General features: G+C 41.4%; 5 protein-coding genes, 1 long non-coding RNA gene and 1 pseudogene across 14 annotated transcripts; 5 read left to right on the top strand and 2 right to left on the bottom strand.

Annotated features, from left to right (window-relative positions):
- Positions 1–7738: 7738 nt before the first annotated feature.
- ARMCX4 (armadillo repeat containing X-linked 4) lies at positions 7739–18897 on the top strand. The gene is made up of 8 exons (XM_063660375.1): positions 7739–8207; positions 8688–8757; positions 9837–9916; positions 10252–10335; positions 10652–10743; positions 11088–16663; positions 16796–16861; positions 17174–18897. The coding sequence occupies exons 4-8, from the start codon at positions 10262–10264 to the stop codon at positions 18548–18550; spliced, it is 7185 nt and encodes a 2394-aa protein (XP_063516445.1). The 5' UTR covers positions 7739–8207; positions 8688–8757; positions 9837–9916; positions 10252–10261; the 3' UTR covers positions 18551–18897.
- A 10101-nt stretch (positions 18898–28998) lies between these two features.
- On the top strand, positions 28999–55467 carry LOC129024543 (uncharacterized). Its single transcript, XR_008497097.2, has 6 exons — positions 28999–29557; positions 32476–32544; positions 32708–32796; positions 34144–34174; positions 40835–40929; positions 54978–55467. It is a non-coding gene; the product is annotated as an uncharacterized LOC129024543 (long non-coding RNA).
- Positions 55468–60666: 5199 nt separating this feature from the next.
- On the bottom strand, positions 60667–62669 carry LOC129024626 (protein kinase C iota type-like; annotated as a pseudogene).
- Positions 62670–69708: 7039 nt separating this feature from the next.
- On the top strand, positions 69709–73902 carry ARMCX1 (armadillo repeat containing X-linked 1). 4 transcript variants are annotated; one of them, XM_063660376.1, is made up of 4 exons: positions 69709–69864; positions 70175–70228; positions 70773–70837; positions 71644–73902. In XM_063660376.1, the coding sequence occupies exon 4, from the start codon at positions 72134–72136 to the stop codon at positions 73493–73495; it is 1362 nt and encodes a 453-aa protein (XP_063516446.1). In that variant the 5' UTR covers positions 69709–69864; positions 70175–70228; positions 70773–70837; positions 71644–72133; the 3' UTR covers positions 73496–73902. The 4 variants fall into 4 exon arrangements, with proteins under 4 accessions (XP_063516446.1, XP_054328887.1, XP_063516448.1 ...); XM_054472912.2 differs by having other exon boundaries at positions 69710–69864; positions 72012–73902; XM_063660378.1 differs by having other exon boundaries at positions 69711–69864; positions 70178–70228.
- A 36687-nt stretch (positions 73903–110589) lies between these two features.
- Positions 110590–111746, top strand: LOC129024506 (protein ARMCX6-like; the record flags this gene model as incomplete). The annotated part of the gene is made up of 1 exon (XM_054471610.1): positions 110590–111746. A coding segment is annotated over one exon (555 nt), but the record flags the coding sequence as incomplete, so codon positions are not given.
- A 16474-nt stretch (positions 111747–128220) lies between these two features.
- Positions 128221–131122, bottom strand: LOC129025301 (protein ARMCX6). 3 transcript variants are annotated; one of them, XR_010125557.1, is made up of 4 exons: positions 130985–131110; positions 130603–130684; positions 129777–129871; positions 128221–128865 (listed from the first exon to the last, which is right to left on the bottom strand). XR_010125557.1 is itself a non-coding variant. In XM_063660904.1 (4 exons), exon 4 carries the CDS (start codon positions 129723–129725, stop codon positions 128823–128825), a length of 903 nt encoding a protein of 300 aa, XP_063516974.1. In that variant the 5' UTR covers positions 129726–129871; positions 130167–130248; positions 130603–130684; positions 130985–131120; the 3' UTR covers positions 128221–128822. The 3 variants fall into 3 exon arrangements, 2 of the variants coding, with proteins under 2 accessions (XP_063516974.1, XP_054329034.1); XM_063660904.1 differs by adding an exon at positions 130167–130248 and having other exon boundaries at positions 128221–129871; positions 130985–131120; XM_054473059.2 differs by having other exon boundaries at positions 128221–129871; positions 130985–131122.
- A 4748-nt stretch (positions 131123–135870) lies between these two features.
- ARMCX3 (armadillo repeat containing X-linked 3) lies at positions 135871–140925 on the top strand. 4 transcript variants are annotated; one of them, XM_054472353.2, is made up of 5 exons: positions 135871–136511; positions 136867–136974; positions 137239–137299; positions 137561–137631; positions 137915–140925. In XM_054472353.2, exon 5 carries the CDS (start codon positions 138061–138063, stop codon positions 139198–139200), a length of 1140 nt encoding a protein of 379 aa, XP_054328328.1. In that variant the 5' UTR covers positions 135871–136511; positions 136867–136974; positions 137239–137299; positions 137561–137631; positions 137915–138060; the 3' UTR covers positions 139201–140925. The 4 variants fall into 4 exon arrangements, with proteins under 4 accessions (XP_054328328.1, XP_054328329.1, XP_054328327.1 ...); XM_054472354.2 differs by having other exon boundaries at positions 135875–136511; positions 136895–136974; XM_054472352.1 differs by having other exon boundaries at positions 136188–136357.
- The last annotated feature ends 3254 nt before the right edge of the window (positions 140926–144179 follow it).

A 144179-nucleotide genomic window follows, 5' to 3' on the forward strand; every position in this document is an offset into this window, starting at 1 on the left:
TACAAAAATTAGCCCGACATGGTGGCACGCACCTGTAGTCCCGGCTACTCAGGTAGCCGAGGCATGAAAATCATGTGAACGGAGGTTGCAGTGAGCCAAAATCGTGCCACTGTACTCCAGCCTGGGTGACAGAGCGAGACTCCATCTCAAAAAAACAAACAAAAAAAAACTTACGCTTAAAAACAAATAACAAAAGGAAAGACAGACAATTACCATGCTCAGACTATTATTTTTAGAAAAGTTCTTCCCCAAGCCTTTAAGGAATGGAAAAATTCTCTTGTTATATAAACTAATTCCAGAACACAGAAAACTTCCTAACGCATTTCATAAGGCTAGTATAATTATATTATGCATTTCATAAGGCTAGTATAATTATATTATAATACCAAAAACTGAAAAAGGATGGTACACAGAAAAAGAAAACTATAAACTGATCTCATCTACAAAAATGTAAAACCAGATGTTAGCAAATTGAAATCCAGCAGTTTATTAAAAAAAATTGTCACTACCGTGTGAGGTTTATTGCAAGAATTCCAAGGTGGTCCAATATTTAAACATTTTTATTGTAATCTACTATATTAAAATCATTAAAATATGATAATCTCAATAGGAACTATAAAATTTTTTGTTGAAATTAAACATCCATTCCTGATAACAACTCCTGGCATTCTAGGAATAGAAGTTTCCTTAACTTGGCAAAGGATTTGTGTAGGAGATGCATAGAAATATTGTACTTAATGATGAAACATGAAAAGCATTCCCATTATATTCAGGAGCTAGACTCTGACTATAAGGATGTCTGTTATCCCCTTTACTATTCAACATTACTCTGGACTTCTTGTTACATATAATAAGATGAAAAGATAACATGAATAGTATAAAATATCAGAAAGGAAAAATATTAAACTGTCATTTACAGACAATATAAATGTCTTTTGAGAAAATCAGAAAATCAACTGACAAACTTTTATAACTAATAATACAAATTCATTAGGGTGGCCTGATACAAGGTCAACATTCAGAAATTGTAGCTTTGCTTTGCACCAGCAATACACAAATGGAAAATGGATAAGAAGCTTCTATGTTAGAATAGAGGGAAGATACCATTTCACCGGATCTCTCCTAATATTTAACAAAATGCAGAAAAAACAAAACAGCAGAAGAGTGGAGATGATCATCAGCAACCAAAGAAAGGGGCACATTCCAATGATGTAAACTTCAAAATATCTCAGCCGAGTAAAGAAACAGGAGATTCCAGAACTGGGCATTGTGGTGCAGTGTAACCAGGCTCTTCCATTCCTCAGAAGCCATATAAGATACAGCAAGCACAAGACAAAGAATCTAAACAAGAAAAAAGCATACCACAAAGAACAGAAGGAAATTTCCAAGTACTTTAAGCTGTAGAAAAACTTAATAAGAATATGAACTTAATAAAACAAGAATGCAAAGATGAGATGTGAAAACAGCAGAATTAGGTAAAAAGGAAGATTGCAAACTAAAGAACCCATTAGGACAAAACAACATTATAGAATAAATTATAAATAGAGTGAAATAGAAACATGTGGCTAAAAATTGAATTATGGACAGAGGAAGGGCTTCAGATAATTACATTGATGGGAAATGAAAAAATTAAAGGAAATAACTATATGTACATATATATGTATATACATACACACACATATATATATATATTCTTAAGAAAGAATAAAATGTTTAGATCTAAAGAGCATAACATGTCCTGGGAAGTTTGATTGTCATTTGAAAGTTTGTTATTTCACAGTGCTAGAATCTGAGATGATATTTTATCTTATTCTGTGTACTTTATTGCATTGCATTGCTTCTTTATAATGAGCATGCATCATTTTTATAAAAACAGTGAAATCATTTTTCTAAAAAATGTAGAGAGAATATAATGTGCAAAAAGCCACATTCACAATATTAACAAAAACTATGAAATATTGGGGAATACAGCTAATAAGAAATGTATAAAATCTGTAAAGAAAACCACACACACACACACACACACACACGAAAAATGACAGTTTTCCTGAAGAGCACAAAAGAGGATATGAATAAATTTTTAAAATACTACATGACCCTGGGTGAAAATACTTTATTACTAAGATTTTAATGATTCCTTAAGTTGATCTATAAATTCCTTTTTATTTTTATTTTTTTTGAGACAGAGTTTTACTCTGTTGCCCAGGCTGGAGTGCAGTGGCACAGTCTGGGCTCACTGCAACTTCCACCTCCAGGGTTCAAGCGATTTTCATGCCTCAGCCTCCTGAGTAGCTTGGACTACAGGTGTGGGCCACCACTCCTGGCTAATTTTTGTATTTTTAGGAAAGACAAGGTTTTACCATGTTGGCCAGGCTGGTCTTGAACTCCTGACCCCAAGTGATCCACCTGCCGTGACCTCCTAAAGTGCTGGGATTACAGGCATGACCCACCACACCCAGCTTAATCTATAAATTGGATGCAATCCTAATGAAAAGTCCAAAAGATTTTTTAAAAATGAAACTTGGAACTTCACTTGAAATGCCCAAGGATATCCAAAAATAGTTGGAAAAAGCAGGGCAATGAAGGATTTGTCTTCCCCGACACCAAAACTTGCTACAAAACGACACCATGTAAAAGTGTGATATTGAGGCAGTTTATAACTATATATCTATATATTATCAGTGAAACAGAAAAGTTGATGAAACAGATCTGAATATAAATGAGAATTTAACATATGGTTAAGTTAGCTCTTTAAATTTATTGGGGAATAATGGACTATTATATGAATGGTGCTAGGATTTGGAGACACACACACACACACACACACACACACACATGCAACGACCCAGAAGCTATACAAGAAAAAGTTAATGTTTTGACCACATCATAATGTAAAAATTCTGGAGTTAGGTGCCATGGCTCCAGAATCCAAAGTGCTGGGATTATAGCCCTGGCTCATGCCTGTAATCCCAGCACTTTGGGAGGTCTGGGTGGGAGGATCTTTTGAGACCAGGAGTTTGAGAACAGCCTGGGGAATATAGTGAGACCCTGTCTCTACAAAAAATAAAAATTAGCTGGGCGTGGTGCCACGCATTTGTAGTCCTAGCTACTAAGGAGACTGAGGCAGGAAGATCGCTTAAGCCCAGGGGTTCAAGGCTGCAGTGAGCTATGATCACGCTACTGCAGTCCAGCCTGGGCGACACAGCGAAACCCTGTCTAAAAAAGTAAAAATTCTGAATGTCAAAAATACCATAAAATTAAGATGTTAGTGATAGATTGAGAAAATATATGTACAACCTATGTAATAGAAAAATAACTAATATACAGAAATGTGTAAAGAACTACAAACCAGTGAAAAAAATACAGCTGAATAGGAAAATACTCAAAGGATATTAACTAATACTCAGAGAAGAAATGCAAATGGATATTAAGCATGTGAAATTATGCTCAAGATAATAGATATTTAGGAAAATGTGAATTAAAAGGACAATCTTGGCCAGGTGCAGTAGCTCACACCTGTGTGATCCCAGCATTTTGGGAGGCCGAGGCAGGTGGATTGCTTGAGCTCAGGAGTTCGAAACCAACCTGGGCAACATGGCAAAAACCTGTCTATACCAAAAGTACAAAAATTAGCTGGGCATGGTGGCACACGCCTGTAGTCCCAGCTACTGGGGAAGCTGAGGTGGGAGGATCACCTGAGCTCAGGAAGGTCGAGGCTGCAGTAAACTGTGATTACATCACTGCACTCCAGCCTGGGCAACAGAGTGAGAACCTATCTCAAAACAAAACAAAAAAAGGACAATCTTTTGTTGACTCTTATATTGGCAATAATTACTAATACAGACGGTCCCCAATTTATGACAATTCAACCTATGATTTTTTTGCTTTAATTGATGGTGCAAAAGCAATACACATTCAGTAAAATCTGTACTTCAAGTACTCATACAACCATCCTGTTTTTCTTTCAATAAGTATTCAATAAATTATGTGAGATATTCAACACTTTATTATAAAATAGGCTTTGCATTAGATGAGTTTGCCGAACTGTCAGCTAATGTGAGTGTTCCGAGCATTTTTAAGGTAGGCTAGGCTATGATGTTTGGTAGGTTGGATGTATTAAATGCATTTTAGATTTATGGTATTTTCAACCTATGAGTTTATTTGGACATGACCCCATTATAAGTTGAGAAACATTTGTACACAGTGTGCATGAGGGTGTGGGGAAATAGATCCTGTCTTATGTTTGATGTAAATTGGCCAAGCCTTTTTGGAGGACAGTTTGGTGGTATATCCATTAACTATATAAAATCTCACATCCTTCTTTTGGCAACATCAAATGTATAAAATCTCATACATTTAAGCAAATAATTATATTTATAGTAGAATATCCTAAAGAAATTCTTCTACCTGTTGGCAAAGCTGTATGTGCCAGATTGTTCATTATAACCTTACTTTATTAGCTCCAGATCCAGAACTCATAATATGCAGCAGTTAAAAAGAATAATATGCAGCAATTAAAAAGAATGAAGCAGCTTTAAATGTACTGGTATGTAGAGCTCTTTGAGACATAATTTTAAATGAAAAAAAAGCAAGTTGCAAAACAGTATGTTAATTATGATCCTGGCCAGGTGTGGTGGCTCACATCTGTAATCCCAGCACTTTGAGAGGCCCAGGTGGTCGAATCACTTGAGGCCAGGAGTTTGAGACCAGCCTGGCCAACATGGTGAAACCCAGTCTCTACTAAAAATACAAACATTAGCTGGGCATGGTGGTGCGCACCTGTAATCCCAGCTACTAGGGAGGCTGAGGCATGAGAATTGCTTGAACCTGAGAGGTGGAGGTTGCAGTGAGCCAAGATCGCACCACTGCACTCCAGCCTGAGTGAAAGAGCAAGACTCCATATTAAAAAAAGATCTCATTTATATATTTTAATAAGACATGTATGTGTATATTATATATACAAAAGGTTAACACACCAAACTTAAAATGGAGAGGTAACTGTGATTTGGGTGAGGATAGGGGAGTGAAAGTGGTACTAGTGCTTTTTCTGGGTTTGAATTTTCTTTTCTTTTCAAAGACAGGGTTTCACGCCATTGCCAGTCTGGAGAGCAGTGGTGCAATCATAGTTCACTGTAACCTTGAATTCCTGAGCTCAAACAATCCTCTTGCCAAGTAGCCTCCCAAGTAGCTAGGACCACAGGCATGCACCACCAAGCCCAGCTATTTTTTTTTTTTAATAGACAGGGTTTCCCTATGTCGGGAAACCTATGTAGGGTGGTCTCAAACTCTTGGCCTCAAGTAATGCTTTTGCCTCAGACACCCAAAGTATTGGGATTATAGGCATGAGCCATCACACTTGGCCTTGGGTTTGAATTTTATACTAGAATTGTACTCTTGTGGAATTTGTATGTAAAATAAACAGCAAATAATAAAACACCCCAATTATCTTTCCACTGGGATACACAGACCTAACTCTATCAGTCACATTGTATAAATATAACATGAGTTATTTAATCTCTCCTCTATCAATAGCCATTTTATGTTGCGTCAGGTTTTTTTTTTTTTTTTTTTTGACAGAGTCTCACTCTGTCACCCAGACTGGAGTGCAGTGGCGTGATCTCGGCTCACTGCAACCTCCATCCCCTGGGTTCAAGCGATTCTCCTGACTCAGCCTTCTGAGTAGCTGGGGTTATAAGCGCCTGCCACCGTGCCCGGCTAATTTTTGTATTTTTAGTAGAGACTGGGTTTCACCATTTTGGCCAGGCTGGTCTTGAACTCCTGACCTCGTGATCCACCTGCTTCGGCCTCCCAAAGTGCTGGGATTACAGGTGTGAGCCACCGCGCCCGGCCGCGTCAGTTTTTTTAAACCTTACAAGCACTGCAAAAAAAAAAAAAAAAAAAAAAATTCTAGTATATATATCTTTGTGAAACTGTGTAGGCATATAGGTTGGCTAAATTCCAAGGAATAGAATTATTGAGTCAAAGAATTTGTGAAATACTATAGTTATCATTTAATAGAGTTTGCCAAATTGCCCTATATAAAAAGGTTGCATCAATATCTGCCTCCAACAGAGTAGAGGAGTGCCCATTTCCTGACAAACCAGTCAACAATATTATCAAGTTTCTAAACTTTGAGAAAATCATACTTGAAACATGGTAAGGCATAGTTGCTTTGATTTGCATTTCTTTGTTTGAGCATCTTTTCATATGTTTATTAGTAATCTGTATTTCTTTTCTGTGAGCAAATCTGTTCATGTCTTTTGGCATATTTTTCTATTGGGTTGTTTATCATTTTACTAATGATCTGCAAGAGCTTTTAGATTCTTACAAGTTAGCCTTTTGACAGTCAATGTTTATGGTTTTTTTTTTTTTTTTTTTTTTTACTTTACCAAAGTTTAAAATTTTTATGCAATTAATTTATCAATATTTTCCTTTGGTGGAGAAAGTAAGTTCGTCACTTTCAATTGAGTTCTGAAAAGCCATTAGCAAGATTGTAAGGCACTAGGACTTCCTTTCTTGGCTCCTGAAAGGGCCTCCTCCACACAGGGGCCCCTCACAGTGGAGTCCCTCCCTCTGGGGTGTCATATTTCAATGTTCTAAGAAAGAGGCTGCCTGGAGGGTCTATATTTGGAGTATGACTCCTCAGTAGGGACAGGTGAATGTGTGGGGACTAACTTCTGCATATTTGGTCCCTGAGTTTTGGGATTATTCTGAGGGGCTATGGGAGGTGCAGTGAAGTTGTAACACAAGGCAGGACATGAAAAAACTTCTTTTTCTTGGCAATTGCTTGGGATCCTGTACATTGCCCTTCCACTTCTGAGGGAAAAAAAAATGACACGGACATCAGGTGTGTTGCAGTGATTCACAGTCATCCACAGACCCTCACCACCATCTCCACTGGAAAATATTGAACACTCGCCACTGCTAGGGTAATGTGTAGTACATGAATGGCAGACACCGGCGAAATCTCAAGTGTTATGATGGATGAAAATTCCACCTGTTAAGCCTCCTTTCCATCCAAGCTCTAGCAGTTGGTCGTTCCATGGGTGTGGTAAGGCTGATCTGATTACATGCTTATGTAAAATCCAAATAAAGCCCCTTGAATGGAAAACAGGTTAATTTGGGAAGTCACTAGTAAAGCAGGTTAATTTTGTAAGTCACTAGTAAAGCACTAGGCTCATCAGGAGTTGGGTCTTAAATATATCCTCTAGGAGTCTTCTCTGAAGGTCTTAGACACCTGAAAAAAGACGCTGAGTTCAGCCAGAACTTCAAAAGTTACAAATCACCTGTGTAAAATTGTCAAGATTAGAAAACGAAATGTCTTTCGAAAGATTAACTTATAGATCATATTGAAAACGTGCTGGTTTTGTTTAGGACAATTTTGTATTTAAAATGTCAAGAATTACTAGTCAGTTTTGAAAGCTGTAAAATAGTTTGCAGTAACTAGAAGACATTTTAAAATGTGGCACAAAATAATGTAAACAAAAGAATGAGTCTTTTGTTATTTTTACACCCTGAATATTTTTTGTGTCAAATGAAAATGGCTATACTGTATTTTCTGATTACAAAATTAGAAAAAAAGGTCATATTAAAAGAAAAAAAAAGGAACACAAAAAAGAAAATTAAAGCTCTGCTTGCACCTTCTGCTTTCCCTCCTGATACCCCCTTCCACAGCCCATTTGGTGCAGGCATTGTTCTTAGAGACGGCAGGTCATGTAGGGGGCGGGTGGGGAGTGCTGGTCTTATAGCCTAAGAGAGAAAGAAGTGATTACTCAAAGAAGAAACATAAAAGGCCACAGCCAAGGGCCGGGAGTGGGTAGGGGGATGCAGACCCTCCCCTGTAACTGAAGATGGGTAAACTCCAACCACAAGGCGATGATGCCACTTGTGGGCCCTCAGATTGGAGAGGACGGAGATGAGTGACAACGGCGTGCGCACTGGGGCGCCGAGCACAGACCAGAGAAGGGGGATGTCTGTGCGTGCGGAGTGGAGGAGGGGGGAGTTCCTGGTGACTGGCCGCCGGCCCTTGGTGGGTGGTAGGGGGTGGTGGGGAGGAGGGCGAGCTCGGCGGTGACGCGTGGTCCTCACGTGACCCGGAGCTGCAGAGCTACGCAGCCTTCGGTGCAGTCGTCACTCGCATCTGGCTACCAGCTCCCCGCTGCCCTGCGCTCGGCGGGCTGGCATCGGGCCCGGGAAAAGCGGAGCAGGTAAGGGCCCCGGGGCCCGCGCGCCCTGGCTGGGCCGGCAGAAGCTCACTGACCCCGGCAGCGGTTACAGGGCTTGAGGGCGCGGTGGTCTATGCTGCCTCAAGTTCGAGGAGCCTTTGCCTAGACCCCTTGCCCCCGCCTACATCTGTGCAGGCGAACCGTGGGCTTTGATTTGTGGGGAGATTGTCTCTGCCAGAGGGAAATACAGAGATTGAGATGCCCATCGCTCTAATCACTGGCCACACATGTCCGCTCGCTTCCTGCTCAATTTAGTGGAAGGGATGCGCCACGGTGGCGTTTGCAGAGAAAATGGTGGGCCTTAGAGACTGGACGGTGGGGTTGGTAAGGGTGGCGTCTCAGACTGTGGGGAGGGACGTTTGATAACCAGGTTCCTGAACCCGGAAAGGCGAGTATTGGGATCTATGTCCTGGGCTCTAGACCAACACTAAGTGGTTTTACTCTCTCCTGTCTGTCGGACAGTAGTTCGGTGTGGCACTGTTTGCGGCGAGGAGAAAGGAAGGAGAGGAGAAAACTGCACTGGATCAAGGAGGTTAGTGTGAGTACAGGCACTATTTAAACCATTGGAGTTCTATATGAATTCTATGACAGGAACTTAGGTGCGGCTGTCTGATTGGGATGTGGGGTGGGGCTAGCTTGGGGACTTTCCCTAAACTGCATTTTACTTACCAAGCTTAGGACTTTTAAATTGTATGCTGAAGACCAATAAAGACAGAAAACTTTTCTACAGATGCTTTTATTTGCATTTCAGATAATATTGAGAAAAAGATAAATTGTATTAAAGAATATTACTTTTTTTTTTTTTTTAGATGGCCTTTGGCAGGGAAGGATAGTGATTTTGTAGAAGCTAAAGGCTTCCCCTACAGCTTTTCTCTTCTGCTGGAGACTCCTAGAGATAGGTTGAAAGGGACGTGGACAGCAGTAGGTTGTGGTTCTAGAGTATGGGATCTGGGGGCTCCCATCTCTCCTGCCATCCTTCAGTTTTCCAGATCCCTCTACCTACCTGACTATCTTGGTGGAGGAAATGGTGGGCTTTTGGGGAAATCCCTAGAACCCTACAGGTGGTTTTAAAATAATTTGCCTTGTCGGGCCTAGTGGCTCTTGCCTGTAATCCCAGCACTTTGAGAGGCCCAAGCAAGAGGATTGCTTGAGCTCAGGTGTTCAAGACCAGCCTGGGCAACATAGCGAGACTTGGTCTCTACATATAATTTAAAAATTAGCTGGGTATGGTGGCACAGTCTGTAGTTCCTGCTACTCGGGAGGCTGAGGTGGGAGGATCTTTTGAGCCTGGGAGGTCGAGACTGTGGTGAGCCATGATCATGCCACTGCATTCCAGCCTGGGTGACAGAGTGGGGCCCTGTCTCAAAATAAATAAAAAATAAAATAAAATAAAATAATGTGCCTCTGTCTGTTGCCTTTTACTTTTCCTGCCTCCCTTTTCCATCCTTCCCATTTCAGTGCTGGGGAAGCCCCAGGCTTTTTTTTTTTTTTTTTTCTGCCAGCAAATGGGTCTCTAAATCCAGGCAAGTAGGTACAGGGACCTATGTCTTAGATGGTAAGTGTCACAAGTACTTAACATCCACTTTCTTCTTTTTCTCCATCTGTTCCAAGGTCTTCCCATAGGCCTGCAGTAGGGCTGTTTACCATTGGAAGCAAGGGAAAGAGGAGGAGACCAATCTAGAAGCATGGAGGTTGGTGTGAAGCGGGGGTAGTCTCTGGGGATGACAAGAGAGGGTGGGCATAGGAGGTGGGTGAGATTTAAGAGGATCTCAGTGGAGTGCTGGATTGCCACAGTGCTGCCATGCCTCCTATGGATTTCAGTGCAGGAAATGATAGGAATATAGGGGTAAGGGTGGGCTGGAGTATGACTGGGGGAAGACTTGATGGGGGGACCATGAGATGGTACACATTAGTATATAGAACCTGGGCTCTGGCGAGGCAGGCATTGGGGTCAGGGATCAGGTTGCTTGTCTGTTCTACCAGGGACTCGGTTTCCATTACCTACTCTTTGTTTACTTGTCCATAGATCTGCCTGCATGTCTGCTGCAGGGCTTAAGATCACTGGAAGCAAAGAAACAAAGAGGAGATTGCTCCTGATCAGTATAGACTGGTAAGAGTGTGGGGACTGCCTGAGTAGACCTCTAAAGTGGGTTAGTGGAGACCAGTGTGCATCCAGTAAGGACCAGTGACCAGTCTGGAGGATGAGGATCCTCAGTCTCTCCTTTTCCAGCCACCTTTCCCACCATCCCTGTCATTTACTCCATACCCTCACCTGAATTCTGGTACAGGGAAAAGAGTGTGACAGTGTCTTGGGGAGTGGGGTGGACTGAGAAACGTAGAAAGGTAGTTTGCTAATAATATGCCTGTCCCATCAAGAACAAACTCTCTACTCCCATCTGTCCCTCCATCTGTCTGTCTGTCTCTAGGTCCAGAGATCTCATGAATTTATATATCTACTTTAGGGTGTATTGCCAAGAGAAGCAAGAGGAGAGGAGGGAACTGCCTCGGATCATTACAGGTTGGTATGAGGGTGGGGCCCTGTAGACAGGTGACCAGAGTAGGTCCAGTAGAAATCAAAGTCTGGGGCTTCTCGGTTGCTCTCATTTATCTTCAGACCTCCTACCATCCTTTCCACTGTTCATTTGGTGTATGGAAATGTGTATAGAAGTATCTTGGAAGAAAATTATTGGGCATTGGGGAAGGTGGAGAGAGGATGAAATAAGAGGAATGGAGAGGCTGCTAATCATCCTCTCTTCCACCAAGCACATGGTTCTACCCTTTTCTGTTCCTCTGTGTATCTATCTGTATGATGCAACAAAATCAGAAGAGAAATTTTAGTCCATTTCCTTCCTCCACTTCTAGGTCCACCTCCAGAGGCAGCTGTAGTGGCCTTTGAGTGGCTGAAGACCAGCACCCTCACAGGCCTACACCCACAACTACCGCTCTCTTTACCCCAGCCCGAGTGCACTCTACCATACCTTGTTCGTGCTTTTAGCAGGGGTGATTACATGGGCCGCATTCAGGAAGTGGGCTGGGTGACTGCAGGACTGGTGATCTGGGCTGGCACCTGCTACTACATTTACAAATTTACCAAGGGAAGAGCCCAGAGTGTGAAGACTCTTGCCAGAAATGGATCCACAGTTAAGATGGAGACTGTGGTTGGGGTACAGGGCCAGACCTTGGCCATAAGTGAAGCAGAGATTAAGACTAAACCCCAAGCTGAGATTGGAGCAGAAACTGGAGCAAGAAGTGGGCCTGGGGCTGAAGTAGAGACCAAGGTCACTGCTATAGCCATACAGAGAGCCAACTCTCAGGCCAAGGCAATGGTTGGGGCAGAGCCAGAGACTCAATCTGAGTCCAAAGTGGTGGCTGGAACACTGGTCATGACAGAGGCAGTGACTCTGACTGAGGTCAAGGCCAAAGCCAGGGAAGTGGCCATGAAAGAAGCAGTGACCCAAACTGATGCTGAGGCTGGCAAAATAGTTAAGAAAGAAGCAGTGACGCAGACCAAGGCTAAAGCTTGGGCGCTGGTTGCCAAGACAGAGGCCAAGAGAGAAGCAATGACCCAGACCAAAGCTGAAACTCATATATTGGCTGAAAAAGAGACAGAGATTAACAGAGTAATGGTTACACAGAGTGAGACCTTGGCAGTACCCAGGGACGTGGCCAAGATGGGGGCCACGAACAAGACTGGAATTGTGGATGAAACCAAGACAAGAGCTCTGGAAGAGACTGTGAGTGTGGCTAAGACTCAGTCTGAGGCCAGGCCTGGTGCCACAGTTGATGCTAGGGGAAATCCCAATGGCATGTCCAGGGAGGTGGCTGGAGTGGACATGAAGTCCTGTGCACAGTCTCAGGCTGTGACCAAGATCCAGGGTGATGACATGCCTGGTACTGGGGTTGAGGACATGGGGAATTGTAAAACCATGTCTAGGGCAGAGTCTGGGGCAGACACCAGGGCTTCTGCTCAGCCTCAAATTGTTGCCAAAACCCAGACTGAGGCCATTCCTGGGGCAAAGATTGATGCCGGGGGTAACACCAATGCCATGTGTAAGGTGGGGGCAGGGGCAGATGTGAGAGCTTGTATACAACCTCAGACTGTGGCCAAGAAACAGGCTGAGGTGACGTCTGGTGCCAGGGTTGATGGTAGGGGAAATACCAATGTCATATCTAAGGCAATAACTGGAGCTGACATGAGAGCTGCTGCTCAGCCTCAAGCTGTTGCCAGTACTCACGCTGAGGCCATGTTTGATGCCAAGGTTAAGAACAGAGGCAATCCCAATGCCATGACTAAAGCAGGGGCCAGGGCAAACTTGAGGGCCAATTCCCAGGTTGAGGCCTTGCCTGATGCCAGGGATAAGAGCAGAGGCAATCCCAATGTTACGGCTAAGGTGGGGGATGGGACAGACATGTTGTCCTGTACACAGCCTCAGCTTGTGGCCAGTGTTCAGGCTGATACCTTGTCTGATGGCAGAATTAAGGTCAAGGGCAATGTCAATACCATGCCTAAGGAAGGAGCTGGGGTGGATATGAAGGCTCAAGGTATGGCCCAGAGCCAGGGTGAAGCCTTACCTAATACTAGAGGTAAGGCTAGGGGCAAAGCCAAAGCCAAGTGTAAGACAGGGGCTGGGATGGACATGAAAACCTGTACACAACCTCAGACTGGGGTCAAGACCCCAGCTGAGGCCTTGCTTGATTCCAGGGTTGATGGTAGGGGCAATCCTAATGCCACTTCTAAAGCCGGGACTAAGGCAGACCAGAGGGCCTGTGGTCAGCCCCTGGTTGTGGCCAATCCCCAGGGTGAGGCCTTGCCTGGTGCCAAGAATAAAGTCAAGGGCAATCCCCATGCTGTGCTTAAGGTGGGGGCTGGAGAAGGTGCAACAGACTCTGCCCAGCCTGAGGCAGTGGTCAGTTCCCAGGGTGAGGCCTTGCTTGGTACCAAGAATAAAGTTAAGGGTAATCCCAATGTTGTGCCTAAGGCAGAAGTTGAGGCAGGTGCAATGGGTACTGCCCAGCTTCAGATTGTGGCCAGTTCCAAGGGTGAGGCCTTGCTTGATTCTAAGAATAAGGTCAAGGGTAATTCCAATGCTGTGTCTAAGGCAGGGGCTGGGACAGATACAACAGGCTCTGTCCGGCCCCAGATTGTGGCCAATTCCCAGGGTGAGGTCTTGCCTGGTGCCAAGAATAAGGTCAGAGGCAATCCCACTACTGTGCCTAATTCAGGTGTTGGGCCATATACAACAGACTCTACCCGGCCCCAGGCTGTGGCCAATTCTCAGGGTGAGGTCTTGCCTGGTGCCAAAAATAAGGTCAAGGCCAATCTTAGTGCTCTGTCTAAGGCAGAAACTGGGATGGGTGCAACAGGCTCTGTCCAGCCCCAGGCTGTGGCTAATTGCCATTGTGAGACCTTGCCTGGTGCCAAGAATAAGGTCAGGGGAAATTGGAACGCTGTGTCTAAGGCAGGGGCTGGGATGGATACAAGGGGCTCTGCCCAGCCCCAGGCTGTGGCCAATTCCCAGGGTGAAGTCTTGCCTGGTGCCAAGAATAAGGTCAAGGGCAATCCCAATGTCGTGTCTAAGGCAGGGGCCAGAGAAGATACAGTGGGCTCTGCCCAGCCTCAGGTTGTGGCCAACTCCCAGCGTGAGACCTTGCCTGGTGCCAGGAATAAGGTCAAGGGCAATTCCAATGTTGTGTCTAAGGCAGGGGCCAGAGAAGATACAATGGGCTCTGCCCAGCCTCAGGTTGTGGCCAACTCCCAGCGTGAGACCTTGCCTGGTGCCAGGAATAAAGTCAAGGGCAATTCCAATGCTATTTCTAAGGCAGAGGCTGGGGCAGGCATAATGGGCTCTGTCCAGGTCCAGGTTGTGGCCAGTTCTCAGGGTGAGGTCTTGCCTGGGGCCAAAAATAAGGTCAGGGGAAATTCCAATGCTGTGCCTAAGGCAGAGGCTGGGGCAGATACAGTGGGCTCTGCCCAGCCCCAAGCTGTCGCTAATTCCCAGAGTGAGACCTTGCTTGGTGCCAGGAATAAGGTCAAGGGCAATACCAATGCTGTGCCTAAAGCAGGGACTGGGGCAGGCACAAGGCACTCTGCCCAGTCTCAGATTGTGGCCGGTTCCCAGGGTGAGACCTTGCCTGGGGCAAGGGACAAGGCTATGCCCAGTTCTGAGGCAGAAGCCACAGCAGAAGATGAGGTCTATGCAAAGCCTGAGTCTGAGGCCATGCCCACTTCTGAGAGTGAGGGTGGGTCAGGCACTCAAGCCTGCAGAAAGACTCAGCCTAACATCCATGACTACTACTGGAATGGGATTGGTGTTGAAGATTGGATTGCTGCTGAGCGGTGGATCAAATTTAGGTTTCAGACCATGGATGGAGACTGGGAAAATAGCGTGTCCTGGGCTGATGATGAGAATGAAGCCAGTATTGGGTCCTGGAGTGGGGCTAGTGATAAGGCTGGGATTATTCGGTCTTGGGCTGTGGCTTGTGATGAGACCAGTGTTAAGTCCTGGGCTGGGGCCAGGGCTGAGAATGTGGTTGGTATTGGGACTTGGGCTAGAGCTGGGGAGCAGGCCAGTGGAGGGCTCTGGGCTGGTGGTCAGACTAGTGAGGGGACCTGGGCTGGGGACAAGGCCAGTGGAGGAGCCTGGACTGGGGCTGAGAACCAGGCTAGTGGGGGATCTTGGGCTCTCACTGGGAATCAGGCCATTGGAGAGCTTTGGGCTGCGGGTCAGGCCAGTGATGGGTCCTGGCCTGGGGGACAGGCCAGTGGGGTGTCCTGGGTTGGGGAAGAGGCCATTGGAGGGTCCTGGACTGGGGCTGAGAACCAAGCCAGTGGAGGGTCTTGGGCTGGAGCTGGGGCTGGGAATATGAGTAGTGTTTCATACTGGGCTGGGGTTGTGGATCAGGCCGGTGGAGGGTCCTGGGCTGGGACTAGTGATCAATCTGGTGGTGGGTCCAAGCCTAGATTTGAGGATCAAGCCAGTGGAGAAGGGTCCTGGGCTGGGGCTGGTGGCCAGGCTAGTGGAGGGTCAATGTTGGGGCCTGAGGACCAGTCCAGTGGAAGGTCTTGGGCTGACACTGCAGACCAAGCCAGTGGAGGGTCTAGGCTGGGCCATGTAGATCAGTCCAGTGGTGGGGCCTGGGCTGGGACACTTGATCAGTCTGGTGGTGGGTCCAAGCCTAGATTTGAAAATCAGACCACTGAAGAAGGGTCTTGGGCTGGGGCTGGTGGCCAGGCTGGTGGAGGGTCCAAGGTGGGGCCTGAAGACCAGTCCAGTGGAAGGTCATGGGCTAACTCTGGGGACCAAATCAGTGGAGGATTCTTAGTTGGGATTGTGGACCAGGCCAATGGAGGGTCCTGGACTGGGGCTGGGCATCCAGCTAGTGTTGGGCCAAAGCCTATATTTGAGGATCAGGTCAGTGGCAGAGGGTCCTGGGCTGATGCCGGGGACCAGGTTGTTGGAGATTCTAGGCTGGGGCTTAGGGACCAGTCTAGTGGAGATTCCTGGGCTGGCACTGGGGACCAGGCCAGTGGATGGTTCTGTGTTTGCCCTGGGAGTCAGATGAATGGAGGGTCTTGGGGTGGGGCTAGTGGCCAGGATGTTGGAGGGTCTAGGCCAGGGCCCACGAGCCAGTCCAGTGCTGGGTCCTGGGATAGCACTGGGAGTCAGGTCAGTGGAAGCTGCTGGACTGGGGCTGGGGCTGTGGATCAGACTGGTGGTTGTTCCAAACCTGGATTTGAGGATCAGGCCATTGGAGGGGGGTTCTGGCCTGGTGCTGGGGACCAGACTGGTGGAGGCTCCAGGCCAGGGTCTGAGGATCAGTCCAGTGGAATAGGTTCCTGGGCTGTGACTGGTGGCCAGGTCCTTGGGGGAGCTAGGCCGGGGCCTGCAGACCAGTCCAGTGGTGGGTCCTGGGCTGGCACTGGGAATCAGTCCAGTGGAAGGTCCTGGATTGGGCCTGGGGATCAGGCTGGTGACTGTTCCAAGCCTGAATTTGAGGATCAGGCTTGTGGAGGAGGCTCCTGGGCTGGTGCTGGGAGCCAAGCCAGTGGAGAATCATGGGCTGGATCTAGGCCTGGGAATGAGGCCATTGGAGGGTCTAGGATGGGATCTGAGGACCAGGCCACTGGAGGATCCTGGGCTAGATCTGAGGACCAGGCCAGTGGAAGGTTCCAGGTCAGTTTTGAGGTGGAGGCCAACGAAGGATTCTGGTTTGGGCCTGGGGCTGAGGCCGTTATAGGGTCTTGGTGCTGGACAGAGGAAAAAGCTGATATTGTGTCCAGGCCTGATGATAAAGATGAGGCCACTACTGCATCCAGATCAGGGGCTGGGGAAGAGGCCATCATTTGTTCTAGGATTGAGGCTGAGAACAAGGCTAGTAGTGGCTCCTGGATTAGATCTGAGGAGGTGGCTTATATGGGCTCCTGTGTAGGGGCTGAGGCTGGGGCTGAGGCTGGGGCTGAGGATGAGGCTGGGGCTGAGGCTGAGGCTGGGGCTGAGGCTGGGGCTGAGGCTGGGGCTGGGGCTGGGGCTGAGGCTGAGGCTGGGGCTGAGGCTAGGGCTGGGACTGAGGCTGGGGCTGGGACTGAGGCTGGGGCTGGGGCTGAGGCTGGGGCTGGGGCTGGGGCTGAGGCTGGGGCTGAGGCTGAGGCTGGGGCTGAGGCTGGGGCTGGGGCTGGGGCTGAGGCTGGGGATGAGGCTGGGGCTGAGGCTGTGGCTGGGGCTGGGGCTGGGGCTGAGGCTGAGGCTGAGGCTGGGGCTGGGACTGGGACTGAGGCTGGAGCTAGGGCTGGGGCTGAGGCTGAGGCTGGGGCTGAGGCTGAGGCTAGGGCTGGGGCTGGGGCTGAGGCTGGGGCTGGGGCTGAGGCTGAGGCTGGGGCTGGGGCTGAGGCTCGGGCTGAGGCTCAGGCTGAGGCTGGGGCTAGGGCTGAGGCTGAGGCTGGGGCTGAGGCTGAGGCTGGGGCTGGGGCTGGGGCTGGGGCTGGGGCTGAGGCTGGGGCTGGGGTTTGGTCCTGGGATGGAGATGCAACCACTGTAGAGTCTAGGCTTGGGGCTGGGGAAGAAGCTGGTGTAGAGTCCTGGGCCTTGGCTAGGGATGTGGGAGAGGATGAGCTAAGTAGAGAGTCCAGCCCTGATATTGAGGAGATCAGTTTAAGGTCTTTGTTTTGGGCTGAGAGTGAGAACAGTAATACGTTCAGATCTAAGAGTGGGAAAGATGCCAATTTTGAGTCTGGAGCTGGGGATAACACCAGCATCAAGGATAAGTTTGAGGCTGCCGGTGGAGTTGATATAGGGTCTTGGTTCTGTGCTGGTAATGAAAACACAAGTGAGGACAAATCTGCACCTAAGGCTAAAGCCAAAAAGTCTTCTGAGTCAAGAGGCATATATCCGTCCATGGTCCCTGGGGCAGGAATGGGGTCATGGGATGGAGCCATGATCTGGTCGGAAACTAAGTTTGCACACCAAAGTGAGGCCAGCTTCCCAGTTGAAGATGAGTCCAGAAAGCAAACCAGGACTGGGGAAAAAACTCGGCCCTGGTCTTGCCGCTGTAAACACGAAGCTAATATGGATCCACGAGATCTTGAAAAACTCATTTGCATGATTGAGATGACTGAAGATCCTTCTGTTCATGAAATAGCCAATAATGCTTTATATAACAGTGCTGATTATCCTTATTCTCATGAAGTTGTTCGTAATGTAGGTGGAATTTCAGTTATTGAAAGCTTGCTCAATAATCCCTACCCCAGTGTTAGGCAGAAGGCTTTAAATGCACTGAATAATATCTCAGTGGCTGCCGAAAACCATAGGAAGGTTAAAACTTACTTAAACCAAGTATGTGAAGACACCGTCACCTATCCCTTGAACTCAAATGTGCAGTTGGCTGGACTAAGGTTGATAAGGCATCTGACTATTACCAGTGAATATCAGCATATGGTTACAAATTATATTTCAGAATTTCTTCGTTTGTTAACGGTGGGAAGTGGAGAAACTAAAGACCATGTTTTGGGAATGCTTTTGAATTTCTCTAAAAATCCATCTATGACAAAAGACTTGCTCGTTGCCAATGCACCAACATCACTGATTAACATTTTTAGCAAGAAAGAGACAAAGGAGAATATTCTTAATGCTCTTTCACTATTTGAAAATATAAATTACCATTTTAAAAGAAGAGCAAAAGCATTTACCCAGGACAAATTCAGTAAAAATTCCCTTTATTTCCTATTCCAACGACCTAAAGCATGTGCCAAGAAACTTCGAGCCTTAGCAGCAGAATGCAATGACCCTGAGGTGAAAGAGAGAGTTGAGCTATTAATAAGCAAACTCTGATTGGCTGTATGTTCCCAAACAAATTTGAGTAATATTTTGGTTTTGCACTCTGGAAGTAATGCACATTGTAAATTGCATTATAACTTTGAAACTGATGTTACCTATGATGGTCTATAGCTGGACCATTTTATGAACACCAAATGAATTCAAGCTTGTACTAAAAATACATGTGTTGATTTTTATCTTGTCTGGATTGAGATATTTTTAGTATGCTTCATGAGCAGAAACTGAATGGATTCTTCATAAGTAAGGTAATCTTTGGTCCTTTGTGTGGACTTATGTTTATACATTTAAGACTTTATTTTTATGTCATCAATAAAGTTGTGTGTTTTAAGCAGCAGAAAAAAGTCATTGTCCTTGTCCTTGAGTTTATGATCTGTTTGGAAAGGCAAGATATATGGAAACAAAAAGATAGCAATAAAACGGGGAGCTTCCAATCATGGCCAGATGCCTCCTATCAGTGTTTAGAGGCGGCAGAAACTGCTGCAGGCAACAGTGCTCAAGGAAAGTTTTATAAAGGAGGGGGATCCTTAGGTAAGCTGGGCTTCAAGGATACAAAAGGATCAGGAGGGCACTCAAGATGGAAGGAGTGATGGGAAAAAAGGCATGGAGATGGGAATCCTTCTGCAGAGAGAAGTGCTGGCCTGCTTGGAGTGCAAAGTATAGGGAGGGTAGTGACGAGAGGGAGAGAGAGTCAGGCAGTAGAGGTGAGTCCTGTTCGTGGAGCACCCCTAACTGCTAAACTGGGGTGTCTGAATATTACTACATCCACCCCTGGGAGACATCAAGGCCTTTTGTGACCAGAGGAATGACAAGATGAAAGGAAAACGATATGGTAGATTTATGTGCAGCAGGAGTCCAACCTGGGGCGGGGATAGGAGTGGTGACTGGAGATTGGAAAAACAGGAAGCTACCACAACTTAGTTCAGGCGTGAGATAATAAAGGTGTGAAATTTTACTGGAGGCCATGGGAATGGTAAGGAGAGGATGGACGTGAGAGGCCCTTTGAGCCAATAAGTGCTGAGATGTGTTCTGGAGACATACAGAGAGGACCAATTTTATTTTAGGGTCCTTGGGGCATTTGACAGAAAAATGTCCTCTTTGCCAATTCTGGTATCCATGTAAGTAAACAGTTACAACTTTGAAATAATAAGAAAGTATACTAGAAGAAAGAAGAAGTTTTAGTGCTTGTATCGGATTTCCTTTATAAGGTTGGTTAAGGTGGGGCCTTTATGGAACCATAGAGAGTGTTGTTGGGATACACATAGAAGATCTACCTCTCTCCCACCCCATAGTGAGGGTGAGGGTGTCGGGGGAGGACCACTCTCAAACTGCTGGTGGGAGTATACACTGGTACAAGGTCCATTGGAATATATGCATACCCTTTGACCCTGTAATTCCACTTGTAGAAATGTATCTTTAGGAAATAATCACATAATTGGCTTGTAGGAAGCTGTGCATCTTCAAACTGTTTTGAAGGGTGAAAAGTTGTAAACGACCCAAGTATCTCAAGATAGGCAGTCGGCTAAGCAAATTGATGTATGTCTACACATTTAAATATTATGCCGCTATTGAAAATGTTGATGGACATCTACATGTGCTTACATTAGAAATTCAGCATATAATCTTAAGTGGGAAAAATAGGCTGTAAAACCACATGCCATACATTTAATGAAGAAAAAGTATATATCTAAATTATCTTGCTACATACTCTGAGAATATTAATAGTTTTCTGTGGGTGTTAGACTGATGGGTGATTTCATTTGTTGTTTTTTCTCTTTCTTTCTTTCTTTTTTTTTGTTTTAAGACGGAGTCTCCCTCTGTCGCCCAGGCTAGAGTACAATGGCGCAGTCTGGGCTCACTGCAACCTCTATCTCCTGGGTTCAAGCGATTCTCCTGCCTCAGCCTCCCGAGTAGCTGGGATTACAGGCGCCTGCCACCACACCTGGCTTTTTTTTTTTTTTGTATTTTTAGTAGAGACGGGGTTTCACCATGTTGGCCAGACTGGTCTTGAACTCCTGACCTCAGGTGATCTGCCCACCTTGGCCTCCCAAAGTGCTGGGATTACAGGCGTGAGCCACCACGCCCAGCCTCATTTGTTTTTACTCATCTCTATTTATGATATTTATATAATAAGTGGAATTTTATGCATAATTTACTAACAAGGAAGAGGATGAATTCATATTAGGCAGGCCTGGTCAATAGTATTTGAGGGACCTGGAGCAAAAGTATAAATGGAGGCTCACGTATTTATGTCTACATATTTGGAAAGTATAACTTAAAATTTTAAATAAATATTATTTGTAAAGCAATAAGTGTTTTAAAATGTAAATCATATTAGGTATTTTAAAAATAAAACCATTCTCAACACTAGCATTCGATGGCGACCAACTTACTCTACTGTAAAAAAAATGATGTCACACTTGTAGTGGATTCTACCATCTGCTGCCCTGATCCTCCTTCAGGAATGAAAATCTTATTACTTTAATTGCCAGGAGTGCGGCAAGTAGACAGTCCTCAGCTGTCAGCCCTCTTCAGGAATTTCCTCAGCTGAAGAAAGCCACCTCCCCCAAGGTTACACCCCCTACCTGGGGGTATTTCACATCCAATTACTGATGGATATGGCCTTCTTGCCCCAAATTGGGACAGCTTAACTCCTCCTTCTGTCCAATCCTGCTTCCTTCTTTTCCCTTCCACAGGTGTTGATCCCAAGAGCATTCCCTAGTAAAAACCCTTCATGCTGAACTCTATCTCTGGGTCTGCTTCCTGGGAAGCTAACCTGCAACAGTTGGTACAAGAAGTGGTTCGAGAAAGCAAACACTGATGAAATTTTGGAGATGAATCACCTGCTACCCAGCTGTCAATGAAGACTCCATCATTGGTGGTAGGTGGAGTAGATAGGCCTCTGGAACATGGTAGCGGAGGAATTGTTAAAACTTTCAATGGTGGTTAACTGGGGTGGCATACTGGTAAAAGGGGACACATTAACTGGTGCCATTTATCAGACCTTTGAGAAATATGGAATATATTAAATATAAGGAAGGCCAGAAAATTGGGTGGCTGTTGCTAAGCAGATTGAGCTCTGGAAAAGAATAACAAAAAGCTGAATTAAATTAATCAACAATTGAAAGCTATGTTTGAAAGTCAGAGGGCTTTATTCATAACATATAAAGAGGCTCTCATCTTTTCCAGGTAGAAGGTGGAGAAATCTGAAGAGTAGACTCAGGATTTGTTAAAAGCAAGCTTCAAAGAAAGTTAAAATTCTAACCAAGACAAGTCTTCTATGCCGAGTTATGTGCCATGGTTAAGAAGGAATGGGACTCTGACACTTGGGATGGGGGACATCTGGATTGATGTCCCTAAAAATCTTATATCCCCAGATTCCCCTGAGCCCCTTGAGAAGTGTCCTACTCCTCCCTATTAAGGGCTGGCACTCCATCTTGCTTCAATATATGGAATCCTTTCCCCTGTAAGAGAACCTGGGTTTCCCTCAGAATCTGCCCTCACCTCCTATCCTGGCCACTGGGCCTATAACTAGGGTTAAGCCACAGCATAATCTAGCTGGTGATGTGCTGGGTGTAATAAGGAAAGAAAGAGAATACACCAACAAAGTTTCAGGACATAACCTAGCCAGCATGTACTAGAAGGTGCTGAGAGAGTAAGTATGGCATCAAATTCTGAGGAGCTTGATCAGGAGGGCTGGAATATAAACTTGAATATGAGAGAATTAGTCAATTTGAAAGTGCTTTCCCAGAATACAGGATTTAATACCCTGGAGAAAACCACAGGAAATGACACGAACTCATTACTGCGATGGCTCCTCAAAGTATGGAAAAAGCCATGGCCTACATTAAGTGAGGTGTAAATGCCAGAGTTGCCATAGAAGATGGTGGAAAAAGGGATCAAAGACTCAGAGAGGTGAGAATTATATAATAAACCTATTATGTAAGGCCAGAAAACCCTCCAGAAGATTATATTCTACAGGAGGATCCAAAGGACAAACCATTTACCAAAGCTATAAGAAATATTCTGGTGAGAGGGACATCAGCATTACTGAGAAGTTCAGTAGTGGCTCTCTTCTGCATGCCAGGGCTCAGAGTAGGAGAGGTTCTTATGGAACAAGGATCACTGATAGAAATGATGATGCCTCTGAAACAATAGAGGCAAGATGGCTGCACTTAACTGTCAGAAGTCAGGTGGATGTAAATACCACAATGCACTGCAGGGTCAGAGTGGCAGGTGGGGAGGTTTGACCTGCAGAGAGCTATGGAGATGGTTAATAGAACACAGTACCCCTAGTGGGTAGATGGTTAAGAGACAGTTAATAGGACATGGGCAGTCAATATAACATAATGTCCTGAGGGGAAATAGGCAGCCAACAATCTGCACTCTATACAATCAAAAGAAATGAAAGGTGTTCACAGGTTTGAGGGAGGCTGCCTCAATAAAAAGTCATAATTACTTATTCAGCTTCTAGTCTCAAGTCAGGTTTTGATCCATAACACATGGTTTGAAGGAAAGGCTGAGTGCCCAGGAAGAAGGACCCTACAATGCATGTGTAGTAATGATTTCTCTAGTCCTTCCATTTACTCAGGTAACTGTGTACCAAGGAAAGAGAAATACTCAAACATTTTGAGAACAGATGGACACTGGTTCTGAGTTGATATTGACACCTAGAGACCTAAAGTGTCTTAATTGGCCCCCTTATTAGAATGGGGGCACATGGGAGCCAAGCATTAAGGGGGATCCTGGCCTAGGTAGGGTTCACAGTGGGCCCACTGAGTTCACAGACCCACTCAGTGGTTATGTTTTTGATCTCTGAATGTATAATTGGAATAGACATAGTTGGTTAGTTGGTACAAGCCCTGTAGTAGTTCTTTGGCCTGTGGAGTCAGAGCTATTTGTAGATGAGAAGGCCAAGTGGAAGCTTCTGAAACTGCCCTCACCTTCCCTGGCCAAGAGAGTAAATGAAAACATATGGCATCTGTGGAGTGGAGGATGGCAGAAATTATTGCCGCCTTTGAAGACCTAGAGAATGAAGAGGTGTGGTCTCCATCATATCTTCGTTTAATTCACCAGTTTAATCCCCTGCAAAATGTGGACAGAGCCTAGATGACACTAGACTACTGAAAACTCAGCCAAGTAGTAAGACAATTGCAATGGCATACCAGATATGATATCTTTGCTACAGCAGAAAGCATGGCCTTAAGTACCTAGTTTTCAGCTATTGATTTAGAAAATGTGTTTTTTTCCCTATCTGTATCATAATGGAAAGTTCATATTCACACAGAATGGATAAGAGTATGCATACACAGTTTTTCCTCAGTGCTCTACTAACTGTCATGTCCTCTGTCATAATATAGTCTGAAGAGGTCTGGACCACTTGAACATCTTTCAGAATATAGTACTAGTCCACAATGTCCGTGACATCATGCTAATTGGACCAAAATAAGTAGGAAGGGGCTAGCACATTCGAGGCCTTAGTAAGGCACATGCACTATGGAGAATGGGAGATGAATCCTACAAAGATCCAGGCAGTTGGCCACATTAAGTCTAATTTTTAGGAGTTGAATGGCCTGGGGAATGCTAGAATATCCTCTCAAAGGGAAGGACAAATTAAGGTATTTTTTACCTTCTTCACAGAGAATTTTCTGGAAGTGCACTGCCTGGTAGGCCTCTTTGGGTTCTGGAAATATCACATTTCACACCTGGAATTACTGTTTTACCCCATATACTGGGTGACACCAAAAGTGCCAGCTTTGAGGAGAACTATAGCAGAACAAGGCCCTATAGCAGGTCCAGGATGCAGTTTTAGGCAGTTCTGCCACTTGATGCATACAAGAGACAGTCCTTATGGTACTGATTCAGGTGAACTCCAAAACTGGGGCTTAGCCCGGGGGGGTTCTTGGCTTCACTCAGGAAAGAATTCAAGAGCAAGCTGACAGTAAAAGAAGGCAAGTTTATTAGAGCAATAGTGTATAGCAAAATGGCTGCTCCATAGACAGACCAGGGCTGTCTCATAGGCAAAGGAGCCCTGAGTAGCAGTGTGCAGCAAAGTTGCTGCTCCACAGGCAAAGCAGCCTGGAGCAGCAGCAGCAGCAGCAGCAGCAGCAGCAATATATAGCAACAGTAGCATTCTGGAGCAGCAGAGGGAGCAGGAGCAGCAGTTCTGCTGGCTAGCTATATTTATACCCACTCATAATTATATGCTAATGAAGGAATGGGTTTTTGGAATTTTCTAGAAAAGGAGTAGAAAGTTCCTAGAACCATATAAGGCAACTTCTAGGTCATTGCCGTGGCACATTGCTGTGGCATTTGTAAACTGTCATGGCACTGGTTGGAGTGTCTTTAATAATGAGCAGTGAGGACAACCAAAGGTTGCTTTTTTCATCATCTCCTGGTGTCTTTACTGCATCCTGTTTTTGGTGAGCAGGGCCATTACCAGTGCGTGGAAAACAAGTCCTGCTGATGTCCTATCTCAGTATTAGAGGTATCTGTGTTGGAAAAAGATGCCATGTGGAGTTTTTGGAAGCCCCATGGGAAAGGCCCTATGGGAAGCCCCTATGGGGAAATCACAACTTAGCTAGGGTTGTGGAGCAAAGCCATGTCATATGAATGGAAAATTATATACATTTTAAGAACAGCTCCTGACATGCTACTACATCCTGGTAGAGATGAAATGCCTGACTATAGAACATCTAGTGGCCATGCAGCCAGAACTGCTTCATGAGCTGAGTTCTGTCAAATCCACCAAGGTATACGGTTGAGTAGCCCCAGCAATGAGATGGAAGTTTCTTTTTTGTTTCTTTTTTTGAGACAGGGTCTTGCTCTGTCACCCAGGCTGGAGTGCAGTGGCACAATCATGGCTCACTGCAGCCTTGACCTCCTGGCTCAAGTGATCCTCCCACCTCAGCCTCCTGAGTAGTAGGAATATAGGCACACACCACCATACCTCGCTAATCTTTTAATTTTTTTGTAGAGCTTGGGCTCCACTATGTTGCTCAGGCTGGTCGCAAACTCCTGGGCTCGAGGGCCTTTCCTGCCTTGGCCTCCCAAAGTGCTGGGATTAGAGGCATGAGCCACTGTGTCCAGCCAAGATGGAAGTTTTACATATGGGATCAAGCACAAGCAGGACTGGAGGGCATAAGCAGTTGCATGATCAGGTAGAGCAGATCCTCTATGATAGCCACCACTGTTACACTAGTACCTTTCCTTATCTATAGCTATGGCCTTACACCAGATCCCATGTGACACAGGCGTTCAAGTGTTCTTTATTTTTTTAATTTTTATTTTTTTTCTTCTTATTTAGGACAATTTGCTTAATTTATTGCCTTAGAATTTTTTTTCTCTTTTTTTTTAATTATACTTTAAGTTTTAGGGTACATGTGCACAATGTGCAGGTTAGTTACATATGTATACATGTGCCATGTTGGTGTGCTGCACCCATTAACTCGTCATTTAACATTAGGTATATCTCCTAATGCTATCCCTCCCCCCTACCCCCACCCCACAACAGGCCCCGGTGTGTGATGTTCCCCTTCCTGTGTCCATGTATTCTCATTGTTCAATTCCCACCTATGAGTGAGAACATGCGGTGTTTGGTTTTTTGTCCTTGTGATACTTTGCTGAGAATGATGGTTTCCAGCTTCATCCATGTCCCTACAAAGGACATGAACTCATCCTTTTTTATGGCTGCATAGTATTCCATGGTGTATATGTGCCACATTTTCTTAATCCAGTCTATCATTGTTGGACATTTGGGTTGGTTCCAAGTCTTTGCTATTGTGAATAGTGCCGCAATAAACATACATGTGCATGTGTCTTTATAGCAGCATGATTTATAATCCTTTGGGTATATACCCAGTAATGGGATGGCTGGGTCAAATGGTATTTCTAGTTCTAGATCCCTGAGGAATTGTCACACTGACTTCCACAATGGTTGAACTAGTTTACAGTCCCACCAACAGTGTAAAAGTGTTCCTATTTCTCCACATCCTCTCCAGCACCCGTTGTTTCCTGACTTTTTAATGATCACCATTCTAACTGGTGTGAGATGGTATCTCACTGTGGTTTTGATTTGCATTTCTCTGATGACCAGTGATGATGAGCATTTTTTCATGTGTCTTTTGGCTGCATAAATGTCTTCTTTTGAGAAGTGTCTGTTAATATCCTTCGCCCACTTTTTGATGGGGCTGTTTGTTTTTTTCTTTTAAATTTGTTTGAGTTCATTGTAGATTCTGGATATTAGCCTTTTGTCAGATGAGTAGATTGCAAAAATTTTCTCCCATTCTGTAGGTTGCCTGTTCACTCTGATGGTAGTTTCTTTTGCTGTGCAGAAGCCCTTTAGTTTAATTAGATCCCATTTGTCAATTTTGGCTTTTGTTGCCACTGCTTTTGGTGTTTTAGACATGAAATCCTTGCCCATGCTTATGCCCTGAATGGTATTGCCTAGGTTTTCTTCTAGGGTTTTTATGGTTTTAGGTCTGATATTTAAGTCTTTAATCCATCTTGAATTAATTTTTGTATAAGATGTAAGGAAGGGATCCAGTTTCAGCTTTCTACATATGGCTAGCCAGTTTTCCCAGCACCATTTATTAAATAGGGAATTCTTTCCCCATTTCTTGTTTTTGTCAGGTTTGTCAAAGATCAGATGGCTGTAGATATGTGGCATTATTTCTGAGGGCTCTGTTCTGTTCCATTGGTCTATGTCTCTGTTTTGGTACCAGTACCATGCTGTTTTGGTTACTGTAGCCTTGTAGTATAGTTTGAAGTCAGTTAGCGTGATGCCTCCAGCTTTGTTCTTTTGGCTTAGGATTGACTTGGCAATGCGGGCTCTTCTTTGGTTCCATATGAACTTTAAAGTAGTTTTTCCCAATTCTGTGAAGAAAGTCATTGGTAGCTTGATGGGGATGGCATTGAATCTATAAATTACCTTGGGCAGTATGGCCATTTTCACGATATTGATTCTTCCTACCCAAGTGTTCTTTAATAAGTTTGTGTGTGTGTGTGTGTGTGAGAGAGAGAGAGAGAGAGAGAGAAGGAGAGAGAGATTCTAGACCCAAGACCCTTCAAAACATGAGACTTAGGGGGACCTTCTGGCTCAGTCCTAAGAACCCTCCTGCCTAGTTATGAGGCTAGGGTAGCAGTGGACAACATTTCTAAATGTTTTGGAGAGATAGGTGGTCTTATAGTCAGTTCTGGGTCTGACTCTGGCCCCAGGTCCCCAGATTCTTACTCTAGTGTTGTTGTAGTAGTAGACTCAGGGCTTAGAGGTTGGTTTAAGATTTTGAGTACAGTGGCTTTGCTGGGTCATGCACATATAAGAAATCATATAACACCACTTTTCAAGGGTGAAAATGCAATCCTTCTTCTTGGGCAAAAAGGTCCATTTCTGAAAATCATATGAACTGATTGGTCCTTGAGGCAGTTTAGTGTAGGGGAAAGAATATAATCTGGAGTGAGGAATGAATGGGGAGGGATATTAACATTTCTCTTCCCCTTTTATTTTTCAGACATAAAGGAGAAGATTTGGGAGAGGGAGAGGATTAATCCTGATTTGAACTCTTCGAATTTGAAGTGCTTATGTACTATGATTTGAATATGGTTTATCCCCATCCAAACTCATGTTGAGGATGGGTTCCCAATGTGACAGTGTTGGGAGGTGGTACCCTTGAGAGGCGTTTGTGTCATGAGGAATCTGTCCTGATGAGGGTATGAATGCAGTCTCTTTGGAGTGAGAGTTCTTATGCTCATGGGACTGGATTAGTTACTGTGAGAAGGTTGGTTGTTATAAAGTGAGTCTGCCTCTTGTGCTTGGTGTCTTTTGCGTGTACCTGTTTCCCCTTTTGTTTCTTTGCCATGTTTTGATGCCCTCAAAAGAAGTTGTCGGATGTGACTGCCCAGTCTTGAACTTCCCAGCCCTCAAAACTGTGAGTTAAATAAAACGTTTCTTTATAAATGTCTAAGTCTTAGGCATTCTCTTATAGCAACACACAACAAACTAAGACACTGTGGGACTTCCAAGTGGAGAAGCTCAGTATTTATTTGAGAGGTATGGGTCTAGAGCTCAGAATACATGTCTGGGCTGAATATACATATTACGGATGATAACAGAAGAATAAGTCAGGTAGCCTCAATGAGGAGTACAGATGGAAAAACTGAGGACAGAACACTGAGGAAGCCTAGTACATGTGGGGCTTTGGCAGAGAATAGTGCAGAATTGAAACCGAGGGTACAGCCTTCCAGCAGTATTATCATGCATGTCCTTGTACGTCCTTTTTTCTTTAAAAAATTGTGGTAAAATATACATAACGTTTACCATCTTCACCATTTTTAGGTGTACAGTTCAGTGACATTAAATACATTCACATTGTTGTGCAACCATTACCACCATTCATCTCCAGAACTATTTCCTTTTCTTTTATTTTTTGAGGTGGATTTTCGCTCTGATTGCCCAGGCTGAAGTGCAATGGCACGATCATGGCTCACTGCAACCCCCGCCTCCAGGGTTCAAGCGATTCTCCTGCCTCAGCTTCCCAAGTAGCTGGGATTACAGGCACCTGCCATCACTCCCGGCTAATTTTTTGTATTTTTCATAGAGACAGGGTTTCACCATATTGGCCAGGCTGGTCTCGAACTCCTGACCTCAGGTGATCTACCCACCTTGGCCTCCCAAAGTTCTGGGATTACAGGTGAGAGCCACCATGCCCCGCCCAGAACTGTTTTCATCTCCCAAACTGAAATGTTTACCCATTAAACAGTAACTCCCCCCACTGCTCCCCCAGCCCCTGCAAAGCGCTATTCTACTTTCTATAAATTTAACTACTCAAGGTGCCTCATTTTAATGTAACCATATATGATTTGTCCTTTTGTGACTTAGCATAATATTCTTCTATTAGTCTACTTGGGCCGCTACAACAAAATACCACAGACTGGGTGGCTCACAAAGAGCAGAAACTTATTTGCTGGAGGCTAAGAAGTCCAAGATCAAAATGTCAAAAGTTTCTGGTAAGGGCTTTTTTCATGGCTTGTCAATGGCTGCTTTCTCACTGTGTCCTCACGTGGCCTTTCCTTGGTGCATTGAGAGAGAGAGAGAAAGAGAGAGAGAGACACTTTCTGATGTCTCTTCTTATAAGGATACTAATCCTACAAAATCAGAACCCCACTCTTATGATTTCATTTAACCTTAATTACTTCCTTAGAGGTCCTATTTCCAAATACAGCCACATTGGAAGTTAGGGCTTTAACATGGGAATTTTGTGGGGACACAACCATTCAGTCCATAATGGTTCTCAAGCTTCCAGTTCGTTACACAGAATTGGAGTACTCTATGTTCAATTTCAGAACCTGGTTTTTAAAATGTAATTTTCATAGTTATAGGGTACCATAACAATTACAGAAATCCTACAGAACCTTCCTTCATCCTTCCCCACCCCAGATTTCTGCTTCCAAATTAATTTCAATTTCTTTTTAAAATTACTTTTAATTGCAGATTACTTAACAATTCTCTTAACTATTTCTTCTGATATTGCCTTTATATTTTTTATTAACCATTTTATTTCTTGATTTTTAAATTTTATGTATCAGCTAGGACTTCCTACAGTGGAAGGATTCAGTTGTCTTATACCTCCCATCCTATACACAACCATACTTCTCCCATATTCTCCCAATATATTGTTGTTGTCGTATCACTATATTATGTTCAATCAATATTCAGTGTTTACATTATGTCTATGTAAGGATTTTTCACAATTGAGACATTAGAAGGAGAGGCAGATAAGTGCATGGACTCTGCCACTAGACAGCCTGGCTTCAAATCCTGAATTTGTCATGTAATAGCTACATGATCTTGAACAAATCTCTTCCACTCTCTGTCTCACTTTCCCCATATTTAAAATGGGAAATGGCATATCTCATAAGATTTTTATGAGGATTAAAAGATTAAGCACTCAGAATCATACTTGGTACATAGTAATTGGCATCTATTATATATTATTGTTGTTCATTATATAAATTTTTTCCCTAGAGTTCATGGATCTTTCTGTATTCCGGCTCCATTTTGGAAGATCACTCTTCAGGCCTAATGCACAGCTATTGTCCTAGAAACTCCCTTGTAATCATAGTGGAATTTTCTTAGTCTCTTTTTCATGTTGGATCTTGCTTTCCCTACATCCCATGGCTTAATCTTTCTTGATTTATGACCTCATTTTGACAAAGTAAATCTAGGTTTATGAGAAAGAGTGTATAGTATATAAATAACTTGAGATTTTGCCTGTCTGAAAATGCCTGTATTCTACCCTTACACTTGACTGATAATTATTGGATATAAAATTCTAGGTTTAGGTCATTTCCCTCAGAATTTTAAAAATTTACTTTTCAAATCAAAGCTGTATATGCATATAGTTTAAAAAATCCAATACAGTCATGCACTGCATAACAACATCAATGATGGACAGCATATACGATGGTGGTCCCATAAGATTATAATGAAGCTGAAAAATTCCTATCAGCTACTGATGTCGTAGCCATTGTAATGTCGCAGCACAACACATTACCTTTTCTATGTTTAAATGTTTAGATACGTAAATACCATTGTGTAACAATTGCCAACAGTATTCAGTACAGTAACATGCTGTTCAGGTCTATAGCCTAGAAGCAATAGTTTATACCATATAGCCCAGGTAGGTAGTAGGCTATATCATCTAGGTTTGTGTAAATATACTCTATAATATTCACACAATGACTGTATCACCAAACAATGCATTTCTCAGAACATATCTTCATTGTTAAGCAATGCATGAGTATAATTATACAAGGCTAATGTATTAGTCCTCTTGAGCTTCCATAACAAAATTCCACAGGTTGGGTGGATTAAACAACAAAAATTTATTTTCTCACAGTTATGCAGGCTAGAATTCCAAGATCAAGATGCAATCAGCATTAGTTTCTGGTGTAGCCTCTCTTCCTGGCTTGTATATAGCCACCTTTTTGTTGTGTCCTCACATGGCCTTTTCTCTGTGTGGGTGTAGAGATAGAGAGAGATCTTTGTTGTCTCTTCTTATAAGGACACAAATCCTATCAGATTAGGGCTCTATTCTTAGTACCCAATTTAATCATAATTACCTCCTTAAAGGCTCTATCTCTGAATACAGTCACATTAAGGGTTTAGGGCTTCAATATATAAATTTTGGGGGACACGATTCAGTATATAACAGCTTACTATGAAAAACAGCAATATCCTTGTATCTCAACACTATTTTCCACACCCAGAAGCAATAAATTTCAACTCTTTTAATGTATTATTTTGGTATTATCTACCTATGTCAAAATAACATACTTACATTGTTTCTTGATTTTTGAGTTTTAAGTCACTGACTTCCCCCTATGGGAGATGAGTTTAGCTCTTCTTTTATACTCACCCCTGCTTATTGTAGTCATACATTTCTACATTTCTTATACCCTACCCTCTCAATTGCTTTATTCTTATTTTAGTTATATTGACAGTATTATGTTGACTATGTACTTGTTATTGACAGTTGAGTTACATAGTACATTAGGATTATTTTTTCCTGTCCTGCACAACTTTTTTATTTTCTCTAGATTTAATTTTTCCCCCCTCTCTTTTTCTATGTATTTATCACCAATTTATTTCCAAAATACACTCCCAATTATGTAAATATTCTTCCATTATGTTTACATAAATTAGGTATTCCAACAATTTCATTTTCTGGACAAAGTTTCTCTTGGGAATCTTTGGACCTGCTTTAAACTAGACTGGTTGCACTCTAGGCATGCAACACAACTTTTATTTTGAGATCTCTTTTCACAATAATCTTGGTGACTTTCCTTGCTCACTATTGTGTTATATTCACTGTTTCCTGGATCTCATATCTCCCTCTTTCTTGGTTTATGCTCTCTTTTGGCAGAACAGAACATATCTTCCAGTAGCTTCCTGAGAAAGTGTATATGCAAAGCACACTTCTGAGATCTTTCAGGTTTGAAAGTCATTTTTCTTTTTTTTTAATCAAAAAATTTTGTGTAAGCAAACAGCATACAGTATTCAAAGGAAAAAGATTTAATATATTCAAGAATCACATCATGACAAATGATACAAATTTGTGAAATATCATTTCTTCCTCTTTTTGTATTTTTTTGTAGATGGTTTTGCCACATTGCCCAGGATGGCCTTGAACTCCTGGGCTCAAGTGATCCACCTGCCTTGGCCCCCCAAAGTGCTGGGATTACAGGTATGAGATACTGAGCACTTTTCTATTTTAACTAACCTTGCCATCTTTTCCCCTGTGCTTTTCTGTTACTGTCCCCTCCTGTTTTCCTACTACATTGACAGGTTATCTTGAAAATGTCGTTTTTCTACTCCAACACTTGATTGATAGCTTGGCTGGAGATGGAATTTTGAACTGGAAATTCTCTAAGAATTTTGAGGACATTGTTTCATTGTATTTTAGTTTCCAGTGTTGCTGTTGAGAAGTCAGATGTTACTCCAGTTCTTTTTTATATATTTACTTTTTCACTAGGTAATACATTCACATGGTTCAAATTAATAATAAAAAATGCAGTGAAAAACCTTCCTCCAACCAACATTCTTCTTCCACTCAGTTCCCCTTTTCCAAAAACAGATAACTATTGTTATTAGTTTCTTTTTCATACTTCCAGGATTTCATCTTGCATATGTAAGGAAACATAAATGTAAATATTCTTATTTTACCCCTTTTATAAAAGATAAAATATAGAATATATATACGCATATGTTCACACACTTGCTGTCCTGCACTTTGCTTTTTTTAGGTTGTTTATTTGCTTGTTTTACTTAACAATATATCACGGAAGTCTTGCCACATGAGTACATAATTTACTCGCATTTTACAGCTGCATAATCTCCCTTTGTGTGAATCTACCAATTTTATTTAGAAAGCTCTCTTCCAATGAATATTTTGATTATTTCCAGTCACTCCAATGACAAACATTGCTTCAATAAATAATCTCCAGTCTTCTGCCATGATCGGGGAGGGATAGTCACTGAGGTACTTGAAGTGGAAGGGTGAAGGTCTGTTTTTGAAACATTTAACCAAGTCTCCTATTTTTGGTCTTATTTTCACCCTTGCTTATTAGAGAATGCTATTCTCTGAGGTTGGGAGTTATGTGATGTAAATTAAATTACTTCTCACCTTTCTCTACTTTAGGGATAGGATGCGGCTATCTCAAATCTAATAAGTTGATTGCAATGTGCCCATCTGTACTCCAGCTTCTAAAATTGTGTTACTGTTTTCTCCTATCGTTTTCTTTTTATTATTGTACCTTTAAATATCTTTACTGTAATTTTAATGGGATTTTTAGGAAGAAATAAAGTCTAATGCTAAGTTCATCCCCAAATATTTTATTGGAAGTTCATGCCTTAGAATTTTGAAATTATCCTTCTGAAATCGTTTAGTTGTGTGTGGTTTGAGAAGCCTAATGCTCTTCTATTTCTTGTCCATTATACATGACATTTTTTTCCTCTCTGAAAATGTTTAGGTTCTTATTTTCATCCTTAATATTTTGAAACTTATCAATAATATGATTTTTAAATCTTGTAGGTTGCTATGAAAAGAAAAATCATGATTTTAAGTAAGTATTTTTATTCATTTTGGTAGGAACTTAATGGGCTGTTTCAATCTGGTGACACATATTTTGCATTAGTTCTTTAATGATTTTTTGATTTCTTATATTAGCACTTTGATTGTTTCTTCTTTCCATTTTTCTGCTCTTTCGTTATGGAACTTGTACTGTGTTTTATCTCCCATATGATAATTTTATTATCTGTTTCCTATTTTTAAAAATCTGTTTCTTATTGTGTTCTACATTTGGGGATTTTTTTCCCCTACTCTTTTGAACTTCTATTGATACATGGAGCTTTTCCTGACCTCTGATTGTTTCTTTTAAAATAGAATTCTGCACATATCTCATGGATATTATATATTCTTATCTATTTATGGATATTATAGATTTTTATGGCTTTCTTCTGTTTCATGTATTGTCTATTTTACTCTCAGCTTCCTTTTTATGGCCGTTTGTCTTGGTCTCACCAAAACAATGTTAGTCCTCTAACAATCATATATTTATCTTTAAGAATGAGCCCCTCCATAGTGTTAGGAGGGATCCAGTTATATCATTGTGGCACACACAAATGCCAGTTTTCATAGATACTTTTTTTTTTTTCTGAGCATTCTGTTGCCCACACTGGAGTGTAGTGGCGTGATCATAGTTTTCTGTAACTTTGAAATCTTGGGCTCAAGTGACCCTCCCACCTCAACCTCTGTAGGTACTTTTTATTAGGCTAATTAGTTTACATGGAGAAGAATCCTCCAATCTCCTTCCTTGGGCATATAAGCACAGTTGACAGTGCTCAGGAGGCTGAGCAAGGGAAAGGACCTTGAGTGGGGAGAATGTCTCACCTTTCAATATGCAAACTCTCACTTAATTATTCCTTTTTTTTTTTCAGTACAACTTATTATACCCACCTTCAGCTGCATTCATAAGTTCAGACTTTTTCTGGTTTAACTTCTCCAGAAAGTAAACCATCTGTTTTCTGAGAGAACTCACCTAGTATAGGGGCTGGAGGAGAAGATCTTGGGGTCTAACTGCCCCTTATTAAAAATTTCAACTAATGGGCTGGGCGCGGCCGCTCACACCTGTAATCCCAGCAATTTGGGAGGCTGAGGTGGATGGATCACTTGAGGTCAGGAGTTCGAGACAAGCCTGACCAGCATGGCGAAACCTCGTCTCTACTAAAAATACAAAAATTAGCCTGGTGTGGTGGCACGCGCCTATAATCCCAGGCTGAGGCAGGAGAATGGCTTGAACCCGGGAGGCAGAGGTTGCAGTGAGCTGTGATTGCACCACTGCACTCCAGCCTGGGTGACAGAGCAAGACTCTATCTCAAGAAAAAAAGAAAACAAAAATTTCAACTAATCCTTTTGTTCTTAGTCCAATGAGGACCCTTCAGCAGTTAACTGGTGCCTCAAATTCCTGAGCTTCTGTATTGCTCTGTGGAGTGAATCACATACTCCTAACTCATCATCATCATTAATGGGAGATTGGAGTTTCAGCTTTTCCTGTTTTTCTAGGTCATTCAATGTTTATCCACTGATCTTCCAAAATTTTGTTAATGTATTCCATGAACTATTATTTCTTCTCCATTTCTGTTTATATTTCTGATTATTTTAATGAGATTTCAAGATGGAATTGAGATAAATGCATATGTTGTATCCTGTATTAGGACTCTCTAGAGAAATAGAACCAATAGGGGAATATATGTGTGTGTGTGTATATATATGTATATAGATAGATAGATAGATAGATAGATAGACAGATAGAGAGAGAGAGAGAGAGAGAGAAGAGAGAGAGAGAGAGATTCATTTTTAAGGAGTTGGCTCACATAATGGGAACTGACAAGCCTGAAATTTTTAGGGCAAGCTGGCAGGCTGAAAAGTTAGGTAAGAGTTGATGTTGTGATCTTGATTCTGAAATCCGTAGGGCATGTTGCAGACTAGAAAGTCAAGTAGGATTTCTATGTCTTGAGGCAGAATTCCTTCTTCTCCAGGAAGCCTCAAGTTTTGCTCTTAAGGTCTTCAGCTGATTTTGTGAGACCCATCCAGACAATGAAAAACAATCCATTGTGTCAATAGATTATAAATGTGAATCACATCTACGAAATGCCTTCACAGCAACATCTAGACTAGTTTTTAAACAAACAACTGGACATCACAACCTAGCCAACTTTACACATAGTATTAACCATCACAGTCTACCCTTTGTCACCTTGGCACCCATACACATCTCCTTAAACCATACGTAATCTCTAAATATAGACAATAACAAAGCGATACCTCCACTTATCATGATACAGATATCCTGTGTTCAACTGAAAATGCACCAGCCTTTTCCCCAGAAGAGGACGCAAAGTCCTTGGGCAATGTTTACACTTGTCCTTGATATCCTGTAACTTAAATGCTATGATGTAAAACTAATACATATTTTGTTATATGACAAGGGAATAAGATATTTGCTATATACACACACAAAGATATTTGCTATATACACACACACAAACATAATCATAATGAAATAAGGAAAAAATACACATGACAATTACAGTCCTCATTTCTGCAATTGGTTATGTGGTCATAGCTGGTTTTTATAACTAGTTTCTTTCACTATCCATTCCATATTCCCTCTGCCCTCAGCAAGTACTCCAGCTGGTCATGGTTCTTTGCTAGGTCAGGTGACCTACACCTTCATTCCTGAAGAGTATGGGTCTTTATTAGTCCTGCTTGAATTGAGTTATTGTAGCTTTCCATTGACTTTAATCACAGGGCATGGAAACACTAAGGGATACTAGTACCAGTACTAATACTAGTGGATATTAGTACTAGTATTAGTACTAAGGGATACTAGTGCATGGTAGCACTAAGCCCTAAGGGATATCCTATATTCCAGACAAGCTGTTCCTTACTTCCATTGTGGAATAGACTCACATTTCCCCCTTGTTAATCAAGACCAGTAACCCCAGCTCGTACAGCAGATCTGTTCATTGCCTGTTTATTCACAGGCATGAGAAGCCCAAAGTGGCCTGGTGGCAGTCTTAACTTCAATGGAATCATTGTTGAGTTTCCTACTGGAAGCATTTCTCCCTTTGGAACTACGATCTTCAGACCAGCAGAGCATAAGATCATGGAGGCAGGAAGCAAAAATTTTGGTAGTGGAACACTAGGGGTGATAGAGAGTGATGCCACTCCCATTTCCACCCCTTGATTCCTGGGCCCATGAAACCTGGCTATGAAAAAAATAGCGCCATATAAGTTTCTTACGAGAAGCAACGCTGTGTGGAATACCATAATGGTGAATAAAGTATTCTGTACATCCATGGATGACAGTTTTGGCAGAAGCATTGCAACCAGGGAAGGCAAATCCATACCCAGAGTGTCTGTCCCAATAAGAAAAAAATGATGCCCCTTCCATGATGGTAGTGGTCCAACATAATCAACCTGCCTCCAGGTAGCTAGTTAATTTCTCTGGGGAATGTTTCCATAATGGAGGACTCAGTTTTGGTCTTTAATGCTGGCAAGGTTAATCTCCTTAGACAAGGATGGAAGGGCTGTCTTTACTGGCAAAGAAGACTCAGTTGAATTTAGGGGTTTAAATTCCTTAACGAAGGTCCCCAGCTTCATCAGGATCTACCCATATGTCCTCATTTAAACTTTCAGAATCCAATTCCCTCCTAATCAATGCTCTCACTTTAACATCAGACACCCTGAGAGTTGGGAATTCAATTTACATGATAATTCAGCCACTTGCAGACATAGAAACTTCCAGGTCATTTATACAGTACTTGTGTTGGGAATTTGAAGCCCTGAGCTCATCCCTTTCTTCTGCAACTTTATCCAGCACGATTAACAGCAACCAAGTAATCTCATCTTACTTGTTAGTTTGACAAAAATTGTCCTCAGGTATAAAATATATGTTTGGTCACTCAGAACCTTGACTCTTCCAAGCATGTGATTAGGAGTATCCAGTGATGGTATTTTGTGTATTTTTTTTCTTTTCTTTTTTCTTTTCTCCTTCCTTCCTTCCTTCTCTCTCTCTCTCTTTCCTTCCTTCCTTCCTTCCTTTCTTTTCTTTTTCTTTCTTTCTTTCTTTTCTTTCCCTTCTTTCCTTTCTTCCTTCCTTCCTTCCTTTTTTCCTTCCTTCCTTCCTTCCTCCCTCCCTCCCTCCCTCTCTCTCTTTCTCTCTGTCTCTCTCTTTCCGTCTTTCTCTCTTTCTCTCTTTCTTTCTTTGACAAAGTCTCACTCTGTTGCCCAGGGTGGAGTGTAGTGGTGCAATCTTGGCTCACTGCAACCTCCGTCTCCTAGGTTCAAGCGATTCTCGTGCCTCAGCTTCCTGAGCAGCTGGGATTACAGCCAGCTGCCACCACACCCAGCTAATTTTTTGGTATTTTTAGTAGAGATGGGTTTTTGCAATGTTGGTCAATTTGGTCTTGAACTCCTGGCCTCAAGTGATTCTCCCACCTTAGCCTCCCAGAGTGTTGGGATTACAACACTCTGGGAGTGTTGTAATCCCACTCAAAGGCGTGAGCCACTGCGCACAGCCATGTTTTTTGTATTTCTACTGCCTCATCATGCCATTGACTATCCGTATTCTCTTTACCGCTGGAAACAGAGTTATTAGTATCTTTAAATCTAATCAGAGAACTAATTCTAAAACCACAGAATTCACACTTAAGATTCTTTATAGAAATAATATAAAAATAAAAAGTACAGAGAATTAGAACAGTGCAGTAAGGATGATTTAAGTTTAAAATTTTAAATTAATGCTGTTTGTTGAGATAACAGTTATATTTTAAATTAGAAGTATGGGCCAGGTGATGGGACATAGTTTCTCGGAAAAAAATATATCCACATTCTTATTTGCAAAATCAGAAAGCTCATTTATCTTTCTGAATCACTTGTCAAGGATAAATTGGCAAGTCAATACTTGAAAAAAAATTTGGATTAAGAAAATGTGGCACATATACACCGTGGAATACTATGCAGCCATAAAAAATGATGAGTTCATGTCCTTTGTGGGGACATGGATGAAATTGGAAATCATCATTCTCAGTAAACTATCGCAAGAACAAAAAACCACACACCGCATGTTCTCACTCATAGGTGGGAATCGAACAATGAGAACACATGGACACAGGAAGGGGAACGTCACACTCTGGGGACTGTTGTGGGATGGGGAGAGCGGGGAGGGATAGCATTAGGAGATATACCTAATGCTAAATGATGAGTTAATGGGTGCAGCACACCAACATGGCACATGTATACATATATAACTAACCTGCACATTGTGCACATGTACCCTAAAACTTAAAGTGTAATAATAATAAAAAATAATAAATAAATAAATTGGCACCATAGAATGGTGATATCAAATGACAAAAAAAAAAAAAGAAAAAAAATTTGGTTGTCATCAGAGCAGAAAATGAAGTCATTCCATGTCTAATTAGTAACTTTATAAACAGCGGATTTCTAAAAAGTGGGCCCCTCTTTTCTCCCCACTAACATTATAAAATTATAAGTGTATCTTAATTGGAAGAAACATTATTCAATAAAAAAAGTAAGGCGTTGTTATCAATAAAATAATAAAAATTGGGGCCTGATCCACAAAATGTCTTTTTCTCTTATTACCCCCTAGCTAAAGAACATTCAATTCCTCAACTGTAGTTATATCTGCATCCAAATTTCTAACAAATGTGTCGTGTTATTAGAGCTTCAGTTGTATTATAATATGGTAATTTTGGAGTCCTAATAAAGGGTAAGGAGTCAGGCTGGCGGGAGCAGGAGAAAGCAAGAAGAGAAAGCAGATAATCTATAAGCCTGTCTTTCTTCATGGTCCAGGACACATACCTCTCCTGCGCAGATAACTTACAATCTTCTTGTGTCCAGCTATTACCAAACCCTCATCCGATAGAAAAATGCAAGTTAGCTCACTGCAACCTTGGCATTATCAGTACTGCATGCAGCCCTCTCCAGCACAAGCACCATCCTAAAAAATCGCCAGCAAGCCTTTGTCTTTTTGCAGTCAGCTCCTCTCTTCCTGATTTGCTTGTTGCTTTCTTGCAGCATATTTTCATTCTTTCTGTAATAAATTTACCTTTATTTACCTACAACTGTCTTGATAAATTCTTTTTACTGCTCATGCCACCAGCCTGGATAGTTGATACCCGTGGCAGTAATCTTGTATTTGACTAATTGGTTTTGGTCAAGGCTTCATGTAAAAAATTATTTCTTCACTTAATTTTCTTTCACTTTTAACACAAGTTAGAAATTATATCTTTACCGAAATGAGTGATTCATATTCAAAGGCAACCTAATATGTAGTGTTTATTTTACTGAATGTTGAGATTTAAACAATGAGGCTTCTGTTCAGTAAGTTGTATTCTGATTTAGAAATTTTACATATATTTGAAAGAAAAATATGGGCTAAATAAATAATATTGCTGTGGAAATTATCTATTTAGATTTAGAATAACTGAACCAACAATAATTATTACTTTTCTTTTTCTTATTGAGATAGAGTCTCACTGTGTCACCTGGGATGGAGTGCAGTGGTGGGATCACTGTTCACTGCAGCCTTGACCTCCTGGTCTCAAGTGATCCTCCTGCCTCAGCCTCCTGAGTAGCTGGGACTACAGGTGCATGCCACTATGCTGGGCTAATTCTTTTTTTGTATTTTTTGTAGAGATGGAGTTTTGCCATGTTGCTCAGGCTGGCCTCGAACTCCTGGGCTCAAGTGATCCATGAACTTCTGCCTCCCAAAGTGCTGGGACTGCAAGGGTGAGCCACCACACTTGGCCTGATTATTACATTTACTTTTGTATTTTGAAGTACACTGAGATAGTTGAAAACTAACAGACCTTTTAAGACAGTATCAAAGATGTGAAACAAAAAACAAACACCTCATCAGAAGTACGGAAGAACCTAATGGATATGACTGAAGGTGGAATTTGTTATTTGGGAGATTTAATCATGGAATTCTTCCTAAATTAAAAAGAGATGGAAATTATAAAAGGAAGATTGAGTGACATGGAAATTAAATCCAGTAGATCTAATATCTACTCAAGGTTTGTAAAACAAACAAACAAAGAAATAATAGGAAGAGATTTCCTGAAAGTCTGGGTCCTCTAGATCTAAATGCCCCACCAAATGCTGAGTAAGAAAAATTTCAGAGCACACATAAGAATAGTTAGACACATCTTAAGCACATAAAACATATAAAATCCTACATGCTTCCAGAGGGAGAAAAAAGGTAATTTTTAAAGAGAAAATTAAAATGTAATTGGATTTTTTTACCCAAAAAAAGTTTATGTTAGAATGTAATGGAGCAATGTCTCTAAAATTCTGAAGGAAAAAATCACGAACCTAGAAGTCTGTACACAACCAATTAATCATTTGTAGTAGTAATATTCTGTAAAGTTTAATGCAATTGTTTGTAAAGAATTCCTAAAATTATAGTGACATACTATAATAACAGAGTAAAAAATAGAGAAATAAAACTGAAGTTCAAGCTAATGTGAACACATTTGGAAGTGGTGTTAGGATATAATTGAAAGCATATTAAAGGTCGTATCTTATTTGAGATTGAGTGCAGTTATAGATAGTGGCTAAATGGTGACATTAGTAGGAAATACATTTATATACATTTGGTAAAATTTTCACTTGTAGTCAATAGTAGACTAGCATTAAAATGTAGAATTTTCAAGTGACTAGAGGGAAAAAATTGTCAGAAAAGAAAAACTAAAAGGAGCAATGAGGAATCATGATTAATAGAAAGCATAAATATAAGATGGCAGGAATAAAACCAAAAAGAAGTAATCACAATTAACATGGATGGTTAAATTCCCTTGTTAAAATACAAGGATATCTAAATTGGACTAAAAAGCCAACAATATAATCTTTTCAAGATACACATCAAAAACACACACACAAAGATTGAAAATAAAAAGATTTTAAAAACCCAGGTAAATGTGAATTAAAAAATCAGAATTGCTAAGATTAATATCAGATAAGTTAAATTCGAAGCTTAGCTGGTAAGCTTTGAATATCAGAGCTTATCAGAGCTTAAAATAACTATCTTATTTTATATCTATATATTTTATTTTATATTTATAAATAGTGTGATCCACCAAGAATATACAAGAAACTGTTTATCAAACAGCATAGCATTGAAATATATAAATTAAAATTATTAGAAATATAGTAGAAGCCCTATTATCCAATGAAATTTGGACTGGTAGCTCATCAGTTAATTGAAAAATAATTGAGACATTGGAGAAAATAATAAAATATATATTAGGCATTTTAACTTAAAATACACAAATTCTCTTTCACTTGGCTGCGTTTGATATAGAACCAACAACTTAACTTTGAGTATAAATCTTCTGGTTAGAGTTTCACATCATTTTCCTTGTATAAGCCACATCCATGATGTATCAGCTATAATTTTCAGTTTTGTTAACTCTAAGTACAATGTTTTATAGCAAATCTCCAAAACTTGTTTATCTTGTATCACTAAAATTTTATATCCATTGAACAGCAACTCCCCATTTTCCCCTACACCCAGCTCCTAGCAACCACCATTCTACTCTCTGTTTCTGAGTTTAACTATTTTAGATACCTCATATAAGTGGAATCCTACAGTATTTGCCCTTCTGTGACTGGCTTATTTCATTTAGCATGTCTTTCAGTTTCATCCATATTGTCACATAGGCACAAGGGCAGAATTTCTTTCTTTTTAAACACCGAATAACACTCCATTGTATGTGTATTCCACATTTTCTTTCTCCATTCATCTTTTGGTAGACATTTAGATTGTTTTCTATCTTGACTACTGTGAATAATGCTGCAATAAACATGAGACTGCAGATATCTCTCTAAGATTCTGATTTCAATACTTCTAGATATATATACAGAAGTAGAATTGCTGGATCATATGGTAGTTCTATTTTAGTTTTTTGAGGAACCTCCATACTGATTTTCATAATGGCTGCACCACTTTACATTCCCATCAACAGTGTGCAAGGGTTCCAGTTTCTCCACATCCTCATCAACACTGGTTATCTTTTTTTTTTTTGATAATAGGCATTCTAACAGGTGCGAGGCGATATCTCATTGTGGTTTTGATTTGCATTTCCCTAATGATTAGTGATGTTGAGCATTTTTTTTATATACCTGTTGGCCATTTGTATGTCTTTTTTGAAGAAATGTTCATTCAAGTTGTTTGCTTATTTTAAAATCAAGTTATTTGGTTTTCTCCTATTGAGTTGTAGAAGTTACTTATATATTTTGGAGATTAACCTTATCAGATATATGCATGATGCTATTTTAGACAGAATTATTTTCCTAATTTTATTTTTTGATTGCTTGTGTATAGAATTATAACTGATTTTTGTATACTAATTAATCTTGCATCCTGCAACCTTTCTTTAAAACTGTTCATATACAAGGTTATGTTATCTGCAAATAGACATCATATTTTTTCCTTTCCAATCAGGATGCATTTTATTTCTTTTTCTTACCCAATTACCCTGGCTAGGACCCCCACTAAAATGGTGAATAAAAGTGGTAAGAGCAGACATCCTTGTCTTGTTCCTGATTTTCACCATTGAATACGTTATCTGTGGGTTTTTCATAGACATCTTTTATCAAATGGAGGAAGTTCTCTTCCCTTCCTAGTTTATCAAGCATTTTTTATTATGAGGAGTGTTTAATTTTATCAAATGCTTTTTCTGTGTCTATTGAAATGATCGTGTGTTATTTCTCCTTTACTTTTTAAATCTGGCATCTTACATGGATTGATTTTCAGATGTTAACCTGACTTTACATTCCTGGGGTAAATCCTTCTTGGTCGTGATGTATAATTATTTTTATGTATGCAAGTATTGTGTTGAGAATGTTTTCGTCTGTATTTATAAGTTATATTGGTTAGAGTGGTTTTCCTTTCCTGTGATGCGTTTATCTGATTTTGGTATCTGGGTAATACTGGCCTTATGGGATGAGTTTTGAAGTGTTCTCTTTAATTTTTTGGAAGAATTTGTGAAATATTCATATTAATTTTTCTTTAAACATTTGGTAGCATTTACCAGTGAAGCCATTTGGTTCTGAAATTTTCTTTATGAGGTTTTTTTAAAAAAAATTATTACTAATTAAATGTCTTTTTTTTTTTTTTTGAGATGGAGTTTCGCTTTTGTTGCCCAGGCTGATTGGAGTGCAATGATGAAGTCTCGGCTCACCACAATCTCCACCTATCGGGTTGAAGTGATCCTCCTGCCTCAGCCTCTCAAGTAGCTGGGATTACAGATGCCTGCCACCATGCCTGGCTAATTTTCATATTTTTAGTAGAGACGGGGTTTCACCATATTGGCCAGGCTAGTCTCAAACTCCTGACCTCAGGTGACCTGCCCACCTCAGCCTCTCAAAGTGCTTGGATTACAAGCATGAGCCACTGCGCCGAGCCTAAATCTCTTTACTAAATTGGTCAATTTTTATTTTGTATTTCTTCTTTAGTCAGTTTTGGTAATTTTCAGTTTTAGGTATTTGTCCAATTTCATCTATGATATCTAATTTGTTGGCATACAATTTTTCATAGTATTCCTTATAACACTTCATTTTGTAAGGCTGGTAGTGATTTCCCTGTTTCATTCTTTATCCTAGTAATTTGGGATCTCTCTCTTTTTCTTGGTCAATCTAGCCTAAGGTCTGTCAATTTTGTTGATCTTTTTAAAGAGCCAGACTTTGATTCTATTGGTTTTCTCTATTATTTTTCTATTCTGTTTCATTTATCTCCTTTCTAATACTTCTTTCTGCTTGATTTAAGTTTATTTTTCTCTTCTTTTCATAGTATCTTTAGGTTAGGTTCTTGATTTGAGACCTTTTGGTATTTATAGCTATATTTTTCTCTGTAAGCACTGTTTCAGCTGCACCTCATAAGTTTTGGTATGTTGTATCTTTGTTTTCATTCAGCTCAAGATATTTTCTAACTTATTTTGTTTGACTCATTGGTGACATAAGTTTATGTTTAATTTGCACATATGTGTGCATCTACCCCTATTTTTTGTTGTTGATTCTTAATTTAATTTCATTATGGTCAAAGAACATTCTTCATATGATTTAAATCATTTTAAATTTATTGAGACTCTTAAAATCTAATATGTGCTTTATCCTGAAGAATGTTCCATGTGTCCTTGAGAAGAATATGTATTTTTCTGTTGTTTAGTGAAGTGTTCTATAGATGTCTGCCACTTCTTGTTGATTTAAAGTGGTATTGAAGTCTTATATTTCCTTGTTAATCTTTTATCTAGTTGTTCTATCCATTGTTAGAAGTGGAGTATTGAATTCTTCAATTATTATTATTGAATTGTCTATTTTTCCAATTCTGTCTACTTTTGCTTTATGTATTTTGGGGATTTGTCATGAAGTACACATATGTTTATAATTGTTACATCTTTTCAACCTTTTCATCATTTTAAATTATCCTTCTTTGCCTCTAATAAAAATGCTTGTCTTAAGGTATAATTTTTCTGGTATTAGTAAAGCCCTCCAGGTCCCTTTTGGCAACTGTTTGCATGGTATATCTTTTTCTGTCCTACTTTCAACTTGTTTGTGTCTTCGAATCTAAAGTGTGTCTCTTATAGACAGCATATGGTTGGATCACACATTTTAAATTAATTCTGTCAATCTCTGCCTTTACATTAGAGTGTTTAATCCATTTATATTAATGCAATTACTTATAGATTGGGATTCACATATGCCATTTTACTATTTGTTTTCTATATGTCTCATATCTTTTTTGTTCCTCTATTCTTCTATTACTGCTTCTTTTTTGTTAAATAGGAGTTTCCTAGTGTACCATTTTCATTCCTTTGCCATTCCATTTACTATATTTTAGAATTTATTTTCTTAGAGGTTGCCCTTGGAGTTACAATTAATATCTTAACATAAAAATCAAGTTCATATCAATGTCAACTTAATTTCAAATCTTTGCTCTTAATAACTTCATAACTTCCTCACTCCTTTGCATTGTTATTGTCATACAAATTACATTTTTATACACTGTGTGAACATCAACACAGATTTATACATATAGCTTTATAAAGTCTTGTAAGTTAGATAGGAGAAAAGACAGAATTATAACAAAATTCATTTATATTGTCTTTTATATTTACCTATGTCATTGTTGTTGCATGTATTGGCAGAACAGCCAGGGAAGGAGACCATCAATAACAACCCTTCTGGGATCACATACAATTTGGGGAGTTAGGAAGGCTATGTACATATATGAAGGTATATTCACTTAGGATAAATCAGAGAAGGATGGAGCAGGCTTGAAAGAATTCCTCAAGCCACACGCAGACCTATAAACATAGGGCAAAAGCACCAGTGGCACAGGGACTTAAACACAACTTCTGAGCAAACACTGACTGAACCATAGGCTACTCTGACCCGGGGGCAAATCCTAGAAATCCAGGGTGAAAAATAAAATCAGTATCATCCCTGGAAGTCTAGAAGAATGTGTGTATGCCCAAGGCTATGCCCTTGAAGGAGCAATCACAGAAGGATCCTCCAAGGTACTAGTGGCTGAATGAGGTGGTAGAGGGGAGCAAGGAAATATGTAAATTCACTGAACTATGAGAGCCATTTCCAAGCCATCCACATATCCGATGGCAAAGGATAAAAATCTAATTGGCTAAAGGGTGCTTAAGCACAACCTTTAACTAATAAATAGCTTATGCCAAGCTAGGGTCAAAACCTAAGTAGCCAGGCTAAAAGATAAAAATAAAGAAAAAATATCTGAGCAGAGATACCAGAGTTGCACATGTTGGGGGAAATAGACTTCACAGAATTAGTTCAGCCAAGCCAACAAACAAACCCATGACCAAGCAAACAACGACAATCTCCAGGGTGTGGGCAGGTGGTTCAGTATTCAGGGTTTGTATAATATATTATCTAACATGTCCAGCTTTCAACAAAAAATTACAACACATGCAACAACAACTAAATAGGTAAATACAAGACAATATAAATGAATTTTGTAATAACTCTGTTTTTTTCTCCTACTTACTTGACTTTATAAAGCAACATGTATAAATTTGTGTTGATGTTCATACAATGTATAAATATAAATTATTGTCTACCAAGATCTTCACTGTTTTCAAAAATGCCTGCAGGCATAGTTTTTTTTTTTTTTTTTTTTTTTTACCTTTTCCAAGTTAAGTCAGTACCATCAAGCAGAGCTGCAGAGTCCTTTATCCTTATGTCCTGCCTTTCCTCCTGGGAAGAATCCCTGAACCACTGCACCAGAGCTGGAGCCAGGGACCTGCTTTTATCTGAGTGATGTCCCTGCTCTGTGAGATAGTTCTAGGAAGGAGTGGCAGCTCCTGGTCCTCTTGGATTGCCCATTTTGGAATAGAAAATATATTTGAGGAAATAATTGTCAAAATTTTCCAGATTTGTTGAAAGACATAAATTTATAAATTCAAGAAGTTTCATGAATTCCAAATGGGATAATCTCAAAGAAAACCACCTCTAGGCACATCTTATTAAACAGCTGAAAATGAAAAGTAAAGGAAAAAATTTTGGACTGATCATTCCAAGATGGCCGAATAGGAACAGCTCTGGTCTACAGCTTCCAGTGTGATTGACGCAGAGGACGGGTGATTTCTGCATTTCCAACTGAGGTACCTGGTTTAACTCACTGGGACTGGTTGGACAGTGGGTGCAGCCCATGGAGGGTGAGCCGAAGCAGGGCGGGGCATTGCCTCACCTGGGAAGTGCAAGGGGTCGGGGGATTTCCCTTTCCTAGCCAAGGGAAGCAATGACAGATGGTACCTGGAAAATCGGGACACTCCTGCCCTAATACTGCACTTTTCCAATGGTCTTAGCAAATGGCACACCAGGAGATTATATCCTGCACCTGGCTCAGCAGGTCCCATGCCCATGGAGCCTTGCTCACTGCTAGTGCAGCAGTCCAAGATCAACTAGGCTGGGGGAGGGGCATCTGCCATTGCTGAGGCTTGAGTAGGTAAACAAAGCAGCCAGGAAGCTTGAACTGGGTGGAGCCCACCACAGCTCAAGGAGACCTGCCTGACTCTGTAGACTCCACCTCTGGGGGCAGGGCATAGCAGAACAAAAGGCAGCAGAAACTTCTGCAGACTTAAACTTCCCTGTCTGACAGCTTTGAAGAGTGCCATGGTTCTCCCAGCATGTAGTTTAGGCACTGAGAATGGACAGACTACCTCCTCAAGTGGGTCCCTGACCCCCGTGTAGCCTAACTGGGAGACACCTCCCAGTAGGGGCCAACTGACACCTCATACAGCCAGATGCCTATCTGAGACAAAACTTCCAGAGGAAGGATCAGGCAACAACATTTGCTGTTCTGCAGCCTCTGCTGGGGATACCCAGGCAAACAGGGTCTGGAGTGGACCTCCAGCAAACTCCAACAGACCTGCAGCTAAGGGTCCTGACTATTAGAAGGAAAACTAACAAACAGGAATAGCATCAACATCAACAAAAAGGACATCCACACCAAAACCCCAAATGTAGGTCACCGTCATCAAAGACCAAAGGTAGAGAAAACCGCAAAGATGGGGAGAAACCAAAGCAGAAAAGCTGAAATTCTAAAAATCAGAGCGCATCTTCTCCTCCAAAGGATCATAGCTCCTCACCAGCAATGGAATGAAGTGGGACGGAGAATGAATTTGACAAGTTGACAAAAGTAGGCTTCAGAAGATTAGTAATAAACTTCTCCGAGCTAAAGGAGGGTGTTCAAACCCATTGCAAGGAAGCTAAAAACCTTGAAAAAAGATTAGACAAATGGCTAACTAGAATAAACTGCATAGAGAAGATCTTAGGTGACCTAATGGAGCTGAAAACCATGTCACAAGAACTACATGACATATATACAAGCTTCAGTAGTCGATTCAATCAAGTGGAAGAAAGGGTATCAGTGATTGAAGATCAAATGAATGAAATGAAGTGAGAAGAGAAGTTCAGAGAAAAAAGAGTAAAAAGAAATGAAAAAAGCCTCAAAGAAATATGGGACTCTGTGAAAAGACCAAATCTATGTTTGATTGATGGGAGAATGGAACCAAGTTCGAAAACACTCTTCAGGATATTATCCAGGAGAATTTCCCCAACCTAGCAAGGCAGGCCAACATTCAAATTCAGGAAATACAGAGAACACCACAAAGATACTCCTCAAGAAGAGCAACCCCAAGGCACATAATTGTCAGATTCACCAAGGTTGAAATGAAGGAAAAAATGTTAAGGGCAGCCAGAGAGAAAGGTCGTGTTACCCACAAAGGGAAGCTCGTCAGACTAACAGGGGATCTCTCAGCAGAAACTCTACAAGCCAGAAGAGAGTGGGGGCCAATATTCAACATTCTTAAAGAAAAGAATTTTCAACCCCAAATTTCATATCCAGCCAAACTAAGCTTCATAAGTGAAGGAGAAATAAAATCCTTTACAGACAAGCAAATGCTGAGAGATTTTGTCACCACCAGCCTGCCTTACAAGAGCTGCTGATGGAAGCACTAAACATGGAAAGGAACAACTGGTACCAGCCACTGCAAAAACATGCCAAATTGTAAAGAGCATTGACGCTAGGAAGGAACTGCATCAACTAATGAGCAAAATAACTAGCTAACATCATAATGACAGGATCAGATTCACACGTAACAATATTAAACTTAAATGTAAATATGCTAAATGCCCCAATTGAAAGACACAGACTGGCAAATTGGATAAAGAGTCAAGAACCATCAGTGTGCTGTATTCAGGAGACCCATCTCATGTGCAGAGACACACATAGGCTCAAAATAAAGGGATGGATGAAGATCTACCAAGCAAATGGAAAACAGAAAAAAGCAGGGGTTGCAATCCTAGTCTCTGATAAAACAGACTATAAGCCAACAAAGATCAAAAGACAAAGAAGGCCATTACATAATGGTGAAGGGATCAATTCAACAAGAAGAGCTAACTATCCTAAATATATATGCACGCAATACAGGAGCACCCAGATTCATAAAGCAAGTCCTTAGAGACCTACAAAGATACTTAGACTCCCACACAATAATAATGGGAGTCTTTAACACCCCACTGTCAACATTAGATAGATCAATGAGACAGAAGGTTAAGAAGGATACCCAGGACTTGAACTCAGCTCTGTGGACCTAATAGACATCTACAGAACTGTCCATCCCAAATCAACATAATATACATTCTTCTCAGCACCACATCACACTTATTCCAAAACTGACCACATAGTTAGAAGTAAAGCCTCCTCAGCAAATGTAAAAGAACAGAAATCACAACAAACTGTCTCTCAGACCACAGTGCAATCAAACTAGAACTCAGGATTAAGAAACTCACTAAAAACTGCACAACTACATGGAAACTGAACAACCTTCTCCTGAATGACTACTGGGTAAATAATGAAATGAAGGCAGAAATAAAGATGTTCTTTGAAACCAGTGAGAACAATGACACAACATACCAGAATCTCTGGGACATATTTAAGCATTGTGTAGAGGGAAATTTATAGCACTAAATGCCCACAAGAGAAAGCAGGAAAGATCTAAAATTGACACCCTAACATCACAATTAAAAGAACTAGAGAAGCAAGAGCAATCACATTCAAAAGCTAGCAGAAGGCAAGAAATAACTAAGATCAGAGTAGAACTGAAGGAAATAGAGACACAAAAAACCCTTCAAAAAATCAATGAATCCAGGAGCTGGTTTTTTGAAAAGATCAACAAAATTGATAGACTGCTAGCAAGACTAATAAAGAAGAAAAGCGAGAAGAATCAAATAGATGCAATAAAAAGTGATAAAGGGGATATCACCACCGATCCCACAGAAATACAAACGACCATCAGAGAATACTATAAACACCTCTATGCAAATAAACTAGAAAATCTAGAAGAAATGGATAAATTCCTGGACACATACACCCTCCCAAGACTAAACCAGGAAGAAGTTGAATCTCTGAATAGACCAATAAGAGGTTCTGAAATTGAGGCAATAATTAATAGCCTACCAACCAAAAAAAGTCCAGGACCAGATGGATACACAGCTGAATTCTACCAGAGGTACAAAGAGGAGCTGGTATCATTCCTTCTGAAACTATTCCAATCAACAGAAAAAGAGGGAATCCTCCCTAACTGGTTTATGAGGCCAGCATCATCCTGATACCAAAGCCTGGCAGAGACACAACAAAAAAAAAGAATTTTAGATCAATATCCTTGATGAACATTGATGCAAAAGTCCTCAATAAAATATTGGCAAACTGAATCCAGCAGCACATCAAAAAGCTTATCCACCATGATCAAGTTGGCTTCATCCCTGGGATGCAAGCCTGGTTCAACATATGCAAATCAATAAACGTAATCCATCACGTAAACGGAACCAAAGACAAAAACCACATGATTATCTTAATAGATGCAGAAAAGGCCTTCGATAAAATTCAACAGCGCTTCATGGTAAAAACTCTCAATAAACTAGGTATTGGTGGGATGTATCTCAAAATAATAAGAGCTATTTATGATAAACCCACAGCCAATGTCATACTGAATGGGCAAAAACTGGAAGCATTCCCTTTGAAAACTGGCACAAGACAGGGATGCCCTCTCTCACCACTCCTATTCAACATAGTGTTGGAAATTAAGGCCAGGGCAATCAGGCAGGAGAAAGAAATAAAGTATTCAATTAGGAAAAGAGGAAGTCAAATTGTCCCTGTTCACAGATGACATGACTGTAAATTTAGAAAACCCCATCATCCCAGCCCAAAATCTCCTTAAGCTGATAAGCAACTTCAGCAAAGTCTCAGGATACAAAATCAATGTGCAAAACTCATAAGCATTCCTATACACCAATAACAGACAAACGGAGAGCCAAATCATGAGTGAACTCCCATTCACAATTGCTTCAAAGAGGATAAAATACCTAGGAATCCAACTTACAAGGGCTGTGAAGGACCTCTTCAAGGAGAATGACAGACCACTGCTCAGTGAGATAAAAGAGGATACAAACAAATGGAAGTACATTCCAAGCTCATGGATAGGAAGAATCAATATCCTGAAAATGGCCATACTGCCCAAGGTAACTTATAGATTCAATGCCATCCCCATCAAGCTACCAATGACTTTCTTCACAGAACTGGAAAAAAATACTTTAAAGTTAATATGGAACCAAAAAGAGCCCGTATTGCCAAGACAATCCTAATCAAAAAGTACAAAGCTGGAGGCATCACACTACCTGACTTCAAACTATACTACAAGGCTACAGTAACCAAAACAGCATGGTACTGGTACCAAAACAGAGATATAGACCAATGGAACAGAACAGAGCCCTCAGAGATAATACCACATATCTACAACCATCTGATCTTTGACAAACCTGACAAAAAAAGAAATGGGGAAAGGATTCCCTATTTAATAAATGGTGCTGGGAAAACTGGCTAGCCATATGTAGAAAGCTGAAACTGGATTCCTTCCTTACATCTTATACAAAAATTAATTCAAGATGGATTAAAGACTTAAATGTTAGACCTAAAACCATAAAAACCCTAGAAGAAAGCCTAGGCAATACCATTCGGGACATAGGCATGGGCAAGGACTTCATGTCTAAAATGCCAAAAGCAATGGTAACAAAAGCCAAAATTGACAAATGGGATCTAATTAAACTAAAGAGCTTCTGCACAGCAAAAGAAACTACCATCAGAGTGAACAGGCAACCTACAGAATGGGAGAAAATTTTTGCAATCTACTCATCTGACAAAAGGCTAATATCCAGAATCTACAAAGAACTTAAACAAATTTACAAGAAAAAATCAAACAACCCCATCAAAAAGTGGGCAAAGGATATGAACAGACACTTCTCAAAAGAAGACATTTATGCAGCCAACAGACACATGAAAAAATGCTCATCATCACTGGTCATCAGAGAAATGCAAATCAAAAGCACAATGAGATAGCATCTCACACTAGTTAGAATGGCAATCGTTAAAAAGTCAGGAAACAACAGGTGCTGGAGAGGATGTGGAGAAATAGGAACACTTTTACACTGTTGGTGGGAATGTAAACTAGTTCAACCATTGTGGAAGACAGTGTGGCGGTTCCTCAAGGATCTAGAACTAGAAATACCATTTGACCCAGCGATCCCATTACTGGGTATATACCAAAAGGATTATAAATCATGCTATTATAAAGACACATGCACATGTATTTTTATTGCGGTACTATTCACAATAGCAAAGACTTGGACCAACCCAAATGTCCATCAATGATAGACTGGATAAAGAAAATGTGACACATATACACCATGGAAGACTATGCAGCCATAAAAAAGGATTAGTTCATGTCCTTTGTAGAGACATGGATGAAGCTGGAAACCATCATTCTGAGCAAATTATCGCAAGGACAGAAAACCAAACACCACATGTTCTCACTCATAGGTGGGAATTGAACAATGAGAATACTTGGACACGTGGCGGGGAACATCACACACCGGGGCCTGTCGTGGGGTCAGAGGATGGGGAAGGGATAGCATTAGGAGAAATACCTAATGTAAATGACGAATTAATGGGTGCAGCAAACCAACATGGCACATGTATAGATATGTAACAAACCTGCACGTTGTGCACATGTACCCTAGAACTTAAAGTATAATAAAAAAATAAAAAATAAAAATAAAAAAAGTGGCATATAAAAAAAAGAAAAAAATTTTAAGGTAGTTAGAGGAAAATAACTCATTACTTCTAGGGGAACAATAATTTGAATGACTGTGGTTTTCTTATCACAATGAAGGCCGGAAAACAGTGGAACATCTTTAAAGTGTTGAAAGAAAAGAATTGCCAACCCATAAATCTATGTCCAGCAAAAATATCCTTCAAAAATGAAGACAACATGAAAATATTCTCAGATGAAGGATAGCAAACATAATTTGTTGCCAGTAGACATGCTGTACCAGAATGTTAAAGGAAGCTCTTCAGACTAAAGGAAAATGATACCAGAGGGAAACTTGAACCTCAGGAATGGAGAAGCAGTAGAAATGATAAATATCTGAGTAAATAGAAAATACTTTTTTCCTCTTTTGTTCTTTAAAAATAGCTGTTACACTAGTTTCCTACTGCTATAACAAATTGTATAAAAAGTTACCACACACTTAATTGCTTAAGACAAGACAAATTTATTATCATACAGTTCTAGAGGTCAGAAGACTAAAATGGGTTGAAAGGGCTGTGTTACCACTGGATGCTCTAGTGGAGAATCTATTTCCTTGCATTTTCCAGCTTCTACAGGCAGCCTGAATTCCACCGTTTCACTGCTTGATTCTATTGTCACATCTTTTTCTGACTCATCTGCCTCCTTCCTTCCTTTACAAGGACCCTGTGATTACACGGGGCCTACCCAGATAGTACTGGATAATCTTCCTATCTCAATATTCTTAACATAATCACATCTGCAAAGTCCCTTTTGCTATATGAGGTAACATATTCACAGGTTCCAATATGTAGACATCTTTGAGGAACCATTATTCTTCCCACAACAACAATTGTCAAGGATTCAACAATTCTTAGACAATTTAAAGTGTTCTAGAGCATAGGAAAATGTAGAAATTTACCCAATTCTTTCTCTAAGGCTAACATAATGCTTATGTCCAAACAAAGAAGAACAGAAGTAAAAAAGTAAACATGAGAGGTCAGTCTAACTTAGAACTATAGATGTAAATATCCAAAATAGAATAGTAGTAAATTCAAGCTAGTACTGTGGCAAAATAATAGAATAGTGCAAATAGTCATATTTTTATGTCTGTGTTATCTTTGCTAGATTTTAGCATCAATATTATGGAGGCTATGCCTGAACTCAACAACACGGACTTCTACTCACCAAGGCTGATCTTGTACTAATACTAAGTGCCCAACCTGACAACAGAGAAGATGATGAGCCTCTATAAGACACCATTCCTTAGGGGCATCAGCCAGTCCCATGGTGGTAGGATTATTACATGGGACACCTTTCATCATGATGAAAACAGAAACTTTTCCTCATGGAAATGAATATGTATTTTAGACACACATTTACCTTCTTTGCTGACAATGATTCTGTCATCACCATCTCCATGGACTTCCAGAATGCCTTAATCATCATCAGGGTATCCTACACAAAGTTGTCTCTGACCAAGGAACTCATTTAATGGTAAGTGAAGTGTGCATCCAAAGATTCACTAGTCTTTACTACTTACTTTGCCATGCAGAAGCAGCTTGCCTTACACAAAAATAAATAACTTACTGGAAGCTTAGTTATGGGATCACCTGTTCCTGGGAGTACTGTATGACAAGATTGCAATAGATGCTTTAACAGAACAACCCATATATTGTGCTTTTTTTCCCCATAGTGAGGTTACACAGGACTAGGAATAAAGAAGTCATGAAAGGAGTGGCCCTTTTCACTATTACACCAGTTAACCTACTGAAGAAGTATGTGATTCTTTTTTTCTGTCTCCACAACCTTGGGCTCTTAGGTATAGCAGGGATGAATGCTTTCATCAGGGAATAAAGCCATGGTTCCATTACATTAAAAGCTGAGACTACATTCTGGCCATTTTTGTCCTCTCGTGCCAGTGAACTGACAGGCAGGGAAAGGGGCTGCTATAGAGGCTAGAGGGATTGAGCCCAATTACTAAGGGGAAATAAGGTTGCTGCTATACAAACAGGGAGAGCAATGCTCAGAGCCCAGGGATACTCACTGGGGCACCTCCTAGTACTGCTTTGCCTAATAGTCCTGGTAAGTGGGAAAGTGCAGAAATTCAATAAATACAGGATTGAAGATTAGGGTCACTACATCAGGGAAATAATTTTGACCAGGTTGCTGTAAGGGGAATATGAAATGGGTGGTAGAAGAATGAAGTTGATTATTGACTTTGGCCTCATGATCAGCTTCAGTGGGAAACTGTAACAGCTATGCACATCTTTGTTAATTTCTTTTTCTCTTCCTCTCCTCTGATTATATGAAAAATACTTGAGATAATTGTTATAAATCAGGTTTCAGGTGGGCAAATATGATTGAATTAGCATTATCCTGTAACAGTACAGTGGCTGATGGGAGTTTTTTTTTGTCCCTGCCTCCCTGTTGGGAGAATAGAATAACAAGAATAGATGCTGAATGTGAAAGGAGTGGGCCATGGTGGTTAGTCTTTATTTTCCCACACATCCTGATTCATTTCCTGTCCTTCTCTGTCTCGTTCTATGCCCTGGGCGCCTGATCCTTAGGGACTGCATCCCCCAGGCTCCATTTGTAATTGACTTCTGCTTGGGTTTGGTCAATGGAATGCACTGGCACAGCTTTGGAGGGAAGAAGAGAGAAGACAATGTATTTCTTCACTGCTCCCACTCTGATTTGGGCTATGTTTTATTGGCAGTGACTATATCCCTTCAAGATTTTAGCTTCTTCCAGAAGTCCCCTCCTCCATGACTCTAGCTCTCACTAGGCTCCAGAAATACTATTTCTTCCTCTTGCCCTTTTAGGCCTAGGGTAACAGCTACCTGCTGTTGCTAACCTCTGGATGCCAAAAAATTGCTTGTTGGGTCTCATAATCTTGCATATACCTCTGTAAGTAGTCCCTACATTAAAGTCCCTTGAACCATCTGATTTAGATTTTTTTTACTGGCTAGGACTCTGACTGAGGTGCTGGTGTGAGGCCTAGAATTACTGCAGCTATTTTGATACCATTAGAATGCACAGTCAAGGATAAAGCTTTCATGTAAGGAAGGGTATAGCAGAGAAAATTATAGAAAAATGAAGCAGAATCTTAATAAAATTGTACTTAAAATCAGATAACTTCTGGATGCAACTCACTGAAGTAAGAATAGGTGGATATTTCTTAAATATGACAAAAATATATACATTTCTAACAAGAAGCCTTTCATGTTTAAGGGATAAACACTAGAAGCATTTCCATTAAAATTAGGAAAAAGACAAGAATGCCAGTTATTTCCACAATTATTTAACATTGTTCTAGAAGTACTAGTTAATGCAGTTAACCAAGAGAAAGAAATGTAATATTAATATTGGAAAGGAGGGGGCAGGCAAGATTATCATTACCACAAATGAAGCAAATCTAAGAGAATCAACTAAAGACTACTTGAAACCTTTGGAACTCCATAAAAAGGCTGGTTATGAAATCAATAGATTAAAAACTGATCACTTTCATATATAAAAACAACAAACAAAATGTAAAATAAGAAAGAAAATCTAAATTACAATGGCCATGGGAAAAGATACAATAAATTACAATAGCCATGGGAAAAGCTCCTTTTGAATAAACTTAACAAAAAAATCTGTAAGACATATCCATTCATTCAGTAAATATGGATTGATAACCTACAGTGTGCCAGGCAATGTTCTAGGAGTTATTTTTATAAAAAAATTTAGAAACTCTGCTGAGAAAAATAAAGACAAATAAGTAGAAAAACTGGGTTGTTGGATAGAAAGATATTCCTGTAAAGATGCCAATTATCCCTCAGTTAACTTATAAATTATATGCAATGCAAATTGAAATTAAAAACAATGGTTTTTAGGGGACTATAACAAAATAACAGATTTTAGTCTCTAAATAAATACCTGTGAACAGGCAGGTAATGATAAAAAAGATGAGTTATGAGAGACCTTACCCTTCAGATATTGAAACATATTATGAAGATACTATAGTTAAAACAGTTTGGTATTTAAGAAGAAAGAAAAGAGAACAGATTGAAAGAATATAATAAAGAATAAAGAAATAGATACGAACATATGTGGATGTTTAGATTATGATAATTATGGTAAAGATGGCACTTTTTTTGGGGGGGTATTATACATTTTATTTAAAGACTTTGAAGTAAAAAAAAAAAAGGTACAGAAATACATATTACATTGTGATGACCACAGTAGTATTCTACATGACAAAAATAAAAACAGATTTAAGTAAATGTATTGGCACTGAACAAGCATTTACTTAACATCCAATCCAGGCTGCATATGCACAAAATGATCTGACCACATGCTTATGCAAAGTAAAGTTTTTCTTAGAACGCCAAAATTCCAACCATTCTGACTGTCCGCTGCCTATTCCCCTGTTGAGTATTTTGAGCGAACTTCTATAGAATATAAAAACAATTGGCATGGCATTTAAAGACTGCAAAAAACAGAACACAATTAAAAACATTTATAATGCATTTCTGTATAAAATATACACCGTAAAGACCACCCTGAATAATGGTTAAAACCTCATCATGGAAAAATGCTCATCATTTTGCACATCATTGATAGAAACTACTGAGAGGTTTTTTTGGGGGGCTGGTGGGAAGGTAAACACCTAACTTAAAGATTCATTCAAAATTTGCTTTAAATTGTGGGTAATAACTCACTGCTTACCACTTCTCAAAATGTTTTATCATGAATACTCTAATATTTAACCACAGGACAAACATAAAGAATAACCTGAAGAAGGTGTTTCTCAAAGTGAGGTTGAAGGCCCCAAAGAAGTCTAAGGTGGGCCCACTAATGTGCATTTTAAACAAACTTCCTAGGTGATTATTTCACATTCCAAAATCTGAGAGCTAATGCCCTATGGGAAACAACACCACTTAAAAGCAAGGCCATAAACATATTTCTGACATGAGATACAGAATTCTAAGTTTATGATTTGAAGTGAACACTGCTTTTTGTTTTAAAACAAGTTTCAGATGTTAAGAGAAACATATTAAATAAACATGTGCATGTATATAAACATTTTCCTTTGAGGTTTTCATTGCTTTCAGACTTATGTTATTTGAAGGAAAGAGAGTACACAGCTAGAAACTGGGAAAATGACATTTCCAATGAAATGTAGCATCCACCCCTCCAAAAAAAGATAATTTATTAAATGCCTACAAATTTTGAAATATTTGAAATTTAAACTAGGACACTTTCCTAAAATTAAGTTTTACTAAGATTAAAAAACTTTAAGTAATTTAGATAATCATGGTTACTTTTTAAGTCCCTTTTCATTAAAAAATATTTAAAATAAACAACAGAAGGATGCTATATTTGGCACCCCCTTAAATAATAAACTGCTAAACACTAATATTAATAAAAAATAATCCGAGGAACTCTGCCTCTGAAATGTATTCTACTATGTGTTACATGTGTTATCCAGTTAATAAAAACTCACTGAAAGAGCTGATACTGTGATGTGTGTGAGTGTATGTGTGTGTCCTGAACATTTATTCATGCCTACTTTATTTTTCTGATTTCACTAAAGACTCTATAAACAGGGTCCAATCATATAGATAATGTGGTTTAGGGGGAGAAATGAGCATAATTAAGATACCCTACTTAAAAAATAAATAATTTTCCTGTATACTAAATTATAAGGAAAAAATATTATACATTCTGCCTCCACTGAATACATGGAATGCTTTTACAAGTTTGGTAACAATAATGAGTGCCTCATTTGAATCAAGTCACAAAAGCAACTGTGGGGATTCACACTCCAATAGGAAATAAAAATATTACCACTGTACTTTTCTGTATCTATTTTAAATTTCTGTTTTTTTTCCTTTCTATATACTGAGTAATTTTCCATTCAACTGCATCCTTGGTCTTTTGCAGTATATATATTAACATTGCAGTTAAAGTTTCCAATAAATGGATAGGCTCAGGAGCTACCCCATTAATATACTTAAAAAGAAAAATCATTTGTGCCAGTTTTGCAAAAATAGTTAATGATTTGGAATGTGATTCATAATAAAAAGTGTCTGTTTTTTAACTCAAGAAGAATTTCCCAATTTGGTTTTTGTTTTGTTTTGTTTTGTTTGAGACCGTGTCTCACTCACTGTTGCCTAGGCTGGAGTAATCTTGGCTCTCTGGAAACTCCATCTCCTGGGTTCAAGAGATTCTCCTGCTTCAGCCTCCCGAGTAGCTGGGATTACAGGTATGTGCCACCATGCCCAGCTAATTTTTGTATTTTTAGTAGAGACAGGATTTCACCATGTTGGTCAGGCCGATCTCGAACTCCTGACCTCAAGTGATCTGCCTGCCTCAGCCTCCCAAAGTACTGGAATTACAGGCGTTGAGTCACTGCACCCAGCTGAATTTCCCAATTCTAAGCAAGCAGCATCTTCTATTACCAATTTAATAACTGCTGCCTTAAAAAATCGATAATTTATTTATCCAAGGCAATAAAATTTACACCTGAATTTTTAAACATAAAGAACTCCAAAACTAATAGGTAATATAAAAAGTTGTTGCATTTTATATTAATCTTTTATTTCAAAATTAAACCCTGAAGTGATTTAACACAGAATGACAAAAATTATGGGAGGTTTATGATGTAATCGCACTATGTGCCTTAATGCAACAGATACTTTTTAAATGCAGTTGTTTTCTTTTTTTTTTTTTAAACAAAAAAGATAACTTCATTACTCATCTGTAGGCCTTTTAAAAACTGAAAAAGCAGTTCAACTAAATTTTGACATGATTGTCTGGAAGCTAGTATTAATTTATTTTTCATAGTAAAACAGATGTAATAACTGATTCATGTAGTCTACGAAAGAAGATATTGGGTGTTTTTTTGTAGGTGGCAAATATAAAATAGTTAATTGTATCCAGGCTGGCAGCAAGTTTATCCATGCATTAAATGGCAACATGAGTAGAATACATGGTTGAAAAATGAGGATCGGACACATTCTTCTGCAGACATCAAAAGAGGATTGATATACTCAAAACCTTCAAATTCAGACTGATTAATCTTCCTCACAATGTCATCGACATCTGGAGTGAGCTGGACAGGTTCATTAGTAAGCTGAGAATCAAAGTTGTCCAAACCAAATTCCCCAGAAATATTTGCTTTAAAGGGAAGTACTACCTGTTTTTGCTCCATCATATCCCAATCAACATTTCAGAAGAACGGGTGTCCCTGAATATCAGCAAATCCTGTTTGAGGATGACAACCCAATCATTCCTTAGGGTCCTTGTTAAGAAAACTCTTCAGAACACTTGCAGCTTTTACAGACAGAGAACGTGGTATGCGAATTTGTTTTTCCAAAATAACTTGGAAGAGATAATCCTCTGTGTTCTGGTCAGGGTTATCGGAGCTCCCAACAGTATCAAATGGAGACTTTCCTGCCATCATCTCAAACATTAGCACTCCAAGAGCCCACCAGTCAACACTGAAACCATAATCTCCTCCTCTTAAAATTTCAGGAGCAATGTAATTAGGAGTACCACAGAAAGTGCTGGTTGTATCTCCTGGCCGTAATCCTTCCTTAACACATGCCGTAGTCAGTGAGTTTAATGTGGCCTTCAGAGTCCAGTAGTACATTGTCCAGTTTCAAATCTCTATAAATTATCCCTCGCTCATGAAGATAATTGAATGCTAGACTGATTTCTGCAGAGTAAAATCTGGCATGTTCTTCAGGAAATTTTCTTTGTCGCTGCATATGAAACATTAGGTCTCCTCCATTTACATACTCTATAACAAAGAACAATCTACTTTCTGTCTGAAAGCAACACTGCAGCCCAACAAGGAAAGGATGATTGGATGCCTACTCAAACACATATGTCTCTGTCTGCACCCAATCAATATCCTCATCATCATTAACAAGCTCTTTTTTCACAACTTTCATTGCATAAATACGATCTTTTTTTTTTTTTTTTTTTTTTTAATGGAACCAACAGTACTTTGGCTTAACTTCCTCTTCCTATTACCCGGAGCAAATCAAAATCCTGAAGACCTAGACTGGATGAAGCTTTGCCACTTTCCCTGGTGTTCATTGCCTCTTTTTCTTCACCAACTTGATCCAAACTCTCATGACTTGAAGGATTATATGGAATTACTGTCTGTGCATGGTCAGAATGCATGGATGACTGATCCATGGGCATCATTTGTTCCAGTGGCAAAGAATGCCGCCCACATTCAATTGTGAGGCGTTTATGGCACTTCTTATGAACCAAGAGTTTGAAGTTGATGCACTTATATCCTTGGCGTCCAAGTCCCCATATTCGGTCTGTGCAGATGGCACAGTGAGCACGCCTGTTGAAGCGCTTGGCTTGGAAAGTGTGGCCATTGGCACAATAAAGCTTTCTCCAGCGGCATGCACCTCTATGGTAGATGGATTTATCTTCTCTTGGACAAGGCATCCCGGGACGTTCTGGTACACAAGGGAACACATGAATCAACAGTTCAGAGTCCTTGTTTAGCTTATAAAGTCTAAAGGCTTCTTCTAACTCCAACTGAGATGATACTGTACACGGGTCTCCTTCCTCGTCTATCCATTTCATGGTGAAGAGCTGTTCGTTGTCAAAAGAACACGTCTCGAACCACATTGCAAAGGCCCTCAAAGGAGATGGAAGGTTCAAAATGTGTTATCATGATATCCCCGCGGTAGTAGGCTTTCACCCAGACCTGGTGGGAATGGTCCCCACTGCAGCCGCCTGCGACCGTGTGGGACATGGTGCTGCTGTCCCTCTGGGTCGGCATCTCCTCACTCCCCCGCCTCAACGCTGGAGGCAGGGGGTGCGGGGGGGCGCTTCGGACGCCCTGGAGGACTCAGCCGCCCATGCCTGTCGGAGAACCGCGGCGGTCCGCCCACCTACCTGCCCACCTTGCCCGCAGCGCCGACCCAAGGGTTGCCTCGCCTGAGCAGCCCAAAGATGGCACTTTAACTCAGTGAGCTAAAGAGGGGATTATTTGATAATTAGCATTAGGACAATTTGCTAGCCATTTGGAAGAAAATAATTCCATATGGACCAAATTTTTTTTTTTTTTAAGTATTTATTGATCATTCTTGGATGTTTCTCAGAGGGGGGATGTGGCAGGGTCATAGGATAATAGTGGAGAGAAGGTCAGCAGATAAACACATGAACAAAGGTCTCTGGTTTTCCTAGGTAGTGTTTGTGTCCCTGGGTACTTGAGATTAGGGAGTGGTGATGACTCTTAATGAGCATGCTGCCTTCAAGCATCTGTTTAACAAAGCACATCTTGCACCGCCCTTAATCCATTTAACCCTGAGTTGACACAGCACATGTTTCAGAGAGCACTGGACGGGGGGCAAGGCCGTAGATCAACAGCATCCCAAGGCAGAAGAATTTCTCCTAGTACAGAACAAAATGGAGTCTCCTATGCCTACTTCTTTCTACACAGACACAATAACAATCTGATCTCTCTTTCTTTTCCCCCAATTTTTTTCTTTTCAACAAAACTGCCATTGTCATCATGGCCCATTCTCGATGGTCGCTGTCTCTTCCGAGCTGTTGGGTACACCTCCCAGACGGGGCGGCCGGGCAGAGGTGCTCCTCACATCCCAGACGATGGGCGGCCGGGCAGAGGCGCTCCTCACTTCCTCCCAGACGGGGTGGCGGCCGGGCAGAGGTGCTCCTCACCTCCCAGACGGGGTGGCTGGGCCTAGGTGCTCCTCACATCCCAGATGGGGCGGCCAGGCAGAGGCGCTCCTCACATCCCAGAAGATGGGAGGCCAGGCAGAAACGCTCCTCACTTCCTATAGGGGATGGCGGCAGGGCAGAGATGCTCCTCACTTCCCAGACGGGGCGGCCGGGCAGAGGCGCTCCTCACTTCCCAGATGGGGCGGCCGGGCAGAGGGGCTCCTCACATCCCAGACGATGGGCAGCCAGGCAGAGACGCTCCTCAATTCCTAGACAGGGTGGCAGCCGGGCAGAGGCTGTAATCTTAGCACTTTGGGAGGCCAAGGCAGGCGGCTGGGAGGTGGAGGTTGTAGCGAGCCGAGATCACGCCACTGCACTCCAGCCTGGGCAACATTGAGCATTGAGTGAGCGAGACTCCGTCTGCAATCCCAGCACCTCGGGAGGCGGAGGCGGGCAGATCACTCGAGGTCAGGAGCTGGAGACCAGCCCGGTCAACACTGCGAAACCCCGTCTCCACCAAAAATACAAAAACCAGTCAGGCGTGGCAGCACGCGCCTGCAGTCCCAGGCACTCGGCAGGCCGAGGCAGGAGAATCACAGGAGCCCGAGGCAGGGAGGTTTCAGCGAGGTGAGATCACTGCAGTACAGTCCAGCCTCGGCAACGGAGGGAGACCGAAGAAAGAGGGAGAGGGAGAGGGAGGGGGAGGGGGAGGGGGAGGGGGAGGGGGAGGGGGAGAGGGCCAAACAGTTAAATATAAAAGAAAACATAAAAATTAGGAGAAAACAGAGATCTCCCTAAGCAGGACACAAACCTCAAAAATGTAAAGAAAAAAGTTGGTAAATTTTACACATCTACAACCATCTGATCTTTGACAAACCTGACAAAAACAAGAAATGGGGAAAGGATTCCCTATTTAATAAATGGTGCTGGGAAAACTGGCTAGCCATATGTAGAAAGCTGAAACTGGATCCCTTCCTTATACCTTATACAAAAATTAATTCAAGATGGATTAAGGACTTAAATGTTAGACCTAAAACCATAAAAACCCTAGAAGAAAACCTAGGCAATAGCATTCAGGACATAGGCAAGGACTTCATGTCTAAAACACCAAAAGCAATGGTAACAAAAGCCAAAATTGACAAATGGGATCTAATTAAACTAAAGGGCTTCTGCACAGCAAAAGAAACTACCATCAGAGTGAACGGGCAACCTACAGAATGGGAGAAAATTTTTGCAATCTACTCATCTGACAAAGGGCTAATATCCAGAATCTACAAAGAACTTAAACAAATTTACAAGAAAAAACCAAACAACCCCATCAAAAAGTGGGCAAAGGATATGAACAGACACTTCTCAAAAGAAGATATTTATGCAGCCAACAGACACATGAAAAAATGCTCATCATCACTGGTCATCAGAGAAATGCAAATCAAAACCACAATGAGATATCATCTCACACCAGTTAGAATGGCGATCATTAAAAAGTCAGGAAACACGGGTGCTGGAGAGGATGTGGAGAAATAGGAACACTTTTACACTGTTGGTGGGACTATAAACTAGTTCAACCATTGTGGAAGACAGTGTGGCGATTCCTCAGGGATCTAGAACTAGAAATACCATTTGACCCAGCCATCCCATTACTGGGTATATACCCAAAGGATTATAAATCATGCTGCTATAAAGACACATGCACACGTATTTTTACTGTGGCACTATTCACAATAGCAAAGACTTGGAACCAACCCAAATGTCCATCAATGATAGACTGGATTAAGAAAATGTGGCACATATACCCCATGGAATACTATGCAGCCATAAAAAAGGATGAGTTCATGTCCTTTGTAGGGACATGGATGAAGCTGGAAACCATCATTCTCAGCAAAGTATCCCAAGGCCAAAAAACCAAACACCGCATGTTCTCACTCATAGGTGGGAATTGAACAATGAGAACACTTGGACACAGGAAGGGGAACATCACACACCGGGGCCTGTCGTCGGGTGGGGGGAGAGGGGAGGGATAGCATTAGGAGATATACCTAATGTAAATGACGAGTTAATGGGTGCAGCACACCAACATGGCGCATGTATACATACGTAACAAACCTGCACGTTGTGCACATGTACCCTAGAACTTAAAGTATAATAAAAAAAGAAAAAAAAGTTGGTAAATTTTGTACTGTAAAGATAAAAAATTCTATATAGTAGAAGTCCAAAAAATTATAAATCGGGAAAATATTTATAACACTTATTGAAGTCAAAAGACTCATTTGCTTAATTTGCAGAAAGTTCTTATGTATTAGTAAGAAACAGATGAACAACTTAGTAAAAAAATGAGGAAAGACAGTACACAGAAAGATAAATACAGATGCTTAACAAACCTCTGAGAAGATGTTTAATCTCACTTATAATTAAATAAATTAATTATTTGGAGCACAACATAGAATGCATATATATGTATCTATCTATCAATCTATCTATCGATCTATATATATATATAAATTTAAGAGGTGAAAGTTGGCAGCATGGGTAAAATTTAAAATGAATACCCATTTTGACACAATTATTTTACTTCTAGGAATTTATCTTGAGGAAATAATATCATAGTTGCCAAAATATATGTATACAGAAATCTTCACTGTGGCATCTTTGTAATAGATAAAGATTAGGAAGAGGCTAAGTATCAGTCAGTAAAAGATTGGTTAAATTCTGGTAAATCCACGCTACAGAATATTAGTTTGTCTGCTAAAAAGATTCACATGATATATCAGGTGAAAAAAATAGTTATGCAGAATAATACGCACAGTATAATCCAAAATTATTTTAGAAAGATATATGTGTGCATACACACATAATGTATCTACATATATTTTTTGGTAATATATATGAAACAGCAACAAAACCTGGAAAGAGTCACCTGAAAAATTAACAGTGGTTTTCATAGGATTTATCCTAGGATTGAAGTAGATTGGTCATCACAGTAGTTATCAGAGGGGTGGGGAAATTGAGATTTTTTATTTTCTGTTCCCCTCTTTTCCTAGTTACCACCTGCTTTCCTTCATCTCAGCTGAAAACTTCACTCTCTCTGCCCCAGCAAGGAAACTTTCCCTGATCCTCAGACTATGCCACTTTTTTAAAAACGATATTAACAGAGGTTTTTTCCTTTACAGTATTTTTCTCAGTGTGTGTGTGTGTGTGTGTGTGTGTGTGTGTGTGTGTGTGTGCGCGCGCTTATTTTATTAAGGTCTTATTTCCACCACGAGAGAAGAGTCTGTGTTGTTTTTGCTCACCAATACATTCCCCATAAGCTCAGCACTTGTGGCCGCTCCCCTATTTCCTCTCCTTCCCAGTATTATGATGTGGACAATTTAATTTTCCTCAGTCTTATATAAAGGGTTATAAAAGTGCACTTTTAGGCATCCCCCAAATCATCCATACACAGATGAAGAAGAACACATGAAAAACAAACAGCAAATGTCAGGTTGCACTAAACAATGAAATACTAAGGACACTCCCATTTTCTTCAAGAATAAGATCTGGAGGCCCTCAATCACCATTATCATTCAAACTAATTCTGAAGGTTCTGGTCAATGGAATACATGCAGAAAATAAAAGAATAAGGAATATAAATACTGGAAAAGAAGAAATGAAAAATCATCATTTGCAGATATTATGCATGCATACCTAGAAAAACCAAAAGTATCAATGAAAAAACTATTAGAAATAATAAGAATGGTCACTAAAGATAAATATATCATAATTAATTACTTTACCTGAGACAAACAATAACCAGGTAGAATGTGTAATCATAATAGGAATGTCATTCATATAAACAAAACACAAACATAATAAGAAATGAGTATAAAGAAACATAACATTTATTGAAAATCTCAAAAGTTGGCATGGATAGAAAGACTCCATTTTTAAAGATATAAATTCTCCAATTAAAGTGCAGATTTATTGCAAGTACTGCAGTAAATGTCAATTGTTTTGTTTTGTATATTGTTCAACTTGGAACTCGACACATCCACATACATATACTGTATATTTGCAGGAAGAAAGGTCGATATCATTGAAAGTGCTTGGTGGTAGAATAGGCATTGCAGGGCAGTTTTGCATTCTACTCTACAGATTTCTGCACTTAAAAAAATAAGTATATAACTAGAGACAGAGAAGAGGGGAGAGGAATAGACTTTCTTTCTTTTTCTTTTTCTTTTCTTTTTTTTTTTTTTTTGAGATGGAGTCTTGCTCTGTTGCCCAGGCTGGAGTGCAATGGCACAATCTCAACTCACTGCAACCTCTGCCTCCTGGGTTCAAGCGATTCTCCTGCCTCAGCCTCCCAAGTAGCTGGGACTACAGGTGCGTGCCACCATTCCCGGCTAATTTTTGTATTTTTAGTAAAGATGGGGTTTTACCATGCTGGCCAGGCTGGGCTCGAACTCCTGACCTCAAGTGATCTGCCAGCTTCAGCCTCCCACAGTGCTGGGGAGGAGTAGATTTTCTATTGAGGGGATATATAGCTTTTTTTCAGGAAAGTATTAATAGTTCTTAGTTATTTTTTAAAAGTCATACATGCCTGTGAGAATCTGATGAAAGCTATGGCTCCTTTCTCCACAAAAATGAATTGCAGGTGGTCCACAAGGTTGTCCGTGTGAGAATGCCTACTCTGGGTTAATCCATGGGGATTGTTCCTTAGGCATATATTTGGCTGAGCGGGCACCAAGGTGGATATGGACTGGCAGGCAGTAACTCTGCAACAAGATTAGGTTCTCTTTTTAAGGAAGCCAGAGGCAAGAAGCCCAGCGGGCTGCACCTCTCAGGTCAGGTGGTGGCAGCACACAGTATTAGGAGCAATGCTCACTCAGGCACCATGAATAAGGGCAGAGGGGTAGGTAGGAACAGTAAGCCCTTCGATGCATTGCTGTTACCTCTGTGGGAATTTGGGGAAGGAAGGGAAGGAGCCAAAGGTGTTTACTCTGATTGGTCACCTGAGTAAACGTGGCATTTACCACCTTGGTCACTCATCTATATATATTTTTGGAGTGAACAATAGATGGGTGCCTGAATACAGGGGATGAGAGGCTATGGAATGTGGAAGGGTGGGAGGGCAGCACCTTCTTCCGCTCTTGACAGGGCAGGATTAGAACATCTCTGCATCCCTCACACCCTCAGGTGCCTCAGCCTTAGTAGACTGGAATTCAATTCAGAGGCAGGTGATCAGAGTAGCCATCAAATCACAAGAGGTTCATATAACAGTCGGTCAAGACTTTGGGACGTTAAATACATGCTTTTCTTTAATTAAATAAGACAGGGTTGTGTTGCTTTAACCTATCAAATTGCAAGTTGATTCAAAAATAGAAAAAGTAAGGAATTATTTGTGTAAAATGGCCAAGATTAGACAACTGGTTGTCTCTTTGTGGAGTAATTCATAGATCATGTAAAAAAAATCCATTTTTTTTAAGAGATAGAGGCTTGCTCTCTGTCACCCAGGCTGGAGTGCAGTGCTGAGATCATAGCTCACTGCAGCCTTAAACTCCTGGGCTCCAGCAATCCACCCACCTCAGCCCACTTTTCAATTTTAAAATGAGTTATTTTGTTTTAAAAGCTACTAATTGGCTGTAACCAGTAGAAATATTTTCCTTCTGTTACAAATAAAATAACGAAATTAATGAGGCCTTTTGGGTTTTCTCTCTCGTTTAAACTCTCCACTCAAAGGAAAATAGCATCATTTTATTTTCTCAATATAAAAGTAATGCGTTACTCATTTAAAAACAAATGAGCAGAAAAGTTTAAATAAGACACTCCCACGATCCTTTTCTAACATCTTGCTCCACATTTTACAGGAGTGCAGAAGAAATTGGACATTCATGACTGGTGATGGGGGGAGGTATAGAGAGAGACAGTTGGACTGGGACTAGAGAAGATAAAAAATTATTCCTCGAAGAGGAAGAAAAGGCCAACGGACAAGGGAGCAGATACAGCTTCTCCCTGTAAACCAAAGAAAGGCAAATTCCAACCACAAAGAGAAGCTGCTTCTAGTCTCCGGGGTTGGCAAAGAGGAAAATGAGTGGCAGGACCTGATGTGTCAGGGAAGGAAGGGGAGGGCCGGCTTCTGCGGCGCTGCTGATGGGAGTGGTAATTGGGGTCCTGATCTCATGGTTGACGTGGCCCTCACGTGAGCTGGAGCCGACGCGTGCAGACGTCCTTCTAATCCTAGTCTTCGTTTGGTCCGGTTGCACTCTCCCTGTCGCCCAGAGGGCGAGAGGGCCTGTGGCCTGGGGGAAGGAGGACGAGGTTACTGCCTGGATCCCAGCAGGTTTGTGTGTGGATGGGCGTTGCCAGGGGATCCCTGCGGCGCGAGCAGTGAACGGTGGAGGCCGAAGGGGGAGCACAGTTCGCTTTCTCCAAACCCTTGCAGTATCCCTGGCCCTTTCTAGAACAAAAATGGTGGACCTTGGGGCCGGATTCTAGGGGCGACCCCAGACTCGGGCGTCGTGGGACCTTTAACATCCAGGGCCTTGAATCAGGGAGGGCAGATATTCGGATTCAAGTCCTGTGTGCTGGTCCATCTACCAAGCCAGAATCTTGGGGCTGTGCGTCTGACAGTCATACCCCTTTTCTTTCAGTAGGACGCTGTGCCATTTGGGAACAAAGGAATAGTCTGCCTGGAATCCCTGCAGGTCAGTGTAAAGCTGGGGCTGTCCCGCGGCGCCCAGAAGGACTGGGATGACTGAAGTTCTTGCCTTAACTTGGGCCCTTTACCGACTCTCAAGCAATCGTCCTGCCATTTTTTTTTCTTCAGTAAAAGAGGATGTAACAGTGCCTGCAGGAAAAGTGCTTGTTATTGCGGGTAGGGTGCGTTGGGGAGAAGGATAGAAGAGATCGGTTGGTTTTGTTTTTCTCCTCGGATTTTCCATATCCCTCCCTCGCCCCGCCCCGCTTCCAGTGGTTTGAAAGGGGTGTGGTTTTGCTGGGAAAATGGCCGACCGCTGGGGCTGCGGGAGGGAGTGAGGGCCGGGGGCGGGGACGGGGGTAGGGGAACACTACCAAGCGAGAGGGCTGGTGTCAGCGGAGTCCAGAGAAGTGAGGGTAGGGTGAGAAACAAAAAGGTAAAATCCATTGACAGCCAGGACCCTGAATTAGGAAAAGTGGATATTGGGACTCCCCGAAGTGCTTTTCTGTCCGCTGAGCCATCAGTTTCTGCCTTGTTGCCTGTGTCTGCAGATCTTGGGGCCGGAGGCCAGTTCAACCCTTGGAGCAGGAAGAAACGCAAAGTTGTCAAGAACCAAGTAGGTCATAATAAGGGTGATGGCATTATTTGGGGGTGGAGCATGGTGGCGACTGCAACTCGAGTGGGCCCGTGGATCCCTTCCATATCCCCCTCCTTCCCTCTTATCTACACCATTTCGGAGCTTGCAAAAGAAATTGCTCTGCAAGTACAAGACAGGGAAGAAAATAGCTGAGAAGGGGTGGGCGTCAAGAGAGTCCAGGGGTTGGGAGGACGTTACTCCAAATTACTGTTTGGGGTACAGTGTCCTTGGCGTTGGTCCGTCGACCAAGCACTCACTTCTGAAGTTTGTCAGTCTTGAAGGTTTAGTGGAAGCGGAAACCGAGGTGAGGGAGGTAAGAAATTGCTCCAGAGCAGAGGTAGTTGGTATAATGACACGGGGGTGGGTGGGTGGGGGTGTCCTGGTACCTTTGAGATGGAGGAGTTGGCGGAGGCAAGGGCAGAGTTGGAGACCTTTAGGCATTTCACGCTAGTACGGCTTTTAGATATTGTCACTTCATTTTGTTACAAGGAAAATGTTAACGATGAAAATGTGTGGCGACATCTTCGGAGGATGCCAATGATGGGAGTAGGGGTGGAGGTGGAATGGAGGGTTAGAGGAATCATCGAAGGAGGAAGAGGGAGGGAGATAATGAATTCCAAAGCCGCAGCTCTGTGAGGAGAGGAGGGTAACCGAAGGCGGGAAACATTGGGCAAGGCAGTTGTAAAGGGCTAGGAATTCAGAAGACGGATGTGTGTCCCGTCCCAGGTGAGATCTATATGTCCCCCGAGCTCTCAGTACCCCTCTCCCCACGCCCTTGTCTGCAGGTTTGCACGAAGCAGTGCACTTGGAAGCAAGAAAGAGAAGGAAAAAAACTGCCTGGACCTCTGTGGGTGCATGTGAGGGCGCCACTGTTCACAGGACATCTGGAAGGGCAGGGGTGGCAGGGAACTTTAACGTTCTGGGGTGGGGTGGTGGAACGTGAGGTTGGAGAGTCTTTAAGCGGGGAAAATTTCCAAACTTAGCTTCCGGGTGGAAGAAAGGAATCAGTGATCTAGATATCAAGCCCCGAGTCTCTGCCAGTATCTCTGTATTTTTGTACGTTTGTTTGTTTTGTTGTAGTTTCAGTGTGTTTGCGTGCAAAGACATAAAAGGAGGAGGAGCCTGAAATCTGAAATGCATCCTTTATTCCTAGGTCAAGGTGCCTCAGAGCCAGCCAGCAGTAGCTGCAGACTCCGCCCGCGACGTGTGCGCGCTTCTCTGGGCCAGAGCGAGCCTGTTTTGTGCTCGGGTTAAGAGATTTGTCCCAGCTATACCATGGGCCGCACTCGGGAAGCTGGCTGCGTGGCCGCTGGTGTGGTTATCGGGGCTGGTGCCTGCTACTGTGTATACAGACTGGCTTGGGGAAGAGATGAGAACGAGAAAATCTGGGACGAAGACGAAGAGTCTACGGACACCTCAGAGATTGGGGTTGAGACTGTGAAAGGAGCTAAAACCAACGTTGGGGCAGGGTCTGGGGCCAAACTTCAGGGTGATTCAAAGGTCAAGCCTGAGGTGAATTTGGGACTCGAGGATTGTCCGGGTGTAAAAGAGAAGGCCCATTCAGGATCCCACAGAGGAGGCGGCCTAGAGGCCAAGGCCAAGGCCCTTTTCAACACGCTGAAGGAACAGGCAAGTGCAAAGGCAGGCAAAGGGGCTAGGATGGGTACCATCACTGGGAACAGGACCCTTGCACCAAGTTTACCCTGCCCAGGAGGCAGGGGTGGAGGCTGCCACCCCACCAGGAGTGGATCTAGGGCCGGGGGCAGGGCAAGTGGAAAATCCAAGGGAAAGGCCCGAAGTAAGAGCACCAGGGCTCCAGCTACAACATGGCCTGTCCGCAGAGGCAAGTTTAACTTTCCTTATAAAATTGATGATATTCTGAGTGCTCCCGACCTCCAAAAGGTCCTCAACATCCTGGAGCGAACAAATGATCCTTTTATTCAAGAAGTAGCCTTGGTCACTCTGGGTAACAATGCAGCATATTCATTTAACCAGAATGCCATACGTGAATTGGGTGGTGTCCCAATTATTGCAAAACTGATAAAAACAAAAGACCCCATAATTAGGGAAAAGACTTACAATGCCCTTAATAACTTGAGTGTGAACGCAGAAAATCAGGGCAAGATTAAGACGTACATCAGTCAAGTTTGTGATGACACCATGGTCTGTCGCTTGGACTCAGCTGTGCAGATGGCTGGGCTAAGACTGTTAACCAACATGACTGTGACTAATCATTACCAACATTTGCTTTCCTATTCTTTTCCAGACTTTTTTGCTTTGTTATTCCTGGGAAATCATTTCACCAAGATACAGATTATGAAACTAATTATAAACTTTACTGAAAATCCAGCCATGACAAGAGAGCTGGTCAGTTGTAAAGTACCATCAGAATTGATTTCCCTCTTTAATAAAGAATGGGATAGAGAGATTCTTCTTAATATCCTTACCCTATTTGAGAATATAAATGACAACATAAAAAATGAAGGGCTTGCATCATCCAGGAAAGAATTCAGCAGAAGTTCACTTTTTTTCTTATTCAAAGAGTCTGGAGTTTGTGTTAAGAAAATCAAAGCACTAGCAAATCACAATGATCTGGTGGTGAAAGTAAAAGTCCTGAAAGTATTAACCAAACTCTAATTTGGAGTCTGTCCCAAACTATATTGAGGTATTTGCAGTTGGTAAGATGTGATTTGTAAATTCTTTGTTTTTCATTGTGCATATATGGTAAAGAGATCTTTTCAGCTGCTATTTTGGAATAATGACTATCATATATCATAACAGTGACTGATGTTGGTTGTAACAGTTTGGTTTAGGATGAACCATTTTAAGGATGCCGAATGGAATATTAGTATTTGTACACAGAAAGAATTTATTGATTTGATCTTATTACCTAGATTGAGATTTTTTAATCTTTCCTCTACCTAAACTGACAATGAATTAGTTATACATCACGAATAAGCTACACTTTTATATTAGTTTATATTTGTTATTCTAAGACTTGTGTTTCATCAATAAAGTTGTGTTTTAAGAAGCAGAAAAAAAAAGACATTGTCTTTGTCCTTGAGTTTATGGTCTGTTTGGAAAGGTAAGATATATGGAAACTAAAACAAAGAGATATTAACAAAACCAGGAGACCATCAGCGCTTAGAGGCAGCAGAAACAGCTGCAGGCCACAGTGCTCAAGGAAAGTTTTTCAGAGGAGAACTCTTAAGTAAGCTGGGTTTGAAGGATAGGATACAAAAAGTCAGAAGGGCACTCAAGATGGGAGGAGGGATGAGAAGAAAGGCACGGAGATGGGAATCCTTCTCCAGAGAGAAGTGCTGGCCTGCTGGAATGGAAAGTGTAGGGAGGGTAGTGACAAGAGAGGGAGTCAGGCAGTAGAGGTGAGTCCTGTTCGTGGAGCACCCCTAACTGCTAAACTGGGGTGTCTGAATATTATTACATCCACCCCTGGGAGACATCAAGGCCTTTTGTGACCAGAGGAATGACAAGATGAAAGGAAAACGATATGGTAGATTTATGTGCAGCAGGAGTCCAAGCTGGGGCGGGGATAGGAGTGGTGACTGGAGATTGGAAAAACAGGAAGCTACCACAACTTAGTCCAGGCATGAGATAATAAAGGTGTGAAATTTTACTGGTGGCCATGGGAATGGTAAAGAGAGGATGGAAATGAGAGATCTTTTGAACCAAAAAGTGCTTAGATGTATTCTGGAGACATACAAAGAAGACCAATTTTATTTTGGGTCCTGGGGCATTTGACAGAAAAATGTCCTCTTAGCCAGTTCTGGTATCTATGTAAGTAAACAGTTACAACTTTGAAATAATAAGAAAGCATAAGTTTTAGTGCTTGTATCAGATTTCCTTTATAAGGTTGGTTAAGGTGGGGCCTTTATGGAACCATAGAGAGTGTTGTTGGGATACACATAGAAGATCTACCTTGCTCCTACGCCATAGTGAGGGTGAGGGCGTCAGGGGAGGAGCACTCTCAAACTGCTGGTGGGAGTATACACTGGTACAAGGTCCATTGGAATATATGCACGTCCTTTAACCCTGTAATTCCACTTGTAGAAATTTATCTTTAGGAAATAATCACATAATTGGCTTGTAGGAAGCTATGCATCTTCAAACTGTTTTGAAGGGTGAAAAGTTGTAAATGACCCAAGTATCTCAAGACAGGCAGTTAGCTAAATAAATTAATGTATGTCCACACATTTAAATATTATGCAGCTATTGAAAATGTTGGTGGACATCTACATTTACCTACATTAGAAATTCAGCATATAGTTTTTTTTTAAAAATTAATTTTTAATTTTTGTGGGTACATAATAGGTGTATATATTTATGAGTTACATGAGATATTCTGATATAGGCATGCAATGTGTAATCATCACATCAGGGTTAATGGGGTATCGATCACCTCAAGCATTTATCCTTTGTGTTACAAACAATCCAGTTATACTCTTTTAGCTTTTTTACAATGTACAATTAAATTATTATTGACTATAGTCACCCTGTTGTGCTATCAAATACTAGATCTTATTCATTATTTCTAACTATTTAGTTTTATTTATTTATTTATTTTTAATTTTTATTTTACTTTAAGTTCCGGGATACATGTGCAGAACGTGCAGATTTGTTACATAGGTGTACGTGTGCCATGGTGATTTGCTGCACCTATTAACTCGTCATCTAGGTTCCGTCTCCTCACCCCCTACCCCCCAACAGGCCCTGGCATGTGTTGTTCCCCTCTCTGTGTCCATGTGTCCTTATTGTTCAACTCCCACTTATGAGTGAGAACATACGGTGTTTGGTTTTTTGTTCCTGTGTTAGTTTGCTGAGGATGATGGATTCCAACTTCATCCATGTCCCTGCAAATGACATGATCTCATTACTTTTTATGGCTGCATAGTATTCCATGGTGTATGTGTACCACATTTTCTTTATCCAGTCTATCATTGACGGGCATTTGGGTTGGTTCCATGTCTTTGCTGTTGTAAATAGTGCTGCAATAAACATACGCATGCATGTGTCCTTATAGTAGAATGATTTATAATCGTTTGGGTATATACCCAGTAACAGGATTGCTGGGTCAAAAGGTATTTCTGGTTCTAGATCCTTGAGGAATCACTACACTGTCTTCCACAATGGTTGAACTAATTTACATTCTCACCAACAGTGTAAAAGTCTTCCTATTTCTCCACAGCCTCACCAGAATCTATTGTTTCTTGACTTTTTAATAATAGCCATTCTGACTAGTGTGAGGTGGTATCTCATTGTGGTTTTGATTTGCATTTCTCTAATGATCAGTGATGTTGAGCCTTTTTTCATGTTTGCTGGCCACCTAAATATCTCCTTTTGAGAAGTGTCTGTTCATATACTTTGCCCACTTTTTGATGGTGTCCTTTGTTTTTTTCTTGTAAATTTGTGTAAGTTCCTTGTAGATTTTGGATATTAGACCACTGTCAGATGAGTAGATTGCAAAAATTTTCTCCCATTCTGTAGTCTAACCATTTTTTGTACCCATTAAGCATTCCCACTTCCCCTCAGTCCTCCACTACCCTTCCCAGCCTCTGGTAACCATCATTCTACTCTCTTATGAGTTCAATTGTTTGAATTTTTAGCTCCCACAAATAAGAGAGAACATCAGCATATAATCTTAAGTGGGAAAAGTAGGCTGTAAAATCACATGCCACACTTTTTTTGAAGAAAACATATCTAAATTATCTCTGCATAAACTCTGCTGCATACTCCGAGAATGTTATTAGTTTTCTATGGGTGATTTTATTGACATTTTACTCATAAAATTAAGATATATCTGCATATTTAAATATTCTGCAGCCATTGAAAATATTGATTGACATCTACATTTATTTACATGGAAACAATGCAGCATATAATCTTAAATGGAAAAGGTGGTTATATGACTATAAACACAGTATATCCCATTTTTGAGAAGTATCAAGCTTTATATGCATTGAAACTTCTGAAAGGCTATATACCCAAATGAGAAAAGTAGTTATTTGTTGGTAAAATGATACTGTATTAATTTAATATTTATTCTTTTTTTCTCATCTATGTTTTGTTATCTATAATAGATGTTGAGTTGTGTAATTGTTGGGAAAGAAAAATGTTGAATTCAGGTAAGGTTGGAAATTAAGGAGATGATAGTATGGGCAGAGTTTATATGGATATTTTTGGAACACATACTGAGTGGAAAATATTTACACCAAAAAGGGAGTTGCATTAAAATGATAGATGTATTGTGAAGATGTGGATAATGTCACATTGGAGTAATGTATGTAAAATGCTAAAATAGTGTTGGAACATAGCAGTTAACTACTGAAAGTGAACACCCTTAGTTTCCAAAAAGACAGAGTTGAAAATTTTTGGTTTACCTTTTTTTTCTAAGGTGTCATTCTACCATACACAAGTGGCATTTGATAAATAAACTGTTAAAATAATTTTTCTTAGGAGTAGGGTCTTTGTTCTCTTTTAAGAATTGAGAATGCTTCCTTGTTGTGATCTTGTCAATTTCTACAACGCTTCTGATGTCTCAGTGATGTTACTGTGGTTTAGACATGAAACCTAAGTCAATGTTTCTCAAAGTAGTATTGGTGGAATATCAGGAATGCATGTACATGTTTTTAGGTTTCACAAGTTCCCTAGAAATGTCTTTTAAATGTTGTTTTCAGGTCACTGATAATTTAAAGAAATTCATTATAAATATATTCTGTATTTTAACGTGTTACCTAGTGATTTTGGAGCCAAATTTTGGGTTTATATTAAATATTGTCATGGTATTAAGCAGCACTATTGTATTCATTGATCAAAAGATAGACTTGTTTAGTATCTCCAAAGTTATGATGCACTTACAATTGATGACACCTTAGCATTGTGTCATAGTTTAATTAGAAGTATTTTTCTTAATTTTAATTTTAATTTTATTTATTTATTTATTTTTGAGACAGAGTTTTGCTCTTGTTGCCCAGGCTGGAGTGCAATGGCGCGATCTCGGCTCACTGCAACCTCTGCCTCCCGGGTTCAAGCAATTCTCCTGCCTTAGCCTCCTGAGTAGCTGGGATTACAGGTGCCTACCACCACGCCCAGCTAACTTTTTGTATTTTTAGTAGAGATGGGGTTTCATCATGTTGGCCAGACTGGTCTTGAACTCCTGACCTCAGGTGATCTGCCCGCCTCGGCCTCCCAAAGTGCTGGGATTACAGGCGTGAGCCACTGCACCTGGCCTACTTTTCCTTCTTAGTGGTACACGAAATAATTATGCAGGCCGGTGGGCAGATCAGCTGAGGTCAGGAGTTCGAGACCAGCCTGGCCAACGTGGTGAAATCCCGTCTGTACTAAAAATACAAAAATTAGCTGGGTGTGGTGGCACGTGCCTGTAATCCCAGCTACTCGGGAGGCTGAAGCAGGAGAATTGCTTCAACCTGGGAGACGGAGATTGTGGTGAGCCGAGATTGCGCTACTGCACTCCAGCCTGGGTGACAGAGCAAGACTCCATCTCAAAAATAAATAAATAAGTAAATAAATAATAAATAAAATAAAAATAATTATGTATTTAATAATCAGAGGCATCACAGATTAACGAAATTCTTTTTCTAGTCAATGAGAAAAATGTAAAGACGTACTTAATACGCAACAGATGTATTTGCTCTATAATACATAAGTTTGTACTTACAGAGATTTTGCAGGAGTTTGAGTAAGGAAACTGGCAGAGGGTTGAGATTGTATCATCGGGCTCTCTCTAATGAAGGAATGTTTAAATTAAGAGAGTTCATGTTGTCATCAGTACCATGTTCATGTCACAGATTGTGATTTAGGGCTGCCAAAGCAACATTATCAATCTCATGAAATTATATGTTATTTACATTTCTTTGGCTTTATAGCTTGGCTTATTTTTAATTTGTGAAGTTGCTTTGTTTTATACTTTGTGTGAAAGCTGTAAATAAACAAAGACTAATAGAATATAAAATTTCTTCCAAAAAATATGCTATCTGTCTGGAAAAGATAAGTGTTGACAATAGATGTCTACTTGTAATATACATGATTGTGTATAATATAAACATTTTTAAATAAAACATTAAAATGTGTGTATAAAATTTTTGAAGCATTTGGTTTTGGTTTTAGGTATGTAAATTTTTAAGTAACATCATAATAAAAATAATTTCAAACAATGATGGGGCCTTTGAGGAGTTTTCTCCTTTTTGGAATAATATTACTCAAGTTTTATAAGCAATGCACTTATGTCAAAGACATGCATATTAGAGAAGAAAAGAGGTGGGTCGCACCTAATATTTATCAGACACTGCTTGGCGCTTCACATAATTTTTCTCTCCACTCAATTCCTTCAACAGTCCTGTCAAATAAGTACTATTATACCTTTATTGCAGAAGAAATAAGACTTGGAGAAGTTAGGTAAAATTTCCAAGATCACTCAGTTAGTAAAATGCAGGGCTAATGGCCTTCCAAACGTGAGTAATTGGTTGCTTTAAAATCACTTCATTTGGAGACAAACACCTGTATAATGCCTCCTTAGTTACTCGACACAAAACCACCTCTTGATGAAGATGAAGAAGAATATGAGATTCTTCTTGTTGAGCCCATAACTTTATAGATACCCACACAGCAAGATGTAGAGGAAAGAGCAAAGTCTCAGGAATTGCCAATAGGTGAGACTCGGATGAGGAACAGATAAACTACTATTTATATTGCTGCTTCTGTGTGACAGGATGAGCAGTTTGGGTATGGGGCAAATAATAATTTCTGTACTGATACATTGAACTTGAGATGCGGAATGACTTTTACACCTGAAGTGAAAATGAGGCTAACTTGAGCAGTAAAAAACCCCAGTGAGGCAGGTACAGGCCTGATTAGCATCCGTCTGCTCCTTTCCCCTTTCCCTTGTTCCTTCTCATTCTTTTTTCCACTTCTTACTTGTCTTTATTTCCTCCTTCTGGGAGGTCATTGGTGTTAGCCTCTCTGGGCTTCTCTGAGCCTTCAATTCCCATGACACCATGCCATGTACCAGTGGGCATTCAATTCAGAATAACAACTGTCGTTGCTCTGGTCATACGGTGATCCTGGGTATGACTGGATGCCAGGAATTTTTGGAACCTCCGTTGAACAGAACAGAGACTGAGAAGGAACTAGTCTTAGCTTGGCATGGCCACATGTGCACTGCATGAATTTTTGATGTCCTGCATTTGATCTTACTTAGACTGAATAACCCGGAGTCTGGGAAAGATGGTAATAGATGTGTGACTGCCTGGTATAGGCAGCCAGGTCACATGTTGATGTCCCAATGTTTTCACATGGGAGGCTGTCACTCTCAATCCTTTTGGGAAGGGCAGAGTTCTAGGATTGTGGCTAATTGTGGCAGCCCATTGAGGCAGGGAGGAGGCAGTGTCCTCTACTTTAGAGAGGATGGCAACTCCTGGGAAACCAAGGAAACTAGAAACTCAGAGGATGTCCTGCTATTTTGGTTTTGTTCTCATTTAACAGTTTTAGGACTATAACTGACTCTATCCCAGTTAAAATGTGATCAAAAGTGATTTTACAAACACTTTGTCAAGTTTTTGGCAGGGCTTGGTAGCTCAAGCCTGTAATGCTAGCACCTTGGGAGTCTGAGACGGGAAGATCGCTTGAGCCCAGGAGTTCGAGACCAGTCTGGGGAACATGGTGAACCCCCCCCCCCACAAAAAATACAAAAATTAGCTGGGCGTGTTGGCATGTGCCTGTAGTCCCAGCATCCCAGGAGACTGAGGTGGGAGGATCACTTGTGCCTGGGAAGGTTGAGGCTGCACTGAGCTGTGATCATGCCACCGCACTCCAGCTTGGGCAACAGAGTGAGACCCTGTCTCAAAAAAAAAAAAAAAAAAAGTAGAGATTTGTCCTGTTATAAACTGTCAACCAATATACATAATATTTCAAGATTTGTCTTGTTATAAATTGTCAACCAATATACATAATATTTCAGGGCTCAGGAAATGTGTTTTTTCTTTAATTCACATTTTACTTGTCTTGTTTCAGAAGACATTCCAAGTGTATGTTTAGCAAATTGATGTGGTTCGGGCAAAATTTATGTTTATGGCTGTCGTCATTAATTTCTCTGCTAAATTCCCTTGAAAATGGTTTTTTAAATAATGATTCATACTGTTTTCAATCCTAGCTTTTTACATTAATTTTGCATTGCATCCTAGGATGAAGGTTTTCTCTGGTTTCTCTCTTTAAGCCATGGCTCTTCCTGAAACTACCTGACGAGTTCTTCCTGCTGGCTGTACAAATAAAATGAATCCATGGCATTGCAGTAAAGAGAGTTTAATTGACATGAGGCCAGCCATGCCACGCCGGAGACAGAGTTATTACTTAAATCAATCTCCCCCCAAATTCAGAAACTGGGGTTTTTAAAGGATAAGTTGGTGGATAAGAAGTCAAGGAGTGGGGAGTGTTGATCGGTCGGGTTGGAGATGAAATCATTGGAGTCAAAGCTGTTCTCTTGTGCTGAGTCAGTTCCTGGGTGGGGGCCACAAGAGCAGATGAGCCAGTTTATTGATCTGGGTGGTGCCAGCTGATCCATTGAGTGCAGGGTCTGAAAAATATCTGGAGTACCAATCCTAGGTTTTATAATAGTGATGTCATCTGTAGGAACAACTGGGGAGGTTTAGAATCCTGTCGCCTCTAGCTGCATGACTCCTAAGCCATATATATATATATATCTATATTTTTAGACAGTTTCTTGCTCTGTTACCCAGGCTGGAGTGCAATGGCGTGATCTCGGCTCACTGTAACCTCCACCTCCCGGGTTCAAGCAATTCTCCTTCCTCAGTTTCCCAAGTAGCTGGGACTACAGACACGTGTAACCATGCCCAGCTAAGTTTTGTATTTTTAGTAGAGACGGGGTTTTGCCATGTTGGCCAGGCTGGTCTCGAACGGTTGACCTCAGGTGATCACCTGCCTTAGCCTCCCAAGGTGCTGGGATTACATGTGTGAGCCACTGCACTTGGCCCTAAGTCATAATTTCTAATCTTGTGGCTAATTTCTTAGTCCTACAAAGGCAGTCTGGTCCTCAAACAGCCCTTTCCCGAAATAAAGAAAGGGGGTTTGTTTTTGGAAAGGACTGTTATTATCTTTATTTCAAAGTTAAGCTATAAACTAAGTTCCTCCCAAAGTTAGTTCAGCTTATACCCAGGAATGAACAAGGACAGCTTGGAGGTTAGAAGCAAGATGGAGTGGATTAGGTCAGATCTCTTTCACTGTCATAATTTTCTCAGTTATAATTTTTGCAAAGGGGGTTTCATTCCTTGCCTTTAAGCCAGAGCTGTCTTACCACCAACCTGGGGGCCCTGGTCTGCTCTACCCTAAGGCTGTGGTATTAGCAGGAAAGGGAATATTTACTTATCAGAGTAGCATAGCTTCATGCTTGACCCTCTCCATTGGGGCCCTCTCAAGCATTGTACTAAGGGCTTGGGCAATGTGTGTGTTTGGGGATAGACAGGAGAGGAGGGAGAAGGGAGCAAGGAGTGAAGAAAGCCTTATCAGAGGGGTACTTTTATCCCGATAGGGTCATGAAAATGTAATTCACTTCACCATTAAGAATGGGCTAAGTGTCAGTCTCTGGCCCCGTTGACCATCAATATTTTAAAAAGTGAAAGAGTAGGTGTGATACTAGCATCTTAGTTTTGGCAGAAAGCCACTTCATTTATTGAGGATTTTTAAGTTTGCAGAGGACATGACATACTGTCAAATGGAGTGGAATTCCCTTTTGAAAATAAAAAAAAATTCAGAATGATAATTTATATTACTGTAAAAAAATATAATTATCAAACAGACCAGATCCTTAGTGTTTGCTGCTCAGAACATTCTCTCCCTAAGATCAATCTACATCAGAAACCACATTATCATTTATTTATTTATTTAATGCTCAGGAAACTTAACCAACTTAACTAGAGGTTGGCGTCAAAGTTGGAGAACCTTGTGATTCTCTTTCATTTAGCTTTGTTCATGTTTTTTCCTTTATAGGTGATTACCTACTTGTGATCAAATCTGACATATTTTCCCTTTATGGCTTCTAGGTTTTTGGTCATGCTGAGGAACCTCTAGTTTATAAAAATAGACTGATATTCCCTCCAAGCATTTTATACACACATTTTAACATTTTGTTTAAATTTTTCTTGTATTATACACAATCATGTATATTACAAGTAGACATCTATTCTCAACACTTATCTTTTCCCAGATAGATAGCATACTTCTTGGAAGACATATTATATTCTATTAGTCTTTGGTTATTCACAAAGTATTATTCTTTTCTATAAATAGGATCTTTATTTTTATGGTTGCTACTTTGGAGGCATGGTGCACTGAGTTACTAGCTACTATTGGTGAAGTCCTATACTGTGGAGTTTGTTTTATTAAAAATAGAATTAATGGTTCAGGTGGTTTCTTAGCTCAGGACTAGAAAACAGAGCCTGGGGCAAAAGTTTACCTGGTGACACTGCTGGGATGTGCAATACAAGTGAGGGGAAAAGAGAAGTGAGGCAAGGAAAGACAGAAAGCAAATATGAGGGGGTGAGTTACTCATCTGGACATAACTTGTCAACAAAAACACAGCTGATTATTTTACCTCATGTGATGTCTTCAGTAAGTACATATAAAATTACTGCATCTAAGAATAGTCTATCTAAGTGGGAGAAATAAAGATTTTTTCTGTCAGCTCTTTTGAGTAGCCAGATTTCCATTGATCAAAGTTAGCTCCATGGGACATTAATTCCCCTGTATTTCTATGCGTCTAGTCTGTCTAGTTTGCAGCTGTAATATTCTCTCCTTGTTAGGTGACACTATGTTAGGTGACTTCCAGCTGTGGCTGGAACACCAGTGGCAGTGGCAGTGGCCTAGGCTCTAAGAATGTAGAAACAGCATGAATCATTGCTGCTTCCTCTGGTCAGGAAGTAAGGAAGTTGATCAGGGTTCAGGATAGGGAATGGGGCCAAGTGAGTCTAGGATGGCATATAAGTTAGGAAAGGTTGTGACACTAATTGTGTCACAAGTCCATTATGAAAGACCCTAAAACACCATTGAGTAGGCTACAATATACTTTGGGCTATTAAAATTCTTCAGTTTTACAATTTGTAAAAGGAGGTCTGGACCAAAAAATTTCTGAGTCAGCAATTAAAGTACTCATAATATCTTCTGTCTCTGGATACATGACAATGAATGAGCTAATCAGTGTGTCTGAGCATTTTTCAGTCTGCTGGCTAATCTTGTTCTTCAAGTTACATATTATCTGTGCCTTGCAGCCAAAGGATGAGACATCCCAGAAACACAAAACATGCTATTAGATCTTAGAGACATGAGCAATACTAATCAAGACATCTTTGCAGTCACTTGCAAGAGAAAGTGACATTCCACCTGACAAAGTGGGTAAGATATAAATATAACTTTAAAAATGTATTGAGTACAAATAGAGAAAATAACACAAGGTATAAAATGAAATAAGTGAGGCTGGGCACGGTGGCTCACACCTGTAATCCCAGTACTTTGGGAGTCTGAGGCAGGTAAATTGCTTGAGCCCAGGAGTTTCAGACCAGCCTGGGGAACATGATGAAACCTCATCTCTACCTAAAAAGCCCCACAAAAACTGAGGTGGGAGGATCACCTGAGACTTGGGAGGTCAGGGCTGCTGTGATGGCACCACTGCACTTCAGCCTGGGCAACAGAGTGAGACCTCGTCTCAAAAAAAAAAAAATTAAACAATTGTAAGAAGGACATTGGAATTAGATGATTTAATTCTCATAGCAATTGATTAATTTGTATTTTTTTGCTATACTTCTGGATTACATTTGTTATTATATTTAAAATTTTTCATGTACATTCATTGGTGGGATTAATGTATCATCATCAAGTATCTTTCTCATCATGAAGTTTTGATATTAAGGTTGTATGGCTTCATTTTTCACTATGTAATGGTGTCTTTTGATAAAGAGAAATTTATCAATATTTCCTTCATTTTATTTTATTCTTTTAAAGAAACTTTCTCCTACTATAACATCATGAAGATTATCTACGTTATCTTCTAGAAGCTTTATAATTTTGCCTTTCACATTTAGATTTATAATTCACCTAGAATTTATTTTTGTATGTGATGTGAGGTAAGGGTCAAGATTCAATTTCCCCACATATGGATATCCAATTGACCCAGCACCATTTCTCGAGAAGACCATTCTTTCCTCCACTACACTACAGTGTCACCTTTGTAAAAAGTTATGTTGCTATATATGTATGAATCTATCTCGGGACTTTCTATTCTTTCAATTGGTCTATTTTTTTTATCCTTGTACTGGTGTTCTTGTACCTTGTCATAATTACTGTAGCTTTATTGTAAAACTTGATATTTGCTAATATAAATCCTCTTTATTGTTATTTTCCAACATTATTTTGGTTATTCTTGGTATTTCTACATTTATATATAGATTTAAAAAATAAGTTTGCCAAATTACACAGACATACACACACACACACACACACGCACTCACTCTTGGGATTTTGTTTGGAACTGCACTGAATCTACAGACCAATTTGGTGAGAATTAACATATTTCACATTTACAATATTGAGTTTCTCATTCCATTAATATAGTTTACTACTCTTTTTTTGTTCTTTAATTTCTTTCAATAATGTATTGTAGTTTTCAGATTCAGACTTGCACATACTTTGTTAGGATAATTCTTAAGATTTTGTGGCTTCTCAATGCTATTCTAAATGGCCTGGATTTTAAAAGTTCATTTTCCTATTGTTTGCTACTGGTATATAGGACTACAACTGATTTTTAAAAATAGATTGACATGAGGGATTGCTGGCAAGGTGGCAGAAAAGGAACAGTTCTGGTCTGCGGCTCCCAGCAAGATCGATGCAGAAGGCGGGTGATTTCTGTATTTCCAACTGAGGTACCTGGTTCATCTCACTGGGACTGGTTGGACAGTGGGTGCAGCCCACGTAAGGTGAGCTGAAGCAGGGTGGGGCATTGCCTCACATGGGAAGCACAAGGGGTCAGGGAATTTTTTCTCCTACCCAAGGGAAGCTGTGAGGGACTGTGCCTGAGGAACCATGCACTCCGGCCCAGATACTGTGCCTTTCTCATGGTCTTCGCAACCCACAGACCAGGAGATTTCCTCCAGTGCCTACCCCACCAGGGCCCTGGGTTTCAAGCACAAAACTGGGCGGCCGTTTGGGCAGACACCAAACTAGCTGCAGGAGTTTTTTTTTCCATACCCCAGTGGCACCTGGAACACCAGCAAGTCAGAACCGTTCACTCCCCTGGAAAGGGGGCTGAAGCCAGGGAGCCAAATGGTCTGGCTCGTTGGGTCCCACCCCCATAGAGCCCAGCAAACTAAGAACCACTGGCTTGAAATTCTTGCTGCCAGCACAGCAGCAGTCTGAGATCGACCTGGGATGCTTGAGCTTGGTGGGGGGAGGGGCGTCTGCCATTGCTGAGGCTTGAGTAGGCAATTTTACCCTCAAAGTGTAAACAAAGCCGCCAGGAAGTTCAAACTTGGCGGAGCCCACTGCAGCTCAGCAAGGCCACTGTGGCCAGACTGACAGATTTCTCCTCTTTGAGCAGGGCATCTCCGAAATAAAAGGCAGCAGCCCCAGTCAGGGACTTATAGATAAAAAACCCATCTCCCTGGGACAGAGCACCTGGGGGAAGGGGCAGCTGTAGGCGCAGCTTCAGCAGACTTAAACGTCCCTGCCTGACAGCTCTAAAGAGAGCAGTGGACCTCCCAGCACAGTGTTCGAGCTCTGCTAACGGTCAGACTGCTTCCTCAAGTGGGTCCCTGACCCTGTGTATCCTGACTGGGAGACACCTCCAAGTAGGGGCCGACAGACCTTATACAGGAGATCTCTGGCTGACATCTGGCAGGTGCCCCTCTGGGACGAAGCTTCCAGGGGAAAGAACAGGCAGCAATATTTGCTGTTCTGCAGCTTCCGCTGGTGATACCCAGGCAAACAGGATCTGGAGTGGACCTCCAGCAAACTTCAGCAGACCTGCAGCAGAGGAACCTGATTGTTAGAAGGAAAACTAACAAACAGAAAGGAATAGCACATCCACTCAGAGACCCCATCCATAGGTCACAAACATCAAAGACCGAAGGTAGATAAATCCACAAAAATGGGGAGAAACCAGTGCAAAAAGGCTGAAAATTCCAAAAACAAGAATGCCTCTTTTCCTCCAAAGGATCACAACTCCTCGCCAGCAAGGGAACAAAACTGGATGGGGAATGAGTTTGATGAATTAACAGAAGTAGGCTTCAAAATGTGGGTAATAACAAACTCCTCCGAGCTAAAGGAGCATGTTCTAACCCAATGCAAGGAAGCTAAGAACCTTGAAAAAAGGTTAGATGAATTGCTAACTAGAATAAACAGTTTAGAGAAGAACATAAATGACCTGATGGAGCTGAAAAACACAGCATGAGAACTTCGTGAAGTATACACAAGTACCAATATCTGAAACAATCAAGCAGAAAGGATATCAGAAATTGAAGATCAACTTAATGAAATAAAGTGAGAAGACAAGATTAGAGAAAAGAGAATAAAAAGGAACGAACAAAGCCTCCAAGAAATATGGGACTATGTGAAAAGATCAAATCTACGTTTGATTGGTGGTGTACCTGAAAGTGACGGGGAAAATGGAACCAAGTTGGAAAACACTCTTCAGGATATTATCTGGGGGAACTCCTCCAACCTAGCGACAGGCCAACATTCAAATTCAGGAAATACAGAGAACACCACAAAGATACTCCTTGAGAAGAGCAACCCCAAGACACATAATTGTCAGATTCACCAAGGTTGAAATGAAGGAAAAAATGTTAAGGGCAGCCAGAGAGAAAGGCCAGGTTACCTACAAAGGGAAGCCCATCAGACTAACAGCAGATCTCTCTGCAGAAACCCTACAAGCCAGAAGAGAGTGGGGGCCGATATTCAACATTCTTAAAGAAAAGAATTTTCAACCCAGAATTTGATATTCAGCCAAACTAAGCTTCATAAGCAAATGAGAAATAAAATTCTTTACAGACAAGCAAATGCTGAGAGATTTTCTCACCACCAAGCCTGCCTTACAAGAGCTCCTGAAGGAAGCACTAAACATGGAAAGGAACAACCGGTGCCAGCCACTGCAAAAACATACCAAATTGTAAAGACCATTTACATTATGAAGAAATTGCATCAACTAATGGGCAAAATAACCAGCTAGCATCATAATGACAGGATCAAATTCACACATAACAATATTAATCTTAAATGTAAATGGGCTAAATGCCTCAATTAAAAGACACAGACTGGCAAATTGGATAAAGAGTCAAGACCCATCAGTGTGCTGTATTCAGCAGACCTATCTCATGTGCAAAGACACACATAGGCTCAAAATAAAGGGATGAAGAATATTTACCAAGCAAATGGAAAGAAAAAAAAAGCAGGACTTGCAATCCTAATCTCTGATAAAACAGACTTTAAACAAACAAAGATCAAAAGAGACAAAAAGGGCATTACATGATGGTAAAAGGATCAATTCAACAAGAAGAGCTAACTATCGTAAATATATATGCACCCAATACAGGAGCACCCAGATTCATAAAGTAAGTTCTTAGAGACCTACAAACAGACTTAGACTCCCACACAATAATAGTGGGGGACTTTAACACCCCACTCTCAATATTAGACAGATCAACGAGACAGAAAATTAACTAGGATATTCAGGACTTGAACTCAGCTCTGGACCAAGCAGACCTAGTAGACATCTACAGAACTCTCCACCCCAAATCAACAGACTATACATTCTTCCCAGCACTTCATCACACTTATTCTAAAATTGACCACATAATTGGAAGTAAAACACTCCTCAGCAAATGCAAAAGAATGGAAATCAAAACAAACAGTCTCCCAGACCACAGTGCAAGCAAATTAGAACTCAGGATTAAGAAACTCACTAAAAACTCTATGACTACATGGAAACTGAACAACCTGCTCCTGAATGACTACTGGGTAAATAATGAAATGAAGGCAGAAATGAAGATGTTCTTTGAAACCAATGAGAACAAAGACACAAAGTACCACAATCTCTGGGACACATTTAAAGCAGTGTGTAGAGGGAAATTTATAGCACTAAATGCCCACAAGAGAAAGCAGGAAAGATCTAAAACTGATACCCTAACATCAAAATTAAAAGAACTAGAGAAGCAAGAGCAATCACATTCAAAAGCTAGCAGAAGGCAAGAAATAACTAAGATCAGAACAGAACCAAAGGAGATAGACACAAAAAACCCTTCAAAAAATCAATGAATCCGGGAGCTGGATTTTTGAAAAGATCAACAAAATAGGCCGCTAGCAAGACTAATAAAGAAGAAAAGAGAGAAGAATCAAATAGACAAAATAAAAAATGATATAGGGGATATCACCACTGATCCCACAGAAATACAAACTACCATCAAAGAATACTATAAACACCTCTATGCAAATAAACTAGAAAATCTAGAAGAAGTGGATAAATTCCTGGACACATACACCCTCCCAAGACTAAACAAGGAAGGTGTCAATTCCCTGAATCGACCAATAACAAGTTCTGAAATTGAGGTGGTAATTAATAGCCTATTAACCAAAAAAGTCCAGGACCAGAGGGATTTACACCCGAATTCTACCAGAGGTACAAAGAGGAGCTGGTACCATTCCTTCTGAAACTATTTCAAACAATAGAAAAATAGGGAATCCTCCCTAACTAATTTTATGAGGCCAGCATAATGCTGATACCAAAACCCGGCAGAGACAAAACAAAAAAAGAAAATTTCAGGCCAATATCCCTAATCAACATCGTTGCAAAAATCCTCAATAAAATACTGGCAAACTGAATCCAGCAGCACATCAAAAAGCTTATCCACCACGATCAAGTTGGCTTCATCCCTGGGATGCAAACCTGGTTCAACATATGTAAATCAATAAATGTAATCCATCACATAAACAGAACCAATGACAAAAACCACATGATTATCTCAATAGATGCAGAAAAGGCCTTTGACAAAATTCAACACCGCTTCGTGCTAAAATGAAGCTAGGAACCATCATTCTCAGTAAACTAACACAAGAAACAAAAACCAAACACCGCATGTTCTCACTCATAAGTGGGAGTTGAACAATTAGAACACATGGACCCAGGGAGGGGAACATCACACACCAGGGCCTGTTGGGGTTGAGGAGCTAGGGGAGGGATAGCATTAGGAGAAATACCTAATGTAGGTCATGGGTTGATGGGTGCAGCAAAGCACTATGGTGTATATATACCTATGTAACAAAACTACACGGTCTGCACATGTACCCCAGAACTTAATATATATACATATATATACACACACACACACACACACACTCATATATATAAAATAAATATATACTAAATAAATAAACAACAGGCTGGGCAGAGTGGCTCACACCAGTGCCTCATCCTCCCAGCAGTTTAGAAAGCTGAGGCTAGAGGATTGCTTGAGCCCAGGAGTTCGAGACCAGCCTGGGGAACATAACAAGACTTTGTCTCTACAAAACAAATAAACATAATAAATAAAAATTAAAAATTAAATTTTAAAAATATATATTGACATTGCATTAAATGACCTCATTTAAGTAGTTTGTTAATTTTAATAGTTTATAGATTATTTTGGATTTTCTATATATGCAATCATTTTGCACATGAATTATGATTTTCTTCCCTTCCCAATTCATATACCTTTCATTTCTTTTTCTTCTCTTATTGCACAGTTTAACATCTCCAGTATGGTGATGAATAAAAGTGATGATAGTGGCCATTCTTTCCTTATTACTGATCTTAACTGGAAAGCTCCCAATATTTCACCATTAACTATGATAAGTGTTTTTATATTGCTTATCATATTAAGGAGGCTCTCTTTTATTCCTGGTTTGCTAAGAATTTTAAATCATAATGGAGATTGAGTTTTATCACGTACCTTTTCTGCATTTGTTGAGATGATTATATTTGGTTTTTTCCTCTATTATGCTAATGTGGCAAATTACATTGATTGATTTTCAAATGTTAATCCAATCTTGCCTTTATACAAAAACTCAGCTTGATCACCATATATTATTTATGATGCATATCACAGATTTTATTTGCTCTTATTTTGTTTGAAATTTTTGTATCTATAGTCATAAGAGAGATTGGCCTGCAATTTTATTTTCTTCCCTTCCCAATTCATATACCTTTCATTTCTTTTTCTTCTCTTATTGCACAGTTTAACATCACCATAATAAATGCCTTATGGTGACGAATAAAAGTGATGACAGTGGCTATTCTTTCCTTATTACTGATCTTAACTGGAAAGCTCCCAATATTATCATATCTATGCTGGGATCATAAAACAAAGTAGGTGGTGTGATGGTTCCTTTTATGTGTCAATCTGGCTAGTCCATGGTACCCATATAGTTGGTCAAATACCTGTCTGGATATTGCTGTGAAGTTGTATTGTATTGTATTTTTTTATTTTAATTTTTTTTTTTGAGACGGAGTCTCATTGTCACCCAGGCTGCAGTGCAGTGGTGTGATCTTGGCTTGCTGCAACTCTGCCTCCCAGATTCAAATGATTCTCCTACGTCAGCCTCCAGAGTATCTGGGACTACAAGTGTGTGCCACCACGCCTGGCTAATTTTTGTATTTTTGGTAGAAACGAGGTTTTGCCATGTTGGCCAGGCTGGTCACGAACTCCTGACCTCAAGTGATCCACCTGCCTCGGCCTCCCAAAGTGCTAGGATTACAGGCGTGAGCCACTGTGCCTGGCTGTGAAGTTAAATTTTAGATGAGCTTATAATTTAAATCAGTAGACATTGAGTAAAGGAGATTCTCCATAATGTGGCTGGACCTCATTCAATCAATTGAAGGCTTTAAGAGAAAATAAACGGAGGTCCTCCAAGGAAGAGTGAGTTCTGCCTCCAGACTACAACATCAACTTTCTTTCTGTAGCCTAATTGCTCTGGCTAGGATTTCCAGTACTATGTCAAAAAGATATTGGGGTGGGCATGCTTGAGTTGTTCACGATCTTAGAGGACAAACTTTCAATTTTTATCCTTGAGTATGTTAGCTGTGGGCTTGTCATATGTGACCTTTGTTATGTTGAAGTAATTCCTTCTATACCTAATTTGTTGAGAGCTTTTATCATGGAAGAATGCAAAATTTTGTCAAATGATTTTTCTGCACCTATTGAGATGATATGTGGTTTCTGTCCTTCATTTTGTTAATGTGGTATATTACATTGATTGATTGGTGTATGTTAAATCATCTTTTCAACCTTGGGATAAATCCCACTCGGTCATGATGAATGATCTTTTCAATGCTGTTTCATAAATCCTGTAAGGTTTCTTCATTTCTTATCATTTAAAGAGATTATTTCTCTTATGACTGTATATTTTCAAATAACTTATCTTCAAGTTCACAGATTTATTCTTTTCCTTAATCAATTCCTGTGTTAATGCTCACCATTGCATTTTTCATTTCACTCATTGTATTTTTCCAGCTCCAGAATCTGTTTTTTTTTTTCAATAATTTCATTCTCTTTGTTAAATTTATTGTTTTGGTTGTTTAGTGTTTTCCTGAATTTGTTGAATTGTCTCTTTGTAATTTCTTGAAATACTGAGCTTCCTTAAAACAATTATTTTGAGTTCTTTGTCAGTCAGTTCATAAACTCCTATTTCTTTAGGTTCAGTTACTAGTGCTTTTTCTTGGTGTCAAGATTGTTCTTGATCCTTATGACCATGTGTTGGTGTCTGTGCATTTAAAGAAATAGGGAGTCATTCCAGTCTTTGGAGACTGGCTTTGTCTGGTAAAGCTCTTCACCAGTCTGCCTGTTCAGAGATTCTAAGCAGACTTGCTGCTGGAGTCATTAGGCAGGCTGGCCTGCATGAACCTATGGGGTTGGGTCTGGAGCCTGGATCCACTGGCTTGGACCTGTTGATTGTGTCCTTTTTGGTGGGCATGAAACCTGTATCCATGCAGCCTGAAGCTTGGGTTCAGAGAGGCTCACCTCATGCTCTGGCAGTTCTGGAGCCTGCTTCTGCAGAGATGAGCCTAAGTCCTGGATCCACTGGGGCTGATCTTCAGGAGTGGTCTTGGATTATTAGTCTGATGGGACCAAACTGGCACCAGGGTCTACTGGGGTATAGTCACAGGGCCTGGCATTGGCAGGTCTGGAGCCTGTGTCTCCCAGTGTCAGCCTACTGTCTGAGGCCAGGGGTGCTGACTTGGTCTTGGGGCAGGCCTGAAGCCTTGGGCTATGTGGGCCAATCTGGTTCTGGGCTGCCCTGGATCCTGAAGCACAGAAAGTTTGGCTTGATGGCTAAGACTGCAGGGGCTGGCCTGATGGCTGGGGTGGGCCTGAAGCCTGGAACTGTGGGGGGCCAGCCCAGTACTGGCGATAGCCTGGGACGCAGGGCCATTCGGGCTAGCATGGCCCTAGGGAAGGAATGGAGACTGAGTCTGTGGGGGCTGGCCTTGCGCTGGGCCAGCCCCAAAGCCCAGGGCTTCTGAGGCTGAACTGGAGCTAGGGCTGGTCCAAAGTCTAGGGCTACTGTGTTTGGCCTGGTGGTGGGGCAGCCTAAAGACCAAATCTGTCAGGCAAGCCTGGAGATGGGCTGTGGGTGACTGCCTGGTGCTGAGTTTTACTAGAGAAGGCCCAGTGTTGAGGCCCAAAGGAAGAGTATCTGTCTCCATGCTGTGCTACCTGGGGGTTAGGAAACAGGTGGCATGAATAATTGAAAACTATCCTTCCTACCCACTTTAGTGCATTTTTTATTTCAGTGCTACACCAAGGTGCTATAATCTCTCACTTGGTTTCCTTATTGCTTGTGAAAGTATTTTCACATTTGGATAGTTGGATAGAAAAAGCTTATTCTGCCATCCTGATGACATTTATTAAGGTGTCTTTTTAAAAATATTATTACTGATTCAATCTCTTTTTTTGTTACAGGCCTATTTTCTATAGAAAGTAGATTTTCCTTTTTGTTGTTATTTATTTATTTACTTATTTATTTCTTTTAGCTTTGCTGCTTAAGAAGAAAACATATTAAAAAAAATAACTTTGGATTGGGAGGAGTCTTTACAGGCAAAACACAAAATTCAGAAGCTAAAAAGAAAATGTTGCCGGGCGTGGTGGCTCATGCCTGTAATCCCAGCACTTTGGAGGCTGAGGTGGGCGGATCACGGGGTCTTTTGAGACAAGCCTGGCCAATATGGTGAAACCCTGTCTTTACTAAAAAATAAAAAAATTAGCCGGGCATCGTGGCGCATGCCTGTAGTCTCAGCTACTCGGGAGGCTAAGGCAGGAGAATCCCTGGAACCTGGGAGGTGGAACTTGCAGTGAGCTGAGATCGTGCCACTGTACTCCAGCCTGGGTGACAGAATGAGACTCTATCTCAAAAAAGAAAAGAAAAAAGAAAAAAGAAAATGTTATTAGGCTGCATAGTAAGCAAAAAATTCTATATAAAACTTGTTTTTCAAGTTTTAATTTAGATTTTGGGGTACATGTGCAGGTTTGTTATAAAGGTATATTGTGTGATGCTCAAGTTTGGGATATGATTGAACCTGTCACCCAAGTAGTGAGTATAGTACCCAATAGATAGTTTTTCAACCCTTCCCCTGTCCCTACTTCTCCCCTCTTTTAGTCTGTGGAGTTTATTGTTCCCATCTTTATGTCTATGTGTACCCAAAGATTAGCTACCACTTATAAGTAAAAACATGTGGTATTTGGTTTTCTGGTTCCGTGTTAGTTTGCTTAGGATAATGGCCTCTAGCTGCAACCATGTTACTGCAAAGAATATTATTTCATTCTTTTTCATGGCTGTGTAGTATTCTATAGTGTATACATGCCACATTTTATTTATCCAATTCAGTGTCAATGGGCACCTGGGTTGATTCCATGTCTTTGCTGTTGTGAATAGTGCTGTGATGAACATATGAATGCATGTGTTTTTTGGTAGGACGATTTATTTTCTTTTGGGTATTTACCCAAAAGATTGGGATTGCTGGGTTGAATGGTAGTTCTATCTTCAGTTCTTTGTGAAATCTCCAAACTGCTTTCTAGAATGGCTGAACTAATTTACAATCCCATCAACAGCATATAAGCACTCTTTTTTCTCCACAGCCCTGCCAACATCTGTTATTTTTTTACTTTTTAATGATAGCCATTCTGACTGGTGGGTGTGAGATGGTATCTCATTGTAGTTTTAACTTGCATTTCTTTGATAATTAGTGATGATGAGCATTTTTCATATGTTTACTGGCTACTTGCATGTCTTCTTTTGAGAAGTGTCTGTTCATGTCCTTTGTCCACTTTTTAAATTTTTTTTTTTTTTTTTTGCTTAATGATTTAAATTCCTTATAGATTCTGGATATTAGACCTTTGTCAGAAGCATAGTTTGCAAATATTTTCTCCCAATCTGAAGATTGTCTGTTTATTCTGTTGATAGTTTTTCTCGCTGTACAGAAGCTCCTTAGTTTAATCAGGTCCTCCTTGTCAATTTTTGTTTTTGGTGTAATTGCTTTTGAGGATTTAGCCATGAATTCTTTGCCAAGGTTGATGTCAAGAAGGGCATTTCTTAGATTTTCTCCTAGGATTTTTATAGTTGGAGGCCCTACATTTAAGTCCGTAATTCATCTTGAGTTAATTTTTTATATGGCGATAGGTAGTGATCAAATTTCATTCTTCCGCATATGGCTAGCCAGCTATCTCAACATTATTTATTGAAAAGGGAGTCCTTTCTCCATTGCTTATTGTTGACTTTGTCAAAGATCAGATGGCTGTAGGTGTGCAGCTTTGTTTCTGGGTTCTCTATTCTGTCCCATTAGTCTATGTGTCTATTTGTGTACCAATACCATGCTGTTTGCTTACTGTAGCATCATAGTATAGTTTGAAGTTCGGTAATGTGATACCTCTGGCTTTATTCTTTTTGCTTAGAATTGCTTTTGGCTATTTGGGCTCTTTTCTGGTTCTATATGAAATTTAGAATAGTTTTTTTTTAAATTCTGTGATAAAATGTCATAGTTTCATAGGAATACCATTGAATTTATGGATTGTTTTAGGCAGTATGACCATTTTAACGATATTGATTGTTTCAGTTCATGAGTGTGGAATGTTTCCTCATTTGTTTGTGTCATTTCTGATTTCCTTTGATAGTCTTTTGTGGTTCTCCTTGTAGAGATCTTTCATCTCCTTGATTAGATGTATCCCTAGGTATTTTATTTTTTGTGGCTATTGAAAATTGTAATGCATTCTTGCTTTGATTCTTAGCTCGAATGTTGTTGTATAGAAATGTTACTGATTTTTTTTGTGGTTTTTAAAAAATATAGTTTCTTATCATGTCCTTTTATTTATTTATTTATTTTTATTTTTATTATACTTTAAGTTTTAGGGTACATGTGCACAACGTGCAGGTTTGTTACACATGTATACATGCGCCATGTTGGTGTGCTGCACCCATTAACTCGTCATTTAACATTAGGTATACCTCCTAATGCTATCCCTCCCCCCTCCCCCCACCCCACAACAGGCCCCAGAGTGTGATGTTCCCCTTCCTGTGTCCATGTGTTCTCATTGTTCAATTCCCACCTATGAGTGAGAACATGTAGTGTTTGGTTTTTTGTCCTTGCGATAGTTTGCTGAGAATGATGGTTTCCAGCTTCATCCATGTCCCTACAAAGGACATGAACTCATCCTTTTTTATGGCTGCATAGTATTCCATGGTGTATATGTGCCACATTTTCTTAATCCAGTCTATCATTGTTGGACATTTGGGTTGGTTCCAAGCCTTTGCTATTGTGAATAGTGCCACAATAAACATACGTGTGCATATATCTTTATAGCAGCATGATTTATAATCCTTTGGGTATATACCCAGTAATGAGATGGCTGGGTCAAATGGTATTTCATACATTGATTTTGTATTCTGAAACTTTACTGAAGTCATTTTTTCAGTTCTAGGAGATTTTTGGCACTCTTTAGAGTGTTCTAGGTATAGAATCATATCATTAGTGAAGAGTTTCACTTCTTTTTTTTCCTATTTGGATGTCTTCTATTTCTTTTCCTTGCCTGATTGTTCTTCTAGAACTTCTAGTACTATGTTAAATAGGAAGGGTGAGAGTGGACATCCTTGTCTTGTTCGAGTTCTCAAGGTGAGTGCTTTCAACTTTTGCCCATTCAATATGATGTTGGCTGTGGGTTTGTCATAAATGGCCTTTATTATTTTGAGGTATGTTCTTTTGATGCCTAGTTTGTTGAGGGCTTGTATCATAAAATGATGTTGGATTTTACTAAAAGCTTTTCCCACATCTATTGAGATGATCATATGGTTTTTGCTTTTAATTCTCTTTATGTGGTGAATCACATTTATTGATTTGTGTATGTTGAACAGACCTTATACCCCAGGAATTGAGCCTATTTGATCCTGGTTAATTTTCTTTTTGATGTGTTGCTAGATTCAATTTGCTAGTATTTTGCTGAGAATTTTTGCATCTATGTTCATCAGGGATATTAGCCTGTCATTTTCTTTTTTCATTCTGTCTTTGCCAGCTTTTGGTACCAGGATGATGCTGGCTCTGTAGAATGAGTTATGGAGGAGTCCCTCCTCCTTGATTTTCAGGAATAGTTTTAGTAGGATTGGTACTAGTTCTTCCTTGTACATCTGACAGAATATGGCTGTGAATCCATCTGGTCCAGGACTTTTTTGGCAGTAGTTTTTTTTTTTAATGACTGATTCAATTTCAGAACTCATTATTGATATGTTCAGGGTTTCAATTTCTTCCTGGTTCAAACTTGATAGGTTGTGTTTCCAGTAATGTATCCATTTCCTCTAGATTTTCTAGTTTGTGTGCATAGAGGTTTTCATAATAGTCTCTGAGGATTTTTTGTGTTTTTTTGGTGGGATTGGTTGTAATGTCATTTCTGATTGTGCTTATTGAGTTCTTCTCTTTTTTCTCTGTTAATGTAGCTAGCAGTCTATCAATCTTGTTTATCCTTTCAAAAAACTTTTGATTTCATTGATATTTTGTATGGATTTTTGGATCTCAATTTCATTCAGTTCTGCTTGGATTTTAGTTATTTCTTTTCTTCTTCTAGCTCTGGGGTTGGTTTGTTCTTGTTCTTCTAGTTCCTCTAGGAGGGATGTTAGAATATTAATTTGATATTGTTTCTGGCTTTTTGATGTAGATATTTAGTGTTATAAACTTTTCTCTTAACACTGCTTTTGCTATATTCCCAAGATTTTGGTGTGTTGTGTCTCTGTTTTTATTAATTTTAAATAAACTTTAGATTTCTGCCTTAATTTTCTTGTTTACCCAAAAATCATTCAGGAGCAAGTTGTTTACTTTCCATGTAATTGTGTGGTTTTGAGAGATCTTCTAGTATTGATTTCTATTTTTATTTCAATGTGTTCTGAGAGTACAGTTGGTATGATTTTTATTTTTTTGAATTTGTTAATACTTGCTTTATGGTGGAGCAGGTGGTCCATCTTAGAGTCTGTTCTGTATGCAGTTGAGAAGAATGTATATCTGGTAATTGTTGGGTGGAGTATTCTGTGGATGTCTATCAAATACACTTGGTCAAGTGTCAAATTTCAGTCCAGGACTTCATTGTTAGTTTTCTGTCTTGATCTGCCTAACACTGCTAGTGGAGTATTGAAGTCTCCCCAATTATTGAGTGACAGTCTGTCTTTTTGTTGGTCTAGAATTACTTGTTTTATGAATCTGAGTGTGTCAGTGTTGGATGCGCATATATTTAGGATAGTTAAGTCTTCTTGTTGAATTGAACCCTTTATCATTATGTAATGCCCTTTTTGGTCCGTTCTGACTGCTGTTGATTTAATGTCTGTTTTATCTAACTTTATTATTGTTTTATATAGTAAAAAATTGTTTACATCTGCATAAATATTTACCTTTCCTTTGCACTTCTTTTCTTCCTATTTTCTAGGAAGATAAATTTTTACTCTGCCTGAAGAACAACCTTTAGTATTTCTTCTCTCATGAGTTTGCTAGTGATAATTTTTTGTTTTTGTTTTTTACCTTAGAATGTCTTTATTTTATATTCACTGTTGATATTGCCTATGAGCATATAAATCTAAGTTGGCAGTAATTTTCTTTCACCTCTTTAAAGATATCCTTCCATTGTATGGATTCCATTTTTTCTTGTTTGAGAAGTCATCTCTCAAAGAAGAGAAGTCCAATTGTTGCTCTTTGGAAGTTAATCTAAGTTTTTTTGTTTTATGGCTGATTTTAACATATACTCTTTATTTTCGTTTTTTTAGCAGTTTTTCTATAATGTGTATAAGTGTGATTTAAAAAATGTACCTTGATTGAGATTTGAAGGGTTTCTTCAATCTGTGACTTTATGTTTTAGGCAGTTCAGGAAGTTCTCAACCATTATTTCTTTAGGTATTACATCTGCCTGATTCATTCTCTCAAGTCTTCCTGAAGTTCAAAAACACATATTTGTTAAACCTTCTCTCTGTATTTTCTTACTCTTAAATTTTCATCCTTTTGTAATTCTGTGATTCATTCTGGATAGTTTCTTCTAATCTACCTTCCTGTTCAATACTTTTCTCTTCATCTATGTATACTCTGCTGTTAAATCCATTCATTTGGTTATTAATTTAGATTATTCTATTTTTTTAGTTCTAGGATTTTCATTTTATGTTTTTTATAGTATTCATTATCTGCAGAAACTCTTGATATTGTGTTTTATTTCCTTAGGCAGAGTAAATATATTTATTTTAACTCTATGTTGGATAAGTCTAATATCTGAGGTCCCAGTGGTTCTTTTTCTATGGTCTGTCATTTCTGATGACTTTTGTTAATTTTGTCTTATCTTCTTTTGCACTTGGTGTGTGCTAGATATTGTATTTTGCAAAACTTCAGAAATAATTTGAGGCTGATATTATCTCTCTTTAAAGAGGATTTGTATTTGTGTCTGCTAGGCACGTAGGAGCATTAGCACTTTGGAAGTATGTTCCATGATTGAAATTATTCAAAGTTGAACTTAAGTACTTGTGAGAGTGTCTACCTTTGGTTCACCCTGACTCTGAGGTGCAGCTCTTTCAGTGTCACAACCCAGGGACATTCAAGTTCACCAGGCACACTTCTTGGCAAGATTTCAATTCCAGTCTCTGCTTCCCTAGCCTCTAGAGGCTATCTAAACTTCTGCATAGCCTCTCAACAGTCCCCTTAACAACTGCATATGCTCTACTGGGAAAGGTGGCCCTGATATTAGGCTCAACTTGCCCCACTCACTCCTATTCTGAACAGTTATTCTTCACTATCTTGTTAGTCCTCCAATGCCTTCAGAAAACCTATAAAAAATATGTTTTGTCTAGCTTCCCTAGAAGATCAGGAGGATTGGTTTCATTAACTCATCTTTCATTTATCTTTCTTTTTGTAACTTTTATTTTAAGTTTAGGTGTGCAAGTGCAGATTGTTACATAGGTAAACTTGTGTTATGGGGGTTTGTTGTATAGATTATTTCATCACCCAGGTATTAATCCCAAAACCAGTTAGTTATTTTTCCTGAGCCTCTCCTTCCTCTGACCCTCCACCCTCCGAATGTCCCCAATATGTTGTTCCCCCATGTGTCCATGGGTTCTCATAATTTAGCTCCACTTATAAGTGAGAACATGCGGTATTTGGTTATACCACATTTTCTTTATTCAGTCTACCATTGATGGGCATTTAGATTGACTCCATGTCTTTGCTATCGTGAATAGTGCTGCAATAAACTATTGCATGCATGTGTCTTTATAATATAATGATTTATATTCCTTTGGGTATATACACAGTAACAGAATTGGTGGTATTTCTATCTTCAGGTCTTTGAGAAATCACCACACTGTTTTCCACAGTGGCTGAACTAATTTACACTCCCATCAACAGTGTATAAGTGTTCGTTTTTCTCCACAACATTGCTAGTATCTGTTACTTTTTGACTTTTTAATAATAGCCATTCTGACTGGTGTGAGATGGCATCTCATTGTGGTTTTAATTTGCATTTCTCTAATGATCAGTGATGTTGAGGTTTTTTTCATATGCTTATTGTCTTCATGTATATCTTCTTTAAGAAGTGTCTGTTCATGTCCTTTGCCCACTTCTTACAGGGTTATTTTGTTGTTGTTGTTGTTGTTGTAAATTTAAGTTCTTTGTAGCCTCTGTTTATTAGAACTTTGTCAGATCGATAGATTGCAAAAATTTTCTTCCATTCTTTAGGTTGTCTGTTTACTCTGTTGATAGTTTCTTTTCCTGTGCAGAAGCTCTTTAGTTTAATTAGATCCCATTTGTCAATTTTTGCTTTTGTTGTCATTGCTTTTGGCATCTTTGTCATGAAATCTTTGCCCGTGCCTATGTCCTGAATGGTATGCCTAGGTTGTATTTCAGGGTTTTTAGTAGTTTTGAGTCTTACATTTAAGTCTTTAATGCATCTTGCATTAACTTTTGTATATGGTGTAAAGAAGGGATCCAGTTTCAATCTTCTGCATAAGGCTAGCCAGTTATTCCAACATCACTTATCAGATAGGGAATCCTTTCTTCATTGCTTGTCAGATTTGTCAAAGATCAGATGGTTGTAGGTGTGTGGTCTTATTCATGGGTTCTCCATTCTGTTCCATTGGTCTATGTGTCTGTTTTTGTACCCACACCATGCTGTTTTGGTTACTGTAGCCTTGTAGTATAGTTTGAAGTCAGGTAGTGTGATGACTGTAGCTTTGTTCTTTTTGCTTAGGATTGCCTTGACTATTCAGGTTTTTGGTTCCATATGAATTTTAAAATAGTTTTCTCTAGTTCTGTGAAGAATATCAATGGTAGTTTAATAGGAATAGCATTGAATCTATAAATTGCTTTGGGCAGTATGGCCATTTTAACAATATTGATTTTTCCTATTCATGAGCATGGAATGTTTTCCACTTGTTTGTGTCATCTCTGATTTCTTTGAGCAGTGGTTTGTAGTTCTCCATTCTCCTGGTAGAGATCTTTTACCTCCCTAGTTAGCTGTATTCCTGTGTATTTCATTCTTTTCATGGCAATTGTGAATGGGAGTTCATTCCTGATGTGGCTGTTGGCTTGACTGTTGTTGGTGTATACGAATGCTATTGATTTTTGCACATTGATTTTGTATCCTAAAATTTTGCTGAAGTTGTTTATCAGATCAAGGAGATTTTGGGCTGAAGCTATGGGGTTTTCTAGATATAGAATCATGTCATTTACAAACAGAGATAGTTTGACTTCCTCTCTTCCTCTTTGCATGCCCTTTATTTCTTTCCCTTGCCTGGTTTCTCTGGCCAGGGCTTTTGATACTATGTTGAATAGGAGTGGCGAGAGAGGGCATCCTAGTCTTGTGCCAGTTTTCAAGGGGAATGCTTCCAGCTTTTGTCCATTAAGTATGATGTTGGCTATAGGTTTGTCATAGATGGCTCTAATTATTTTGAGGTATGTTCCTTCAATACCTAGTTTATTGAGGGTTTTTAACATGAATGGATGTTGGATTTTATTGAAAGGCTTTTCTGCCTGTATTGAGATAATCATTTGTTTCTTGTCTTTAGTTCTGTTTGTGTGATGAATCACAGTTATTAATTTGTGTATATTGAACCCACATTACATCCCAGGAATAAAGCCTAGTTGATTGTGGTGGATAGCTTTTTGATATGCTGCTGGATTCAGTTTGCCAGTATTTTGTTGAGGAGTTTTGCATCAATGTTTATCAAAGATATTGGCCTGAATATCCAAAAAGAAAAAAAAATGCAAAAGGGTGTTTTTTTTGTGTGTGTGTGTGTCTGCCAGATTTCAGTATCAGGATGATGGTGGCCTCCCAGAATGAATTAGGGAGAAGTCTCTCCTCCTTAATTTTTTGGAATAGTTTTAGTAGGAATGGTACTAGCTCTTCTTTGTACATACTGTAGAATTCAGCTGTGAATCTGTCTGGTCCTGGGCCTTTTTTGGTTGGTAGGCTCATTATTGGTCTGTTCAGGGATTCAGTTTCTTCCTGGTTCAGTCTTGGAAGGGTGTATGTGTCCAGAAATATTTCCATTTCTTCCATATTTTCTAGTTTATGTGCACAGAGGTGTTCATAGTATTCTCTGATGATTGTTTTTATTTCTGTGGGGTCAATGGTAATATCCTCTTTGTTGTTTCTGATTATGTTTATTTGAATCTTCTCTCTTTTCTTCTTTATTAGTCTAGCTAGCAGTCTATGTATTTTATTAAGTTTTTCAAAAAATCAGCTCCTGGATTTGTTGATCTTTTGAATTTTTTTTTGTGTGTGTGTCTCTATGTCCTTCAGTTCAGCGCTGATTTTGGTTGTTTCTTGTCTTTTGCTAGGTTTGGGATTTGTTTGCTCTTGGTTCTCTAGTTCTTTTAGTTGTGATGTTAGGTTGTTAATTTGAGATCTTCCTATCTTTTTGATGCGGGCATTTAGTGCTATAAATTTCCCTCTTAACACTGCCTTAGCTGTGTCCCAGAGATTCTGGTATATTGTCTCTTTGTTCTCATTAGTTTCAAAGAACTTCTTGATTTCTGCCTTAATTTCGTGATTTACCCAAAAGTCACTCAGGAGCAGGTTATTCAGTTTCCATGTAATTGTATAGTTTTGAGTGAATTTCTTTGGCTTGATTTCTAATTTGATTGTGCTGTGGTCCAAGAGGCTGTTTGTTATAATTTCAGTTCTTTTGCATTTGTTGAGGAGTGTTTTACTTACAACTATGTGATCAATCTTAGAGTAAGTGCCATGTGGTGATGAGAAAAATGTATATTCTATTGTTTCTGGGTAGAGAGTTCTATAGATATCTATCAGTTCCATTTGATCCAGTGCTGAGTTCAGGTCTTGAATATCTTTGTTAATTTTCTGTCCTGATGATCTAATATTGTCAATAGGGTGTTAGAATCTCCCATTATTATTGTGTGGGAGTCTGTCTCTTTGAAGGTCTCTAAGAACTTGCTTTATGAATCTGAGTGCTCCTGTGTTGGGTGCATATATATTTACGATAGTTAGATCCTCTTGTTGACTTGAAACTTGTACCATTATGTATTGCCCTTCTTTGTCTTTTTTTTTTTAAACTTTGTGGGTTTAAAATCTAGAAACTAGAATTGCAACCCCTGCCTTTTTCTGTTTTCCATTTGCTTAGTATATTTTCCTCTATTCCTTTATATTGAGCTTATGAGTGTCATTACATGTGAGATGGGACTCTTGAAGACAGCACGCTGTTGGGTCTTGCTTTTTTATCCAGCTCGCCACTCTGTGAAGTGGGGCATTCAGCCTATTTCCCTTCAAGGTTACTAGTGATATGTGTGGATTTGATCTTGCCATTGTGCTATTATATGGTTATTTTGCAGACTTATTTATGTGGTTGCTTTATAGTGTCACTAGTCTGTGTGCTTCATCGTGTTTTTGTAGTTGCTGGTAACAGTCTTTCCTTTCCATATTTAGTGCTTCCTTCAGGAGCTCTTGTAAGGCAGGTCTGGTTGTAACAAATTCCCTCAGCATTTGCTTGTCTGAAAAGGATCTTATTTCTCCTTTGCTTATGAAGCTTAGTTTGGATGGATGTTAAATTTTGGGTTGGAATTTCTTTTCTTTAAGAATTCTAAATATTGGCCCCCAATCTCTTCTGGCTTGTAGGGTTTTGGCTGAGAGGTCTGCTGTTAATATGATGCGCTTCTCTTTGTAGGTGACCTGGCCTTTCTCACCAGCTGCCTTTAACATATTTGTCTTTCATTTCAACCTTGGAGAATCAGATGATTATGTGTCTTGCAGATGATCTTCTCATGGAGTATCTTACTGGGGTTCTGTGCATTTCCTGAATTTGAATGTTGGCCTTTCTAGCTAGGTTGAGGATGTTCTCATGGATGATATCCTGAAATATCTTTTCCAAGTTAGTTCTATTCTCCCCACCTCTTTCAGGCACACCAATCAGTTGTAGATTCAGTCTCTTTACATAATCCCATATTTCTCAGATGTTTTGTTCATTCTTTTTCATTCTTTTTTTTTCTCTATTCTTGTCTGCCTGTCTTATTTCTGCAAGGCAGTCTTCAAGCTCTGAGATTCTTTCCTCTGCTTGGTCTATTCTGCTATTAATACTTGTGATTGGATTATGAAATTCTTGTAGTGTGTTTTTCACCGCTATCAGGTTGGTTATGCTCTTTTCTATACTGCCTATTTTTTTTTCTGTCTGGTTCTGCAAATTTTTTTGTTTGTTTTTTGATGGAGTTTCACTCTTGTTGCCCAGGCTGGAGGGCAATGGTGAAATCTCAGCTCACTGCAACCTCTGTCTCCCAGGTTCAAGAGATTCTCCTGCCTCAGCCTTCCAAGTAGCTGGGATTACAGGCATGTGCCACCACACCCAGCTAATTTTTGGTATTTAGTAGAGACAGGGTTTCACTATGTTGGTCAGGCTAGTCACGAACTCCTGACCTCACGTGATCCACCTGCCTCTGCCTCCCTAAGTGCTGGGATTACAGGCGTGAGCCACAGTGCCTGGCCTTTTTTTTTTTTTTTTTTTTTTTTTTTTTGAGACAGTGTCTTGCTCTCTTGCCAAGGCTGGAGTGCAGTGGCATGGTCTCAGCTCACTGCAACCTCCACCTCCTGGATTCAAGCGATTCTCCTGCCTCAGCCTCCTGAGTAGCTGGGACTACAGGTGCACACCAACATGCCCAGCTAATTTTTGTATTTTTAGTAGAGACATGGTTTTGCTATGTTGGCCAGGCTGGTCTTAACTCCTGACCTCAAGTCATCCACCTGCCTCAGCCTCTCAAAGTGCTGGGATCACAAGCATGAGCCACCACACTCAGCCATCTCTTGCAATGTTTTACCATGATTTTTAGCTTCCTTGCATTGGGTTACAACATACACCTTTAGCTCAGTGAACTTCATTCCTATCCATATTCTGAATTCTACTTCTGTCATTTCAGCCATCTCAGCCTCAACCTGTTTCCTCATCCTTGCTGGATAGGTGATGTGGTCATTTGGAGGAAAGAAGGCATGCTGGCTTTTTGAGTTTTCAGCCTTCTTGCATTGATTCTTTCTTGTTTTTGTGGGCTTATCTGCCTTCAATCTTTGAGATTTCTGACTTTTGGATTTTTTTTCTTTTAACAGTCTGGCCACTTTTCTGTAGGGCTGCTGCAGTATGCTGGGGGCCCACTCCAGTCCCTAGTCACCTCAGATTTTCCCGTACCTGAAGCTATCACCAGTGAAGGTTGTGAAACAGCAAAGGTGGAAGCCTGCTCCTTTATCAGAGAGCTCCATCCCAGGGAGGTACAGACCTGTTGCTGGCCCAAATGCACCTGTAGGAGGTGGCTGGTGACCCCGGATGGGTGGTCTCTTCCATTCAGGAGGAATGGGATTGGGGACTTGCTTAAAAATGTAGTCCGGCCATGTTTTTGTTGAGCAGCTGTGCTGGGCTGGGGGCACACTTTAGCCCCTGGTCACCTCTGAAGGCGGAAGGCTGGAATGGCTGAGTCACCTGAACAGCAAAGATGGTGGCCTTCCTTTCGTCCTGGGAGCTCTGTCCCAGGGAGACCTGAAACCTCTGTCAGACAGAGAACACTGGTGGGCGTAGCCGAAGACCTTGGTTGGGTGGCTCTACCTGGTGATAAAGAACAAGTTTGGGGACTCACTTAAAAAAGCAGCCTGGCCATGTTTTAGGGGGCTGTTGTGCTGTGCTGGGGCACCACTTCTGCCCTTGGTAGCCTCAGACACGCCAAAGCTTGAAGGCTAGAACTGCTAAGATGTCCATCAGCAAAGATGGTGGCCTATCCCTCCCTTTGGGAGTTTTGTCCCAGGGAGTTTTCAAATCTTTTTTGGCCAGAGAACACCAGCAGGCATTGCTGAAGGCCCCAGTTGGGAGGTCCCCCCCCCCAAGTAAGGAAAAAGGGAATGGGGAAAAGAAACAGTCTGGCCATGTTTTGGTAGAGCAGCTGTGCTGTGCTGGGGTATCCCTTCTGCCCCTAGTCAGTTTGGACTCTCCAGAGCCCACAGGCTGGAATGGCTAAGTCACCCAAATGACAAAGATGGAGGCCCACCCCTCCCCGTGGGTGCTCCATCCCAGGTAGGCACCACACTGCTACTGGTGGCTGGCTGGAATTCCAAGCCAGTGGGTTTTATCCTGTGAAGTGCCGTGGACATGGGGCCTGCAGACCATCCCTGCTTGGCCCTCTGGTTTCAGCCTCTTTCCTAGGGGTAGTAGGAGTTCTAACCTACTTTGCTGGAGTTGCAGTTACTTTTGCTGGGAAGCCCAGAGCCAGAGTATTTAAAGCTCCCTGGTCTCCATATGTGTCTGAATGGCTGCTCTGCCAAGACCCTGCATAGCTATGTGTGTCAGACTGAAGGCCTTGGTGGAGTGGGTTCATGAAGGGATCTTCTGACCCAAGGGTTGCAAAGATCAGTGGGAGAGGCGTGGGTTTCCGGGGTTGTACATTCACTCACTGCTTCCCTAGGAGAGGGAGCTTCCCTTGGCTTCGTGTCGCTCCTGGGTGGACCATCATCCCGCTTTTCTTTTTTTTTTTTCTTTTTTTTATTATTATTATACTTTAGGATTTATGTTACATGTGCGCAATGTGCAGGTTAGTTACATATGTATACATGTGCCATGCTGGTGCACTGCACCCACTAACTCGTCATCTAGCATTAGGTATATCTTTGTTCTTTGTAGGTCAAGTTGTTTCCTTGATTAGTCCCAATGCAAGTACATGGATATTTCAGTTGAAGGTGCTGTATTTACTCACCCCTTCCATTCCTCTCCATGAGAGCCGTCCACCCTAGCTGCTTCTAATTGGCCATCTTGGCCACTGCACCTCTCATTTTTCTAACTCACTATTGAGATCTTTAAGTAAACTTTGTTGAAGTATACTGTATATACAGAAAAGTGCACAAGTGATCAGCTCAATACATTTTCACAAAGTGAGCAAGAAATAAACATGAACCACACACTGGAAGCTCCCTCCAAGTCCCCATCTAGTTACTAATGCATCCCAAGTGTAACTACTATTCTGACTTCTAAAAACATAGATAGTTTTGAATTTTAAAAAAACTTTAGGTAAGCAGAATCATACAGTGTATATTATTTTGTGTCTATTTTTTTGCTAACATTATCTGTGAGAATAATCCATACTGTTGCATATAGAGTATTCATTGCCATTTATGTATGTACTATATTTTATGTATCCACTCTATTGATGATGGATATTTAGATTGTTTCCATCTTGAGACTATTATGAATAGTGCTGCTATGAACATTCTTATACATGTTGTTTGGTAAATATATGCATGCATTTCTCTTGGGTGTGATGTCATAAATTGTGCATAGTTTTACTCTGAAAACAAAATTAGGGGGTAGAGCCTGGAGTATAGTGAACTCAGCAAGGCAAATGCTATCTCATGGGGGCCTGTTGGGAAAACTAGGTATTCTTGTCAAAGAGACAGCTCTGTTAATTTCCATGTCCCACTGAACTTAACACTTGACACTTCAGCTAGACTGTGTATTGCCTTAAATACTATTCTCAGAAATAACCAGTGGTGTCATTCTAGCAAGTATCACTCCAGAAAACTCCTTATATGTACAAAGGCATAAAAAATCTCTTTAAAAAGTCATTATTTCCAAAAAAAGTGAGCAGAGGCAAGAAAAATATAATTAAAAATATTTATCTCTCCATGCCTTGTTTTATGAAATCCGCTTTTTCATGGGTCTAAGCAAGATGATGGATATTAGTTGCTGAGGGGAGGGGAAGTAAAAAGACGTGCTGTTGCCCAGTATTCTAGGATGAAGATAAAGAAATATAAATACAAAGAGACAGTTGCTCCAGGAGAAGATAAGAAAGTATCAGAATAAGTTTTGTCTCTGGAAATCAGAAAAAAACAAATTCCAACAAAATGGTAATGCACTTTCTTTTGGATTCCAGGATTGGTGAAGAAAAAAAATGAGTGACAGGTCTGGTGTGCTGGGGGGAAGAGAGAGAGGCAGGCACACTCTTGCATCACTACTGGTGGCAACCATGGCTCATTAGTGACATATATCTCAGGTGACCAAGATCTGTGGGAAAGTCAAATCTTTTTGATCCAGCCATCAGCTCTCTGCTGTTGACCTCAGAGAGGCATGTTTGTAGATGAGTGAAGAAAGAAGAAACTGCTCTGGTTATATGCAGGTTGGTGTGAGAATGAGGATTGCCTGGGAAGTCTTAGGGTCAGGATTGGGACAGAGTCATCTTCCCCTACACTCTTGCCCCACCCACCAGCTTATTTTAGTTCTCTAAATGGTGCATAGGATCGGGGGAGAGTTGGTGTTGCGGAACCAAGAGTGAGAGGTGAGAAATGTTTGAGAGTCCAGAATCAGTAAAAGGAACTGCGGCCTATCACCCAGCACTGTGTTCTCCGACCCTACCGATAGATATTGGTTTGTTTGTCTGTCTGTAGGGGGCAGTGCAACCCAAGAAAAAGGAAGAAGAAAATTACAGGTTATCTGGTAGAGACTGAAGCAAGAGTGTATTCCTTCAAGGAAATGTGGAGCCAGAACCAGTCATAAGAGGGTGGTACACACAAGTGCTAAACTGGAACTTGCCCTTTTACTCCTATCCTGTTTTCGGAAAACCCTTAATCCCAATCCTTTATGGCTCTGGGAAAGCAGTGTCAAAATCTATAGAAAGGGGAGTGAGGTGAGGTACAGCAGAAAAGTGGGCATTCATGGGAGAAGGGCGAGGAATAAAGTGGCAGGAGGCCAGGGTGGGGAAGATGGGTGTGCCTGAGAACTAAATGGGAGACTTTGGAAAGTTATATTCCTCACTCTGGAGTGGATGCACCTGAAACTTATGTGTCAGTGCATTTACCAATCTCTATTCTCTTTTCTCTGTCTACCTGTAGACAATAATCTAAGTAAGGGAGGAAAGAAATTGCTCCACAGAGTGTGATATGCTGGAGATAAGGGGTGGAAACAAGGCGTCCGAGGCAGACTACAGAGTCCAGAGGCAATTCAGCTTCTCCCTCTCACAGCCTTTATTTTTTTTCTCCTCTTATATTGGTGCTGGAAAAAGATAAATGCTGCACCTCTGGGAAAATAGTGGAAATGAGCTTGGGGGAGGTTAAACCCCAGAGGAGGAACATTTGAAAATGAAGACCTTCAATCCGGAAATAGAGATACTGATACCCTTGTATCCTGTGCCTTGACATGTCTCTTTGGGCAGACTCATCTGAAAGCTCTATGTGTTTGCATTGCTGCTAGGTCCATGTTGGATGGCAATTAGATTGATTGTGTCCAGGAAAAGAATGTCTAACAATCTCCTTCCTAGAATGCCACAACTAGATCACCTTTTAAAGAGTGATGCCCAACTGTGACTTGCATTAGATGTGGGATATACTCAGACTGACGAATTTGTGAAAGAAAATATGGAAGTCTGGTCTAGAAGTTGACACAGTATTCATCCACTTATCAGAAGAAGGCACAACCAAGCAAGAAAAACAAAAAGAGCGTGGGAGCTACAGACAGTGGGGAAGACAGGCAAGGCCCATGATCTGCAGTCAAGAGTTGAGGATAAGTCAAGCCCTGGGGATCAGTCTGACAATAATCATGGGCAGTAAGAACTCGCAGCCTCTCCAAAAGCAAACCATCGAAATAAAAATGAATCACCTATTCCCCCAATAAAAATAAAAAAAATTTCTGGGTATGCTCAAAACTTTAAAAATGGCAGTTGTGTTCTGGACCTCTCCAAGTGTCTTTTCATTCAGGGAAAACTGTTGTTTGCCAAGCCCAAGGATGCGGGCTTTCCATTTAGCCAGGATATCAATAGCCATTTGGCCAGCCTCTCAATGGCTAGAAACACGGGCCCCACTCCAGACCCCACTGTTAGAGAGGCTTTGTGTGCCCCGGATAACTTAAATGCGAGTATTGAAAGTCAGGGCCAGATTAAGATGTACATCAATGAAGTGTGTCGGGAGACTGTGTCACATTGCTGCAACTCATTTCTGCAGCAGGCCGGATTAAATTTGTTAATAAGCATGACAGTTATTAATAACATGCTTGCCAAGTCCGTTTCAGACTTGAAGTTTCCTTTGATATCAGAGGGAAGTGGATGTGCTAAGGTTCAGGTTTTGAAACCGCTGATGGGTTTGTCTGAAAAGCCAGTCTTGGCGGGGGAGTTAGTCAGTGCCCAGATGCTCTTCTCATTCATGTCCCTCTTTATCAGAAATGGAAACAGAGAGATTCTCCTGGAAACCCCTGCCCCATAAACGGCCCTCTAGAACACAGTGGGACGGAATCCACCCACAACGCGCTTGGTTTGCAGATGTCAAAGAATCTGCAGAGGGTGCTACTGAAGATCCAGCCTCAGCCAATCACCACCTCATTGGGTGAAAGTTCCAGGGCTCAATCCAGGACCACACTCTTATTGGCCAGGCAATAAGGGGCTCCCACAGAGCTTTGAGTAACTTCTTGGTTGTGCAGTCTGCAGGCAATGTTGGCATTGTAAATTCCTCCCTTGCAGCCTCCTTCATGTGGTGAGGGGATCACTTCAGCTGCCTGCTGTGGACAAAGAACATCAAATTACAGCATCACGAGTGCTATTGTTGCCTGTGGTGGTCTCCCTGTCCAAGCGGGACCGCTTTGCAGAGACCAGACGCATATCGCAGCTTGAGCTGAAAATGCATTTGTTGCAGCTTAGGTTGAATTACTTTTCGTTTACTCTTTCTTCTACAGGCGCCTGATGGATAGTGAACCTATTCATCAAAAAGGTGCACTGCTCTTCTGTCTATTGTACCGACTTAACCTCTTCCACCCAAGTCCGCATCTGTGTGTATCATCAATAAAGTTGTGTGCTTTGATTGGCAGAAAAGAGTCATGGTCCTTGTCCTTGAGTTTACAGTCTGCACGGAGAGAAGGACAAAAAAAGCACGGTAAACGCCAGCTGACTGGAACGTCTGCTCCCTGACAAATGCAGGCTTATGGGTGCTCACAGGAGGCAGGGATAGTGAGGGGCTGCAGTGCTCAGAATAAACTTCAAGAAGGGGCTGCGGGCGGGGGTGGGGGAAGGGGAGGGGCACAGCGGGGGAGTTCGTGGAATTAGGATGGAATGTTGAGAGGACTGAAAGAGACAGCACCCGTGGAGCAGGCAGCACCGTGCCCGGCACAGAGAAATCCCTTCTCAATGTCTTTTCCTTGACTGCCAGCCTGGAGAGAAAGGTCAGTAACCCTGGCCTTTTCGATTGTCTGCGCAACCCGACGTGGGGATGGGGACCGGGGTGGAACGGGTGGGGGCGCTCTACCACGCATGGGGGCGCATTTATTGCACAATGATGGCGATAAAGGTTGCCGTTTGCCCAGCACCTACGTGTGTAGTTCTATCCCTCCTGCGAAGCCACGGGGAAATCTGCTTCCAGCCCTCCTTCTCTCTTCCTTGGGATCCCCAGCGCTACTTCCTGGCAGAGTGAGAGGGTTGGCCGCTGCTCCCTTTGGAGCAACCTCCTTTCTTCCATATCCCCACTACCTGTGGTGGGACCCAGGAAGGGGAGAGTGGAGCTCTCCGTCAACTACCTGCGGGGGTGATAGGGCAGATGCTGAGGGCACTTGGCACGACCGTGGCCACTCCATCCATCCGGAGACACCTCCACACTCTCCATCTGAGGTCCCTGCACGTTGCCAGGAAAGGAAGAGCCCGTGGGCGCAGAAGCACTCCGTGGGTCAGGGCAGCTCGTTCTGCCCCGCCCCCACCTCCAACATTACCAGATCCCGCCCAGCAGGTTTAGCCCCTGAATCAGCAAAGCCAGGTTCCCTGCATGTTTGTGACGTGTCAAGAAGTGGTCCCCTTCCCTAAAGCCATGGCAAACCCAGTAAACACATCTGCTTCCCCTTGGCCAAGGCTGCTGCCGTGCCCGGTGCCCTCTCCGTCTCCCAGGGCTGCTGCTGTGGGTCACTGTGTCCTGGGCAGCCGCGATCTCCATGGTGCTGAGCATTCTGCTTGCTCTCTTCCACACAGAACAAAGCTTTCTTTTCTTGCCTTATTCTCCCTTCCCCCCGCAGCTTGCCTTCCAGGTGGGTTACAACTTTCCTGCTTGTACCATCTGCCCCACAGTCCATGCTGGCCAGAGGGCCTGAGTGCCTGCTGGGTCCCCTGACCAACTCTGGAAAACCCTCCCACCTGGAATGGGGACCAGACCTCTTCCCAGGCCCTGGTGCCTGGGATGGCCAACAAGTGACTTGCAGTTGTTGTGACACCACACCCCCCGTCAAGGCTCACACTGCTGGGGCTTCCTTGGCTGGCTCTGGGAGCCCTGTCTCGGTTCCTAAGGGTTCCTAAGAGCTGTCAGAAGGACCACCCTTTCTCCCAGGCCAACCGCAGTTTGGCTGGGCAATCTGATTTCAAAGGGGATTTCCCTGCAGACAGCTTCGCATGCACTTTTCCCAGTGGAGCCTGCTTCGCCAATGCTGTCTTCAGTGACACCTCATTGCTCAGTCTCTTTGAGCACAAAGGCATCCTCCTAGCCTGTGGTCCCGAATTAGCATGCACCTCCCTACTTCCCTGCACGCTACCAAGTTTCCCTTTACGTGCACTTGTCCACCATCTCTGAGGCACTTGACACCGTGAGGTCGCAGCTGAGTCCTAACTCAGGGAGCGCCCCAGAGGCTTTCTGCCCATCTCCTGAGCAAACTCTGTCACAGAAAAGCCCATCAGCGTCCAAGTGTCTCCACGGCGTTGTCTTGGCCCAAGTCAAAACCCTCCTGTCCATTTGCTGGCAGTGCCCTCCCGAAAGCACTCACACACAGCCCTTCTGTCCTGCCCCTCATCCCCTGACTGGTTGAGTGCCTGGGTACGAGCCCACTTCCCGTGGATTCTGCCTCTCTGGGATGCGCGGGGGAGTCGGGAGCATGCCTGCCTCCCAGGGCCTGATCAAGACACTGAGAGGTTCTCAGCACTGGCAAGAGCACCGGTGCCCCCATTCCATATTGTAACGCAAACATAAAAACAGCCCTGAGCCATCAATCACAATACATACCTGCCTGCTGCAACCAAAAGACAGCCTTTCTGGGCTTCCCCGTGGCAAACATTGGGAAAGGTCATCAATCCTGAGCTTGCCACATTCTGTGAGAAGTGCTCTGCCTTGATGGTGCCGCCCCAGCCTGAGCCCGTCTCTTGTGTCAATCTGGAACTGCCGCCACAGGCTGTCTTCCACCTCCAGAAAGGGCCCTGGGTTTTGCTTCTCATCTATCTTATGAGCACGTTTCCATTTGGTGCCTGTAGGCACTGACTGACTTCCAGACCAACTTCAGGTGCCCTCCCCAGCCTGCTGCCTCTCCTAGGGATTTTGTGGTTTGCCACCCCCACCCCGCCCCCCTCCAGGTGAGTGCACACAAGGTTGCAGACAACCAGCTTCCCAGCAGGCACGTCCTGTCTCAGACACTGGATCCTCACCGGGGTGCTATGTGTCACTCTCAAAGCAGTATCCACCACGATCCCCTTACTTTTAAGTGCCACCCTGGACCAGCATAGCCCTCACCCAGTCCGTCCCTCTGACGATGCACCACTGGGCTAAGAGTTGGGCAGCTGTGGCAAGGGGTTGCTCTTGCCTCTCTTCTGAGGGACACTGGCTGCTCTATGATGCAGATGGGCACTGCACCAGAGTCCAGCAGAGTGCTGCAGAGGGCCGGCCCTTGCCCCGTCTGTTACAGATGCCAGATATGTCTTCTCACTGGCTGCCACTTCCCTACTCTCTCTGCTCATGGCATCCTTTCCATCCTGGAGGTCCATTTTCCCTTATTGCCTCTTGTTTTGGTGTGACGTTTAGGACAGCCTTTCCCACTTTGCCATGAACACAGTCTCCTTGGCAGTTTTCTCGTTCTTTCACACCTTTGTATTCAGAGTTTTGTCTCATCGACCCGCCTGGAATTTACTTTTGTGCAAGGTGAGAGACAGTGATGTGACTTCACTTCTTTTCCCGCATGATTAGCCGACGAGCCCAGCACCACTGGTTGAGCACTCCGTTCTAGTGCTGTCTGTGGCACGTTCTGGGATCCTCATGCGCCCAGCTGCGCACCCGCTCTGTGGTTTCCAGGCATTAAAGTTTCTCCTGAGGCACATCCCTTTCCCTCAGGAACCTCTTACTGACTTGGAGTCCCTCAGCTCACTAGGTGGCCTAAGGCAGGTGGGGTGTGTGTGTGTGTGTGTGTGTGTGTGTGTGTGTGTGTGTGTTGGTGGAGAGAGCTGTGTTGGTGCTTGTGAGCAAGCCTCTGCTCCAGGTACGTTCTCAGGACATATTGCGGCCCACAGGAAGCTTAGGAACTCTCATCCCGCCAACCTTTGCATCATGGCAAACTGGGCACTGGTTTCTCTCCTCCCCCAAATTACTATATCTGTACAGAAAAGTTGCAGAACAGTGTACTGTGTATATAATTGTAAATATTATATATCCTATAACACTATATACTGTTTTATGGGATTATACATTTCCTAAATATAGTGTCCAGTATCTCGGGAATGATGCACAAAGAAAAGATCGCTTTGGTTTTTTTTTTTTTTTTTGGCTCCCAGCACGTATTATATATTAGATTTGCGAGGGAAAAGATCAATAACTCACTTAATTGTCTTTTTCTGTCCTTTGTGCCTCTTGAATTTTGTACTTATGTATTCATGTCCCATTGGAAAATAAATTTACTAAAAGGCAATTATTGCAGGTTTCTGTAAAAGCTGTTGATGTAGCATTGTCATTCTATAGTCAGACTCTTTTGGTGAACTCTCTTATTAATTTTATTATATTGTCTCTTTTTTTCTTTCTGACTTCTTAAGTAGATAAACCTATTGTACAAATGATGACAGTTTTATCTCTTCCTATTCAATAGTTTTTAGTTCATTTCTTTTACTTATCTCATTGCACTGTCAGGGACCTCCAGAAAAACAGTATTGATGATACGGCACATATTGGTCTCGTTTCTGATTTTAATGGTCGATGTTTCAGTGTAAGGTTGGTGTTTACTGGAGGTTTCTGAATAAATAATATGTGACATGTTTACGTAATAGAATTTATAGGCATTAAAAATGAGTGAACGGCCGGGCGTGGTGGCTCACGCCTGTAATCTCGGCACTTTGGGAGGCCGAGGTGGGTGGATCACCTGAGGTCGGGAGATTGAGACCAGCCAAATCAACATGGAGAAACCCCCATCTCTACTAAAAATACAGAATTAGCCACGTGTGGTGGCGCATGCCTGTAGTCTCAGCTACTCGGGAGGCTGAGGCAGAAGAATCGCTTAAACCCAGGAAGCGGAGGTTGCAGTGAACCAAGATCCCGCCATTGCACTGCAACCTGGGCAACAAGAGCAAAACTCCATCTCAAAAAAATAAATAAATAAAAAGAAAGAGTGAACTAGATCTCTACGTATCAAGCTAGGCAGTTTTCAGAAACCTAATGTTGAATGAAATAATCAATTTGCAGAAAGACATAGTATAATGCCATTTATATAATTTTAAACATATGAAACTATATGTTATAGTGATACATATATTTATAGCAAAATTTAAAATGGACACTGGAAAACGCGCATCAATTTTGCAATATCAATTGCCTCTGGGAACGGCTGGAGGAAAATGTGACTCCAACAATATATACAGTTTAATTTTATCTATTAAGAAAAAGATTATAAACAAATATAAAGAAAGCATTAACATTGCTAATTATGAATGATGTATACATAGATCCTCATTGTTTTTTCTCTGTGTATCTTTTTTAAAATTAAAACTAAAGATGTATTGTGTACCCAATACAATTAATTTAAAAAATTCCTTCACCTAGACATATTTTCAAGAAATTTTAGGATCATAAGGACTGAAAGGAGACCTTAAAAGCTTCCCAGGATAAGGGGAATGCCACCTACAAATCAAACTGGCATCAGACTTCCTAGTCATAATACTTGATGATAAATGTCGATGTATAAATGCCTTGAAATCCTTAGAGAACATGCTTTTCTCTAGTATTCTATTCCTAAACATACTATCAAGCAAGTATATAGTGACAATAAAGATGTCTTCAGGACTGAAATTACTCAGAAAATTTACCTCCTGTGGAATTTTCCTTAGAAAATTGACCTCCTGTAGAATTTTCCTTAGAAAATTGTTTGAACATGTACTCCCACAAAATGAGGTAGTAATCAATTGAAAAGCAAATATGGAATCCAGGAAATAGTGATCCCAACTTGGAAAACTAACAAAGGTTACTTTTAAGGTGATGGTCAAATAATAGGTCCTGATTAACTAGACCAAAGTGGAGCAATATGATAGAAGATTTAGGGTAGTGGATGAACTCATGAATAAAAGGAGACTTGGTAAAATGAATTGAGAGGTTAGAAAATAAGAGGTTAGAAAAACTAGAGGGTGCGATAAAAGCAAATAAGGGAAGAAAAACAATTAGAAGATCATCTAAGAAAATATTACAGTAATGACCCACAATAAACCATGCCTCCCTGTAAACATGCCATTGTATAGTCCCCTCCCACATTGACTCTAGGCCTGGCCACGTGATTTGCTTTGACCAGTTTAAACGTTAGGAAACATGACAAAAGAGGAGGCCTGGACAGAGCATTTTCAGTGAGACTTGCACTCTTTCTGCTCTGAAACCACCATGTGTGGAGCTGCCCAGGCTAACCTGTGGAGGGTGAGACCACATAGAACAGAGATGAACTGTTTCAACTGAGGAATCAGAAAGAATTGTCAGATAAAATATAGGAATCCCAGTTAAATGTGAATTTCAGCTGAATATCAAATAAATTTTTAGTGTATGTGTTTTCCAAATATTATATGAGACATACTTATACTTTAAAAATATTAATTGTTCATCTTGAATTCAAATTAATCTGGGCATACTGTATTTTAATTTGCTGGATATAGCAATCCTAGCTACAGGAAAACCAGTCCTCAGCTAATCTGCCAGCTGACTCCAGCCACATGAAAAACCTCAGGCAAGACTAGCAGAAGAACTAACCAGATAAGCCCAATACGAACTACCAATCCACAAAATAACCAGCAAATAAGATGGCTATTTAAAGTCACTGAGTTTTGGCGTGTTTTTTTTTAATTCAACAATAGACAACAGATGAACAAAACAAAACAAAAATGTGTACTTGCTCCAAAAGTGCAGCAAATTAAGGTACAGAATGAATTCAGCATTTTGATGGAATATAAGGAAAAAGAATCTATTAAGTCTTGAATGTAACAACAGTCCCCCTTACGTGACTCAAGAGCCTTGAGCTGGAATATTTCTAAACAACTATAGTGGGCTCGATTAAATCATAACCTAATCCCAGATATCTCTTGAATCTGACCTGGGCACATAAGATGGGGCAGGCTTGAACTAGCTCCCAACTTACTAAGAGTGATGCAGGTAAATATTCCCAGGGTAAGATGCATTCATAAAGTGATATAGTTTATTTCTACCTTGCACCTAGCTGTACTACACCAGAAGGTAGTACATAAGTAGACGATGGTTATGTGGCTCCCAGAGAAGTCTGAAGTGACCAAATGGATATGAAGGCAACCCTTCTACATCCCAAGAAAGGCTTAGTTTGAACTTGTGAAAGCATCTGAGATAGCTGAACACTAGTCACGTGATATTATCCTCAAAAGGGTACCTTCATGCGATCATAAAATCAAAGGGAGCTTGCCTTTTTAATGGAGAGAATGCAGTTGAACTTCCTGCTTTACATAACCATCTGCATGCAGCTAAGTTCCAGTTTACTTTTGTATTCTGTTCTGTAACAGCCAGGTCTTTCTCCCATTAAAGCTTTCTGCTTTCAACTCTAGACATTGAAAACCGTGAAGTGTGTTTAGTTTATTATGATTACATAAATGCTGCCCATTGCTGAGCCAAGTAGTGTCCTAGCACTTGAACCCATCTTGTATAGTTTTAGAAAATGATTCACATATCACCTGTGGGGATGAGATTTTAAGTAGACATGAGATTCAGTGTAGCTGACAGAATGTGGGATATAGAAGATGATAAAAGGCAGAAGAAAGAATAGTGGAATGGATATCCTCATTTTACAAAGTGCAAAGTAAAGAAATACTAGTGGAAGTTTATGAAATAAAATAAAGTTATATGTATATTAGTTAAAGTTAAATTTAGCTACTTTATGTGTTTTATTTTTATTGCCTACTTCTTTCACAGGAAAACAAGCTTAATAAAGGCTACCTCTGCCCTGCTCACTAGCTCACTACCAAATTTCAAATGTTTTGAATAGTGCATGGCACACAATGGTGCTCAAGAAATATCTGTGGACTGCATGATTAAACTAAAATAATAATAATGCTATAAAAATGGGAATAAGAGAGGGGGAGAAAGTATGATAATATAAATGAGCTAAAGTGTCTTATTTTCATATCAAAAATTCATTGGGAATACAAGTGTATTTTAGGAGTCTTGAAGATAACCACAAGAACAGGGTTTCCCAGGCACTATTAATATTTTAAGCCAGGGACTGTCCTGTGCATTGTAGGATCCCTGGTCTCTACTTACAAGATGCCAGTAGCACTCTTTCCCCCAGTTGTGACAACCAAAAATGTCTTTGAACAGTGACAAATGTCCCCTAGGGAGCAATATCACTCCTAGTTGAGAACCACTGCATCATAAGGAGTTAAAAATCAGAAAAGTTGAGAAAAGTTTGGCATTCTAGAAAGTGATATTGAGTCTAGGCAAGTTCAAAAGGAAGGGAAAACCGTTTTTATTATAAATTCTGTACTATAGAGTTTTTGTCAAGTGTATGTATTGTTTTGATACATATTAATATTTATTCAAAAACATTACTGAGGTAGAATCAATGGGACTTTGTGACAAGCTGGCAATATAGAGTGAAAAAGATGGAAGAGTCAATAATGATTAGGGTTCTGGCGTGTGCAACTGGGTGGATGATGGTTGTTTTCATGGAGACAGGGAATACAGGCGGGGGAATAGTTTTGTTGTAGGAGCAGGGAATAATGGCTCCAATTTCAAATATGTTGAGCATGAAATATCTGTGAGATATGTAAGCTGTAGGCATCAAATAAATTAATCTTGAACTTCAGCTATATAGACGTGTGAGTCATTAATATATAGATGGTAATTGAAACGATGGCAGTGGATGAGATTCCTGGAAAAAGAAGAGACTTGAGAACAGGACCCCAAGGAACAGCAGTATACTGAGTGCGTAATATTTTAGTCTGTTTTATGCATCTTAATTTTTAAATTAATTAGGACTATACTGTAAATATAGTTTAAGATTTTTTAAAAACAAATTGTATCTTTGTAAAAATAATGCACATTTATTGAAGCCATTTCAAAAACATGTAGATAAGCACAAACTACTCTCCAGAACCAGAACTGCAGCTTCAGGCCTCGATGTTCAAATAGAGTAGGCATTGAGCACTAATTATGTGCCAGGCAGATGGAGATTCGATAGTAAACAAAACAGACACCATTCTTTTGTTAATACAGCTTATTATCTAGTAGAAAATATAGTCAAAGAAAATAGGAATTTACAATGGAGTGTGATGAATGGTATAAAAATTAATAATGGAAATCCACTTCACCTACAGATGCAGTGGAATGTGATTAAAGCATCTTCAATGTCCTCCATTTTCCTCTTATTTGGCATGAGCTTAGTTGCAAGAACAGGAAGAAACTGTTTTGAGTTCCTTTCCTCCCTGTACCGTGTAGTAAGAACGTTCAGGAAGGATGACAGAGAACATGGAGTTGTTTGCCATTGTGGGCCTTACTAGAGGCTCTGTCCAAACCAAGCTTCTCAGTATTCTGGGTTCTGACTCCTTCACAGAGAGTGTTTCCTTGGATTTGTAAATTGGTTTTATACTTTATAATCTGTTCAATTAATTTTCCAGAAACTCCCTAGCTGCACTCTTGAGTCACTCACTCGGTAACAGCAAATTCCAAAAAGAGAGAGACTGTATATTTCTCAAAAATAAGAAGCATGCACAAGTTGACAGCACGTCAATGGACCCTATGGGTTATAAGAAGCAGAAAGAGATTGAGATAAAGAAATCTCAGAGACAGATCATGTTTGCACGAAGCAATCTGTTCCCTTGGTAACATTGTAGTTGACCCTGCCCCTGAGTAGCAGGAGAGAGCCCCAGCTGTCTTGCAAAGCCCCAGCTACCTCTTTGTAATGGCTTGGGCCACAAGGAAAATTGTTGACATTAGGGAAAACAATGCTGGCCTTAATCTTAGAAGAACTATCTGCAAATAGCTGATTTGAGAAAACCTGATATTTCTTAAATATGGTGAATTAAAATGAAACTGGCATACAAGGTAAACACAAATAATACATGAAAAAGAGAGAAAAGGGACATGAAAACTAAATGGCAGATGATGAAAAGTCATCTGAAAAATGTTACCATAAAGTAGATGAAATTTTTCACCAAATATTTCATATGAATTTGAAAGTTTTAATAAAGCAAGTCAGCAAGAGCTCAAGAAAGGAATGGCAAAATAAGACTGAGAAGAAATGTGATCTGTGAGGCTTCTGTGAAGAATGTGAAAAAAGAAATTTAACAATCACAGAGATGAAAGCAAAAATGGCAGAAGCACAAGGAAGAGAGAAACCATGGCAAAAGCATAGTAATTAGTGTCAAATCTATGTACATTTAGGACTAAGACCAAAACAAATGTGGTGATTATGTTTACAGAATGAATGTAATCGTGATACACTCAGATGGAGAAGCAATTATACCATGAACAACAATTGGAAGAGGAAAGAAAAACAAGGTGGGAGGTAATGTAAATATGTTGATTTTCTTATCCTTAATGACTGAGGTCAAAAGATACCATCTAAACCAGACAAATATGGTGATACAGGTATAAGTATATTGAATAGTATAAAGATAAACACTAAGAAATATAATCTAATCAACTAAAAGTGCATGAAAAGAGGAAAGGGAGTAGGGCAGAGGACTAAATGTGTATAAAGTTAATCCTTAAAGCGTTATTCATAATAGCAAGAAAAATGAAAAAAAAAACCACACACACAAAATATTCACAAACAGGTGACTAAGTAATTACAACACATTCATGCAATAAAATACTATTCAGCTATAAAGTGAAAAGCAAATTTTTAATCTAGTGATAACCAAGGATTGACAAGGTTATTAACATATTGCTGTGTGTGTGTGTATGTGTGTTTATTTGTGTTTTTATGTGTGCCTGTGTAATATCTCTAGAATAATGCATTAGAAACTGCTTCTGGTGGGAGAGAAGCAAGTAGTTGGTAAGAGAGGGAGTTAAAAGGTTTTTAAATGTATACCCTTTGTTATCTTTTGAATTTTGAACCACTAGGATGTGTTACCAGTTTTTAAAAACAAATTAAGTTTAAAAATAAGATAAAATGCAGTCAGGCGCGGTGGCTTATGCCTGTAATCCTAGCTCTTTGCAAGGCCAAGGTGGGCAGATGACCTGAGGTCAGGAGTTTGAGACCAGCCTGGCCAACATGGCGAAACCACATCTCTACTAAAAATAGAAAAATTAGCTGGGTGTGGTGGCATGCGCCTCTAATCCCAGCTACTCAGGAGGCTGAGGTAGGAGAATCACTTGAACCCGGGAGGCGAAGGTTGCAGTGAGCCGCGATTGTGCCACTGCACTCCAGCCTGGGAGACAGAGTGAGGCTCCGTCTTAATAATAATAATAATATAAAATGTAAAGATTTGGCTGATTGGTCTTTGCCCAGCCTTGTAGATATCATGTGAGATCCCTAATATATGTTTTGTAGAGTTTCCTCATTCCACATATATCTGTCTTTGTTCTATCCTCCTGAAAACTGAGGCAAAGTGTTCAGGGCAATGTTCTTGTTGCCAACTTTCCCCCTGTGTGCCTCCCCATTTTCATTATTCACCATCAAGACTAAGTAATTAGGATATTTCTCTGTTTGTATATTTCTCAAAAATAAGAAGCATGTACAAGTTGACAGCACCTCAATGGACCCTATGGCTCATAAGAAGCAGAAAGGTACTGCCAGTACCTTGCTCAAGAAACTTTGAATTCTCAAAGCTAATTTAAAAAATTCATAGCCATCAATTTCAAGTTTTCCTAAATTCCAAAAGCTGCCATTATATATTGGTAGCCAGGCCTGGGAGATTCTGACCAAAGATCTTTAATATAAGCCAAAGGTAGTGAGAACTCAGGACCTAAAGGAAATGTTTATCAGAAAGAAACTTTGTGGAAAGGAGAGAGGAAAGATGAAGAAAAAACAGCCAATCTCATGTGTCTTGGTTCAAATCAATTCCCAAATTGAAACCCTAGAGAGTGGTGGGTATCAGGTATGACCAGATAAGTTACTGGGAAATTTAAGAGTATTGGGGTTAGTTTCTTCACTTCCATAGGCACAAGCTGAAAAAATGCTGAGTCTAACATGGGACAGCTCAAGTGTAAGGCTAGAAAAGGCTGTGAGAGAAGGCTGGTGATAACATCTCCCAACACTTCCCTTACCTCCATGCCCCATCCCCAGGTGAGGGGAGGTTGCCAACTTCATCTACTACCCAACTCAAAGGACTGGATAATTAAAAATACAGAACTCTGGATATAGATCTACGTATTGACAATTGGTCTTTGTAAGATGCAAATATTTATTCAGAGGAGGGTTGTGTAACACGGTTATCTGGAGTGCTTAATCGTGGTAATAGCTTGAGCCATCAAATTGCCTTTCCTTCCTTCAAAATTATCCCATATCCAGATATTTGAGAACAAAGATCAATAGAATACTGATGGCTAGACTTAATAAAGACCTTGCCAGGATCGAAAGAAACATGATTGAATAAACCAGAAGAACTAGTTTGGACTACTCCACTGCCAGGGGAGTGGGGGAGAAAGACAACATAAAAATAAAATGAAGGCAGGGAAAGTGTCTTTAGAAAGATTTCTGGGAAAAGAACATTTGTAGAACACTAGGTCCAAATGCTTTGTTTTTTCCTCCTTCCCTCCTCTTTGAGAGTAGCAGTGGTGAGGCACTTCGCTGTCCAATTTTTTCATTGCTATTCTCAAAGCAGTAGAAGCCAAAGATATGGCCTGCTAGCACGTAGGATGAGGACAGCAGAGTCAAAACAGCAGTCTTATAGGACAAGGTAAATATCATGTCCACACAGAAAAACAGATAAATCCTTAGGAATAACCCCAAAAAGAAATGTGAATGATCTTTATAAAGAAAATATCACAAGTGACAAAAAGGTCTAAATAGTTGTACATAGATAAAATTCTAAGATGCCAATCCTTGCCAATTTGATCCATAAAGTTAATATGATTTCAGTCAAAACATAAACGGTGTGTTCTACAATAAATGACATTAGTATAATTAATAATATATTTGGAGAAAATTAAGATAGAAAATCTACCTCAAACTGTATGGACAGACAGACAGACACACACACACACACACACACACACACTACTAATAGGTTAACAATGAAGCTAACTGTAAAAAAGATATTGTGTTTGTATTCCTTCTAAGGAAATAGGCAAAGGTTTTTCTTATAACTTTGAGAAGGAAAGGCTGTCATGGAAAAAAAAGAAAGGAAGGAAGGAAGGAAGGAAAGAGGAAGCAAGAAAACAGTACATATAGAAGTCCTAAAAGGAAAATATTGACAGAAGCAGAAAACCCAATTTCCTGAGCGATGAAATAAATCACGCATACACAAAAATATCAAGAGATGGGGTGAGTGAAAACATTTGCAATGGTTGCAACATGTTACAAGGATCTTATTTCAAGTGTAGCTAATGACTACCATATGGGACAGTACAGCAACTCTATACTTAGAAAAGGAAATTGTTTTTGTCGTGCACAGATACAGTAATTTGGGAGAGGAGAGAAACCAGTGCCCAGTTTGCCATGATGCAAAGGTCGGCGGGATGAGAGTTCCTAAGCTTCCTGTGGGCCGCAATATGTCCTGAGAACGTACCTGGAGCAGAGGCTTGCTCACAAGCACCAACACAGCTCTCTCCACCAACACACACACACACACACACACACACACACACACACACACACACCCCACCTGCCTTAGGCCACCTAGTGAGCTGAGGGACTCCAAGTCAGTAAGAGGTTCCTGAGGGAAAGGGATGTGCCTCAGGAGAAACTTTAATGCCTGGAAACCACAGAGCGGGTGCGCAGCTGGGCGCATGAGGATCCCAGAACGTGCCACAGACAGCACTAGAACGGAGTGCTCAACCAGTGGTGCTGGGCTCGTCGGCTAATCATGCGGGAAAAGAAGTGAAGTCACATCACTGTCTCTCACCTTGCACAAAAGTAAATTCCAGGCGGGTCGATGAGACAAAACTCTGAATACAAAGGTGTGAAAGAACGAGAAAACTGCCAAGGAGACTGTGTTCATGGCAAAGTGGGAAAGGCTGTCCTAAACGTCACACCAAAACAAGAGGCAATAAGGGAAAATGGACCTCCAGGATGGAAAGGATGCCATGAGCAGAGAGAGTAGGGAAGTGGCAGCCAGTGAGAAGACATATCTGGCATCTGTAACAGACGGGGCAAGGGCCGGCCCTCTGCAGCACTCTGCTGGACTCTGGTGCAGTGCCCATCTGCATCATAGAGCAGCCAGTGTCCCTCAGAAGAGAGGCAAGAGCAACCCCTTGCCACAGCTGCCCAACTCTTAGCCCAGTGGTGCATCGTCAGAGGGACGGACTGGGTGAGGGCTATGCTGGTCCAGGGTGGCACTTAAAAGTAAGGGGATCGTGGTGGATACTGCTTTGAGAGTGACACATAGCACCCCGGTGAGGATCCAGTGTCTGAGACAGGACGTGCCTGCTGGGAAGCTGGTTGTCTGCAACCTTGTGTGCACTCACCTGGAGGGGGGCGGGGTGGGGGTGGCAAACCACAAAATCCCTAGGAGAGGCAGCAGGCTGGGGAGGGCACCTGAAGTTGGTCTGGAAGTCAGTCAGTGCCTACAGGCACCAAATGGAAACGTGCTCATAAGATAGATGAGAAGCAAAACCCAGGGCCCTTTCTGGAGGTGGAAGACAGCCTGTGGCGGCAGTTCCAGATTGACACAAGAGACGGGCTCAGGCTGGGGCGGCACCATCAAGGCAGAGCACTTCTCACAGAATGTGGCAAGCTCAGGATTGATGACCTTTCCCAATGTTTGCCACGGGGAAGCCCAGAAAGGCTGTCTTTTGGTTGCAGCAGGCAGGTATGTATTGTGATTGATGGCTCAGGGCTGTTTTTATGTTTGCGTTACAATATGGAATGGGGGCACCGGTGCTCTTGCCAGTGCTGAGAACCTCTCAGTGTCTTGATCAGGCCCTGGGAGGCAGGCATGCTCCCGACTCCCCCGCGCATCCCAGAGAGGCAGAATCCACGGGAAGTGGGCTCGTACCCAGGCACTCAACCAGTCAGGGGATGAGGGGCAGGACAGAAGGGCTGTGTGTGAGTGCTTTCGGGAGGGCACTGCCAGCAAATGGACAGGAGGGTTTTGACTTGGGCCAAGACAACGCCGTGGAGACACTTGGACGCTGATGGGCTTTTCTGTGACAGAGTTTGCTCAGGAGATGGGCAGAAAGCCTCTGGGGCGCTCCCTGAGTTAGGACTCAGCTGCGACCTCACGGTGTCAAGTGCCTCAGAGATGGTGGACAAGTGCACGTAAAGGGAAACTTGGTAGCGTGCAGGGAAGTAGGGAGGTGCATGCTAATTCGGGACCACAGGCTAGGAGGATGCCTTTGTGCTCAAAGAGACTGAGCAATGAGGTGTCACTGAAGACAGCATTGGCGAAGCAGGCTCCACTGGGAAAAGTGCATGCGAAGCTGTCTGCAGGGAAATCCCCTTTGAAATCAGATTGCCCAGCCAAACTGCGGTTGGCCTGGGAGAAAGGGTGGTCCTTCTGACAGCTCTTAGGAACCCTTAGGAACCGAGACAGGGCTCCCAGAGCCAGCCAAGGAAGCCCCAGCAGTGTGAGCCTTGACGGGGGGTGTGGTGTCACAACAACTGCAAGTCACTTGTTGGCCATCCCAGGCACCAGGGCCTGGGAAGAGGTCTGGTCCCCATTCCAGGTGGGAGGGTTTTCCAGAGTTGGTCAGGGGACCCAGCAGGCACTCAGGCCCTCTGGCCAGCATGGACTGTGGGGCAGATGGTACAAGCAGGAAAGTTGTAACCCACCTGGAAGGCAAGCTGCGGGGGGAAGGGAGAATAAGGCAAGAAAAGAAAGCTTTGTTCTGTGTGGAAGAGAGCAAGCAGAATGCTCAGCACCATGGAGATCGCGGCTGCCCAGGACACAGTGACCCACAGCAGCAGCCCTGGGAGACGGAGAGGGCACCGGGCACGGCAGCAGCCTTGGCCAAGGGGAAGCAGATGTGTTTACTGGGTTTGCCATGGCTTTAGGGAAGGGGACCACTTCTTGACACGTCACAAACATGCAGGGAACCTGGCTTTGCTGATTCAGGGGCTAAACCTGCTGGGCGGGATCTGGTAATGTTGGAGGTGGGGGCGGGGCAGAACGAGCTGCCCTGACCCACGGAGTGCTTCTGCGCCCACGGGCTCTTCCTTTCCTGGCAACGTGCAGGGACCTCAGATGGAGAGTGTGGAGGTGTCTCCGGATGGATGGAGTGGCCACGGTCGTGCCAAGTGCCCTCAGCATCTGCCCTATCACCCCCGCAGGTAGTTGACGGAGAGCTCCACTCTCCCCTTCCTGGGTCCCACCACAGGTAGTGGGGATATGGAAGAAAGGAGGTTGCTCCAAAGGGAGCAGCGGCCAACCCTCTCACTCTGCCAGGAAGTAGCGCTGGGGATCCCAAGGAAGAGAGAAGGAGGGCTGGAAGCAGATTTCCCCGTGGCTTCGCAGGAGGGATAGAACTACACACGTAGGTGCTGGGCAAACGGCAACCTTTATCGCCATCATTGTGCAATAAATGCGCCCCCATGCGTGGTAGAGCGCCCCCACCCGTTCCACCCCGGTCCCCATCCCCACGTCGGGTTGCGCAGACAATCGAAAAGGCCAGGGTTACTGACCTTTCTCTCCAGGCTGGCAGTCAAGGAAAAGACATTGAGAAGGGATTTCTCTGTGCCGGGCACGGTGCTGCCTGCTCCACGGGTGCTGTCTCTTTCAGTCCTCTCAACATTCCATCCTAATTCCACGAACTCCCCCGCTGTGCCCCTCCCCTTCCCCCACCCCCGCCCGCAGCCCCTTCTTGAAGTTTATTCTGAGCACTGCAGCCCCTCACTATCCCTGCCTCCTGTGAGCACCCATAAGCCTGCATTTGTCAGGGAGCAGACGTTCCAGTCAGCTGGCGTTTACCGTGCTTTTTTTGTCCTTCTCTCCGTGCAGACTGTAAACTCAAGGACAAGGACCATGACTCTTTTCTGCCAGTCAAAGCACACAACTTTATTGATGATACACACAGATGCGGACTTGGGTGGAAGAGGTTAAGTCGGTACAATAGACAGAAGAGCAGTGCACCTTTTTGATGAATAGGTTCACTATCCATCAGGCGCCTGTAGAAGAAAGAGTAAACGAAAAGTAATTCAACCTAAGCTGCAACAAATGCATTTTCAGCTCAAGCTGCGATATGCGTCTGGTCTCTGCAAAGCGGTCCCGCTTGGACAGGGAGACCACCACAGGCAACAATAGCACTCGTGATGCTGTAATTTGATGTTCTTTGTCCACAGCAGGCAGCTGAAGTGATCCCCTCACCACATGAAGGAGGCTGCAAGGGAGGAATTTACAATGCCAACATTGCCTGCAGACTGCACAACCAAGAAGTTACTCAAAGCTCTGTGGGAGCCCCTTATTGCCTGGCCAATAAGAGTGTGGTCCTGGATTGAGCCCTGGAACTTTCACCCAATGAGGTGGTGATTGGCTGAGGCTGGATCTTCAGTAGCACCCTCTGCAGATTCTTTGACATCTGCAAACCAAGCGCGTTGTGGGTGGATTCCGTCCCACTGTGTTCTAGAGGGCCGTTTATGGGGCAGGGGTTTCCAGGAGAATCTCTCTGTTTCCATTTCTGATAAAGAGGGACATGAATGAGAAGAGCATCTGGGCACTGACTAACTCCCCCGCCAAGACTGGCTTTTCAGACAAACCCATCAGCGGTTTCAAAACCTGAACCTTAGCACATCCACTTCCCTCTGATATCAAAGGAAACTTCAAGTCTGAAACGGACTTGGCAAGCATGTTATTAATAACTGTCATGCTTATTAACAAATTTAATCCGGCCTGCTGCAGAAATGAGTTGCAGCAATGTGACACAGTCTCCCGACACACTTCATTGATGTACATCTTAATCTGGCCCTGACTTTCAATACTCGCATTTAAGTTATCCGGGGCACACAAAGCCTCTCTAACAGTGGGGTCTGGAGTGGGGCCCGTGTTTCTAGCCATTGAGAGGCTGGCCAAATGGCTATTGATATCCTGGCTAAATGGAAAGCCCGCATCCTTGGGCTTGGCAAACAACAGTTTTCCCTGAATGAAAAGACACTTGGAGAGGTCCAGAACACAATTGCCATTTTTACAATTTTGAGCACTCCAAGTATTTTTATGTTCATAGGGGAATGGCCGCTGTTTTATTGGGTGTGCTCGGTTGGCCTTGCCTCCCCCTGAGGGCCTGTCCTCAGTGCCACCTGGGGCCCCAGGTTCAGTCCAATCCCCATCCTCAGTCCAGGGCCGAGCCATAGTTTCAAAATCAAACCAAATATCAGGCTCCTCCTCGTCCAGCTCCTGGTCATCGTCCCACTCCTCTTCCTCCTCCTCCTCCAGCTTCTCACTGTCATCTCTTCCTATGGTCAGTTTGTAAACGCAGTAGCAGGCACCAGCCCCAATCATCAGTCCTGCCGCCATCCAACCCACTTCCCGAGCCCGGCCCATGCTCAAGTCTGTGCCAGCCTTGGGGCAGGACAGGAGAGGGCCTTGCTCCACCTGATTGAAGAGGTCTCTCAGGTCCAGGGTGAGTAAGGATGGAGGGTAGCAGTCTTCAGCTTCTTCCAGGCTCTTGTAGCTCTCTTGTGATGAATCTATGGGTGAAACAGAGTATTAGGGGTCGGGACCATGTTTGGCTTTGTGCCTCACAGACAGGGTAGATTTCGAGTTGGTGATAAAGGCAGATTAACAGGATACAATTTCTTTGTTCTTTTCTGTCTTCCTCTATCGACCTCAGGAGGCCCCATTTCTCTTCCTGGGTCAACAGGGAAGGGCAGGAGATGGGTCTCTGCTATGATAGCTAGGAGGGTGACAGTGTGAGTACCTCTGAGGTAGTCTCCTTCACCAGACCTCCACCCCCAAAGATTAAGGGCAGTTTCTCTCATTAACCTCTACCAAAGTCAGATAAATTCCTTCGTTTTCCCTTGTCTTCTGTTCTCAGTGGTCCCTCCAAGGTGATAGAGGACAGAGTCTGGCAGAAAGACAAATGCAAAGACAGGTAGGCGGCAATGGAGAAATGAAAGTGTAGTGGATGAACTGAGGACACAGGTCCCAATTTCTGCTTTCGTGAATTTTAGGCACTTGAGTTTAAAAGATTTCTCATACTCTACTGACTTTCCGGACGCAGGCCTCCCCCGCCCCACTTGTCGTCCGCCATTTCCCCAGCAAAGGCCGCCACACCCCTTTCCCTGCACTGAAATGGGAGTGGGTGTGGAGAAAGAAGGGGCCAGGAGAGGGCGACTCGGACCTGGCCCTCTCATATCCCAGCCCCCCTCCTCCGCCACCCCCACCCATGGTCCTGGGCTAATCCCACCTTCACACTGACCTGCAAGGTTCCAACCAAGGCAGTTTTCTCCTTCTCTCGCTGAGACTTGTGCCGAAACCTACAGGCCAACAGACCTACAAACCTGCAAACAGACAAGGGACCGAGGGGACGGAGTGCTTGGTGGACGGACCAGCACCCGGGACACTAGAACCTTTCTTTTCTCGGAGGCTCTGGAAACGCCATTCACTCCCCTCACCCCCACCCGAAACCCGCCACTTCTCTCTACTAAAATGAGCACGGGGTGGGGTGGGGGTGGGTAGCAGTATTTAGAAAGTAGGCGAGAAAGGGACCCAGCTGTGATCGGCCTGAACTCGGATCTGTGGCGTTCTTGGCCCTCTTCCACCCATACCTCCTCTCAAGCAGCGCCCACCCTCGCACCGACCTGCACGGTCCGGGCTAGTTTCCTTCTTTCTTCACACGCCTGCAGAGTAATAGGGGGCTGGTACCCAGACGGAGGCGACTAGCAGGACTTGTGCTCTAGGCGGCTCTTGGTCACGTGACGGCCACGTCACCAGTGCGCTCTGGTCCCCAATTTCCACTCCCACAAGCAGTGCGGCAGGCGCCAGCCTGCCTTGTATCTCCCCCTCAACCCCCACAGTGGGCCCTGTCACTTTTTTCCTCTGTAACAATACCAGAAACCAGAAGTGGCCCTGTCTTTCTGGTGTTTGAATTTGTGTTTCTCTAATTCCAGGAAGGGGCAGCATCTTTTCCTGGGTCTACCCTTCATTTACACTTCTTGGGGAATTGTCTCATCCTTTCCTTGGCTCTGAAACTCCTGCAGCCCCTTTCTTAAATTTCTACACTTTTCCATGTTCAGTCTCTGCACCAACATTGGGTGAGGGGGCAGAAACGGAAGTCCAGGCAGTGGCGAGATTTTAATTAGTATTTTGATAACATTTAAGTTATATTTTGTCCTTTCTTTTTTATTGACTTGAACTACACTATTTTGTAATCGGAAAAAAACAATAAAGCTTTTCCCACTTGGAGAAGAAATAATTCAAATCTTTTTTTTTTTTTACAAAAATGTATATCACATAAGCAAGATTTCCCAGTTAATAGGAGGCCTCATTGATTTGGTGAAGTTAGTTTGTATTAAGTTGAACATATTTTCTTCTGACTGCACAGGAAATAGCAGCTTTCAAACAACATATTAAAATGTAAAAACACACCCTTACAAACAAACCAGTTGTGCTTTCAACATGATTTATAAATTGATGGATAAATGAATCTATACTGAGAAGGTCAGTGTTCTAATTTTGACCATTTTAAGTAAGTGAACTATTGTCCCTTTCTTTCTCCTGGCTGAACTCATAGTATTAGGTGTCAGATGACTGAGATCTTCATAGAAGATTGCTGGGTGACTTTCACTCTGGCTTCAAAGGACAGATTTTATGCAGACCCCAACTTCAGATGAATCTTGCATCTTCAGATGAACTTTACAGATTAGTGACTCCACAGATTAGCCTGCCTTTCATTCACAGGGCTTTATTTACAATCTGTTCTGAAGTTTGTGGTGCAACCCATAAATCTTCCAGAAATTAGAGAATTTCCTGTTATCCTATTGATGAAAATGAGACTTGATAGAGGTAATTTTCTTTCCATCATGACACTGTTGGCGATCTCTCTGCTGTCCGCCATTCATGTATTTTATGCTACCCTAGCAGTGGTGAGTGTTCAGCATTTTCCAGTGGAGATGGTGGTGAGGGTCTGTGGGTGACTGGGAATCAGTGCAACACCCCTGATGTCTGTGTCATTTTTTCCCCTCACAAGTGGAAGGGCAATGCACAGGATCTCAAGCAGTTGCCAGAAAAAAGAGGACTTTTCATTTCCTGCCTTCTGTTACAACTTCATTGAGCCACCAGTACAAGCCCCTCAGAATAATCCCAAAACTCAGGGACCAAGTATGCAGAAGTTAGTCCTCATGCATCCACCTGTCCCTGCTGAGGAGTCATACTCTAAATATAGACACTCCAGGCAACCTCTTAGAACATTGAAATATGACACCCCAGAGGGAGGGGCTCCCCAGTGAGGGGCCCCTGTGTGGAGGAGGCTCTTTCAGGAGGCAAGCCAGGGAGTCCTAGTGCCTTGCTGGTGAATATTCAGAAGTCAATATGTCACAACTTTCTGGTCTTCCCCTTTTATAGTCCAAACTCACCAATATCACATCTTATCTCTCTAAATCTTTACCTCATTTTTTTTTCATGACCCTTTATTAACTTCCCCTAGACAAGTGAATTATACTTATGAAGGCTTACTAATAGAACTCTCAGATTCAACAGTCCATCATTCAGTGTTTGGCTGCTAGGTAGCTGTATAAGTGGCTTTTGTTTGTTTTGAATATATACATTAGAAAAAACTAAGAAGTATGTAAAGCTTAATAAAGACAGATGACTTGGTGTCACAGACATGGCTTTACAATAAGAACTCACTTTCACAACACTTAGCCAGGCTTCAAGGACAAAAACTTTACTCCTACCTCTCCTCACTAGTATAAAATATCTCCATCCTTTTGGTATATTCTCCAGTTAGTCCAATGTATAACTTCTCACTACCATTCTCCCAGTATGCCAGACCTTTCCTGGTTTGAATCCACTCCCTGTCTAAAACTTCCTAAAACCCCATGGTTATAAAAACTCTTTCAATTCTCTTACCTCTTTGTTCTTCCGATCCATGATTCTACCAATTCCTACCTGGAGAATAGCATTCAAAAAAAAACTACTTTGCTCTCCATTATACATCTACCAACAAATATTTACTTAAGGACATGTTATAAGGCTCAGATACCTTTCAAAAGTGAGAAAGGAAAATGCTTAAAGAAGTCCTCAGACACGACTGTTAAAAGTTCCTGAGTCCGCAAAAAACTACTGTGAAACCACTGCCAAAACAAAACTTTTGGCTTAAATCAGTTCACATGTGATATGTAACTTACAAAGCACCCAGAAACAAAAAACGACCAGCAAATGGTGACACTAATGGAATTGTGGAGGGTGAAAAAAATAAATTATAGAAGGTTGTTATCTTGAAAAGTTATATTACTTTTTGTATTGTGTAATTTTGGTATTGTGTCTTACTTAAGGTTGTTTGGTTGCAAGCAACAGAGAACAAGCCTGGTTAACTTAAGGAGGAAATGTTGAAGACAAGGCTCATCTCCGAGGGGTTTAGGTAGAAGGAATTGATAGATGTCTTTTCAGGATGTCATAAGTCCACCGGTTTTCAGGTTTTTATCTCTCTGATGAAGATTGAAATTTTAGTAAGGCAGCTTTTGGTTGTTCTGTTTTGGCCACAATACCCACCCTTTTGCTGAGGAAAACAATAGGGTATGTAAAATGTAAAATGCACTTCCTTTCTTTTCCCAGGGAGACATTTAAACTGTTTCAGATGTTGTCGTTGATTTGCAGGAGCCCTTTAATCACTTTGAAAATTAACCTTTTGTTTATCTATAACGGAAGTGCTGGGGGCATAATATGCCACAGAGTATCTTAGTTGTAATTTCCACCATTAACTAAACATTAGAAAGGTATGGTTATGAAATGGTGATGCACAAGGTTGTCCTTTGAGCCAAGGCCATCTGGCTTCTCCCACAGGATTCCCACAAGGTTGTGTCTACAGTTCAGGGTCTTTTCCTCAGTATTGCATGACCAAATCCTGATTTTGTTTGTATGCTGAGAAGAGTTGCCTCTGGATGCCTCAAGGAAAGACTCCCATTCATAGAGACTTATATATAAACAGATCTGAATGCTCAAACCTAGGGATCTCTGCATTCTCTCCCCATAAGTAGACCACAAGGGAAGCTGTTTCAACAGGAGTGACAACTGAATAATTTGCCCTGAGAAAAATAATTGTCAGGGGGTACTGGAGGTTTCAGTCAGTCTTACCTGCCTATTCTTTCCCTGTAGACAAGCTACTACTTGGGAAACCACAACCTTAGAAGGTTGTCTGGTGAGCCTGCAATCAGAGCAAGGGTATTTGTTCATTTTAAGAAGGGGGTTTCAGCTGAGGACGCATGAAGTACTATTACACATCATGGGCATGACTCTGCCAGAGAAAGTGAAATGTTCCATTCTCCTTAGCCAACACTTTTTCTCCTCCAGAGAGTGCTTGGGTGGGAAATACTAGCACTTTCTTCTGACTGTCCTTTTCGTATATTCCTATGCTTGAATAAGCCCCTTTGCTACACATGATCTTTCTCTAAACACAGGATCATATAGTTGATTTGGTTTCTGTTTACTAAATAAATTTCAATCACATTCTAGTACTGCCTCCCAGAAGTTACATAGATATGAATTTTCCTGGGGGTTTGCCTGTTCTCAACTTCCTCAGTCTCTTGATTTACTCCCATATTTTCTGTGTATTTTAAAAGTTATACTCAAATAATAACCTTTTATTCAAACTATTGGGGAATATCTCACTGAAGACCCTATGTTCTGAAAAGCTATATTACTTTTTGTATTGTTACCTGTTTTTGTATTGTGCTTTAGTTAAGGTGGTTTGGTTGCAAGCAACTGAAATCAAATCTGGTTAACCTAAATAATGAGGGGATGTAATTATTTTATTCCTTTTCCTACTTTAAAAAAGGTAAATCATTGATGATGGGTGAATTATTCAGTTTATCAAACCAGTAAGTGAAATAGTTTCATACTAATTGCTAGGTTCCAGTTTCAGCCAATTTTGTCTTGGTCTGTGTTCCTCTAATACTTATTTCATTTATAGATGATATTCTCTATTTTGCCCAAGCATATTTTGTAATGTTGTTTTTATGCACACTCATTTTTTCAGTGTGCATACTTTATCTCACAGATACCTACGGTGCACTTATGTTTTCTCCTCAGTTTTTTTTTTTTTTTTCCTGCGTTCTGGCTTTTGTGGGTTTAATGCCTCCTCCTTGCTAATGGGTGCAGGTGAAAGTCTGCAGCTCTCCTATTCAGAAGACTGGTCTAGTCAGAAGATTTACATATTGCCAGACACACTGATTAGCTCATTCAGGGCTGTGCTGTGTGCTAGGCCCCAGAAGACATTAAGATTGCTTTGAGTGAAGTGTGTAACACTCTCCACCAAGTGAGAAAATGTGGGACTTCTGGAGGCCATCACCCAACATCATTCTTCAGCCTCCACTCATTTTATTCTAAAATGGAAATAGCTTTATAGTATTTTTTTTTCTCATAAAAAGAATGCAGGCTGGGGGTGGGGGAGGACGGAACAAAAATAACAAAGTATTACGAAAGTAAAAACCACACTCTCATTCCAGATTTTCTTTTCTGATCGCTTGTTCCTTTCAGATCTGGGACTAGATTTCAGAGGAAATGGTAGACTTTAATAGCTCCGGGGAAGGGAGGTGGAGGGAGAGGCTGCTGTCCCAGGAGCCTAGGGAAGGAAGAGGCAATTTTTCATAAAAGTACAAGTGGCCCGTAGCCCCAGGGGAAGATGCCGTCCCTTTCTGGTAATCGGTGGAAGGGAAACACAACTACAAGGTGATGAGATTATCGAAGAAGAAAGAGTAATAAGGCCTGGTGTGGGGGAGGGAAAGGAGGGGGGCGGGCTCTCTTCTGCCGCACTGCTGGTGGGAGGGGAAATTGGGGACCCGAGTTGGTGGATGACGTAGCTCTCACGTGACCAAGAGCTGACGTGTGCAGAAGTCCTTCTTGTCCTGGTCGTTGTTCCCGTCTGAGTACCAGCTCCCCATTGCCCTGAGGGCGGGCGGGCCTAAGGGCGGAGGGAAAAAGGAAGAGGAGAAGGAAATTGTCCCGGATCCCTGCAGGTCAGTACCTGGGAGATTCCATAAAGTCGGGGTGCTTGAGGGCGTAGGGCCGAGACCGTCGCGGGTACTGAGGCGCCTCAGTCGTCTCTCCCACTCGCCGCCCGCTTTCCAAGACATACGTCCCGCCTGCAGCCCATTTCGATGCTGCGAAACGGTGAGCTGGGGGGTGTTTGGGGAAGAGCTCAGAGATTGGGAAATGGGAATCTGCTGGGAGCCTAGGGCCGCAATCCGGAAAGGGAGCTGTGGCCTGGGTGTTGGCCCCTAGTCCACCAGGACAGTGCCGGAGGGGAATGGCTGGATATGGGGGTGGGGGTGGTGAGATGCAACGTGATATGTCAGCAGAACCTCAAGAGAGGTAATAGGGGTGGGAAACCTCTGACAACCAGGCCTCCAAATTAGAAAAGAGTTTTGTGTTCTGGGGACTAGTCCGTCCACCAAGCACTCAGTGGCGGCAGTTTCCCGTCTTTCTGCCTGTGGCTGTGTCTTACTGACCATGGCTCTGTGTCTAGTGGGTCCAAGCCTCTCCCGGGTGGCCAGTCTTTCTGTAGGTTGCGGCACAACGCCAGGCAAAAGAAGAGGAAGGAATTTAATCCTAATCGGTGAAGGTCGATTTGAGGGTAAGACCATCTGGGGACCCTAGGAGGGACGGGGGTGGCGGCGGGGGTGGGGAGAAGGCAGAGAAGGTAATAATCTAGGTACATGTCTGAGTCCGAATGTGTTTGTTGCACTCCCCGGACTGTGGCGAAATGGCGTGCTTTGTGTGTCTGTGGTTGGGGGGAAGTGGGGGAAATGACAGCAGGGAAACCTATCGGATAGTTTGTTCATAATCCTCCTCTCTCAACAGCACTTACTCTTCATGTTTTCGATCTGTCATCCTGCAGGTCTGCTGTAGCAGGTGGCTCCGCTAGAAGCGAGGGAGGAAGTTTCCTCCGATCAGTAGAGGTCGGTGTGGGCGTGGGGGCTGCCTGGAATGGGGGAGGGGTTAGAAATCGCCGGCACTTTGGACAGGCTCTTCCAATCCTGCTTTATTTTCCTTACCTCCTTCCCATTTCAGGCTAGGGAGGGGGCAGACCTGTGCATGTTTGGGATAGCATAAAGAGATTAAAAACAAACCTGATAACCGGAATGGTGAATCAGGAAAGCAACGAATCAACAGTCAATCCATCAAGTGCTCCGTTCTCACTGGCTCTGGTCTCTCTGCAGACTGGAAAGATTGTTGGGCGTGGCACACCACCAGGGAAGAGAAGAAGGGGCGAACTGCTTGTCTTGAGGAGGTTAGTGCAAGGGTTCTAGTCAGGTCCCTAGGGACATCTGAGGTTGTGGTGACTGAGACCCCAGCAGAGTCTATGGATTCCATTGACATTATCTAGGCTTTGGGCGGGGTGACCTGGGATGGGGAGGGAAAGGCTGAAATGAGAGGCATAGAGATTTTGTCAACAATCTACATTTCCTACCTAGCATTCAATTATTATTATCTTGTCACTCTGTGCAACTCCCTGCATGGGGCAACACAAGCAGAAGGGAAACTCAAACCCAATTTTCTTCTTCCACTCCTAGGTCAACCTCCAGAATCAGCTCTTGTGGCCTTGAAGTGGCTGAAGACGATCACCCTCCACAGGCTTGAGCCCGGTCCCACAGCCTTCCTCCCCCAGCCTGAGTGACTACTCTATTCCTTGGTCCCTGCTATTGTCAGGGACGATTGCATGGGCTACGCCAGGAAAGTAGGCTGGGTGACCGCAGGCCTGGTGATTGGGGCTGGCGCCTGCTATTGCATTTATAGACTGACTAGGGGAAGAAAACAGAACAAGGAAAAAATGGCTGAGGGTGGATCTGGGGATGTGGATGATGCTGGGGACTGTTCTGGGGCCAGGTATAATGACTGGTCTGATGATGATGATGACAGCAATGAGAGCAAGAGTATAGTATGGTACCCACCTTGGGCTCGGATTGGGACTGAAGCTGGAACCAGAGCTAGGGCTAGGGCAAGGGCCAGGGCTACCCGGGCACGTCGGGCTGTCCAGAAACGGGCTTCCCCCAATTCAGATGATACCATTTTGTCCCCTCAAGAGCTACAAAAGGTTCTTTGCTTGGTTGAGATGTCCGAAAAGCCTTATATTCTTGAAGCAGCTTTAATTGCTCTGGGTAACAATGCTGCTTATGCATTTAATAGAGATATTATTCGTGATCTGGGTGGTCTCCCAATTGTAGCAAAGATTCTCAATACTCGGGATCCCATAGTTAAGGAAAAGGCTTTAATTGTCCTGAATAACTTGAGTGTGAATGCTGAAAATCAGCGCAGGCTTAAAGTATACATGAATCAAGTGTGTGATGACACAATCACTTCTCGCTTGAACTCATCTGTGCAGCTTGCTGGACTGAGATTGCTTACAAATATGACTGTTACTAATGAGTATCAGCACATGCTTGCTAATTCCATTTCTGACTTTTTTCGTTTATTTTCAGCGGGAAATGAAGAAACCAAACTTCAGGTTCTGAAACTCCTTTTGAATTTGGCTGAAAATCCAGCCATGACTAGGGAACTACTCAGGGCCCAAGTACCATCTTCACTGGGCTCCCTCTTTAATAAGAAGGAGAACAAAGAAGTTATTCTTAAACTTCTGGTCATATTTGAGAACATAAATGATAATTTCAAATGGGAAGAAAATGAACCTACTCAGAATCAATTCGGTGAAGGTTCACTTTTTTTCTTTTTAAAAGAATTTCAAGTGTGTGCTGATAAGGTTCTGGGAATAGAAAGCCACCATGATTTTTTGGTGAAAGTGAAAGTTGGAAAATTCATGGCCAAACTGGCTGAACATATGTTCCCAAAGAGCCAGGAATAACACCTTGATTTTGTAATTTAGAAGCAACACACATTGTAAACTATTCATTTTCTCCACCTTGTTTATATGGTAAAGGAATCCTTTCAGCTGCCAGTTTTGAATAATGAATATCATATTGTATCATCAATGCTGATATTTAACCGAGTTGGTCTTTAGGTTTAAGATGGATGAATGAATATCACTACTTGTTCTGAAAACATGTTTGTTGCTTTTTATCTCGCTGCCTAGATTGAAATATTTTGCTATTTCTTCTGCATAAGTGACAGTGAACCAATTCATCATAAGTAAGCTCCCTTCTGTCATTTTCATTGATTTAATTTGTGTATCATCAATAAAATTGTATGTTAATGCTGGAAAGAAAAAAAAGAAGAAAGAAAGAAACCATCCCTGTCCTTCAGTTTATAATCTAGTTGGAGAGATAAGAAACATACAAACCAAAAGATAACAGAATATCTGAAGCATGTACTCATTGTCAGATGTTCCCTCTGAGAGCACAGAGGAGGCAAAAGCTTCTGTGGGATGTGCTAGTCGGCTAAAGCTTCACGGAGGAGGTGGCAATTGAAAATGAGTCCTGAATGGGGTAGGGTGGTTAGGGAATTCCATGAGACAAGATGAGGGGGGCATGGTGTGAGAAAGGCATGGAAGTAGGAACCCTCTTCCTATGACAGGAGATCATTCTGCTTAGAGTGGAGAGTGTGGAGAGTGGGAGTAGATAATTTTGGAAAGCTGGGTGAAGCCAGTTGTGGAGAGTTGTTTGAATATTATCCCATTGAACACCCAGAGCCACTAAATCTTTTTTTACTAGAAAATAATTGGGGTCCATATGAAAGTCTCTATTACTGAGTAATGTCAATGAGGGTGTGGCAAAATGGAGCCTTTCACACCCTAGTGGTGGCCATTTGGTAATACAGATATAAGCCTTAAACTATGTAAACCCTTTGTCCTAAGGAAGTAATTGAATAATTGCCCAAAGATTGTATGTACAAGGCTGTTCATCCCAGCACTGTCTAAGCTAGTAAAAATTGGAAACAATTTAAGTATCTAGCACATTGGATTGGTTATAAAGTAAGGAATGTTCACACAGTAGGATGTTATAAGTATGCTGATGGAAATCTATATTGCCAGGAAAAGCTATTCATTATGCATTGTGAAGTGAGAAAGAAAAAAAGGGTAGATAGAAGTATTTGAAGTATAGTTCCATTTTTTGAGATAATAAAACATATGTTTAAAAGGACACTAAAAACTGGAGTTATAGATATCCAGATAGAAACAGTAGTTATCTTTGGGTAGCAGAATAATGAGTGATCTTTACTTTTTTACTTTTTATTCATCTATGTGTTTTTATTTATCTAAAATGGGTATTGATTTTTAGGAAGTTTTTGAAAAAGAAAAGTGTTGGGAATGAAACAAGTGATTGATTGGAACACATACTGAATGGAAGAAATATTTAGATTAAAAATGAGGTAGGTTGAAGTTTCTTCTCTGAAATGATAGATAAATGGTGAAGATAAGGCTTATTGTGAGGATTCAATGAGGTAATATATGCAAAGTACTTACAATGTTCTGGCACATAGTAGTTAATTAAGAAAATTGAGCACCCTTAATTACCTAGAATGCAGGGTTGATAGTTTTTTGGTTGACTTTTGTTTTGCTGGGACATTCTGTGATGTTTTAGTGTCATTTAATAAATAATAGTAACAATAAAGGTTAACATTTATTAAGTGACTACTGTGTAAAGTTCTGTCATTCCTGCAAGGCAACTGTTAAAATAATTTCTCACAGGAGTAGAGTTTTCTTTCTTTCCTAAAAATCCACAGTGTTTCCTCAGACATGATCACACCAGCCTCTGCAATATATTTCTAGTTGTTTGGGGGATGTTATCCTGCTTTATATATGAGGCCAGGAAAGGGTAAAATCCTCTATTCACTTACCTGGTTTTATACCCAGGTTTCCCTGTATGTACTGTAATGTTTGTAGTAGAGACAAAACCAGGTTGGCTTAAAGTTGCTGGGTATGGTAAGCCTACCAAATCATGCATGTGTAGAAACTCATTTAACACCAGTTTTAAAGGTGGGGTGATGGAAAAGTGAACTAACATTTTTTCTTGTTCCTATTGTTAGGTGAGAGAGAGAAAGATTTGTGGGGAGATGGAGTGGGGAGGATTAATTCCTTTAAAATAAATTCAGTTTGATGTACCTGTGTGACACTCAGATGGGGATATCCTATTGTCATTTGAATGTATTGATCTGGTGCTCAGAGGAGATGAACAGGCTGCAAATAAGGATTTGAGAGCCATTGGAAGATGGATGATAATGGAGCACATGGAAGTAGATGTGGCCCTTCAGAGAGAAGGTGCAGAGTCAGAGTGAAGGGCTGCAAAAGAACTGTAAGGTACTATGGGCAGCTGGGGAGAGAAGCACAGAATTGAAAAAATGTATACCCTTCCAGACACTTTTACTATTCATATACTTATATATTCTTTACATAAAATTGGATCATACTATCAAAAATTTTCAGTGCCTGATTTAAAACTTTTTTCCTCAAAAAAAGAATAATGTTCATTGGAGATATAATACTTGAAAAAATAGAGTTGATGAGTACAAACTTGTGCCTTGACCCAGATATGTAGCTTGAACATCTAACAAAAATCCAGATCAAGCCATGTTGAACTTGAGATGCAGAGCGACTTTTACACCTGGGGTGAAAATGAGGCTAACTCGAGTAGTAAAAATCCCCAGTGAGGCGGGTACAGGCCTGACTAGCACCCATATGCTCCTTTCCCCATTCCTTTGTTCTTTCTCATTCTTCTTTCCACTTCCTTCCTCCTACTTTTCTTTATTTTCTCTTTCTGGGAGATCATTGGTGGTAGCCTCTCTGGGCTTCTCTGACCCTTCAATTCCCATGACGCCATGCCATGTATCAGTGGGCATTTAATACAGAATAATAACTGTCGTTGCTCTGGTCATAAGTTGACCCTGGGTGTGACTGGATGCCAAGAATTTTTGGAACCTTTGTTGGACAAAAAGAGACTGAGAAGGAACTAGTCTTAGCTTGGCACGGCCACATGTGCACTGCATAAATTTTTGATGTCCTGCACCTGGTCTTATTTAGACTGAATAACCGGGAGTCTGGGAAATGTGTATGAGATAGATGTGTGACTGCCTGGTCCAGGCAGCCAGGTCACACGTTGATGTCCCAATGTTTTCACATCGGAGGTTGTCACTCTCAATCCTTTTGGAAGGGGCAGAGTTCCAGGATTGTAGCTGATTGTGGCAGCCCATTGGCGCATGGAGGAGGCAGTGTCTTCTCTTAGGGAGGATGGCAGCTTCTGGGAAACCAAGGAAACCAGAAACTTAGAGGATGTCCTGCTATTTTGGTTTTGTTCTCATCTAACAGTTTTAGGAATATAAGTGGATCTATCCCAGTGCAAACATGTTCAAAGGCGATTTTACAAAAGTGGAGTGTTGTTCTGTTGTAAATTGTCAGCCAATATACATAATATTTCAAGGCTCAGGAAATGGATTTTCTTTTTTGAAAAATTCACATTTTACCTGTCTTTTTTCAAAAGAGATTCCAAGTGTAGGCTTAGCAAATTGATGTGGTTCAGGCAAATTTTATGTTTATGGCTCTCTTTCATTAATTTCTTTGCTAAGTTCCCTTGAGAATGGCCTTTTAGATAATGATTCATACTATTTTCAATGCTAGCTTTTTACATTTATTTTGCATCGCATCCCAGGCTGAAGATTTTTTCTGGTTTTTCTGTTTAAACCACGGCTCTTTCTTGCTTTTAAGCCAGAGCTGTGTCACCACCATCCTGGGGTCCCTGATCTGCCCTGCCCCGAGGGTATGGTATTAGCAGGATAAATAATATTTACTTATCTGAGTGGCATAGCTCAGTGCTTGACCCTCTCCACTGGGGCCCTCTCAGGTATTGTGCTAAGGGCTTGGGCAATGTATGCTTTAGGGGATAGGTGGGAGAGGAGGGAGAGGGAAGAAGGGAGTGAAGGAAGCCTTATCAGAGAGGTAACTTTATTCTGACAGGGTGCCCTCAAAGTAGGAGGACCTGGTGGATCCATCTCTGCTGTGAGGATAAAGTTATTGCCGAAATCCAGTTCTTGTATTCAAGAGATGCAGCACATTTCTCCCTGGATACAATTATAAATTTTGTCTTCCCAGATGCTCCTTTAGCAGAGGCAGAGCATCAGTGGGTGGTAGTTTTATGACTATTAACATATATGATCAAATTGGCTATCAAACAGAGTTTAGGAGAAATATACTTTTTTTTTTTAGCAGTGTGATTACTTTTTTAAATTATATTTTTAAAAAATGACAAATAATAAAAAGTATGTATTTATGGAGTACGGTGTCATGTTATGACACATGAATACATTGTGGAATGATTAAAACAGGCCAATTAACATATACAACACCCAACATAGTAATCTTTTGTGGTGGGAACATTTAAAATCTACTTTTTAAGCAATTTTGGAATATACAATATGTTATTATTAAGTATAGTCCCCATGCAGTGAAATAGACTACTAGAACTTAATCCTTTTGTCTAACTGAAACTTTGTACCCTTTAAGAAACATCTCTCCTTTCCTTGTGCCTCCCCTTACCCCCATCTCCTGGTAACTACCATTCTACTCTACTTCTATGAATTCGACGTTTTAAGATTCCACATATAAGTGAGATCATGCATTATTTGTCTTTTTGTGCCTGACTTATTTCACCTAGTACAATGTTTTCTAGATTAACACATGTTATTGCAAATGTTGCAACTGACAAATTTTCCTTCTTTTTTTTTTTTAAGAGACATAAGACCTAAGAGTCTTATTACGTTGCCCATGCTGGTATCAAACTCCTGGGCTCAAGAGATCCTCCCACCCCAGCCTCTGAATTAGCTAGGACTACAGGCCAGTGCCAGTACACCTGGCTGGCTAGAATTTTCTTCTTTTTAAAGGCTGAATTGTTTCCA

Source organism: Pongo pygmaeus, chromosome X, assembly GCF_028885625.2.
Source record: "Pongo pygmaeus isolate AG05252 chromosome X, NHGRI_mPonPyg2-v2.0_pri, whole genome shotgun sequence".
Lineage (NCBI taxonomy): Eukaryota > Metazoa > Chordata > Mammalia > Primates > Hominidae > Pongo > Pongo pygmaeus.

What these genes read in the sequence shown, in the direction of transcription:
- ARMCX4 (XM_063660375.1), top strand. Translation starts at nt 10,262, where the DNA reads ATGTCTGCTGCAGGGCTTAAGATCACTGGAAGCAAAGAAACAAAGAGG. An exon ending in ACTGCCTCGGATCATTACAG is followed by an intron (nt 10,744 to 11,087) that starts GTTGGTATGAGG and finishes CTCCACTTCTAG; the next exon opens with GTCCACCTCCAGAGGCAGCT. An exon ending in GGGCTGGGGCTGAGGCTGGG is followed by an intron (nt 16,862 to 17,173) that starts GCTGAGGCTGAG and finishes GCTGGGGCTGAG; the next exon opens with GCTGAGGCTGGGGCTGGGGC.
- ARMCX1 (XM_063660376.1), top strand. Translation starts at nt 72,134, where the DNA reads ATGGGCCGCACTCGGGAAGCTGGCTGCGTGGCCGCTGGTGTGGTTATC.
- LOC129025301 (XM_054473059.2), bottom strand. Translation starts at nt 129,725, where the DNA reads ATGGGCCGGGCTCGGGAAGTGGGTTGGATGGCGGCAGGACTGATGATT.
- ARMCX3 (XM_054472353.2), top strand. Translation starts at nt 138,061, where the DNA reads ATGGGCTACGCCAGGAAAGTAGGCTGGGTGACCGCAGGCCTGGTGATT.